The sequence below is a fragment of the Denticeps clupeoides genome, chromosome 1, assembly GCF_900700375.1.
Source record: "Denticeps clupeoides chromosome 1, fDenClu1.1, whole genome shotgun sequence".
NCBI lineage: Eukaryota > Metazoa > Chordata > Actinopteri > Clupeiformes > Denticipitidae > Denticeps > Denticeps clupeoides.
In genome coordinates, this window is record NC_041707.1 from 14,799,275 (window position 1) to 14,943,453 (window position 144,179).

The 144,179-nt window shown below is 42.0% G+C and overlaps 5 protein-coding genes, 1 long non-coding RNA gene and 1 pseudogene across 9 annotated transcripts; 5 read left to right on the forward strand and 2 right to left on the reverse strand.

Moving 5' to 3' along the window:
* The first annotated feature begins 12,538 nt into the window (after positions 1 to 12,538).
* Positions 12,539 to 22,454, forward strand: LOC114801343 (potassium channel subfamily K member 5-like). 2 transcript variants are annotated; one of them, XM_028999510.1, is made up of 5 exons: positions 12,539 to 12,954; positions 18,771 to 18,882; positions 19,225 to 19,391; positions 19,488 to 19,656; positions 19,800 to 22,454. In XM_028999510.1, exons 1-5 carry the CDS (start codon positions 12,769 to 12,771, stop codon positions 20,705 to 20,707), a joined length of 1,542 nt encoding a protein of 513 aa, XP_028855343.1. In that variant the 5' UTR covers positions 12,539 to 12,768; the 3' UTR covers positions 20,708 to 22,454. The 2 variants fall into 2 exon arrangements, with proteins under 2 accessions (XP_028855343.1, XP_028855334.1); XM_028999501.1 differs by lacking the exon at positions 12,539 to 12,954 and adding an exon at positions 13,600 to 13,924.
* Positions 22,455 to 35,160: 12,706 nt separating this feature from the next.
* LOC114793546 (glycine N-methyltransferase-like) lies at positions 35,161 to 59,906 on the forward strand. 3 transcript variants are annotated; one of them, XM_028985583.1, is made up of 7 exons: positions 35,161 to 35,445; positions 37,251 to 37,378; positions 37,462 to 37,575; positions 38,162 to 38,304; positions 38,460 to 38,584; positions 39,246 to 39,438; positions 59,749 to 59,906. In XM_028985583.1, the coding sequence occupies exons 1-6, from the start codon at positions 35,240 to 35,242 to the stop codon at positions 39,415 to 39,417; spliced, it is 888 nt and encodes a 295-aa protein (XP_028841416.1). In that variant the 5' UTR covers positions 35,161 to 35,239; the 3' UTR covers positions 39,418 to 39,438; positions 59,749 to 59,906. The 3 variants fall into 3 exon arrangements, with proteins under 3 accessions (XP_028841416.1, XP_028841505.1, XP_028841320.1); XM_028985672.1 differs by lacking the exon at positions 59,749 to 59,906 and adding an exon at positions 48,642 to 48,661; XM_028985487.1 differs by lacking the exon at positions 59,749 to 59,906 and having other exon boundaries at positions 39,246 to 39,781.
* Positions 42,115 to 62,637, reverse strand: LOC114793667 (hippocalcin-like protein 1). The gene is made up of 4 exons (XM_028985797.1): positions 62,311 to 62,637; positions 45,788 to 46,260; positions 44,900 to 45,005; positions 42,115 to 44,078 (listed from the first exon to the last, which is right to left on the reverse strand). Exons 2-4 carry the CDS (start codon positions 46,163 to 46,165, stop codon positions 43,981 to 43,983), a joined length of 582 nt encoding a protein of 193 aa, XP_028841630.1. The 5' UTR covers positions 46,166 to 46,260; positions 62,311 to 62,637; the 3' UTR covers positions 42,115 to 43,980.
* A 60-nt stretch (positions 62,638 to 62,697) lies between these two features.
* LOC114793746 (uncharacterized) lies at positions 62,698 to 66,452 on the forward strand. Its single transcript, XR_003750275.1, has 3 exons — positions 62,698 to 62,916; positions 65,841 to 65,952; positions 66,239 to 66,452. It is a non-coding gene; the product is annotated as an uncharacterized LOC114793746 (long non-coding RNA).
* A 29,895-nt stretch (positions 66,453 to 96,347) lies between these two features.
* LOC114786609 (syndecan-2-like) lies at positions 96,348 to 103,451 on the reverse strand. Its single transcript, XM_028973841.1, has 5 exons — positions 103,219 to 103,451; positions 97,672 to 97,747; positions 96,957 to 97,567; positions 96,768 to 96,858; positions 96,348 to 96,628 (listed from the first exon to the last, which is right to left on the reverse strand). Exons 1-5 carry the CDS (start codon positions 103,279 to 103,281, stop codon positions 96,462 to 96,464), a joined length of 1,008 nt encoding a protein of 335 aa, XP_028829674.1. The 5' UTR covers positions 103,282 to 103,451; the 3' UTR covers positions 96,348 to 96,461.
* An 18,112-nt stretch (positions 103,452 to 121,563) lies between these two features.
* Positions 121,564 to 133,766, forward strand: LOC114786600 (b(0,+)-type amino acid transporter 1-like; annotated as a pseudogene).
* Positions 133,767 to 134,724: 958 nt separating this feature from the next.
* On the forward strand, positions 134,725 to 136,750 carry LOC114797768 (rho-related GTP-binding protein RhoB). Its single transcript, XM_028992864.1, has one exon. It carries the CDS (start codon positions 134,845 to 134,847, stop codon positions 135,433 to 135,435), a length of 591 nt encoding a protein of 196 aa, XP_028848697.1. The 5' UTR covers positions 134,725 to 134,844; the 3' UTR covers positions 135,436 to 136,750.
* The last annotated feature ends 7,429 nt before the right edge of the window (positions 136,751 to 144,179 follow it).

A 144,179-nucleotide genomic window follows, 5' to 3' on the forward strand; every position in this document is an offset into this window, starting at 1 on the left:
CAGCAGCATCTGGCCGCCCTCAGAGGCCATCTTCTCCAGCGCCACCTACTACTATTCACTCTGTTACTGCAGCATCTCCCCCATTTAAAACGTGTGTGGTGCGGCTGGATGGTGTTCCACTGCCACTGCTGCTGGATACAGGGGCTTCACGCTCCTTGCTGAACCTGTCCACTGTCAAGCAGATTTTTTCCCATCATACCCTCCACCCTGACTGTGAGCTCCTGAGTGGGTATGGGAATTCCAAAATAGACATAGTAGGCACAGTTTCCCTACCATTTCAGTATCAGAGTGTAACTTGACCGTCTTTTACTTTTCACGTCTCGCGCCACGGGGCTAACCTAATGGGTCTGTACTTGTTCAGCAGTCTGGGCTTTTCACTGCTGGATGTGGACGGTGCCACCATTCTCACGGTGGGCTCACCCTGGCAGCAACGCTGGCCCTCTCTGTTCACTGGCCTGGGCTGCCTCACCGCATTTAACCACCAGCCCTTGCTCAAACCAGACGTGCGACCGGTCATTCAGCCATTGCGCCGCCTTCCTCTGGCTCTTTGTGATGAAGTCACTGCGGAACTCAACAACCTGCTCGAGCTGGGCATAATTGAGTGGATTGATGCTTCACCCTGGGTCTCCAACCTGGTGCTGGCATAGAAGAAGTCCGGGACTCTCCGGTCGTGCGTGGATCTAAGGTCGGTCAACACAGCTGTTGTCCCTGACAAGTACCCGCTGCCTACTGTGGAGGAGCTGGCCGCTAAATTCCATGGTTCTACTGTCTTCTCCAAACTAGACCTTCGACAGGGTTATCTCCAAGTTCCGCTGCATCCCGAGAGCCGCAACCTGACCGCTTTTGTCACACACATGGGCGTCTTCCGCTATACTAGGTTGCCTTTCGGTCTCAGCTCTGCCCCTAGCTGCTTCCAGAAAATCATGTCCACCATCTTTGCTGCAGTTTCGGGGGTAGTGATTTATCTGGATGACATTGTGGTGCGTGGTCCAACCCTCGCATCACATGATGAGCACCTGGACCGCGTCTTCAAGATCCTGGCAGGTCACAATCTTACGCTGAATGGGGACAAATGTGTCTTCACTGTTCCAGCGGTCGATTTTGTGGGCTTTCGCCTGTCTGGAGAGGGCATCACACCCTTAAATTCTAACATGGAGGCTGTTCTAGGTCTCCCTGAGCCCTCCAGCCCAGCCCAGCTCGCATCCTTTCTTGGAATGACTGCATACTACTTGCGTTTTCTCCCTCAATACTCTGCCACTACAGCCCCTTTGCATGCGCTTCTGAAAACCGGAGCCCCATGGGCCTGGTCCTCAGCCTGCTCCTCAGCCATCCGTCAGCTAAAGGCCCAGCTTACCTCACCACCGGTGCTTGCTCACTTTGACCTGTCATGCCCTACTTTTCTGACCTGTGATGCGTCTGGTGTAGCGCTAGGTGCCGTCCTTTCTCAGTGCCAACATGGTTCTGAGCGCCCCATTGCATTTGCCTCCCGGTCTCTGACTCCGGCCGAGCAGAAGTATTCAGTTGGGGAGCGGGAGGCACTGGCCTGTGTCTGGGCATTTGAGCGGTGGCATATATACTTGTATGGCCGACATTTCACCCTACGCATGGACCATCAGGCCCTAACGACCTTACTCTCATCTTCAGGCATGGGGCACAGACCGCTCCGGCTCCACCGCTGGTCGGAGAGGCTCCTCCAATATAATTTCACTCTGTCCCGGCCGGGACAATGTTGTGGCAGACCTCCTTTCCAGGGCCACTCCAGACACTCCCCCAGGCCCAGCCACGGATACACTGGAGCCAGAGCTTATCCACATGCTTCATGGGCCACTCCGGGAGGTTGTGTCTCTACAGGACCTCCAACTGGCTTCAGCGCAAGACTCAGTGCTATCGCAGCTTTGCACTTGCATTCGAGAGGGGTGGCCACGCACAGTGCCCAAGGATCTGGTGCCATTTCATCGGGTTAAAGATGAGCTGTCCTGTTGGAATGAGGTCTGTGTGGCGCGGGGACTCAGGGCCGTCATCCCTGGCAGCCTACAACCTCGCATCCTGGCCATGGCTCATGAGGGACACCTAGGCATCGTAAAAGTCAAGCAGCGCTGCCGTGACAGGGTGTGGTGGCCTGGGATCGACAGGGATATTGAATTTGCAGTGAAGGACTGCTCAGCCTGTCTCGTCAGTGGAAAGACGGGCCCTCCCACACCTCCACCACTGCAACCTGTGCAGTGGCCGGCCGGGCCATGGCAGCACGTTCAGCTGGATATCTGTGGGCCATTTCAGGGGGTCCCATATCATCAGCGTTTTCTAGTGGTTGCCTATGACCTGTACTCAAAATGGCCCGAGATCTCCTCCACAGGCTCCGTCATGTCCCAGGCGGCCATGGAGTTCCTCGACTGTCTGTTCTCAAGGTGGGGCCTTCCCAACACCATTACAACAGACAATGGGCCTCAGTTCACCTCCATGGATTTTCAGACATTCCTCGGGGACAGGGGGATTCGACACACACGCACTGCTTTCTACCACCCAGAGGCTAACGGTGGCGTGGAAAGGTTTAACCAGACCTTGAAGTGTTCGGGCTCACCTGGCCGATGGCTTGGCCTTTTCCTCAGCCCTGCAGCGCACCCTGCTTCATTACAGATCATCTCTCCATTCCACCACTGGCGTCTCCCCAGCTCTCCTAATGCTGGGTAGGGAGCTGCAGCTTCCATTAGACCGGCTGCGGCCACAGCCTCCTCCGCTTACTGCAGTGGCCCTGCGTCACAGGGTTTCGGCTTCACAGCGCCGGATGAAGCAGTCCTTTGATCGCCGAAGGAAGGTGACACCTTCCTGTCTGGCAGTCCATGATTGGGTCAGGGTTCATCGGCCTCACCGGGACAACAAGCTCCTTTCCTTTTGGTCTGAACCAGTGCAGATTACGGGGTGGCTGGGCTTGGCCACTTTCGGCTTGGCTGATGGTACGAAGTGGCATGCGAGCCGGCTCAAGAAGGTGTCACTGCTCACCCCCGTAGACCCTTACTCCATGGCTAGTGACTTGGACCTAGTGGAGGACCTACCCGATGATACACGGAACTGTCCAGTGGAGGCTGGAGGCCGGGCGAGCGCAGCTTCACCACGCCCTGTCTGTGTCCGCTGTAGACCGGCTTACCTCAAGGACTATGTGACTGAATAGCACACCACGTAGTTAGGGCATAGCCTGTCACGTGGCAGAATAACCCACATGGCTATGCTGGCATTCCGGGTAGTCGACCCCGGTCGCCTAGTTATATTGTGTTGTTGCCATTCCTCCTAGGGGGGGGGGCTGGGTGTTACATATGCACATGGGCAGTGTGCGTTTTGTGTGTGTTCCAGGTTGTGGGTGTTGCTGTAAAGGATTCTGGGTATACGGAAATAAAAGAGAAAAGAAGCAGACCGCGTGTCGAGAGTCCGCGTGGTTATTCGCAAATAGCAAACATAACATTCATCCTCTCCAGCTCCAAGTATTCCTCTTACAGATAATTCCACTGCCAGCCAAGCAGCTCCGGGATAGTGTAGTCAGCTGCGGGGATGAACCCCATGTAGAGGGATGCCAGGCCAGCAGAGACACTTTCTCCTTTCTGTCCAGCCTTTGAATGTCAAGGATGATGGAGCCACCCTTTTCCCTTCCTAATGAGTATTCGTCGGCTGTGCCTCTTTCAGGGCTCACTCATTTTGTCACAATTGTTATGTTGCTCAAATGTACAACATAATAATAAATAGAACACAAGGCAAAACAGTCTAATTTAAACATAAAATAATCTCTTGGTGAATATCAAGTGCTGAAAAATGCTGGAATCTGTGCTGCTAGATTAATATTTGTTTGCATTTTAATTATAATTGAGCATAAACTTTTAAATGCAGTTAATTAAATGCCAACATTTACATGTGTTAATATCTGTATGTTTATGAAAAAATTTTGGAATTGTATTTGTGGACAGCCCTGTTAAAATACCAGTTTTTTGTGATTTAAAGAAATTAGATAGCAATAAATCATTTTTAAACTTTTCCCACCTTTAATGTGACCCAGACCCTGTAAAATGACATATTATGAGAAAAAGCTGTGACGTATCTCGTGGATTGGGCCTGGGTGCTGCAATAGTGTCTGTCGGATGGGAGGAGTGAAAACAGTCGATGTGGTGGGTGTTGAGGGTCAAGCACAATGCAGATGGTCTTCCAGGTGTAGCTTTCTAGAAGATGTCCTTCAGCGAGGAGAGAAACGCCCAAATTATGTTTCCAGCTGACCTTACAATCCATTTGAGTTGCTTTTTTTCTGCAGCTATTGCATTGCCAAACCATACAGAGATGCAGATGTTCAGGCTACTCTCTTTTGACAAAGGTGGACCTGCTTCAGACGTCCCAGGAACTGGAGATGTTACAGCATTCACCCTGAAGTGTGGCAGGAGCGACTTCTCCTGAAGTCAGCGATCATCTCCTTCATTTGGTCCACCATACATTCAGTGGACAAAATGTCCACATTCAGTGATAGGTTTTTCTTTCTGCACCAGAAAGCCAGATGCTGAACTTTGTCTCTCTACACCAATTTGTCAGTGTGGCTGATAAGTCTCACTATTGTCGTGGGCAAACTTGATAATGTGGTTCAAGCTGTGCATGGCGGTGCAGTCTTGGGTCAACAGGGTGAATGAATGAATCTGTGCTCCTGTCCGGGAACTTGCTCAAGGGTTCCTCAGTGGCACCTTGGTAGTTTGAGATTTGAACCCGCAACCTTCCGATTACAAATCCTGCTTCCTTACCCACAAGGTCACCACTGCCACGCCACTGCTGTGAAGGAGGACTTCACGTTTGCTCTCGTTGTGATGTTATTGGAGTCAATAGCATCCTCTATACAGCTGGGCCATTCCCACTCTGCAACCGAGGAATTCCCACTCATGCAAGTGGTTGCAGGACCAGGGCTTCTACTGTTGTGGCTGGGAGTCGCCTGGAATTTAAGATCGGGTTGAGGCCGCCGTCTACCATCTGGATTAACATCTCGCTCAACGTGTTCACCTACATTGTGACACCTTCCCCCTGGGCTGTACAGGCCTGGATGGTTGCCCCGTGGGGACTGGACACCTAGAGTTCTGCACAGCCCTGCTTCACCTTCTTGCCCTAGATGGCCACAAAGAAGACTGCACATTCTATCTGAATGACACTCCCCATGACAATCCATGGCAAAACCAAGGATAAAAGCCACAGCCCAGCCTCCTGGAAACTGGACACAATATGGATAACTGGTCATGTGCTTTGGTCTCTCTAACAGCCCAGCCATCTTCCAGGAGTTCATCAATGACGTCCTGTGGGAGTTATTAGAACAGTTAATCTTTCTCTACCTGTCCCATGTTCAACACCTAATTGAAATGCATCACCTGGCCACTCATTTACAGTGCAAGCCAGAGTCTGAGTAAAATGCTAGAAATGAAACTTTCAGCCTTTCAGCAACAGGCAACAGCAAACAGATCAGACACTAACCCACCTTGGCAGGCCACCCAGGCCACCATCAAACAGAGTATCTCCATGGATTTTGTGCTGGTCTGCCGATGGACAAATGGCCAATCTAAGTTGTAATGAGGAAGAGAGCGCTCAACTGGTTTGCAGGATATGACAAATGTAATGGTGCATGCAGGAGAGACACGAGCCCCAGACAAGATTGTAGTCATTGAAGTTTACTGAATTATTAGTGTGTGTTGCAAGTTGAGGGTTAGAGTGGTTATCTACAAAGAGATTACAAACAGAAATACATCACAATGTAACTAAACAGCGCACTGATGGTAATTATGAAGGGGTGGAGCCACGCCCATTGGCGTCTGGGATTCCCCATTGGTGTCATGGTGGAGTTCACCATTGGTGAAGTTGACCGTTTCACCAAGTCAGCCCACTTTGTTGCCCTCCCCTGCCTGACAAACCACTGACATATTCTTCAGGGAGATGAATCCGCTTGAGTCCAATCTCACGGGCCCCCAGATAATATCCTTTCCAACTCAGGACCCCAGTTCATTGCCCGGTTCTGGAGTATGTTCTGGCAGCAACCTCCATGAAGCACCATGCCGACTGCTGATGGCCCCTCACACTGGTATACAACCCTGACGACCAGTTTGGGGTGTCCACCAAAGGCCTCCCGATGCCTCTGAGGCCAAGATGTTAGGGCCCTGCTTTGTGGGTGCCTTTTCCGACCACTGTTGATTCCCTGTACTATGCGGCTCAGTCCAGTGTTTCACGTCTCAAAGGTTATTGCTCTTTCATAGTTGGATTAATCTTACTATGTTACTGTCATTTTATGACCCTGTTTTCCCCAGATTCTCCCTGAACTCTACTTATGATGCACGGTACAACCCAGCTTGCCCTGCCCTACCCTGTGCCTCTTCTCTGATTGATTTCCTTGGTTTGAACTTATGTTGACTTCCCTCTGTGCCTAAAGCAGTTAATAAGTGAAAGAATTGCCTTCTTGACTTTTATATTGACTGGCTTGCTTCAGCATTCTATGCTCTTGCATGTGTTATGCATAGCAAGGGTCTTCCCCCAGGTTGTCTGGACACTGGAGAAGAGAACACATGAGTACTGAAAAGCGACACCATGATGGCTGTCTTTCTGTTGGACAGGAGTATGAATCATCCTATTTTTCCCCAACGCTGAGTTCAGTGTTACTGATGTTCTTCAGCTATAGCAACTTAAAGAAGAAATTACTAGAAATAGCTAGAATTACCTAATTATGTCTTTCCTTCATTGTGCTTTCTTTCATTGTGTCTCAAAATACAAAAGCTACCCTGTTCATTTTAACATGTGAATGACATGTGTAACTCCATCCAATAATAGACATTAACAAACAGGAAACAAAATTGCTTTCATGAACAATTTTCTCTTTGTGGTTAACAGCATGTATGTATGATCCAACTGAATACAAAACATAGCTCTATTAAAACTTCCCATTTTAAGACAACACATTTTCACAGAAAACATCCATAACCAGAGGGTTTAGAGTGTTGTTCCTCCTTACTTCCTAATCTATTGGCCAGAGCGGAAATGAAGACCAGTTCTGGAAAACAAAGGGAAGCTCCACAGAAACAAGTATCCTGATTAAGGTTACCTTCCTTCCCCCCTTTCAGTCAGTGTACAGGGTAATCATTTTAAATTCCATGTACCCATGGTTATATTTCTATGTTATATGCTTTGGTCATATTTTAATAAATATAAAATTAGAATAAAAGTTTAAATGATATTTGTGAATCTAAAGTAATTTAGTGCAACAGGTTCCCAGACTGGTTGACATTAGTGCTGGCTTGGCAGGGAGTGCTCAGAACCTCAGCTCAGTCCTATCAGCTCCATCAGCATAATTGCTGACCTGTGCACCACTGAGACAAAACATTTTATCAGTTGTGCATATCTGTGTGGTTTTATAAGGTTCTGTTATACATAAAAAACAAAATGGCTTGACATGAGTTGATTTAGTCTTTTTTGGGGGGGGTTATGAATTTAAATCAGGAGGTCTTCATAAAAACGTCAGTCCATCCAACATCTCTTGCCTTGAACAAGTTGTTGTTCTTGCTGTTTTTACAATTTGTCAAATGTTGATAAAAGTCAACATGCATATTCATATATCACAGCTGTCTTCCCACCATCTTATCTGGAAGCTTCCGTGCCTTTTGGAAGTTGTTTATGGTCCCTGGAGAGACTGGGGAACCTTCCTTTGTGCTCCTTTGGGGGCCACTCTGGCGGCCGACAATAATTACTCATAACAAAACCATTAAAATCCTCCTGGGTGGAGAAGATTGTGTGTGTGTGTATGTGTGTGTGTGCATGTGGCCGCATGACCTGGTCCAGTATCAATTGCAGAGTCATGTCATCCCAAGACTCCCATTTTATTTCCCATGTTCGCTTGGCTCTGACTCAGCAGCTACAGCGCTGGTGCCAGGCGAAACTCATGTAAGCACATTGCACAAGAGTCGGAAGTGTCTGTTGATCTTAAAAATGGAAAGGGAAAAAATCAATAAAACACACACACACACAAAGAGGAAAAAAATTGACTATTGCACATTTGCAGCCCATTTCAAGTCCACAAACACATCTGCCTGCACATCAGCTGGCTAACCAGTCAAAAAGCTAAATCAAATGTTTGGGAATTATAATTTAGTTATAATTCCAATTCCCAAAACTTTGTGGAAAAGCAAAGACTGACACTGTTTTATTCGGCACGTGAACAGTGCTTTCGATGGCTACACGTGAACAATTGTGAATGCTGGAAGAACTGTGCTCCATCAAGAATTGACAGCGGTCTATTCTCTCACCATATCTAATCCAATTGCATGTCGATTGGATAATGAAGGCCGACACAAAACACAAGAGAAAAGGCGCATACAATGGGCACAATTGAGGAAAGCAAGAAGGCATTATTTTGTAGCTGATCGCGCTCTCTGCTCGAACAAAAAACACAGAGATCCTATTAGATAAAGCACAGAAAAAATCTGCCGCTTTAAGAATTCTGCTGGTGAAATTCTATGGGACAGATAAAGAACAGCAATGAGGATCTTCAGCTGACCCGCAGCTATTTCAAGGCACCTGGAGGTCCCTACATGGAGCCAAATGATGCCCGAGGCTTTGAGTAAATAAAAAAAAAATTATTTACAGGTTCAGTTTTCACTGACAAATTAAAACCCTGGCAGAACCACCAATGGCCCAAAAACTCAACGTCAGTAACATTATATGTTTCCACAATTTGCAGCAATGACAGCTTGACAGCGACGTCTCATGCTCCTCACTAGCTTCATGACATTGTGAGGCAAAGCGTTCCACTCTTCCACAAGTGCTACACACAGTTCTGACAATTGTGCCACGACGTGGTGGAGCATTATCATCCATGAACAGAAAGTTGGGGGTGTGCTGGCGGAGTTGGGGGATGATGATGGGTTCTATGATGTCTCTGAGGTAAGAACGTGCAGTGACTGAGCCATGTACAATAACCAAATCTGATTTGCACTGACTGGTGATGCCCAGACTGCACCTCCTCCACCACAGCAAACCCTGGGGACTATGTGGACCTCAGCGTATCGCTCACCTCGCCTTCTCCAGCAACGCTGATGACCATCATTTCTGTGCAAGGTGACCTGACACTCTGCATGACCACTGCTGCATTTTCCAAGTCACATGGTCTTGTGCCCACTGAAAACGTTCACAGCGGTGTCTTGGTCTTGGTGTCAGTGGACTCACCTGCAACAGTTGTCGGACGTTCAAGCCAAAGCGGTGGAACGAATGGTTTGTCTGGAAACCCTAGTACCTCTCGCATCTCGTAAACGAGCCTGCAGATGTGCAGCAGTTACATAACGATGTCTGAGTACATAGGTACATGGGTACTGGCCATCATTGCGGACTGTCACTCGTGGGGCTCCACTCCAGGGTCTGTCATGGACTCTGCCAGTAGTTCTGTGTCTTGATGCAAGTCTGCTGATAACACATTGAGACACACCCACTTCACGAGCAACATCTGACTGTCTGTCACCACTTCGAAGGCGGCGCCATGGCCAGGTGACTCTGCTTGTCCATTAAGTGACGTTCAGTGTTCATGGCTGTTTGAATGATTAACTTGGAATGACTTACTGACAATACCAACTTTTTATACATGCAGAATGTTGAAATTGATGCCACATTGATAAAGGTTGTCTCTTGGCCCCAATATAAGGCACACCTGTACACAATGAGACCATTACATGAAAAACACTAAATGAGGTGTGTCTATCACCCCAATACAATGTCCTCCTTATCCCCAAAATATCTGATGTGAAACAAACACATGTATGTATGACATCCACTAAGTCTCTCACAATATGCTTATTGTGAGTAGTGTATATACATATATACAAATAAATATACATATATATAACATTATATTGGAACAGTACGTGGCTTCGGCGCCAGATAGATGCATTTTATCACGGAATCGATGTAAACATGGTGAGCTCATAAGAGGGCTCATGAGCTCAAATGAGAGCTCATAAGAGGTACATCTGTCTTGCCTTTATTGTGACACGCCATTCATAACATAAGTAGATCCTGGATCTAGAACCTGTTATATCTGTTTCCATAGCTTCATTTTTACTAGTGTAAGAGAAAACAAGACTCTATGTTTTGTGTGTGTGTGTGTGTGTGTGTGTATATATGTATACAGTATGTACAAATGAATGCCTTTGAATGCTTGGGACTGACATGATTTACTGCTTATGGGTAGTCATAAGATATTGCAGCGATGACAGATTGATGCATTATTTTCTTGTTTTCTTCCTAGCTGGTTTGTCATATGTTGTAATACTTTGATATTTACAGCACAGCAATGCGCGCGCACACACACATACACAAAACCAGCACATCTTTCATCACTTCACTTTCACTTTTTAAATGTCCATGAGAGCACCACTGATGCTGTCACTGTGTTGGGGAAGGCATGAGGGGCAGAAGGCACAACATCAGTAGTTAATGGAACTGATGGCACCAGACGCCCATTCGCACTTGCTGGTGTCCCTCCCTGAACAACATTTTCGTCAAAATGGAACAGTTGCAGGTCTTCTCTCAACTATAATGACGTGCTGCTTTTGTTCATTTACCTTGTGCTCTTTGGGATGCCTGGCGTGGTAAATGCAATTCCGTTTCCTTCCTTCGAGGGCTTCTGTTGCATGCTCTCCGCTTGAAATCGTATTTTACATTGGGCATTTTGCGAAATACCAGAGTTTCACTTCATCACTTGGGGCTTGAGAAGGCAGGCACCACCTGCAGGAACTTGTTTCCTAAAGACGCTGAGATAGACGCATTGGCAGTCAAAATAAATTTCCCTTCCCTATGTGGATCAGCATGATGAATTAGGTCTGAAAACAAAGTGGTTACAATTTCTTTGAATAGGAACTCCCAACAACCGAAAGTAAACTTGTACTGATAAGGAAAATGGGGAAAATCACGTGCCTCCCAAAAAGAAACATGGAATCTACTATAGTGAGCTAATAAGTAAGGCAAACAGTGCTGCCAGGTATGTGTAGCATTTTGAGCTTTCTCACGATTTATTCAAATTATTCACTCTCCCTCTCTCTGTCGGACTTTGACAGGTGACATAAGATAAAGGGATTTTAGGGGAAAACTGAAGGTATCCTCTGGTGTCGTTTTGTAAGGAAGCGTAAGGCACTCAAATGTGAGAAGAAAAACAAAGGAGGTCAAAATTGCTCTTAATGATCTTTTATCCATCAAGCAAGCATGATCTTGCAGACTAAATTAGAGCTTCTTGTAAGATTGCAGTATGTTGCCAGTTGCAAGGACTGGATCCCCCCCCCCCATTTATATATTTAATTCAGAGCTCTTAACAAGCATTTTTTTTCTGAACTATGCTCTGCAATGTGCATTTTTAAATACAATTCTTTAGATCATTTGACTTCTTCTTTACTCTGTTTGATCGCGTGGTGTGGTAGTCATCACCAACAACTAAGCAATACTTCATTTTAGAGAGACCGAGTGCCAGCGGAGCCTCTGCGTTGCATCAGCTTCTACAGTTTGCCTGTGTATGTTTCTACCTGCTCCCACAATACCTCCAAGATGACGTCACAGACCACAAACCCACGTGACTGACGAAGACAGCTTGTGGCTGCCTGGGAAATTAAATAAAAAAAAAAAAGCAAAAGAATCTGATTGTTTTGCTGTTTCTTCACAGGCGGTTTCAGTCACGTCTCACTGTTTTTACGTTCATGTCTATAAATTCTCCTAAATAACACGCTTTTCCGTTTGTGATAACTTAGTCCATGTATAAATAAAAAGGTGCTTCAACAACGTATTCGTTTAAGGGTGAGCACACTTATGCAATCATCTTATTTCTGTAGGTTGGAACATTTGTTTGTTTGTTAAAAGTTTAGTAATTAATTATTGTGATAATTATTATCCATGTCAATCTGGCATCCGTGAATGATTCGGAAATCTGAAGGCTCATGAAAGGTAAATGATTACATCTCAATATTTCCAGTTCTGGCATCGCATTTGCCCTCCTCTTTGGCTTAACTAGTTATAAATTCTTATTTCACCTCATGTTGCAGCTTCCGTCGTTTTTATCTTTTGTGTGCTAGCCCCCCCAGCCGACCCCACCTAAAATATTGCCCTTCCAAAGTTGCCCGTTCCCGTGTAAAAACCGCGCACCTGGCAACACCCGCCGGGAACTCCGTGTCATCGATCCCAGAGTGGACACAAGTGGATTTAATTTAAGTAGTAAAACGAACTTTTACGTTAAACCGATTAAACATGGGGCGGGTGAAGGGTATCCGTCCCGCCAGTGTTGTACTTTTTCCGGGATGGGAGGGCAGTGTTATACTTTTTAATTTTTTCCGGGGTGGGGGGGGTCCGTCCCGCCAGTGTTGTACATTTTTTTCCGGGATGGGTTATACTTTTTTATTATTTTCCGGGATGGGTTATACTTTTTTATTTTTTCCGGGGTGGGTTGGGGTGGGGGCGTTGTGGGCGGGGCGTCCGAGCCGGGCCGAGTTAATGAAAACGCGCGCGCACGTGGAGGGGACAGGGCAGCCCCGCGTCACCCCCGCGTCACCCCCGGCGTCTCCGCTCCGCAAGATGAAAGTCCGCCTCGGACCAGGTGAACAGAGGTGTCCGCGTTAGGCGCCTTCTTTTTTCTTTTTCTTTTCTTTTAAAAGAAAGAAGGAACGAAGGAACGAAGCCAGGTGGAGTTTTCATGTTGGCGCAAACCCGCGGCGCACAACACACCGGCGTCCGACTCCGACTCTTTCGCGCCCAACTATGGTTGACCGGGGTCCCCTGCTGACCTCGGCCATCATCTTCTACCTGTCCATCGGGGCGGCGATATTCCAGGTCCTCGAGGAGCCGAACTGGGAGCGGGCGGTGCGGGAGTACCGGGCGAAGAAGGACAAGATCCTGAGCGACTACCCCTGTCTCACCCGAGATGACTTGGACAAGATCCTGGAGGTACGAACACCCAACAAGCCACCTTCGTCTTCCTCTTTAGCGGCCAGAATTACGTCCAGTTGCCTGTCACAACTTGACTGGGGCTCGTTAACGTTTGGGGGGGTTTAAAAGAGAGAACTTTTAATGGGGGGCTTGGAACAGAGCAGTAATATTTAATTGTGCGTGAAATTTAATGGAGCAGCCCTGAAAACAACACGATCATTGCGCTCGTAACCGCGCCCCGCCACGCCCCGCCACCATTTATTTTTTTTGTAATAGACTGCTGCTAATTTTCAGCTCAATAAGGTTGTGCAGGAATTTCTAGAAAGTTGTCGCATCGCGTTACCCGTGTGGCGACCCTCCGCGGCCGATGGGGAAATCCTGCTGCACCTGGGGCGGGGGCGAGCCATGTGACCCCCCCATCCCATCCCATCCCATCCCAACCCAACCCATAGACTGTCAGATGGCTTTGTGAGGGCCATGTTCCTGTTTGTGTATGGTGGTTATGTGTACACACCGCAGAGGGTCGTCGACATTTACAGCATTTATCAGACGCCCTTATCCATAGCGACTTAGTAGTTACGGGGACAGTCCCCCTGGAGTAACTCAGGGTTAAGTGTCTTGCTCAGGGACACAATGGTAGTAAGCGGGATTCGAACCTGGGTCTTCTGGTTCATAGGCGAGTGTGTTACCCACTAGGCTACTACCACTCGTCGAGGTCCCTGGACGTGTCCACTGGCCATATTTTCCCCTCCTTCTTCTTCCCAGGATGAGCGCGCAGGGCGCAGAAAGTCGCGTGTGTTTGTCGGGCTCCGGAGCTGTGGAGAGCGTCTCGCCCAAGTCAACTGCTCCCTTAGAGGCGTCTTTGAAGACGTCCTTCAATGCCTCAGACCGTCAAGCTCGAGCGCTGGCGACGAGTGAACCAGTCAAACTTGATTCCTTCCTCCTCACATCCAGGCCGTCACAGCGTCCGCGAAGGTCTTACGCTCATGTATATGATCACATGTTGATGTTATCTTGTTTTTTTTGGGGGGTTTTTTTGTCAGGTTTGAGGAACAATCTTATTATTGCATTTCATGGCGCTGCCGCCGCTCTCTGTTCCCGTCCCGTTTCTGGTTGAACCTATAGAAGGGTTAACCCGTCTTTGGGGATTAACTCCCGAGGGCCTCGTCTCATCTCCTTCGCGGCAGAGTTCAGGCCATGTGCACAATTCAAACTTCTAATCTCCATGTGAGGAAATGGCGTTTTTTGGGGGCGTTCTGCGATCGCCCCCCGCCCCCGTACTTCTGATCAGACGGAGGACGTGTCCTGACGTATCCCTGGGCCCGAACGCATAATTAGCTGCCCCTTTCACACACTTTTGTCGAGCAGATCTGTGAAAAGGGACAAAGCTGGCCTGAAACCCGAGCAGCCATATCTGCATTTTCTTTATTCTCCTCTTCCCGTGCCAGTTGGGGTGTTGGTAGATGATAGCTGATGGTGCTCGTAATGTTGCGCCAGTTTTGTGGTCTTTCCACCTTGTCTAAGATTTCATCCGGTCTGTTCTCATGAAAATGGTTTGAGGGGAAAAAAAAAAAAAAAAAAGCAACTGTCATAAAGGCAGCATAAAGTTTAATAAATAAAAATAATGGTATATCGGTTATGTAGACATCCCTAACCAGTGCAATTTTTATGAAACTTTTTTTGATGACTTCTGCTTGCAATATGTGGCGTTATAACATGATTACATTGCTGTCGTGTCGGAAGGAAGCTCTATGGCTTTGGATTATGTCGCACGCCATAGCATTATTTTTTTCTGCCGCGCATTTCCTATTGATGGCCTGAGGTGACGGTCATGTTCCTGTTTGAGGTTGCCATCACCATCTTGTTTTGAACAGTAGTTCTGTGAATTCCCCATGTAATCTCATTTAGTAATGATGTGGTGCTTAAAGTTCACAGGAAGTGGTAGACATGGCTTTCCGGGGTTAACGCTGCATTTTATGATAGAATTACGCATCTCGTGTCAAAACACAACTGCTTGTAAACGTACGGGCTGGACGAGAAGTTGATTTAAAACTCAAAACTGATTGCAATGAAAACTTCTCAATAACAGAACGGAAGATGTTGTGAGAGATACATTTTATGTTCAAACTTTCACGATAAGAAGGTGATGGTTGGGCTTGGGGTAGTTAGTTGCATGTCCATATATGGTCGTGCATCCTGTCTTGGGATGAAAATTGGCATCTAATAGTACGGTATTGAGAGAGAGTACTTTTTAATGTTTTAAAATTGTTGTGGCTTAAATTGTTCTTTTATGAAAAAAAAGTCTTTAGTTTATGGATGTCTTAGTATTGCTGAAGCAGCATGATTGTCACATCACTGATTCTACGGGCGAGCTGTCATGATGGTATTGTGTCTTGGGTCACTGTCATTCTCAGCCTTAGTCTGCATCTAAATTGGAGGGCGAATGCTCTTCGGTTACACATTAGTTGAGCAGTTTCGGATCTGTGGAAGGACGACACGAGCGCAGTTTATCACCAAGTCAGCGGAATTGTGCCCATCCAGGCCCTGTCCATTTATTAACCTGCACGGGTTGTCCATTGTGGTCATGCACACGGACATTTCGGTAAACCATTAATGTCAGTTTCTAATATTTTCTTGAAGCCCCCAAAAAAATAAACCTGCCGCGGGCCCTTTCCTGAAACATTTGGGACTGATTGCGCATTTTAGGAGATGAAGATTGGTATTGTGCTTCATTTCCTCTTTATCCACTCAAGTTCCATCTAGACCTTGAGCGCTGAGGCTTTCAATTTCTGGATCATGTAGCATAACTGTGCATGTCGGGAGCGCGGATGAAGATCCTGCAGACTGTAGCAAGCATGGGAATTCCTGCCATGAGGAACGTGGCTAATGCCGGCTTCTGTTGTGTCAGCTTTTTGTCTGTCTGACTCAACAATGAGCCATCTTGTAAGAGTGAAATGACAGGATTGGACACATTCTCTTGCGTGAATTTGAGAAGGAAGAGTCGGGTCTAGAATGAGTGTGGTTGTGTTGGACTAGGACTGGGCCTAGAGCAAATGTCCCTATAAAATGGTCAGAAAAACCGTGCGAAATTGAATCGATACACGTGATATTGTATATACTTTTTCAATCTTTCAACAGCCTTGTCTCGAGACCACAGCTGATCAGTCCTGCAACTTCAGCAAACCTTCAGGCTCTTTGACCTTTGCGGCTAATGGAAAAGTACCCGTAGTTTGTGTGCGGTCAAGACACCGTTGATTGGAGTGATAATGCACAGTTTGTTTCAGTTTTTTTTTTTTTTTTTTGCGCCAGTTATCAGTGCGCCGCAGAGGGTGGGACGAGTTAAGTCTTCTCTCCTTCTTTTCTTTTTATAAAGCTGCACAGACACGAGCAATCGACTTGGGGCCGTTATCAGTAACTGTGCACCATGGAAGTTGTACCATTATACAGTCGACGCGAGACGACCTTGAGAACCCGAGCTGAAGAGAAACCGCTACAGATAAGGAAACTGTGGGGCGCAAAAAAATGAGCGTAGCAACGCAAAGTTGACTGTTAAAGTTACTCATCAAATGTTAATCATTAAGAATTCCCCAAAGCCGGACAATAATGGAGTTGTTCCAGGATTACACGGAAACGGTAAGTTTTAGTGCCCGTTTCTGCACAAACACCAAGTTGCCGAGTTAATTTACCTAGAGGGTGATCTCACTGTATATGAAAAGGGAGTCATGTTCTCAGTGAGACGTCTTCAGTTACGTCTCATTTTCACCACGTGTCTCATTGTAATCCTTCTATCCGTGAGTGCCCTATCACTGCCATCAAATGATATTTCATATTCTGGAAACATGGGGAAACATGATCCTTGTCTTCGGTGCCCATATTTACCCACAATTTACTCTGCTAGCGTGTAACGAGAATTTGCGACCTCAGTTAAAAGCCGAGGGCTCTGGGGTCTGGCACTCCTAGGGTCTCCTGGCCGATGCAGCCATAATGTCCTGTTCTCCATGTCCTGAAAAGCACATTTTGTCCTGATAAGGGAATCTTTTTTTTTTTTTTTTTTTTTGTCAGCTTTGTGAGCGTTCTCTAGACTAGCAGTGCCAGATGAAAGTGAAAGTTGTGGAAAAAGTCCAGTTTTCCAACTTTCCAACTTTCATTTTCTAACCCTTCCACAAGGCCCATTTCACTTCTGTTTTTGGGCAGCGCATGGTCCCCTGGTCATGGTTCGAGTTGACCACCAAGTGGCATTTGAGGACTCTGAGGAGGCCTCCCGTTGTTCCCGGACGAGGACTGAGGACATGCTGGCCATTGTTGTGGCTCCTGGTGACACTGTTCTGATGAGCAGGATCTGGCTTCACAGTCGAGACCAGTGGTGCATCGGGATTGTTGTGGCATTAGCAGCTGGCATTTTGGGAACTGCATAAAGCCCGCGTTTAAGGTCCTAACCACTGATTCCCCATACTTTCTTTATTTTTAATATTGTGAGTAATCCTACCCACTCTTTACCATGACAACAAAGAGCTGGAAAGTTCTCCCGTACTTCCCATCACGGAAAAAGGGACTTTTCAGGTTCACTACCGCCTTTCAATCTTCAAACAGCATCGCATCAAAGTTGGCTCCCCAGCTGACCTTTAACCTCCACTGAACACTTCCATGTGTCCAATATTTAAGAGCCTTAGCAGATGCGTGAGACAGGACGGTTCCTGTGCACCACCCAGGCAGTCGGCTGCTGCTTCTTCAGATCCTCCCTGGGGCTTACAGTGATTTATTTTCTGCCCAGATCATGTCTGCGCCTTCTGACTTCTAACACAGTAACCGTTTCCATTTTCAGGCCCCTGTTTCAGGCCCTAATTAACCCGCCATGGCCTTCTGTTGACCTTGTTGACTTTCCAGCCGGTCAGGTGACTTTGCTTAGCTGGGGTCCTTTGATGGATTTCCGTCAGGGCGCTCTTCAGGGGAAGGGGGCTGGTCCACTGCTGGCAGAGTGGAAACCAAAACTGGTTTGCAGGAATTCTTTCAGAGTAGAAGACGGCCAATGAGACATGCTGTCCAGGTATTGCTTAAAATCAGTTGAGAAACTATCGACATATTACCAGTAAGGACGTCTGTGTGGTTAAGGTCAGGATTAGATTTCGGTTAACTTTTTTTTTTTTTTAACTAGAGTTAATATCCATTACTATTCTGTTGAATCGATGAATAGATTAACATTTAACAGAGATTACTCAGAGACGACGTGAGTCTCAGTTTTTGCACGTCATAGCATTTGCTTTTCAGTTGCAGTCTTCCTGTAAGACATGCAAAATTCTCATTTCTGCCTGTTTCCATGGCGCAACCTCACTGGTGTTGAGGCTCGTGCAGAGTGTAAACTGTTGTTGTGATCGGTCAGCGAAAGCCGCCATGAGTGACTGATAAAATGAATGATAAAACCTTCATCCCTGGACGACCACAAGCTTTTTGCCTCGTTTGCTGCTGTTATGAGCAGACGTGTCCAACCTTTTGACTGGTAGTGTATGCATGTTTCATGTTATGAGCAGAAGGGGTTAAAGTGTTCACTCCTAAATTTATCTGGAGTTACGCAACGTCAGGAGACTGTTGAAAATGGGCAGAGACTTCAGCATATATCTGCTAGGCATGCTGAGGCCCTGTTCCAAATGCCCTTTGGATAAGAGGGTGTCGTGCATGGACCTCTTCTACCATCAAGCGTGCACAGATAACATCAGAGGCCAACAGGAAGGAAGTGGTAGAATGCAAAATTAAATCTTCTTTCTCATCAGCTGAACATCAACGTCGACGTCTGAGGTGTTTCTGCTCATTTCTTACTTCTGTGGCTTTTCGCCTTCTAGGTTGTGTCTGATGCTGCAGGCCAGGGAGTGACCATCACAGGCAACAGAACATTCAACAACTGGAACTGGCCCAACGCGGTTATCTTCGCTGCAACAGTAATCACCACCATAGGTGGGTATCAGCCCCATCATCTCCAGCATTATCTGTTTACTCTGGGTGTACCAGGATGGTGGCAGGGGGGTGAAGACAAATTAGTGACACACATCTCGCTGGGCAGGAAATTGCCTTATTTATTTACAAGACGTTCAGTGTTTGGTAATCACTCGGTAATGGCCTGTTTAGCTTTGCTGTGATGGGCTTGGCCTGCTCACAGGTGCATTCTTTGACCCTCTTTCCAGCGGCTGTAAAATCCAAGCGAACGGTGCTCTGATAACATGGTGTCAGAGGCAAAGAGTTTATATTCTGTGAGCATGATATTTGATTTTTTATATATTTTTTGTGTCATTTTAACAGGGTATGGCAACATTGCACCTAAAACTGCGCCTGGGAGGGTCTTCTGTATTTTCTACGGCCTATTTGGAGTGCCCCTCTGTTTCACATGGATCAGTGAACTTGGAAAGTTCTTTGGTGGAAGGGCCAAGCACCTGGGCCAATATCTTACAAAGAAAGGCGTGTCACTGGTAAGAAGCGATTTGGATCCTATAAATGGAAAAAAAAAACACTCTTAAAAGCACAAGCTTGTGCACCTACTCTCTATGTCTCCATTTTTCTTCTAGAGGAAAACTCGGTTCACCTGCACAGCCCTCTTTCTCCTTTGGGGAGTTCTGGTCCACTTGGTCATCCCTCCATTTGTGTTTATGTGCCAAGAGGGCTGGACCTACATTGAGGGCTTGTACTTCTCCTTTGTTACCTTGACTACAATCGGCTTTGGAGATCTAGTAGCCGGTTAGTTTTTCCATTCATGATATCAAACGAATGTTGTTGGAAAGAAGCAGGCTCACCTTAGTCTTTTGGTAGCGGTTAGGCATGTCAAGTGGAGGTTTTATCTTCAATAGTTGAACAAACATCTCTGTAATTTGACCTTGCAGGTGTGGACCCCAATGCCAACTACCCCAGCCTGTATCGCTACTTTGTGGAGGTGTGGATCTATTTGGGCTTGGCCTGGCTCTCCTTGTTCTTCAACTGGAAGGTCCGCATGGTGGTCGAAGCCCACAAGGCCCTGAAGAAACGGCGGAAGCGTCGCAAGCTTTCCATGGATGAGCAGCAGCACTACAAGGAGACCCAGAAGTCCATGCGCCTGCCACCCTCCCCCAAGGAGGTGAACATCTTCAGCTTCCGGTCGAAGAGACCGGAAGCCTTCAGTGACCTTATTAAGCAAATGGGCTCCAAGGACAGCAGGATGAATAGCGTCAGCACCAACAGCAGCATGATCAAAATAAAGGAGCCTGTACGTTCCAAGAGCTGCAGCGACGCCATCGCCTCCAGTAATAACGCCATCCTCAACCTGGACCGGTCACCTCGACAGAAGCGGCGCTACAGCTTCAGTGATCGTGTGACCGTGGCCTTCTCCAAATCTAAGAACTATCTTCTTGGACAAGATAATGGTCTGCTGGAGGAGGTTCCCGGTGAAGTGGACCTGGTTAGTGAGCAAGAGGGCATGTTCGAAAACCAGCTGGACAAAGAGGCAGGGGAGGACCGCATGGGAATTGGGGTTTCGGGCTGTGGGACGTGGGAGTCCAAAGAATACCAGGCGCTCATATTTCAGAATGCCAACATAACCTTCATAGATGAAAACCTTTTGAACAGTCCTGAAGATGAAAATGATGACTGCAGTGAAGAAGCTAAGCTCTCTACAACGACAGACGAGAACGCTGAATCCGAAACAGACTCCAAAGAGTCTGAGGGCTCGGTCTTCACAAGTGATGGGTCGGATCATTGCCACTCCTATGAGAAGCTTGTTGAGGAGTACTCCAAAGAGGAGAACACAGACTCATGACTGACTGTCATCTGTATGACAGTTAGTGTTCCTCTGAAGGGAAAAAGGGACCTTGAACACCTGGACAATCTGGCTGTTTGTGTCTTCTTTGTTATTTTTCTGAACAAAATGAAGTACCTGAGACATTTTTTTTTTTTTTCTTTTCATGTTGGTGTTCCACAATCATGTTAAGGAACTGGTAGAGGCTTATAATACATGTCAACCTCGAATTACGAAGTCCACTAAACAGCCGCTAGTAATCTCCTTGTAATAGGGTTGTTGTCTATTTATGTGGATAAAACAGTCCAGCATTCCCGTTCAGAGTGCATGAACTCAACTGCATATGATCTTTTGCTGAAAGGTTGCTAGTGGAAGAACAGAAGTGCTCCTGGAGTGCTCAGCTTTCTACCCCTCGTATGCACCATATTGGTGCTGTAGTCTTATTGTAAAGAAGGAGAGCAGTGGTGTGCAGAACTTAAGGTGGTTCAGTTCTCCTGATCCATTTAATTCTGTTGTGCCTTGAAATTTTAGGTGTGGGTTCATTCCAAATGTCTTGGAACTTAGCTGGAAAGGCCCTGTTAAGTGGAAAAAATTATATTCTCTGGATATCTGCCTAACCTTAGAACGTATGATGATGCTGTACCATCTCTTACAACTTGTGAACCTTTAATATCCTGCCCACAGTTTCCTTTTGCTTTGAAGCAGTGTGGTGTGGCGTCACGGAACCTTGCAGCCACACCTTTCAGATCCTCCTGCCTGCATTCTTCCGTGCTGTATACTGTGTCAGTATGTTTCATTTTTATTGTTATTCATGTTTTAAACCCAGCCCCTGAGGACTGCTGCATTTCTTAATGATCACGTTTGCTAAAATGTGTACTTATTTACCCTGGTTTTAAAAGAGGACCCTCCCTCCCCCTGCCCTTCCTTGTGTGTTTTTAAGTGGCAGCTGCATATTGTGCCTAGGTGACTAAGGATTACTTGACTACAACAGGAAGAGTGAAAACTGCTAATCAGGAGTTTATACTGTATGATAAAATTGGGTTGAGTGTCCATTTACGGTGTAATGACCCTGTATAGTTATAGAAAAATTACTCAGGACCAGTTAATGAACATAATGATCATAAGCAATCTGGTCACCTCATCTGTGGATCAGTTTTTTTCTGATATATGTGAATCAGACTAAATACAAAGACTGTGATTTTACTCTTAATTACTGTGTTAGGAAATAAAATAAAACTGCTCGATGCCCAAATAATGGTTTAGAGCCATTCGGTCTCTGTTTGTGTTCTGTTATTCTCTTGGTGGTTGTTTGCACTCCATTTGTTGGTCATATTGATATTCTATATTGAGAGGAATTTTTATGAAAATTACAATTTTTGGCATCAAAATCTTGCATTTAAAGTTGTGGTTCTCAGGCCTCCATTCACCCTACATCAGACTATGCAGCTTTAGACCATAATCAGTAGACTTACTACGAATGCGGTTGGCTGAAAGGGGTTTGAATCAAAATTTTGCAGAGAAAAGGACTTTAGGATTTGGACAACTAATATCTAAGGTACTTCAGGAGGGATTTTTTTTTTTTTTTTCTTTTAATACTTAATGTAAGGATAACCCACATTTGTGTAGTATAAAACTGTGCTCCACTAAATGTACTCCAAATGTACAACATGTTTTTTACTGTTTAAATTATTTAGTTTTAAGGTGCTTTTTGTAGATAAATCTACTGTATGTCTATTATTGCATTTAAATAAAGAGAAAAAAAAACAGATATCTGCTGAATGTGTCTTCATTCCACCTTGCTCATTTTTGCATTGCAGTAATAATACTAATAATTCATATATGTATGTTCACTGATAAATCTAAAGTTTGTGTTTGCACTCCCCGGGTGTAGTTAATTTAATCACTGCATATTTATTTGCCTTTTTTCTCTCCTTTATCAGCCGGTGTTTAGAATTCTCACCCAAATCTGCCGGAGGGAAACAAAAAATGTGTTGGGCCGATAGCACTTTGCGGTGTTTACATTTCCAAAGCATTCCTGATCTGCTGAATTGGGGTGGAGATTACTGCATGCATACCATCTGGATGTGGATGGGTACAGGACAAACTGGCTGCTTTGTCTGGAGGTGGTCACATGAAAAAATTGTCCCCCTGTTCTGCTGTGGCCTTTGAATACAGTACGCCCCAGTGACCAGTCTGCCTGGGTTATGTAACACTGTCACACGGTCTTCAGCTCTCATCAGCGTGGACCTTGACTGCTTCCTCTGGATTTCGTTTGCGCTCGTGTCCTGTTGTTGGCGAGCTCTACCACGTTAATGCGCTAGTCCGCTACCCTCGTTACATTTGCTGCTCTGCGCTGTTTCCAGGGTACATTTTAGGTATATTTTTCCACACAAGGAGTTCTTGACTAATCGTCAAACTTTTCACGCAAGTGCGGACTTGTATAGGAAATAAAGATTACTGGAATGGGAATATGACATAACGCTATCAGACACTGAGTCGTGAAACTGGTTCAAAGGTGAAGACGTCAGCAGTGAATGGCGGTGCCCTAGAAAATGCTTGTGCAGCAGCAGGTGTGCAGGGCATGTAAAAAGCAGTTGGAAATGCGTTCTGCATGTGATGCGGCGCCAGGTCAAATGTTTATTGGGCCTCCTGAACTCCCTGACTTGTCATTTAGCACTAAATATCTCTGTGAAGATGGTGGTTTGACTGAATCGCCATTGTGTGTCTCAAGGACAGAAAGGCTGTAAAAATATCTTAGCCCTGCCCTGCAAGGTGCAATCTCTGAGGTCACAGGAGGTCATGTAAGGTATTACTGTAAAAGGTGTGTAAAATCAGGTAAAATAAAATGTTTGGGACTTTATTGCTATCTATTTTACCTTTGCTCTTATCCTTACTTAAGACTGCTTACAACACTTGATAACACACTAATATATCTATAATGTGTCCTTATCTACAATATATTATTAGTGTTATCTATTAATATCTTTATTAAAAGTTGTCTGGCTGTCTCATACACGTATGCCTTGTTATTTCAATGAAGGGACTACAAATGTTCATAAATATTTGCTCAGAAAATGTTTCCAACTTATGTAAGTTGAATTATGCAACCAGCGATAACGTCGAAATGATAAAGCTGCATCAGAAGTGTGTGAACAATGGTGGAAATTATCAACAGGTTAAATTATGTCTTTAAGTTTGTTGACCTTTTGAATTTTCCAGAGTACCTCTCACGCATCATCACCTTTTCACACAAGTCATCACGGTAGGGAATGAAGATTCAATCAAACAAGTCAATATAAAATGTTGCACTTGTTCAATCGATTTATTGTACACAAGAACCCAACATTACAAATCCATGAGTGCCAAATGCACGTGAAGTAACAGTGAAGGTCAAATTAGATACAAGTCTTACCTATTAATGGGATGGAGGTGTATCTTGGAAGGGTCAAAGGACAAAAGAAAAGTTATTCATTCTAATCAGAATGGAAAAGGTTAAAGAACCACTTCTACAATGTCTGGATGTAATCCACAAATCCACAGTCAGAAGGAAACAGAAAGGTTTACCTGCGGCAATACTGATACTCAAAGCAAATGTGCATAAGAAAATAAATAATAGTTTAACTTGATTATATCTTATATCATATATCAGTAGAAATATGTCCTTGTACTCAACCATAGAGATGTTTAGGGGCATTCAAAATTTTCCATAAGACAAAAACATGAAATAGACAGAAAAGACTTTTTTTTTTATTTAAGAAATTACTGCCATGCCTGCTCTAGTGAACACAGCATTCCTGCTGCTGATAAAAGTTCCTATCTATATTTATGCAGATATTCCATTCATTACCAGCCATTTCCAGCTATTTGCTGCATGACAAATGTCTAGACATGATTTGTAATCATTTTTATGTGATTTATTTTATGTGATGTTTCTAAATAACCATAAACTTTTGAACAAAAGTGTATATTAACCTTAAATTAGGTTTAAGGGGTGGGGTGAGAATAAATGTCACCCAATACACTTATTAATATGCACTCACTTCAGTGCTGTTTGATTCTATGAGTATTTCTAAATGTGGGTCCTAAATTATCCTCAGTAACTTCTTCAACCAGGGAGAGGAAAGGACATGGCGCTGTGTGCTCCTCATGAGGCTCCACACAATGGCCGCATTGATCAAGCTCCAGCGTTACCCTGCCCATTCGGAATTACCATCAGGATACCACATGACAATCTGCTGCTTCTTCTCTCTGCGACCGGGGGCCTCCTTGAAGGGCCACTTTTCTCGCAGGCTGCTGGCGCCACAACCTGCATCTGTCATCCCCGCATAGTGGCGCTGGTGAAAGTAGCATCTTGGTGCTGTTTCTGTGGAGCTGCGTTTTGTCCGTCAGCACTGGGACACAGGAGCTTTGGAGATGGTTGAAAGCTCTCCAATGGCAGCTTTGTGACAAGTGAGTCACCGAGTGAAGACACCGATCTCAGGCTCACCAGCATCAAAGGGTCTGCTAGCCTTTTTGTCTGCTGCGTGCCGGTGGGAGGCAGCTTTTTCTGTATCACAAGACAGTGGCCACAGTGTAGTCAGAGGAGCACCGTCATGAGAAGCCAACCAAACGTTGGTCAGAAACAGGAATCAAGTTACGTTATGTAATAACTGTTCCATTCTACTGGATCATCAAGACAGGTCTTCTCAGCTCTTTGCATGAAACGCCAACTTTGAAACTATTGAGCGATATAATGAAAGGGTTTCTGTTAAAAAAAATATGTGAATTATGGCCACAAATGTATGACATCATCGTTCAAGCTTTGTGCACCGCTGCAATGTAAATTAATTGCTTGTTTGACTAGATATTCTTGTATTTATATATATAGCAAGCAATGCATTTTTATATATTAGCTAGCGCAAATATTAAATTGTTTATATTTATTCTTAACATTTAGCGTCATTTTGAACTATCCTTGTTTTGGATAGAAAATAATTAATTTGTCCATTATTTTGTCCATGTTATTAAAAAACATTGATTGATTAACAATAAAAATGACTATGGTAGCTGTCAATGATTCGAGGCACATTATTCCTGTGTTCAAATGAAATGCTTTATTTACTTATGCAAGCCTGCTGCCTAAAAACGTTTATTAGTTTTGATTATTATTATCGCTGATGCCCAGGCTATAACTACTGTAAATGTAAGATTCTTTGATGAAAGTAAAACGGCAAACTTATGAAAATGAGTGTACACACACATACACGACCAATCTGCAAATAACACTGAAGGCAAAACCAGAAAGGTAATAATAGAGTCAAGGCATCTACTTGGATGTTCACTTCCCCACAAAGTTAAGGGCGAAACCAGATGGACCCCCCCTTTCCTTTCAATCCCCCCTCAGGAGAGCGGTGCAACTATGTGGCCCAGAAAAGCAACTGTACGACAACCAATTGTTTCCTGAGTTCCGAAGAGTAGCCTTCCTGAGCGGAACTTTTCGGACACCCCTAGCCGGGTACGCCAGAGACCCTGGGAAGAGAGGGGTGGCGGTGGGCCAGATGCTGCTCACGAGTGGCGTAGAGGATGAAGCTGCTGTGAAACAAACAATGGAGGTAGCAGCAGTCTCATGGTATTGTGTAGACTGAGGAAGGATGTGTGTTTAAAAAGGCTTTTATTTAACAGTGTGGACATTCTGTTCTTTGAATCTCTACATTTACATTTACATTTTACATTTAAGGCATTTGGCAGACTCTAGGTTTCAGCGACTTAACTAAAATCCGCATCAAGGTATTGTTCTGATGCGGCTATTGCAGTTAAAAAGTTCTACCTTTCTGCTAAAAATGCTTGGAAAGTGGTCTGCAGTCTTGCTTTTTAGCCTTGGTTCTGAAACCGTGGAAGTGGTGGCACATGGGCTCCATCTTGTGGCACCTTGGGGGTCTCTGAGATTACTGTGAATATTCTGATGCTGTTTGCTGAAATGAAGAATCCTCACTTGCTGTCCATTTGCTCTGTATTATGGTGGCCTATTATGGTGCCACTTGGTTCCTAATTAAGTAAACAAATAAGTATTGTTAAATAATATGTTGATGTGGGTCTGTTTTCACACACTTGTACATGGCCTTGTGGCACGGCCTTGTGGCACGGTGCGACATCATACACTGGTTTGGATCTTTGGCCAAAGTGGTGCTGGGCTGATGTGACATGTGGCTGTGCAGACTTTTGCTATGCTGTAAATTCAGCAATAAACATGTTATCATTGAGAGATTTAGCCGCACTTAGCAAAACAGTGTTGCATTATCAGCCATTCCAAGCTTTTTATTGCTCCACACTAGTATCTGCATCAATATTCCACATAGCATAAGACAGCAATAAACTGAGCTCATTTACAGGAAATCCTGGACAGTGTGTTTCCCCTCAGGTTATTTAAAACAAAGTACAATGTTGTGTATTCTGGCCAAAGGAATATTTAAAAAAAAAAAAGAACAAATTCATAACTATTACAGATTATGATAGCAATTAAATATCATGCACATAATACATTTAAGCCAATGCAATGTGTCCTACTGATATTCTTGTAAAGCAGCTGTCCTCTGTTTGAACTTTGACTTTCCACTGTAGTTCAGAGAGGAACTGAAAATCTGTGCTGTAGTGCCACCGTGTGGCAAACTGGCAAAAGCTTTTAATTCATATTCACATTCATATTCACTTTCTAATGTATGCCTATATCCATTTTTTATTGTGTATTCCCCTTCACATGTGTACAGTAAAGTTTAGAGAATGACACAAATACTGGTTTTCACAAAGTTTGCTGCTTCGGTGTTTTCAGATCTTTTTATTGGGATACTGAAGTATAATTACAAGTTTTAAAGGCTTTTATTGATAATTCAACATCAAGTTTGTGCAAAGAGCGCATCATTTGCAGTGTTGGTCCTTTATTTAAGATTTCTGCGATTCTCCCTGGCATGCTGTCAATCAACTTTTGGGCGTAATCCTGACTGATGACAACCCCTTCCTTCATAATTAGTGCTTGGAGTTTGTCAGAATTTGTGGTTTTTATGATTCTTGAGGAATGACAAGAAGTTCTCCATTGGATTAAGGTCCAGGGAGTTTCCTGGCCATGGACCCAAAATTTCAATGTTTTGTTCCCTGAGCCACCTAGTTTTTGGCCTTCGTGGTGCTCCATCATGCTAGAAGAGGCATAGTTATTTACCAAACTGTTCTTGGATTGTTAGGAGAAGATGCTGTCAGAGGATGTTTTGGTACCATTCTTTATTCAGGGCTGTGTTCTTCGGCAAAAAATTGTGAGTGAGCCCACTTTCTCGGGGTGGCACCAGTGCAGAGCTTGCTCAGCAATGGCAGTCCTGGCGCTTGCTGAACTTTCTTGGTCACCCCTAAAGCTTTCTTCACAACACTTGAACCTCTCTCCTTGACGTTTTTAATGATCCAATAGCTGGTTGATTTTTATACATACATATATGCCTGTGAAGCCCTTTTTATGCAAAGCAAGCAAGAACAATGATTTCACGCATCACCCTTGAGAGATTAGGGGAGAATAGCTTCCCTGTGCCTTCGGGTCGGGGAATCGGTCCTGACTGTTGTGCACCAAATCGCAGCTCAGAGTACCCACCCTTTTTGGAGTGCTACACTGTAACAAGGATAATGTGAAATCTACAGTAACTAGCTGGCAGCTTTTAGCAAGTAAGTTGCTGTAGAACATTCTACAGTATGCTTACTGTAAATTTAATCACAGTACCTACAAAATACTGTAATTGTTATTATAGCAATAATCTGAATACTGTAATCATTGTTACAGTAGTAAGCACAGACTGTATTTGCAATCACAGTAATAAAGTGCTGTATATTTCATTACAGCACATATTAGGCTACTGCAAAATGCATGACTGCATTATTTGTTATAATAAGTCATTTATAATTTGTTATAAAATAAAAATTATAGCATACAATACAATGAAGATGCGTTTTTTTGTCGCAAAACATTTCATTTATTTTTTAAAGCAGTTTACAAAAGGTTTTACTTTGTAAAAAACACTATTTTCCCAAACAACCAATTAAACCAATTTAAACACCAAGGCCTAGAATTATTTTGTAACACTTCAATGCTTATACAGATCATTTTAAAAAATACTGTTTTCTACTGTTTACATTTCCCTTTTCAGACATTGGTTTGTATGTGCAGTCACTGTATCCTGTAAAGTTAATTTTGATAATATAATAAAATTAACAATAAAACACACAAAAGCATCACCATATAGACAACTATCACATATTTCAGGTTTTGGTTTTTTGTTTGTTTGTTTTTTACAAATACAAAAATTCCAAGTAAGTAAAATGTTCAGTTAAAAGAAGAATTGTAGAAAAATGCATTTGTACGAAAACTGGAAGCTGGCCATCAGCACTTCATTTCTTAATATTGAGGATGTAAAATTAAAAACGCTGGGTCATCCTCTGGCTTCATGAAATATATCCTAGAAATATGATTTCTGTGTTCCGAATAACTCAAAGATGAGAAATATGAAAATTCCTGCTCAAAATGACTGTATTATGATATACAGCAATATGGTTTTACTGTAAAACAACAGCCGCCTAGGAATTTTAACCATGATGCTTTGCAAATCTACAGCAACATGCTGTATACAGGTTCTACAATAAGGATTTGTTCATTATACAGTAATAATGCTGTGAAAACTACAGAAATTTGTTACAGTGTAGATAGTGCTCCGACTGGGGAACGGCCTGCCAGATCTGAACTCAAGTGGTGTTTCGTAATTGGACAAGCCGCAGTTTGACCATAACGAACACCATGTTCTAACATAAGGATGCCAATCTGTGAACTTGGTACCAAGGCAGCCTAGGTCGCAGGTCGATGATTGACCTTGTAGTCATATCATCTGACCTGAGACCATATATTTTGGACACTTGGGTGAAGAGAGGAGCGTAGCTGTCAACTGATCACCACCTGGTGGTGAGTTGGATCAGATGGCATGGGAAGATGCCAGTGAGGGTCTGCTGGGAGAAGAACATGTCAAGATGGTCTTCAAGTCCCACCTCCGGAGCGTTGACCACGTCCCAAGAGCAGTGGGGGACATTGAGTAAGAATGAACCTTGTTCCGCTATGCAATTGCTGAGGTGGCTGTTGCTAGCTGTGGTCACAAGGTGGCCGGTGCCAGTCATGGCGGTAACCGCCGTACTTGCTGGTGGACACCAAAGGTTAGGGGAACCGTCAGGCTGAAGAAGGAGGCCGGATGGGACCGGATGGCCAAACGAGTGCAGCAGTGGCAGTCACCAAGGCAAAATCTCAGGTGTGGGAGGAGTTCGGTGAGGCCATGGAGAAAAACTGCCGATCAGCACCAAAGAGGTTCTGGCAAACCATCTGACGCCTCTGAAGAGGAAGGCAGCAACTCACTCACACTGTTTACATATATATATATATATATATATATATGGAGAGGTCCAGTTGATAGTTGAATATCAGATTGAGGAGGAGCAATGTGGTTTTTGTCCTGGCTGTGGAACTGTGGACCAGCTCTTTACCCTTGCTGGGGTGATGGAGGGGGCATGAGAGTTTGCCCAACCAATCCACATGTGTTTTGGGAATTTGGAGAAGGCTTATGACCGTGTCCCCAGGGGCACCCTATGAGGGGCGCTCCAGTAGTATGGGGTTGATGGCCCTTTGTCACCAGTTCTGTTCATAACCTATTTGTAACCTATATGTTTGGTGGCAGGAGAATCTCGTCTCTGCTTTTTGCGGATGATGTGGTTCTCCTAGCTTCATCAGGCTCTGACCTTCTGCTCTTGCTGGGTAGGTTCACAGAGGAGTGTGAAATGGCTGGAATGAGGATCAGCACCTCCAAATCTGAGACCATGGTTCTCGATCGGAAAAGGGTGGCTTGCCAACTCCGGGTCGGGAGAGAGGTCCTGCCTGAAGTGGAGGAGTTTAAGTATCTCGGGGTCTTGTTCATGACTGAGGGAAGAAGGGAGCAGGAGATTGACAGGTGGATTGGGGCAGCATCTGCAGTGATGCAGACACTAAACCGATCTGTCATGGTGAAGATGGAGCTGAGCCAGAAAGCAAGGCTCTCGATTTACGTCCCAATCCTCACCTCTGGTCATGACCCTTGGGTAATGACCCAAAGAACGAGATTGCAGATACAAGCGGCCGAAATGAGTTTCCTCCGTAGGGTGGCCGGGAACAGCCTTAGAGATAGGATGAGGAGCTCGGACATTAGGGAGGGACTCAGAGTAGAACCGCTGCTCCTCCACATCGAGAGGAGCCAGTTGAGGTGGTTCGGGCATCTGGTTGACGGGTGGTAGTAGCCTAGCGGGTAACACACTCACCTATGAACCAGAAGACCCAGGTTCAAATCCCACTTACTACCTTTGTGTCCCTGGGCAAGACACTTAAAGTTGCTCCAGGGGGGACTGTCCCTGTAACTACTGATTGTAAGTAGCTCTGGATAAGGGCGTCTGATAAATGCTGTAAATGTATATGTAATGGTCAGGATGTCTCCTGGACGCCTCCCTGGGGAGGTGTTCTGGGCATGTCCTGCCAGCAGGAGGCCCCCTGGTCAACCCAGGACATGCTGGAGAAATTATGTCTCCAGTCTGGTCTGGGAACACCTTGGGGTCCTTCCGGAGGAGCTGGTGGAGATGGCTGGGGAGAGGGCTGTCTGGGATTCCCTACTTGGAATGCTGCCCCCACGAACCGGACCCGGATAAGCGGAGGAAGACGACAACGACGACGACGAAAACCGGAAACAGCAAACTTTGTGAAAAACAGTATTTGAGTCAGTCTCAAAACTTTTGGCCACGACAGCAATGTGTCTAATGTTTTACTTGTTTTTCACAGTTTAGACTGGGAGTTCACTGAAAACAGAAGCTCAATTGAAAATGTAACATAAAAAGTCTATTTTAAGAGATATTGAATGTTAAATATCTAATGTCACTGCAACATTACTTCTCAGATTGCAAACATTAAGAAACATTATATTAACTATTGAATTACTAGTTATAGTTTGAAGGTTTGCAATGAAATTGGCTTTTCTCTCACTATCACTTCACAATGCTTGTATAATCTGTCTTGGAATGTTAATTTTAATTCTGTACTCAAATACAGGTGCAGGAGAACAATGTGTCAGAGATTATTCAGTTCAAGTGGTTTTCTTGCTCTTGCGTTTTTCTTCTGTGCCATGTGAAAGGGGGTTTTCAAAGGCCGGAGAGGTTGTCAAAAAAAAAGGAATCGCTTAAAACCAAAAACAGTTGGTGTGAAACTGTTATTTATGAATAAAAATGTATAAACATTCCCCTGTTCTGTACATCATTGTCCAAGTTACACAATTTGCCATATCATATAATACTACCATTTTGTGAAAATATTCACACAGAATACACCCAAACAGTATTAAAGCATTTGACTGCATATCATGTTTATGTGATAAAAATAAAATTTGAACTTATTTGGTCATACATGGTTTGTAATTGTACACCTGGCCAGTAGGTGGTGTGCATATGAAGTTTTGAGAAATTAACCCTTTGTCCCTCATGAGGCTTCATCTCACCATCACTAGTTAAAATCGGTTAAAACACATTATGTTTTGTGCACTGTGTGCTGTATATCACAATGACAATAACTTAAATTTCACTTCACTTCAATGATGATTAGTCATCACATGGTAGAGTTTGGTGTTCCACAAGGTTCCATCCTAGGTCCATTGATATTTTCCTTGTACATGTTACCTTTTGGTCACGTCATTTGGAAACACGGTATTAGCTTTCACTGCTATGCTGACGACACAAAGCTGTATTTATCAGCATTGCCAGATGAGAGGCAGCAGCTGAACAGAATAAAAAATTGTTTGAAGTGGATGCTCACCAACTTTCTTCGGTTGAACCCTAATAGGACAAGCTCTTGCACTTGGGCCTCAAGCAGCCAGACGTAAGCGCTGAATCACTACATCATAACTCTGGATAGCCTTTCTATCTCACCAAGTACAGAAGTAAAGGATCGAGGTGTTCTAAGGTCTCTCATTCAATTCGCATGTAGATAATATCACTAGGACAGCATTCTTTCACCTTAGAAATATCGCAACTATAAGAAAATACGATCTCAATATAAGATGCTGAAAAGGTCCACATCTTTATTACATCAAGGTTAGATTACTACAATGCATTACTGTCTGGATGTTGTAGTAGGTGCATGAGTAAACTCCAGCAAGTTCAGAATGCTGCAGAACTAGAACTACAAAATTTGACCATATCACTGCTCTGGCTACCCATAAAATTTAGGATTGACTACAAAATCCTACTTTTGACCAATAAAGCTCTAAATGCAGTACCTGAGTGAACTCTTATTTATTTATCACCCACCATGCCCCCTGCGTTCGAAGGGTGAGGGGTCACTACTGATACCCAAAGTACAGAAGGTCACAGCTTGGAGCAGATCCTTCTCTTATAGAGCTCCGCAGCTGTGCTTGCTCAGACACAGTCTCAGTGTTTAAATCTAAACTGAAAACACATCTGTTTACTCTGACCTTCTGTTAAAATCCCAGACACAGTGACAATTATTAAGTCCACAGTCACCTAGTCAAGCACACCTTTGTTAGGCCGTCGTAGTTAGGCCGCTGTTGCACAAATTGACCACTATAACCACGTACCAGTTGTACAATGCCACCGTCTGCCGTTGCTTCTGTTGGCACTGAATCAAGTGCACAGACCACCTCCAGAGTCCAACGAAGAGACCAGCAGATGAATCCTAGTCCCTAGCAATGAACTTCTGATAAGACGACTCAGCATGAAACATACCAGAGGGTCACCACAGCCACCACCACCGTAACAGCTATAGCCTCCGGGATCTTCAAAGAGACCATTAGCATTATAATGGACATGCACTGTACACCATGACACTGAACTAAACAACTACTTTGCACTGTCCAGTACCTCCAAACATGGACAGATGCTGTATACTACACTTTTCTACCACTACAATTGTTGGACTTTTTTTCTTTTCTTGGACAAATCATCACCAACCCTGCACTGACACTAATTGCAGGCTCACTCTACCCTGGAAGGGCGTCTCTCTCTGTATCACTCCTTCCCAGGGTTTCTTCCTTTCTTTTTTCTCTCTCCTATTTTGGTGTGGAGCTTTTTTTGTGTGCAGAAGGGTCAAGCGTGGGGGGTGTAAACTGTAGGACCTGTCAAAGCCCATTGAGACATACTCAACATACGTATGTGATAATGAGCTATATAAGAAATAAAGGTGTGGTCAAACTGTCTCATTAATAAAACACTTGATTTGACCTGACTGAACGGACAAATTTATTGAAGCTTATTTCAAGTGTTTTGTGTATATATACACTCCTCATTACTATAGTTTATGTCAAATGACATTTGAGAACTCCCTCTCACTCTCTGCACACAGTGTCTGGGAGTTGCAGCACTGGTTATGAAAATAATGATAAGCAGGCCAGGAATGTTTTTACTTTGTCTGCATTGTGGCACTACCAGCCTAGTCCTTAAACTTAACAAACAGCAAGTGTAAAATCACATGAGCATAAATGATGTCCAATACACGAATCACAAAGACTTGTCAACTTCCCTGAAACGAGCTTTAAAAAGAAAAGGCCATGCCTGTTTCAACTGAGGCAATCACCGTTTGATGTTGCATCGTGCGGTTAGCATGGATGTGGTGCCGAGTCACTCTGACTCTACACTAGACTGACAATGATAAGTAGAATATAATAGTTCATCAATACACACATAGACGTGATGACAAATCTACCACGACCCAATCAAAACCTGCAAAACCTGTGGCGGATCCTTGAGGAAGGCATTTCACCAATCAGAGCAGGACGTGCCAGTAACCCTGAACCACAGTCTGAGCTGCTCAGTGCCAAACTGAAAATGATTAACTTTCTCACAACAGCAGCATGGAAGACACAACCTGTAGCTCCTGTGTATATTTGGTGCAGGCATATGAAACTTATTATAAACACTTAATAAAATTTATAACAATTAACAGCTCGTATGGATATGTAGGTTGTAAATAATAAGAAAGCCATTTGTCAGCCAGTCATGTAAAAGCCAAAGCATTATAACTTTTGCTACAAATTTGATCATTATGACCTTTTTACCACTATTTAATAGCATTATTACTAGTTTATCCCTTAGATGTGCTCGTGACCTGACTTAAACGCGTCTTTAATTGAAGATTTTGCATATTGATCGTAAATCACAAACTACTGGCATCTTGTAAAATAATAAGTCGCCAGGCGTCTGCTTTTCAATAAAACAGCCTACTTCTGTTTTTCTGCCGTGTGCGGGCAGACGTCTGATGAAATCCCATTTTAGGGCGGGGCGTCGAAGCGCCCAGGGCCCGCAAGCGGCGTCTATTGGTCAAGAGCAGGGACGTCGCCGCGCCACCTGACCAATTAGATTGCAGGCGTGCTCGCACGCCGTCCGCCGATTGGCTCAAAGTTTGACGTGCCGCACGCCTGCGGTATACATAATAACAACGCGGCGCCGGCGGCGGAATGTGACGGCGGAGCGACGTTCAGCGGAATGGTGGACAGCGTGTATCGGACACGGTCTCTCGGCGTGGCTGCGGTCGGTCTGCCCGACCAGTACGCCGACGGCAAGGCCGCCAAGGTGTGGCAGCTGTACATCGGCGACACGCGGCGCCGGACAGAAGAGTACAGGAGCTGGCTGGTGGCGCTGCTCAGGAAACACGGCTGCCGGCGGGTCCTGGACGTCGCCTGCGGAACAGGGTATGTGTCCCGAGTCCCCTGGTTCCGTCCGCGGGGCTGTGCGCGCTTGCCACGACGCGGTTTCCGGCAGCTCGGCTTCATCGCGCCACGTGGTTCCGAGTGGGAGCGTCTGCCATGTTCGAACAGAGCAGGAGCAGCTTCGCCTTCGGGAGGGATGTCGCGTTTTCACCTCAGATCGGAAGTAAAGGGGACTTTTAGAAGCCTGATTATTTACTGTGAAAGGTGGCGGATGTTGTTCGACCGATGGGCGGCGCCCCAGTCCACTATATCGGAACTAGAACACGGACTGAACATTATACTGACAGTATATAAGTATTTATTTATGCAAAAGGTTACACTATCTAAATAATTCTAATCTTTGTGTACTACAAAGCCACTCGATGCTTATGCTGGCAGAGTATTTCAATGTCATCTGAACCGCATATTATTTAAAAAAAAAAAAAAAGACAGCCACGCCCCTAATAACCAAATCTTCTTCCACACCCATCTATCTATCTATCTATCTATCTATCTATCTATCTATCTATCTATCTATCTATCTATCTATCTATCTATCACTGTTTAAATCATATGTTTGTCATGGTGTAGATTCAGATTTCTCTGTTCTGCTGGGACATATATATCATATAATAATAATAAAAAAAAAATTATGCTAATCCTGTAGCCACCAATCCAGCGCAATTTCATCAAATTTCAAAATTGATTCTGCAATAGGTTTATTGGATCATAAGCACTAATTCATTCAGTTTTTATGCTGTGATATTGCCAATTTGTTGTAGTCCCTGTGGGAATTTGGGTTCTGAAAGTATGTGAGATGTCCCTGTGTCTCCCTTTTGAAACATGTCACATATTTTCTATTGAGGTCTGGGTGGTGAACGGGTCATGTCAGCACGTGTGTTATTGGGTTATTGTAAGGTTGGGTGGTTCATTTTAGGGGGATGTATGGATCTTTATGGTGCTAAACACCCTCCATAATGATGTTCCATGATGTATTCATTGCTTTTTATATCCCTTATGTGTGATGTTTAACAATAAATTAAAATCTTTTTTTTTTTATTTTTTTTTTTTACCCAAAAAATTTGGTGCTCTTCTGTAAATTCATGTATGGCTGTGTGGGTCAGCTATGTTCATTCATGTTTTGCTACTCTGGGCAGCTATAAACCGTACCAAAAATGATTGCTCAAAGATCTTCCAGTGGTTTGATATGACGTTTTCATGCTCTGGCCAAAACTAATTATAACTCTTTTTGGCTTCTGCTTTCCAGTCATGTGTAGCAGCTGTTGACTGAGTAATGTTTTGCACTCAACCTAAATGCACAGTCAGCATAAGCTGAGGTTGTTGCCCTGCAGCAGTCTTTTCCAGCCATGTCTGGAGAACCCATGCCATTTGCTGCCACTGGAAAGATAACATTCCAGACTTGGATTTTTTCCTACTACCACCACTGCCTTTTTTTTTTTTTTTTTTGCCGGATTGGTTCTACTACTGGAAAATGTCATTAAGCATGACTAAATTAAAATATAATTTCCACTATTTTCTCAAATAATTCAGTTGGTCTATTATGTGAAAGTGTGTAACAAATAATACTTTTCTAACCTGTGTACCTGGCAACTTGTAGGGCCATCTATTAATGTGTGTGTATTTCTTTTAAGAAGTGCTGAAACATATTTGGAATGAAATCAGAATTTAATAAAATTTCATTTTCATTCGTTATATTTTATATAACACCTGTTAATATTTTATCAGTTTGTTGTTGAAATGGTATTATTTAGATGCTAAATATTAATTTGTAATTCTTCTTTGTACAGGGTGGACTCGATCATGTTGGTGGAAGAGGGATTCAGAATGGTCAGTGTGGATGCCAGTGACAAAATGCTCAAATATGCCCTGAAGGAGAGGTGGGAAAGAAGAAAAGAGCCGGCGTTCGACCAATGGGGTATGAGGTTCAGTTGGGTCCTCTAGGTGTAAAGATTGAGTTTATTTTTTGTAACGGTTGGGTTGATCCTCACATTTTAACAGTTATTGAAGAGGCCAACTGGCTCACGTTAGCTGAAGATGTGCCAAAGCCAGACAAAGGGTTTGATGCAGTCATCTGCCTGGGGAACTCATTTGCTCATTTACCAGACTTCAAAGGTGAGATGTACGTTGTGTGAAATCTGAAATCTGGTTCTGACCTTTAATTGCTCACACTACTGAACCTGTGTGAACAGCAGCAGATGCAAAGATACATTATTTCCTGGAATCCCAGTATTGTGGAATTATGAAAGGCCTAAATGCAATCCGCATGCGATGCAACTGGAATATGTGCAGGTCACGTTGAGATCACACTGGGATCTGATCACTTGGTCTGAGTTTGTTAAGCAATGTGTACACCAAGAACATGGAAATTAAATTGGAGTTGGGGGCAGTGGTGGTCTGGCAGGTAAGGAAGAGGACCCATAATCGGAACCACCATGGTGCCACTGAGGTCTCTCTGAGTAAGGCACCGTCCCCAAACGCTGCTCCTGGGCGCCTGTCATGGCTGCCCACTAAAAAAGCAGAGGACACATTTTGTTCTGGCACCGTGTGCTGCGCTGCAGTGTATTACAATGACAATCACTTCACTTTCAGGTGCACAAAAAGGTATAGATCCATTCTACATCAATTCCCCCTAATTCGATCTGAATGCAACGTCCGAACTAGCGTCCACATCACAAGCTGAATCTTTGATGACCCACAGGGGACCAAAGTGACCAGAAGATGGCTCTTCACAACATTGCCAGTATGGTGAAGCCAGGGGGGATTCTGATAATCGACCACCGGAACTATGACTACATCCTGGAGACTGGCCGAGCTCCTCAGGGGAAGAACATCTACTACCAGGTAGTCATTTTTGGTGCATGTCATTAATGTTCATTTTAAGAATTAAGAACATCTGTGCGGCTGTATAATTAGTAGAATAAGCTTTTTAAAAAAAAAAAACAGCTACGTTTTACGAATGCAAACGGGGTCAGATGAGTGATTCTGATTCCTTTCAGAGTGACCTGAAGCAGGACATTTCCACCTCTGTTTTGTGGGTGAACAACAAGCCCCATATGATAACTCTGGACTATACCCTAGAGGTTCCTCAGCCTGAGGGGGATAAAAAGGAGCCAGAGACCAGGTATGGGAGCAGGGGGGGTATTCTGTACTGTCTACTAACCAAGCCAATCAGGTTTAATGCTACTTCCTGTAGTCATTTACACACAGAGAAAGAAATAATAAAGTCAGTGTGACATCTAGTGTGACATTCAACAAAGGAGTGATGATGTTGGTTGCCAGGTCTCATCAGTTTCTTTGGATTAACAGCACTTTGTTTAATGGAATTTTTTAACTAGTATGACATTTTCTTTACTATGATTTACATTGGCACTAGCTGCAAAGATTTTGATTAGAATCTTCACCTTCTGGCTACCTCTGTTGACACGGCGCGGTGGCTGAATTTATCATTCTTCACATGTGCTACCTTGAAGCATGCAAGCATATATTCACAAAGTTGCAATGTCCCTGCTGTGAAAATTGGCTTGTTTTTGTGGCTGTAACAGTTGGCTATTTATTTAAAGTCTAGCACCAAAAATGACACAAAGAATTACTAGTTTACTGCATTCACGGTAAAAACACAGTACACTCAAGTGGTGTAGCAAACAAAAAATGGTAAAGTGCCTGTTTGTGCATTTCTTCAGTTCACTAAGAAAATAAGTCAGTTCATTCTGTAATATCTGGTTCGATATGTTAACTCGGGAGCAGCCGGTAACAGATTTGGGTGTGCCCTGTTGCTTTTACAGTAAGTTCCGCTTGTCCTACTACCCCCACTGCCTGGAGAACTTCAAGGAGATGCTGAGAGAAGCCTTTTCTGGCCGGTGCGAAATGAACGTCTATGGTGACTTCCAGGCCTACAAACCGGGCCAGGCCCAGGTTCCATGCTACTTCATTCATGTAATGAGGAAGACGGCGTAAAGAGGAGAAGGGAAGAGGAAGGTGCTCTCTCTACTCATTTCCCTTCTTTCCCACTCTTTCGAGTTCAATTGTTCTAATCTTCAGTATTGGTGCTCATTTCCTGTTGGAAAGCTCCCGTGATTTTCTTGACACTGTACTGGGGCACCTCGTGTTGGTCTGAGCATGCACACTGCTGCTTGACGAGGCAGAGCCTTGACCTCATTTCACCCAGGGTTTGGCTTTCGGTTTGGAGCTGGTTGAATCCTTTGACTGCATTGCAAACTGGTTACTGTTATTATTTCAATGCTTTCTCTTTTACCCTTGTTTTTATGGTAATCTCTGTTGATAACGTTCTACTTGTGAATTACATTCCCTAAAATACAAATCCAGTGTGCAGTGCATTCTTACTCTCATTCTTACAGTTTTGCTGTTCTACATTATTAACCCCCCAATTGAAAATTAATGGAAAACTGAAACACTGAAACAATCAAGTTAAACCGATTTAACATGTTTCTTTCAATCTAGCCATTTTATCCAAACATGTCATTGTGGGATGCACTGGGTGTGTCTGGTCTGTTGAAACTCCATTTTCATTCTCATTCACATTCAGATTCTTTCTGTGAGCGATTCAATTTGCACTTACTATTACATAATGTAAATGTTAATACGCAGTGTTCATACTGTTTCCAAAAACATAGTTTTCAACATGCCAGTGTGACCAACATTATGCCACGAAGTGTTTCTAGAAGTTTCTTGCTCAGGTTTAAGCGATATGATTTTATTGGTGAGCATTTTCAGCTGCTGCTGGACAGGTTTGACATCCGCTGTTTCCATGGTGTTAAGACGGGCTTGCACCAAAAGGCACTTGGCTTCCCTCTGTTGGGCAAAGGCACAAAAAAATGACAAATCGTGCTATAATAGCTCACTGCAGTGAATCAAGGTGTTCTTATTTCATTTTCTGGGGCAGTGCTGAAGGGTGTGACATTCTATTTGAATTAAATACAATTTATTGTGCTTGTCTTTTGAATGGATAAGCTCCTGAAAAGTGCAAAGTCCATATTTACCAAGACAAATGATTGACTGTGACCTGGACAGCAATGGTAAATGTTCTACAGGTTCTCAGACAATTTAATATTTTTCTGTATAACAATGGATGCAATTTTTAAGCCATCTGCATGTTCATCTTTGAATTCAGGAATACCAGGCGAACCTGTTCAAAATGTATTTTTAATACAGGGAGGACTTCGTGTTCTGATTTGGATGAGAGATGAAGTATGTTTTATATAAGATGCTCTGGATATAGTCCACATTTTTTGTCTTGATAGTCCAGAAAAAATCAACCAGTTTCATATTATCTAAATTTTTGGAATTTTTTTGGTAAAAAAACAAAATTCTTAAAAAAAAAAAAAAAAATCTGTTAATGTTAATTCTGTTTCTGTGGCTTATTTCTAAGTTGTTTCACCACCAGCATGATGGGGAAACAATTGTGAAGTGAATCTCGCTGCAGCCTTGCAAATAGTGACTGGGATTAACAACGATTGATTGTAATGCCGACACCCTAACATCATTACGTTGCTGTAAATACTTAAAACACATTGGAGTGTTTGCACTGGCAGGTGATTGCCTTAATCTCTGTCCCTCTGTGTGACTAGTCTACAAAAATAATTAAATATAAGAGTTGTGTTCGTTGTGAATTTTGTTCTGAGAACAGCGTCAGATCTTATAGTTTTGTTCGTAATGGAATAACAGAATATTACGGATCAGGGGTCCTCATGCTCATGGGTTCAGTAATCCAGGGTTGAGGAACATCACAACAACTAGCAAAAAGTGAACTGGCTGACGGGCTCTGAGGACTGTGGACTAGAACAGAGAGTAAAGCAACTTGGGAATGTTATACAGTCAGTAGTTACAGGATCTGTCCCCCTGGAGCAGCGCAGGGACACGGTGGTAGTAATCAGAATATCTTTTAAGTCATTGTCACAAAATTAGGTGCAGTCCCTGAGCCGTGGAGGTGTGTGTGTGTGTGTGTGTGTGTGTGTGTGTGTGTGTGTATATAACTCCACATGTGTTCATTCATAGTTTTGATGCCTTCAGTGAGAATCTACCAATGTAAATGGTCATGTTTCAAAATTTATTTAAAAATTAAAAGGTGAGCTAGAAATCATATTGCAAATGAAAGTGGGGTTTGAACCGGTGAATAACCATTATAATTTCATAAAATGCTTTTCTATCCTGGTCTCAAAGCTTTAATCTTTGAGATAAGGTGTCATGTTTGAATGCAAATCTGACCCTAAGAACTAACTATGTGAATCCAAATATTCTCAATTCTGATGGGGAAAATTCTGCAGATTCTCCAATAGATGGCGCCGTTGTACATATGTTAACTTTTTGATTGTTTTTGTCATTGATATTCACAGCAGAGCACAGCACAAGGTGCACACAATTACATGTCCTCTGTATTTAACCCATTGCCCCTGTAGATGCATTTCTTGTTTGTTTGCTTTTACAATAGTTTTTCTTTTTAAAAATAGGAACACATTTATTTATTTATGTTATTTTTTTACAGAGGAAACACCAGGCTTAAATGTGCAGTAGAATTAATTTATTTTTCTTACATTTATTTTTGTGATATGTCTTTTTGGTCAGTATAACACCATGGTTTTACACTTAGGCTTACCCTCTTACCTGACAGACAAGAAATTTCTGAATGAATGCGCATTTCGAAAACACTTTTTATTTTTAAAGTAAGTGCATGAGCATGCAAATATACAGTCTGTTAACACAGTACACCAAACTATCTGTTAGAGTTCAGTGGTCCTCAGATTTTAGAAGAATAAATAACTTACCACACAACTTGCTGAATTAAATCCGTTCTGAAACCCATGTATAAACACGAATGCCTTGGTAACCAGTGCAATTATGCTTTTAAGCTACAAGCTCCTTTTTCATTGCTAAATATTTGCCCCTGACCCCTGCAAGACTACTGAAAAGTTATGGCAAAGAGTTTTGCAATTGGCAATTCTGTGTTCTCTTCAGAAGTTAGGCCCACCTTAATAAGGGCACAGTCACGTAAGATTCTCAGTTGAATTCTGACACCAAAGGAGCACAATGACACACTGTTTAATAAAATGGGGTTGCTCTTCATGCATTGCCATTTGGATCCAAAAAAAGTCAAACGTAACTTAATCATAACCAAACTCTTTCAAACTGCACTGAGGGTTCCAGCACCAGCCTGAAGGTTGCATTTTTTACAAACTGGCAGTTTAAAGCATGCATTGCTGTTGTAAAAGTCTAAAATGACCTATATGAATTGCAACTTTGCATAATGAATTGCCAATTGCAAAATGTTTTCAAATTGTATTCTGAAATTGCACATTGAACACACAATTGCACAATACTTTACTACTAAAATAAATAGGCCAAACGTCTTCTGTGACTGCTAACTTTCAATCAAACAAGTTTCTAAACATTCATGAATGTCGACATTTTGGGGAACATTTTCCTTCCGATTGTAACAATTTAGCTTTGGTGTTCATTCCACAATTAGGTTTCCACAATTCTTTATATAGCATGTAATATTTAGCTTGCTAAAATGATCAGGTTAGCTGAGAAAATAAACAGATTTTTTCCATTCTCCTTCATAAGTCTCAATACATACATTTTAGGTTTATTTTCTTCTCCCCAACAATGCAGAATGCATGCTGCAACATTATTACTCACCCATTTCATTTGTTTAATGAAGTCCTTGATCAAACAAACCACCATAAATCTTTTGAGACTATTATTATGCTGTGTGGCACTGAAGAAAGACAGAATCGGGCTGATAAATGAAATGGCTCATGAAGTTGTGTTGAAGGAATAATTGATGCGTTGTCTGCATGTGAATGACATAAGTAATACAAATTCCCAATTTTCAAGGATCAGCACAGGGCATGCTTACAAACCACTTTTACAACAGTAGCCACTGTAGATTATTACTGGGATACCACTGACTGTCTTCAGAGGTTCCATTCAGAACAGACACATTTCAAAAACCCATTAAGGCGCAGAGTTTACTTAAAATCAACAAACCTTTTCTTTTCTTCGGTTGCATCAATAACTGTTTTAAACAGTACAAAATAATCATAACTTCAAAACCAAATGTACTATAAAGGACACATAAAAACATCAAAGATTCATAAATATGCAACAGCCATATATAAAGCACAGCTCCTTGGCATAACGCAAGCTGTAGATTAAGCCATACAAATACCAGGCTTGCTTCAGTCTGCAGAATGGCGGAAAATTGTTGAAAGCACTGAGCACTTATATCACTGTCTATATATTTCAATATCAATACACGCTTACATGGATTAAAAATAAAAAAAAATGCCAGAACATAACAACATATTATCCTCTCAAGTACTGTGTAAATTAGAGAAGATCGATGGACTGTTTGTGCAAAAGGCTGAGGTATCCGTTTACCCCTCAAAATAAAAATGCAGCTCCTACTGACTCAATACAACGACCACGTAACTGAACAGCAATTTGAGTGGCGGCAGGCAGGAAGCGTTTACAGGGAGTCTCTGAGGTGCACTGTGGGGCTCAGAACTGGCTGGCGCTGCTGGGGTCGCACTGCAGCAGGCGTACGATGGAGGGGTCGCTCTTGGCACCTTTGATGAACTCCTCCAAAGACAGCCGCCCTGCAACAAGAGGTTTCCACAGTCAGAGCCAGAAAAGAAACTGCACTGTGTGATCAGATGGAATGTGCTACATGCAGTAAGAACGAATAAAATCATTACAAAAGCGCCTGAAGAGCACATAAACAAGGCTATTCATTAAGAAATCATCACTCTACAATAACAACCTGAAAGAGCAGCAAACCGGGTTCTGCAATAGACTTTCTTTTTTTAATTGTGAGTGAGTTTTATTGTTATACTGAATGTGAGTACATGTATGTTACGTAACGGATAAAATGAATCCTGCAAAAGCAACTTTGCATCAACTTGGCCGTCTTCACAATATGCATTAAAATACTTTTTATGGCTCATAAGGGATTATCCCTTGTAAACTTTAACTTCAGATATAATGTCCTACCTTTAAGATAACAAAATAAGTGATTGGTATAACCACATATTCCTAGATCCAATTAGAATTCCTAAAAATCTTGTAGGTGCTGATGAAGGTGCTGTATGATAACAACATAAATAACCATTTGACAACATAACCATGCAAAATAAATTAATGTTCCTCGGCTGTTAACATGTGTGTAGGTATGACTGACAAGACACATTGACAACATGAATATTAAATATTAAACTATAAATCACAAGGCAAAATCCACTTCAAAGTAAGAGTGCTTTTTTATGTGCAGAAAAAAGAATTCTCATTGCCTCCGCTGCCCATACCTGTATTTCAGTGCAAAGTTTAAAGTCTGGCCCCAAATTAATGATATGAGGAGAACTGTGAATTAAGACATTTAATTCCTATTGTAAAACCCAGGAGAGAAGACAGACCCTTTTACCGTCATTATTAGTGTCCATCTGTCTGAATATCTTATCAGTCCTCTTCTCTGGAGTGGACTCATCCTCTGGCATCTTCATCACAGAAGAAACCATCTTATAAATTGCCTGAGAAAAAAAGAGAAATAAGCAAAAGGAAAGAATGTTTGGCTGAAAATGTTCACAGAAGGGATAAGACATTCAACGAGTGCCTGCACATTAAATATACCTTAAAATATGCATTCATACATAAAGTATATCATCTGAATTTAACACTTAATTTTTCTCTACTTGGTCTATTACTCAATCGAAATTACATTGTTTAACCATGACATGAATAGCAAAACCAAAGCATAACCTCCTGATGTTTGGCTCCCCACCCTCGCCATCTAACAGAACTTTAGGTTGCTGTGGAAACCCTTTTACCGTTGCTTTCAGAGCATTTTCAGCAGCCATTTTAATCAGACGTGCACGTTACAATTGTGATTCCTCATGTCAGCGTGTTTATTGAACCTCCAGACAAAAGTCATTTTCCGTTCCTCGTAAATTATTCAACAAAGTCAGTGAAGGGGGGGTGAGCCTTCGGCTCATTGTCGGCAACAGGAACATGACAAACTGACGTTCATTACCCCTTCAGGAGCAGAGAGGCTGTGTCATTCGAAGGAAAGGCCATTTCCTTCTAACATCGATTATAGCTCATAAACCCAGAATAAGGACTGTCCTTTAATTTCACCTCACGCTAATTACGGCCAACTCGACACTGACTGCTGGCCTAGAAATGAGGAGGTCGGATTGCTTGCACCTAAACCCATCAATCTCTTTTAACATATAATTGTAGAGCAGACAGAAGGCCGTCTTTAAGGTGTAGCGTATGCCATGGAAAATAGTAGAGGGGCGGTTTAACTGCTGACCTGGACAATCTCCAGCATCTCGGCACGACTGATGTAGCCGTTCCCATCCAGGTCGTACATACTGAAGGCCCACTTCAACTTCTGCTCCAGCTTTCCACGTGACGTCACGCTCAGAGCAATTATGAACTCCCGGAAGTCGATGGTGCCATCGCCATTGGTGTCGAATGTGCGAAAGACATGTTCGGCAAACTTGGAGGCATCACCGTAGGGGAAGAAATTGGCGTAAATCTTTTTGAACTCCTCCACGGTAAGATGGCCGGTGGGGCAGTCCTTAAGGAAGCCCTTGTACCACTCCTGCAGCTCGTGGTCCGTGAACTCGGTGTTCTCCCGGAGGTCGTTCAGGACCTCTGGACGCAACTTGCTGTTCTGCTTGCCCATGATGGCCTCCGCACCCCTCACCTCCTCCCTTCTGCACCTTCACTCCAGTCCTGCCAGTCAGACCCTCAAAAGCTTAAAGCCACAAACCTTTCCACCTGTGAAAATAGTGACATAAGCTCAGTTCTCTGCATACATCAATTTCAGTGAAGACACTGGAAAACAAAGGCAAGAAACTAAACACTAGCTTAGAATACTTTACTGAAACAAAATGTGGCTACTAATTATTTATCTGATTGCTTCTACTTCATTATCATTCAAACCAAGCTTTCTTCCCTTTGCCCTTCAAGCAGTGCAGAGGGAAAAGCACTTTAGATTTATGAGATGGGCCACATGTGGGTATTCCCAGTCATTACCAGAAACATTCATGTATCTAAATCCAGATTCAAAAAAGATGCCAGCATATTTTTTGTACAATTGAATGTTGCCAGATCATTTAAAAAAAATCATCTAAATCAAACTAGTTTACCTCTTAAATGAGTTATGATTGGGAATATTATCCTTTCCATTTACAAAGTACAAAGCAATCATGGCTCCTTAAAAAAATTCAATCAAGAGTTCTTGCACAATTATGCTTTTAACAGGCAGCCCCCTTTTCCGTGGAGATGTCATAGAATAAGGATTGCTTCCTGAAACCCCCAAAGCTCTTCAAACAGGTACTGTATGGTCACCATGGATACCAGCACTTGTTGGAAAATGTTGCCACGCATCAGAGAATTTGAGCGACAGATAAAGGAGGAGTCAGGTGCACTTAAGTGTCTTTTCTTCTTTTATTGAATACAGCCACTGAGAGAAGAGTGGACTCTTAAATACTTAATAAAACACTCTCAGGTCTATTACGGTACAAAACAATCAACTGTAGCACATGCTGTATATTAACTACAAGTGTTGGATAATTATAAGCAAAGAGGGGAGGGGGTACAATAACCTGATTTGGGGGAATTCTCAAGCAATCAAAGCAGTTCTCACACAAATGCACAATAACAACAATTCGACTATGAACAACTGTGACCATCCACGGGGAACAGAAACTCCCACTGTCACCATACAGAACAGAGGGACAAGCCAAGACCTGACATGCTGGCACCACCATGTCCCCAGTGAGCCCACACACACACAATGACAAATTTATGTTTGACAAAAAATGACATTGTGATGAGTTGTGTAGATCTAATGACAAGACATAATATTTACATTTGTATATGAAAAATCTAATGATATAATATTTTACTTACATAATAATGTATACTTTTAAGCAATGTTATAAGCACTGTTTTAGCATGGATTATGTCATATTTCAGAAGACCAGAGATCCATACAATAAACCATAAAGCATTAAACCAACAATTACAAGTTATTTAATAGATCCGGTGAATATTTTATTATTGCAACATGACAGATATGTGAACATCTTTTGATAAGTGGACAGATGTTCTGAGAAGTATCAGTTACCCACATCTTAAAATTGGCTGAAGAGGCTCCTTAAAGGAAGGGTTAATTCCGTGGCGCTTGTCTTTTGTTAATTCTCATGGAGTAGGAGAGACTCTAAATGGACTGCGGTGGGGAATAAAAATATGTGTACAAAAGATACAAGCATTATTAAATCCCCAATGTGCATTTAACCTTTAACACTGGAACTGTAGTTTGGCTGTGAATGCGCAACAGTGATGAGTGAAACCTTTCAGTAGTAAGAGACATTACTCTAATGTCCTTGCATTCACAACAAATTGCAATTCCTCTGAACAGATGGGGGCGCTACACCACTAGTCAAACATATAGCCAACTAGACTAGACATTTTATTTACCACAATCGGTATCGCGTTCCTTCCAATTTAGTTCTCTACCCTTTATCCTGACACGTAGCATATGAATGATTTGTACATACATGTTACTGGCGAGAAAAATGAGGGTGAACTGCAGTGCCCTCTTCAAACGAATTAGTCTGTATACATCTCAGCAAATATGGTGGTAATGGGTGTTAGTAGCCTAGTGGGTAACACACTAACCTATGAACCAGAAGACCCAGTTTCAAATCCCACTTTCTACCATTGTGTCCCTGAGCAAGACACTTATCCCTAAGTTGCTCCAGGGGGGACTGTCCCTGTAACTACTGATTGTAAGTCGCTCTGGATAAGGGCGACTGATAAATGCTGTAATTGTAAATGTAAATATAAATTAAGACGTCACTACTGACATAAACACCTCTGATGCTACAGAATACAAAGTAAAGGTCTAGAGCATATGACCATTAAGTCTAGATTAATGTGGCCAATATGATGGAATTTGATGGCATGACTATTCAATTCCACAGGCACCAACCCTCTTTCCATAAACCAGTACTATAACATGTGAATAAGCTTGGGTGGCTTGGTAATTTCAGGTTGTAGCAGCTACAACATTCCAGGCTAATTTAAATACAAAATACATGTTTAAATTCAAAGCCTCATGATAATTATTGCAATGACATTTTTTATGACAGAGTCAAGTGTGATACGCCACAGCACAGCACCCAGTGCACACAATGAAGTGTGACTCTGCATTTAACCCATCCTCTGGGGGACAGCTGCCCAGGGAGCAGTGTGTATAGACGGAACCTCAGTGGCACCTGAGGGATTCGAACAGACAGCCTTCTGATTATAGGTGTGTCTTCTCGACCATTAGGTCATCCACTGCCCCAAAAACAAAGACAGGCACCACTGAGATTCGAACCCTGTTTAACTAGACAGGCACTTTAACTAAGCCACGGTGCCGAAGCCATGTGATGAGAAATCTCACTGCATCTGTTATGATGCCTGATTTAGATTAAATTAGATTAAAGACTTTATTGTCATATATTATCAAGTGTATGTGATTAATCTGGCTTCAGGATTAGGCCATCTGCCTCGTTATACACCTAAAATTGCCCAGGAGGTTCTGGGGGATCTTGATGTATGAGAAGTACAGATGCTCAGTGACCTGCAATGAAGGAAGTGATACAAAACGATACTGAGAAACAATACAAATGTGGCTTTATAAACACAGACGATCAATTTCTATGTTCATGCTGACAGCTTCTATCATATAGCAGATGTTGTGCCCTCTGAATCGTTCAAGATATGAATCAATTTCCTTAGCAATTCAGATAAAGGGTATTAACTGGAAAATAGCAGACCATATGCAATGGAAAATGAGCCTGGGGGTATATGGAAAATGTTCTTAAAAAAGTCGGAATTTCAACATGCTGGAGGCAAAATGTCAAAGTGCATGGGTAGCAACATGTATAAGGATGTGATGGCTGAAGCACAAGGTCCCAGAACATTCTATACTAGCTGTGGCCTCCTAGTGAAATGTTTAATTTGCATAAAAATTATATATACATAAAAGACATGTTTTAAGTAGTACAAAGGGCACCTTTAAAACACCAAGTCAGTTCCAAGAATTAGAATAAATATTATTATAAATGAATATCTGTGTCAGGTATGGTCTTTTGAATTCTTGAACTCAATATTTAAGGCAGGCAACAATACATGCTGTACTGTCATATTTGTTGCTTCATTCATGAGTAAAAGAAAAGATTAGCGAGGTATGCACTTTGAGCATATCAAATTTACCAGCATTTGAATGCATCTGCAGACTCAAATTCAATTTAAGAATGCATCTGCTTAAGTTTTGTAAGCATGTGTGAATGAACAAATCAGGGGATGCAAAGTCCACACAGCTGTCATGCACTGTAATAAGTCAAAAGAATATATTTTAAAATCAAGTCCAATATATCCTATCCATTCGTTGGGCCTGTTGACTGCGCGCACCAATGGTAAAGCGTTACACTATCATCACAACAACAAAGCAAAGCAATGCTGCAAAGATGGCCTTAAACATGAATTTGCATTGAAATAATGAAACTATTTAAGAGAGTTACGTTGTTAGGATTGCATTGTCCATTTGTGGGGTGGGTGTGTATTTCCTCATCCTCTCTGTGTTTATTCCTGGTCTTGTGTTTCACTCTTCACTCTTTCTGAGCAAATACTAATATAGCAACTAATATATAAACTGAACAGCCAGCCTTTTCTGATTATGTTCCCATGTATATCGGCAGATTCTCAAAACACCTTCCAACCTCATGCAACAAGTGGGTGGAAATTGACAGATGCTTGTTGAAAATATATTAAAACGTACCAAATATCTATAAAAATACAGCAAATATCTTGCATACAGGCATCCATGGTCATACACACAAATCATAATGTACTAACGGGTTTGCATGTTGCATGTTTGGCAGTGCCTGGAGGTGTAGTGAAAGTGATTATTATTATTGTGGTAAAAATGTACGTTGTTTTATTTGAGCTAACTCAGGAGATTGGATATGAGGTGCAAGAAAGTGCCACATATCACTACATCACTTATCACAGTGGTAGCCTGGGGAAGTGGGTAAGGAAGTGGACCCATGGTTGTGGATTCAAATCCCGATCCACCAATGTGCCACTGAGGTGCCGTTTACCATGTTATCGTCCCCACACACTGCTCCCTCGTCATGTCTGCCCACTGCTCACCAAGGGTGACTGGTTAAATGCAGAAAACACATTTCGTTTAGTGCACCGTGTGTTGTGCTGCAGTGTTTAAAATGACAATCAGTTCATCCACTCATTCCAATAATTTTGGAATATTGATTTTTACTCGTATTAATGCATTACTTAAATCAATTTACTTTTACTTACACCACATGTCCATGACGCTCTCTCTCTTTTTCCTAAGTCACCTTGCTGAAACCCACAACCACTTTACAACAAGAGCACACAGTTTTCATCGTATGTCTAGGGGGTCCGGCCCGTAACAAAAGAAAAGACAGACAAAAACCTACTAAGACGAAACTGAGAAATTTAACCAGTATTTTATTAACAAATGAATATATAAATAAAGAAGAAATACAGACGAAACGAATTACAACGAATAACGACAAACAAAACGGGAGCCACTGCCCCTAGGGTAAGCGAAGGGGAAACCGGAAGTGATGCAATCGAAAAGGGGAACTGAGGCTCCTTTTATTCTGGCTGTCCACAGCAGGAACAGGTGGGCTCAACTTGCAATCACCAGGCATCCTGCAAACACAACACAAACACAGACCAGAAACACACCACACCCAACTCAAGACCCCAAGACCACAATTTTCTGTGTAGACACCTATACCTCACACCATGACCCCTTGTTGATGTTCAGTCACTTTTTTTCCCAAGTGACCCTGCTTGAACCAGTGACCACTTTTAGACAAACTCTCACGGCCACAATTTTCATCATAAACACCTATAACTTGCATTACCACTGTTGACATTAGCGTTTGCATTCAACCTATTTCTCTCCTTTTAGGTCAAAATGTGCCTATGTGTCTGTATTTGTTAACAAATGACCCTGTTGTAGTTTAATCTATTCCTTGTTTCAGAGTGGTGTGCAGTACCCGTGTAAGATCCACCTCAATTTTCTCTTTTACTATGGTGAAACTTAATATTTATTCCCGATTCTTGTATTGTGTTGTAAATATTAAGATGTATTTGTTGCTATTTGTCACAGGTTAGCTGAGTAAAAGTTAGGATATGAATGTTTACATTGCTCCTGCTTCTCTACCATGAGTCCTGCCTAAAAAAAGCAATAAAAGCTAAAAACCACTCACATACAGCATGTGATGGAAAACTGGCTGCATATGGAAAATGTCCGCATCACAAATTGCTATGTAAATAAACAAGACAAATATACCAAACTGTTTAAGTACAATTTACTATTTACATGCTCGGAATCTCTTGGGAGCAGCGTTGATGCTTCTCATTATTTTATTCCGCATTTCCAGTGAAATACTGCCTTGAGCTGAGAATTTAGCAGAGGACACCAGGGTATTACATCAACAGGATGTGGAAAGTATGCACACCCAAAATATCTTTTCAGATTTTTAGGCAACAATAGACTACAGCTCTTCCTGGCATGGACTCTGGCTCTTTCGGAGTAGGAAAAGAGCAGAGATCACAATAGGACAGCAGGATGCACACGACCCTGAAACCCACAACAAAATGGACACACACAGCCACACGCACCAAAAAGTCAGTGAGATCTGCAGCAATTGAACTTGATCTAACTTGGCCAACAGCCCTCACCTTCACCACATTTCTAATCGTCACGCCTCAAACCAAAGCATGCGTTCACACACATTAAAAAAAAACAAATGAATACGTACACAAACAAACCCACAGATTTGCATGCCTATTCAGGCTGTTTGCATTTTTCCCCTATTGATGGGTCTCACTCAGCCACAGGCATGCCGTATCACTTCATATCCACAAACATCCCCACCTGTGATGTGCAGGGCCTGAAACTGAACAGTGGACGCTTCACCCCTCTACATGATGTACAGCTAATCTTTGTAAGCGTTGTAATAATCAACCTTTCTGTAATAACTGATCGCTGTGTGTGAGAGAAGATAAATGAGGGCATTTGAGTTCTAGGTTCCCTTGGTAGGGGTCAATGATGATTAAATATGGTTCCACTGTAACTTTACAACATTTACATACAGCTTAGGTGGCAGGTGTAAAATTTGGCTTAGTCATGCCCAACCAATGTGCACAGAGAGGCCAAGTGAACTCTTATCCTATTATTACAATGAATGTCCCTGTTCAAATATGAAAAAGCAGGCCCATGTCCTGTTTTTACAGAGAGAAAAGTCATAATGGATCATTGAAAAAACATTTCTTGAAACAATTCAAACTGAATATAATTGAAGCAAAAATGGGCTAGATTATGTAAGGTCTGCTACTGTATATGGCAAAAAATAAAAATTAAATTGCATATAGGTGTTCAATTTATTGAACATTGATAACCAATCTGTACACCATTACATGTAATTATGTGATACATATTTTTAAAATGTACCAATTTTTCAAGTTGGCCTGATAATATTTGTGGTTCCAAAATCACATTTATCATTTACAACATTTATCAGACGCCCTTATTCAGAGCGACTTACAATAGTTCATAGGCAAGTGTGCTACCCACTAGGCTCCTACCACCCAATATCATACGATAATTCTTTGATACGGGTGTTAGTAGCCTAGTGGGTAACACACTCGCCTATGAACCAGAAGACCCAGATTCAAATCCCACTTACTACCATTGTGTCCCTGAGCAAGACACTTAACCCTAAGTTGCTCCAGGGGGACTGTCCCTGTAACTACTGATTGTAAGTCTCTCTGGTTAAGGGCGTCTGATAAATGCTGTAAATGTAAATGTAATGATAATAAGAGCAATATGCATTTTGATTAATAAGTGAAGAATGCAGCATAGCACAGCACACAGTGCACATCACTTTGTGAGCAGTAGGCAGCCATGAAAGGCGCCCGGGGAGCAGTGTGTTGGGACCCTAGTGGGACCTTGACTGTTTGGGATTTGAACCTGAAAACTTTCAGTTATGAATCCTCTTTTTTACCAGGTAGGCAACCACTGCCTCTTCATTTTATACATATCATTTTATATTATATGTACCTAGAAAGACAGATAATTCAACGAATGGGAAAACGTCTTATTCAATGCACGATGGGTATAAAAAAGTTTTGACTTTAAGATGCTCTTTCCATATTTTCCTGGATTAAGTTTTAATATGCTTTAATGCCAGATGAACAGGAAATGGGCAAATGTCTTTCATGGTGTGAGCCAACTTTCTCTGAGGACATCTGAACACACTTCAAGTTTTCTCATCTCTAAGGAACATCTTTTTTCCTTCAGCCATTTCCTTGTAGTGTGGGACTTCTAAACATCTAAAAATAACGTTATCTGAACGTGGCACTGTGGCTCTCATCTCAAAAGATACATACTGTAGGAGCGGACACTCACTCCCACAAGGCCAAGGAAGAGTGTGAGCGTTAGAGATGGCAAGAAAAATACAAAGAGAGGGGGAAGTGTAAGTTTATGTGGGAATGGCAGAAGATAACGTGCCGAGCAAATCTAGAAAATACACAACTTTGAAGTAAAAGCTCAGGCGTACTGCAATGTATCTAAATAAAAAGATGCCTTGGTTATTAATATTACTTGTTTAATTATAACTTCCTGTAGTAGCAGTAGCTTGTTATTTGCTTTATATTGCTTATCATTACCTGTAACTGAAATTCATATATTTTTGTAAGATTAGAATGAGCCTCTTCCAAAGAGGCATGTTTCTAAAGACGCCCAGAACCAACAAATCCTCTAGTGAGCATGTTTTGCGTATTATATTGAAACCTGACAGCGACTAATGCACGTTTGGAAACCGAGCAGTGCAGGTGGGGTGACCTTAATATCTCACAATCATTTTCCACACTTATTAACTGCTGAGATGGTTAAGATTATTAAAGCAAAAACAAATGACAGTGGCTGGTTCTACGGTCACTTGCAACAGCACAGAGCTATTCGACAAGCGCCTTGCTGTCTTCTGACCAATTCTCCATGCTCACCCTGTGGTGGCACAACGGCACACACTAGCGTTCTTCCCACACACATGCTGTTGCTACCACAGAGGAGAAACCCAAGCTGTCACCTCCTCGGTCTCGCTGCTGTGGTCGGTTTTTCAGCCAGAGCCTGATAGCTTCCCCAGACGATCTTCGATTACCCTAGGTGAGACGTACAGCACCATGATGAACAGTTACTCCTGCAGCTCATCTAGACATGGTATTCAAACCCACTTTGACAGCTGAAAATAATATATGCGCCGTATTCAACTTCATGCCATTCGCTTGGCAACATAATTAGCAATTGTAATGCATAGTTTTTACACAAAATTCCTTCAAATTATGAGTCTGTTGATTGAGTTGTTTTATTATCACACTGGGTCACATTCAACAAAACTATGATGCTTTTACAGTTTTAATAATAATCAAAAATTTGTATAATCAAAGATTTTGTAATCCCAGTTTCAGTTCATATCACCCTACAATGGATACAACGGTCCCTAGTTATCCCCACTGAAAGTTGAATATCGAATAATTTCTCCATGATCAATCCCTAGCAGCAGGACTCGACTGTGTGATATATTGCCGAGCATATGCACATCAAAGATGAAAGGAAAGTCTTGCACGCCGTCATATGTTGTCTTCGTACCATCTGGATGCGTGTCTGTATGCGGCGACTGCGCCATGGCAGCACGAGTGAGAAAGCGGCGCAGGCACATAAGTTAGGAATTAACACTGAGAAAGGACCTCTAGCATGGCCACTGTTGCTCATCACTAATGTATGCAATTAGCATAATCACTCAAGCAGGCCAACTCACAATGGCCAGCAGTGCAACAGGATCTGTGGCCAGAGGAAAAAAAGCAAAGGACACAGGAGCCACCTGATCCCTCCCTCCGGCACATGAGGGCACTAGGCATGAATGGGAGAGGGGATGTACAGAACCCTGCACATAGGGAATGACTTCAGACCCCCATTGTCTGAGGGTCACCTTAGAAGGTACGAGCTCACAAAAGCAAGCTAGTAAGTAAGTAAATAAATAAATGAAAATAATACACATGTCTAGAACATTTTAAGAGCAAACAGAAGATCTATTTTTCTGCTTGCCAGCCAGGATATTCAAATCAGATTTTCACTGTGCTCCACAGTGATTACAGTATTATGTATTCAAGGTAAATTACAGGAGGATAAGCAACAATTGCAAAGTCCCTCTACCGTGTACTAATGCAATGTTATATATTCATTTTTAATATATTGTTCAGTATTCTATACCATGAATGAAACTGCATTCATTTCAGCACGTGAACATTCAAGAAAAACACGGTCCACAACAGACTATTCTGAAGTGAAAGTGAAGTGAAATGAAGACAAAAAAAATTTATATTTCCCCTGTATAAATATACAGTGCTCAATCATCAGGAATGCTGGATCTGATGATCTGGTGATCAGTCAGAATCCCTCAGTTAGTCCACAGTCAAGAGTTACAGGCTTTATTGGACATCCACTGATCAATTTACAAATCATTGGGAAAAGTGGTTACCCAGTTTTTTGAAAAACCTAAATCAGTTGACAGACAAATGCAATCCAAAATGATTGAGCAGGATAACTGTTAAATAAGTGAAAGTGAAGTGATTGTCATTTTAAACACTGCAGCACAGCACATGGTGCACACAACGAAATGTGTTTGCTGCATTTAACCAATCACCTTGGTGAGCACTGGGCAGCAATGAAAGGTGACTTGCGAGCAGTGTGTGTGTGTGTGTGTGTGTGTGTGTGTGTGTGTGTGTGTACGCTTCACTGACTGAACACGAGTAAAGGATTCACTTTGTCATGCATTGTTCTGTGATCAAAGTAGCAGCTTAGTTGAGAGACTATTGTTTGAGAGTACAAGTGAAATTATCTGAAGAGTGAATGAATAAAATGAATATAACTTCTGCTAAGATGCTGGATGTTGGAGACGAGCCACCACAGGTGATCAGTCAGAATCAGTCCACAGTTTGAGTTACAGGTTTTATTGAATTGTGATATTCACAGTATCACACTGAAAATTTCCCACTTGTGGGACTAATAAAGGATCATCTTATCTTATCTTGATTAGGTGTGTAGCACTTTGTGTTTTATGAAGCACCATAACAGTGACACAAATGAACATTAATGCAACAAAGCTTCATAAACAGAAGTTCAGATAATTAAACATGAATACTGGGCAATTTTTACATAACCAGGACAGCGTCACTCATGTTGCGTGGCACACCAACGCTGATTTACATTGTCGTCTTGTCGTCTGTGAAGAGAGCATTGTTGGTCGAAACTCTCCTCTGCACCGGGGGGAGGAACTTCATGCCGGTGCTCTTAATCCCAGGGGAGCATTATGCCAGGCGAACGTGTATTAAAAGCAATGTGCAGTGAGATGTAATGTGTTTTTAAGCACTACATTTACAATGCTACGATTAGCGATTAGTAAATGCTACAATGGCTGCCATGAGCAGTGAAAGATTTCCAAATTTTGGATGTTCAATTCCCATTTTCAATAATAATAATAATAATAATAATAATAAAAGAAATATCCCTGCCCCAGGCACAGATCTTACTACCACAACATCATTATTTTAACCTCTGCCTCATGGTGCCTCAGAAAGAGTGTCTTTAGCATGAAGCAGATGAAATTTGCTTGTGTTAAAAGACACTGAGTTTAAGCTAATCTCCTTTTTAAAAACCATCTCTACAAGCACAGAGTAAACAGAGTAAATGGATGTTTAAGGAAACTGTGAGACTGGAAAGGGGGAAGCCTCGGAGTTTCCTACAGTGTCCCGCAATCAACACCAATTCAGCAGTAAGCACCCTGTTTCCTCGCAGGGGAAGCGTTCTTTCCATAAATGACAAGGTGGGAGCCACTGCACGGGAAATGTGGCGCCACACTGCATCTCATTCAAGTGTTTATATATGAGGTGGAACAGTGTGTGTGTCTGTTTCTATTTTTCCAGATACTATTTTCTCCATCTCATCCATCTCCACTAAACAGCCGTGCCTTCGGTCCCTGTGATTGGCTGAGGGCAACATGGCATCACATCTAATGGTATACATCATATAATAAATACATAAATCAACAACCAAGATGGAGGGTAATCTGCACCCCTCCTTGACAGTCTCCATGGTTTTTTGCACTCTTATAAAAGGAGAATTAAAAGGGGCTAAAACAAACAAAAAATCATCACGTTATGTGAAATTTACCAGTCAGAAATGCACAATTAAAAGTAGAAAAATGTTAAAATAGCACAATGCACAGAGGGTAGCAAATAATTGAGACATGGTTGTTACGCTTGTTATTTCTTCTTTGTTAAACTGAAGGGTTGGATTAATGAACCACCATTTCCATATGGTGTGCTTCACATTTTTACGAGAAGGAAGTACGGCTGAGGCACACTACAGCTCTGTCACTGTTTAAAACATTCTGTTAAATGAGCAGAACATTTCATGCAATGTGACAAGTTAGATGATCTCTTAGCTCTTAATCAAAATGACGTACAATCATTCATTACAAACACAATTCATTAATTATTGTAGTAATAGGGGAATCAAACTTGCAACTTTGTGGCTACCTGGTTCATTGGAATATACATTGCATATTATATGACTACAAACTTACCTTTCAGAAATAAAACAATAAATTAAAGTTTTTTTTCTACAGTAACCTAATGAGTCAAGACACAATATAACATCTAATTAGAATTCATAACTTTCATAAACATGAGAGGTCAAGGGCATGAGACTGACCAGTCAGCTCACGTCTGCCTTGCAGCTTGGATTTTGACATTTTAGTTCTGGCCATGTAGACCTGTTAAACATTAATGAGTTCAAAGAAAGATATCGTTTTTTTTTTTTCCCCTCAACATTCCATTTTCCCTCACCACTGAGTGATAACAGTAGGTCATGCCAAAAGTGAAGCTTTCAGAGCCTGAAGTTTCAGGCTCCACACAGACCACCACAAAGTCCCAGGTTCAAACCTCCCACTTACTACCACCGTGTCCCCGAGCAAGATACTTAACCCTGAGTGTCTCCAGGGGGACTGTCCCTGAAACTACTGACTGTAAGTCGCTCTAGATAAGGGAGTCTGATAAATGTAAGGTATATCCACTCTCCACAAAACAGTCTCTCTGTAGTCACTGACTTTTTTTTGTTTTACATTATCTGGAAATTATAGTATCAGTTTCATGGCAATCGCCTTAAATCGGTTTTAAACGTTGGTTAAAAAAAACAAATCAATGACAGCCTATAATCTAGGAGTGTGCAATACTGGCAAACTATTACATTTCCATATTTTCTGTGACTTTAACAATAACTAGTTGACTTTTTCAGGATGGGTCGAAATCAGCCAAAGACCATCCCAGTATGAACGGTTCTTCAAATGTGGCCCAAAAAGAAAACCAGAACGTCACTGCTGCCTCAAATAAAATATCAGCAGAAAATGTTTATGCTTTATTGAAATTGCCTGTAGGGTTCTCTGGGTAACCCTGCAATTATACATGGCGGCCACGAAAGAGCATCTGCAGCTAACAGTGGGGACACCAGCCAAGGGACGAAACATCTGTGAAAGGTTGCATCCAGCTGATGACCATCCAGCTGCCCAAACTGGATAGTCAGACAGATTACATGAAACTACAGGTGTTTTAAAGTCACATTTATATAAAAATATGGGAAATCCAAAATGGACCAGGCACTCTCACGGGTTCCAGTGTATAAAAAAAGCTAAAATATTTCAAGTTGAAGGTCAACATACACATTTAACAGAGCAATAGTCCTTGGGGTTATCTTATACTATGGCTTTCTCCAGGTTTACTTGACCGATGGTCTCTGGCTCCTTCAAAATCTCCCCATCTGTGCTCATCTCGTCTCTTTATAATGAAGGGACAGTGTCTGTTCCTCCATCTGGGTCTCAGCCATCTGAGCCATCTTCAACATCTGAGTGTCTCTAATTCTTCTCTTTACACTCAAAGCATATTGTAAAATAAAAAGCCTTAGTGCACTTTTTTAATATTTAGTTTATCCTGATGATTTTGGTAATCACCATCACCATAACTGACAGATAATTCTGCATTTCACACAACTGAGAATTTTTCTGAGACTCTTATTCTTTTTCCTTCATCTATTTTTAGTTGAAGTTATGAAACCCCAGGAAATCACCAGCAAGCACAACAGCTCATCATAAAGCCACTCAAGTGACAATGTTCCAGGAAATGGCCAAATTCTGACTTGAGGAAAGGGGCCAGAGAATTTCTGGGTACCTACAGAGAATTTTCTTGCATATCACATTTTCACATGAAGCAAGTGTGTAAATTAAAATAATGAATTTGTATTGGTATTTCTATGTTGTTTTTAATAACATTTTAGTAATTAGTGTTTCCATCAAGTTATGTTGTTACTGTCATGGTCATGATATGTTGACAGATCTACTTTAGAATATTGTGTTTTTTTATGGTATATTGCTGTTACATCTGATAAATACACTCGTTATACACTAGTCCACATAGAAGCTTTTGCATTTTCAACTTTCACTTATAGGTGTGTTCTGCTGCTACCGATTCATCACTCTGGCTAAATGAGCTCTTGTTTGATGAGTTATTCCACTCTGAAGGTCTGGCAGTTTACATTTTATATATATTATTATTATTATTACATCACCTGCCAGTGTCACCCAATTAATATTTCATAGCCATCTCAGAGAAAAGAAAAAAAGTCCCATAAACCACAAAAGAGAGAGAGAGAGAGAAACAATGTTCCATACAAAGGCCCTAAAACAAAGCCCGATTAATACTTCCAGTGCACCAAAACCATGAAAAGGTCATTTGATGAATCCTTCCTGCCTTTCACCCTGTCGCGATTATGTAAAAAAAAAAAAAGGCGAGACGGCGCAGTGCATTGCCTTGCAGGAGGTGCTGCCCAATCGAATACTTCTCCAAGGTAACGTGGGCTTTGCTTTGAGAACATCTACAGTAGATATCACCGCACTCTGGAAGAAAATAAACCCAATCAATGTCAAATCAATCCACATCTCAAAGGAGATTCAACTATACATTTGCATTAAATGTAAATGTAGCCGCCGTAGCAAATGGGAACACACAATCAACTGTCATCATGTGTGTGAAAGAACCTGAGCCAATAATTTCTAAATCACCTACAAACTATCACACATTCATTTATCACCCCAGAAAACAGAACTGCACTTAAGGTTTCTTTAGAGCACAGTTGATTCCATAATGCATGAAAAGTAAGCCGTTTGGGACGACCAGAACCCTTTCTAGAACTGGTCGTCTGGCCGAACTGAGCTGGCGGGGAAGAAGAGTCTTGGTGAGAGAGGTAAAAAAGAACTCAAAGATCACTGTGGATGAGCTCCAGAGATGCAGTTGGGAGATGGGAGAATGTTGTAAAAAGTCAACCATCACTGCAGCCCTCCATCAGTCGGGGCGTTATGGCAGAGTGGTTCGACTGAAGCCTCTCCTCACAAGGAGTTTGCTAAAAAAACACAAGAAGGACTCCAAGATGGTGAGACATTAAATTATCTGATCTGATGATACCAAGATAGACTTTTTAGCCTTAATTGTAAGGGGTATGTGTGGATAAAACCAGGCACTGCTCATCACCTGTCCAATACAGTCCCAACCGTGAAGCATGGTGGTGGCAACCTAAGCACACAGCTATAATGTAGAAGGAGTGCAATAAAACCAAGACTAAAAAATTTAAGGGGGTCTGAATACTATTCGTACCCACTGTAAGTGTTGATTGAATGCTCCATGCTGAGCTTTGGTCCTTGTTTCCCAATACTATTTCATGACAGGAGAACATTTCCTTAGGAAAGAAAGGCAAATGCATGTTTCTGTGCAGCTGTCTGCCTCAAGTTTTGATCTATGAGATGTAGCATCACAGGCAAACGCCATAAATGTTGTACAGCTCTCATATCAAAACTGGCTTGAGCCATCTGAGAATTGTGAAATGTCAAACTGAAGCCTGGTAGCCATCGTTGTCACAGATGACATTCCCAGCACTTCTGTATTAAATGAAATGCGCCCTAGTGAGCGAACACTGATGGACCTCAGCCTGTTAAATGAAAAAAAAGATGTATGGCAATGTTATGGAAGAGGACAAATGGACCTAAATTCACTCTATGGACAAGGTAAATCGAGATGGTTATCAAGACCATGCGATGGAAAAAAATATTACTTATGTTTTAAAGGGTAAACAGGACGTCTTTTTATGGAATTATTCCAAAATATACGGCTGTCTGAAGGGATTGAGGATAACTGAGTATATGGAACAACTAGTCTGCATTGGTGTTGACTGATACCAACGGGGTGAAGTGTGTTTGTTGTGTTTTGTTCACTAACTATTTATTTCTTAGTCTTTATCTTCTACTGTCTTTATTATACATGTAAATTTGTAAAAACAATAAAGATATTTTCCACAAAAAAAAAACTTTAAAAATTAAGTGCGCCTTTCACGTCCCTTTGTAAAGTGTTTCCGAATCGACTCTGTACTCAAAGCGGCTTTAAATGAAATAATAACTTGACATTTACAAAATGTGTTGAGTGATGCTAGCCAGTGAACGTCTCCACACACGACAAATGGCCAACTGGTTAAAAGTGGACGCACAAAGTGGAGTGAAACGAAGTCAGAACTAGCCAAATGAAAGGAAAAAATCCATTAAAAAACGCTTCACTCACAACGACTGCAAAGCAGCTGCCTCCAGTGATGCTGCCGCGCCGCCGCGGAGTCCGTGTCCACCTACAGCCCGCTGTCCTCAGGCGCACGATGCCCCGGACATTCCAGGAAGTACCGCACAAAATAGCGGTTTTAACCAGAGGTTACGAACTTCCTGAAGAAGTTTTTAAAACAAAAAAGAAAAAAGAAAGTAAAACTCGAACTCAGTCCATTTTAAATCGTCTGCCAGGGAGGATTTAACTTCGAACTCGTCCGGGGGTGTCCTTCCACTTCACACGCCCACCCTGCGAAGGAGACGGCCAGTCACGGAAAAGTCGGCTCGCCTCGCTCCGTTCCGTGTCGAGCTGCTCGGCGCACGGACGATTCCACTCCGCTTTCCGGAGGGGTGCGACGCGTTCGTTCACCGCGGTTAGTGCGGCCGTCGTCGGTAGGCGTACATCGTAATATACACAGACGTAGGAAAGTGCAATTGGTTTTAATGAATGCTGTTGCGTTTTAGGTTCGTCTGGCTATTTTAAATGAATTTGTTCGGCGCGATTTAGATGGTAGAAGCCGACCTGTGACTGGAGACATCATCCTTCCACACAAGAAAGTATGTTGTTTATAAGGTAACTTATATAAATGTGAAGTGGTGTATAGACTGCTTTTAATAGCTGAATCTTTCACGAATCTGTCATGTGTAGAATATCTGCATGCATTTATGTGCCACAATAAAGTAGAACATATTGTGCAAACTTAATGGGTCAGGGTACTATCAAGAATCTGGGTTAAAACCTATGAAATGTTTGTGAAACCTATTTTGTTGACCACTATTCCAAATTTGTCCTGTTTTTGGTTATGTTGTATGGCAGTTCACCATTGTAATTTTTATCACAACACCTCCAACAGCCCTTTTTGCTTGGATGCTACCAGCTTCCATGCAGAGTGTAAAGTAAAGGTACCTAAAATGTCAGAAAATGAATAGATCATTTTGCAGGACAAAAGTGAACAGATGACAAGTGACAAAAATGACAACTGACCCAGGGGTGACCAAATAAAAAGCCTGGAGCGAATTCATCCTGGAGCGAATTTATCCTGGATGTGTTGGGGTAAATGTGGCCTGTTTAGCCTCATGTACACATCTGATTCAGTCTTCTACTTCTTAGGGAATATAGAAGTATATAAGCTGTGCAGGGCTAGTGCCCTCCAGGACCAGGGTTTGTGGTCCTTGGTCTAGACAAAAATTAATATGCCAAGTAAATGAGTCTGCAGAGCATGTATTCATCTTTATAAAACATTAAGTTTAACATTAAAATGTCAAAATTCTTTTCAGCATCACACATTTTACTCATCGTAATTCAAAAGAGTTTGCATACTGTTGTCTCTTTTTCTTGTAATTTTGCTTTATTACATTCCATATTACATATCATAAACGATCTATCACTCTTGGGCACATTGTAATTAATTTTAAATGTGTCCTCTCTCCCCCCAATACCACCCACCAACCCCCCAAAATGAGAGACTGAAAAATGTCTAACCTTTCTGTGTTGTCTCCTAGCAACACTGACTTCTCTGATGTATCTGCTATTTCATTTGTAGTTTACCTTTGGGGAGGATGAAGTCAAAAATATATATATTTTTTGCTTCTTTCACAAATCGGATGAATGTCAGTGGGCTTGGATGTGGAACTGGCTGTGAATACAATGTTTTTTACTGATCTGCAGTTTATTTAATCCCCAGGTCACTTATAATACAAGATTTTCTGAAGGCATCCTCCATTTACTCTGCCTTCAACTTGCATCAATGCACAAAATAGGATAATGAATGACCAATTCTGCAACCCTGATTAGTCGGTAATACCTGTATAAGAGAATTATCCTAATGCCCCATGAGGGTTTGTGTCCATGACGATGAGTGCACTGCCACCAGACTGTCTGTCCCCAGACAGAAAAAGCCATTTTCCTCCTTTCGGAGAGTAGAATTCATTAGCAGAGCTCTTTGCACCTCCATTTAGAATGGAAAGCAACTAATTATACTGTTCTTAACATTTTGGTAAAAATAAAGGTGTTCTAAATCCTGGCTCCTTGTTCCTCCAGTATTTGGGATTTTGTTGAATGATTTTAGAGTTGTTGAATCATAATTAAAACAGTTAATTATAACCTAATGGCACACAGTATGAATCGGAATATAAAAATGTACAGCCTAGAGCTGTCCCAAATGATTATTCTTTAAACGATTAATCTAACAATTATTTTTTTACGATGCATCAATGCATCTAACAATTTTTCCTAATCAGTTTGGTTTGATTTGATTCTTTGTTATTGCCACATTAATTGACCAATATAGCTATTTATACATTCTAATTTAGAATGAATTAAAAATCAGAATGAAAAAACCTTCATTTCTTAACATTCCAATACATGTTTATTGCTCTTAAACGGAGCGAAAATTAAAGTAAAATGAAATAAGTGCAAAATAATGTCAGATGTAGCATTCAATAAAAAATAAAAGGAATATTTTCTAAGAGCAATTGAAAGAACAGAATAACTGAAATAAACTTGGGGGCTTAAATAATGTTTTATTGCTTTTATTAAAATAAACAGCAGCTAATGTGTCTTCTGATATCCTTCTCCAACACCAAGTATACTGTAATGTAGAAATTACTGAATAACTTCTTCTACATTTAAGTACACCCACATCTTTGATGAACGATTGCTTTCTTTTCCTTGTTCTGGGTCCAACGCTTATTTTGCATGAACATTCAGGGAATGAATCTGTCATGGCCGGAACCTGGCGGCACACTCGCAGACATGGAGGAGGAGAGTTGAGGGAACGATGGGAGACAGTGGGACAGCATATAGGGGGCAGGAGATTGAAGCCCCACGGCGGGAGGATGGGAGTGCTTGTAGACAAAGACAGCTGGCCGAATCGTGGGCGGCGTAGGTCAAGGGCATCGGTGCCTGGACTCTCCATGGGCAGGACATTAGAGTGGTCAGGGGCAGAGCAAGGGTTCGCCAACATTCGGTCCAACAACCATACAGAAAGGGAGAATCAAAAAAGAGTGCTCGTAGAGTGACCCTGCCTCATGGTCGGCATGAGGCAGGGTCAGTCGTAGTTGAAAGCAGGTGGGCAGCAAAGAGAATAAGTTCTACAAAGAGCAAGTGAAGTACAAGATGTTACAAGACACTGGTGTTTTATATGGGACAGTATCACTAATGTTTTAATGTCATTTAATGTTTCATTAATGCCATGTTAATGGGATTCGTGTAATTTGACAGCCACAGAACATTTACTGGCATATCTGCTTGACCTCTTAGTTGCTCCCTGTCCAAATCCACAGATGGCCTAAAGATTATACTGTAGAAGATTTCTGTTTTAAAAAAATAATAATAAAACAATAATACATTTAAATGTTGCTGTTGTGATGGCCACATTGATTTACTACTACACAAGTGAAATGTATAATGATATATTAGGTCTCAGTGGTACCTTGTCAGTGCGGGATTTGGACCCACAACCCTTTGATTCTGAGTCCTCTTGCTTCCTCTGCCAGGCCACCGCTGCCTTATACTGCTACAAAAAAACTGATGTGAAGCGCCACATTTTCTGGAACCGAATGGAGCTGGGTGGAGCTCAGAATTTCAGTGGAACACTGAGGACATCTTGTGAGTATAAATATAGCAGCAGTATATTACCAACAGGTAGTCACTTGAAGAAGCCACAGAAATGATTTGGTTTGCTTGCACATTTCTCATTGAAGATTGATGTTGATATACCGTGTCTGCCTTCAAACAACTACAATTAGCAGACATTTGATGTTAAGCAGATTATTCTTGACTTATCTCTTGAAACATAGTTGTCCAAATCCACATGTATATGTATGTATTTCAATACATACAATTAGAATTACACTATGTATTAACTATGTAAATAAATATGCCTCCATCCCAGGTCCTGGAGGTCACCAGGTCACCACACCTTTTTCCAGGTTTGTTAAGGGAACCTTGAAAAATGCAGAATCAGTGCCCTCCATAACTGGGTTCGATAAGCCCCGGTGATTATGCTCCACAAGGGTAGTGGTGGCCTACCAGGTAAGAAAGCGGCCCCATAATTGGAAGGCTGTCGGTTCGACTTCCAAGCCACCAAGGTGCCACTGAGCAAAACACCATCCCCACACAGTGCTCCTGGGGTGCCTTTCACGGCTACCCACTGCTCACTAAGGGTGATAAATGCAGAGGACATTTTTTTGCACCATGCTGTGCTTGCTGTGCTTCACAATGACAATCACTTCACCTTCAAAATGAAGAGAACCACACATTTGTCATTCACCCTCCACTAGATGGTAGCAGAAGCCAGCCTTGTATCATACTTGTAACAAGTTTCTTCATTAGTAGACTTTTTAGTAAAAAAGGACGTATGTTAGAAAGACAAGATTCTGTGCAGTCAGCAGGAATGACCCATCAAGCAAGTTGTGCTGCTTTGTTTCTGCACTGTGAGCAATGAGCATGTAAAATATTATACTTTAGGACATAAACAGAGCATGAAGCAGTTGTCTCTTAGACCTTGAAATAAGCAGATCTCAGCATGTGTGTGTGTACGTCCTTTGCTGCTGTGGGAAAGCAGTAGACATCTGTAGGGTGTTCTTTTCATCAGCCGCAGCTGAAAGCCCGTTTGAAGGCTGGCCATAGTGGTGATAGTCTGGTCAAATAAGTCAACCATTGATGGGGCCGTGACCAACAAAGGCTCTGTTTATTCCCTTCTCCCGCACTCTGAACCAAGGGGCCGGTTAGTGTGCTCAAAGGGACAGTCGGAGAGTACTTTGATAGGCAGCATTCCCATTCATGCAATGTGGCCATGTGGAATGTTGGGATGGAGTTTTTCAGTGCAGCAGGTTGAAGCACTCTTTGGCCTTTAAGACTGCTTAATGACATAGCTTAGCCAAGAGGACCTAGGCAGAATGTCTGTGAGTTTAAGATGACACACATATAGTATTGATTATGCTATCAATTCATGTATGTGATTTCACCTTGAGTGGATTACAGCTTTTACAATAAGACTCCATTTACTGCTGACAACCTACTTCAAACCTGACATTGAAAGTAAATGATGGCTATAAAAAGACATGCTGATATAAGACAATGTGTTGTATATACTATTAAGATAAGATAAGATCAATCTTTATTAGTCCCACAAGTGGGATATTGCATATGTCATGGTAGAAAGTGTATAGAAACAGAGGTAATATCAGCAAAACAGAGGTAATAACAGCAAAAAATAAATATGTATATATCTACAAATGTACAATTGAAATCTACACATGTACAATGGGTACACCTGCACAGTTGTATTTGAAGTGTGTGTTTGTTTGTCTGTGTGTGTGTGTGTGGTCATCTGTGAGGTCTTTGTTATAGAGTCTGACAGTGGTTGGAAGAAAAGACCTTCTGAATCTCTCCTTCCCACATCGTGGAAGCAGTGGCCTGCCACTGAAGGAGCTGCTCAGTGCTGTCAAGAGTTTCCTGCATGGGGTGGGAGATGTTGTCCAACAGGGATGACAGCTTAGCCACCATTCTCTTGTCACCTCCTCACCACCTCCACTGGGTCCAGAGGGCATCCTAGAGCAGAACTGGCCTCCGGATCAGCCTGTTCAGTCTCTTCCTGCCCCCAGCAAAGATGCTGCTGCCCCAGCAGACCACACTGTAAAAGATGGCTGATGCCACTAAAGAGTCAGAGTCTTTAGGAGTGACCCCTGTACTCCAAAAGACCTGAGCCTCTACAGCAGGTACAGCCTGCTCTGCCCTTTTTTGTAGAGAGCATTTGTGTTATGAGTCCAGTCCAGTTTATTGTTCAGATTAACCCCAAGGTACTTATAGCTGTCCACAGCCTCAATGTCCATACCCTGGATGTTCAGTGGTTGCCGTGGAGGATGTTTGTGCCTGCGGATGTCTACCACCAGCTCCTTGGTTTTTCCAGTGTTGATCTGGAGGTAGTTCTGCTGGCACTAGTCCACAAAGTCACTGATCAGTTCTGTGTACTCCCTGTCGTCCCCATCAGTGATGAGACCGACTATTGCAGAGTCATCAGAGAACTTCTGCAGGAAGCAGCTGGTAGAGTTGTAGGAGAAGTCTGCAGTGTAGATTGTGAAGGGGCCCCCGTACTGCAGATCACCCTGTCTGACACAAAGCCCTGAGTTCTCACATACTGTGGTCGGTTGGTGAGGTAGTCCAGGATCCATGTGGTGAGATGATGAGCGAGCTTGTCCCTCAGGATTGTGGGTAGGATGGTGTTGAAGGCACTGAAGAAATCAAAGAACATGATTCTCACAGTGCTCCTAGCGTTCTCCAGGTGAGAGAGGGAACGATGTAGGAGGTGGATGATGGCATATTAGATTCCTTCATCGTATCCTATCCTGAGAAATGTAGTGATTAGCAACATAAGTGTTATTTTTGAAAGTGGAAAAATTATGGTATTTGCAGGTTGCCATTTAATTGCCTGTAATTCTGCACCATGGCTGAATTTTGGAAAGGGACTTTAGATATAGTATTAGGGGGCCACTAAGACCTATATAAAAGCGAAAAATGTTGTTATAAATCCCAATAATGTAAGGTATGGCAGTGTTTCTTTGATGACTGACTGGCATGATTATGATACCCTGGTAGAGAATCTGCATTTGTGTTTAGGGTCATAGACTCATCATGGTCATTGTGACAATAAAAGCAACTGTTTTACCTTCAATTTAGGTTACGTTGGAAAAAGTACAGGCCACCATGTAAAGCTTTTCAGCGGAAATAAAGCCACAGACAATTTTACTTCTACCTAAAGCCAGAGACTAGTGGAGCTTTGGTGCTCTTTCTGAGGCTTCCTCTGGCTTTCAGTGGTTGTCTGGAGGTTCAGTCTGTCCAAGACCCTTAAATCTGTGAAATTCAACAGATGACAGCCAAAGTGAGTTGTCAGACCTGCAGCTCCGAGTGCCAAGGTGTTTGGTGTGACACCCTGCAAGTTTGAAACATATCAACAGTATGGGAAAAATCACACCATAGTGTGTTAGAACAGACACATTTAGAATGTTGTTTTTTATGCAGCCAAAACCAGAAGCTGTTAGAGATGCCTGCATTACAAGATCTGTATAATAATAAAGAGTATAATCAAAAATATATATTTTTTTCACTGTGTTACATACACATTAATACATTCTAGTGTTCCTTGATAGGCAGTTTTAGGAGCCAGTCTACCTGAAACTGAAAAATGAATAGGTTGTAGGTGTCCAACCAAAAACAATGTCTGTATAGATATTCCAATTTATATATAAATGGAACAATATAAATATATATTGTTCCATATAAATATATAAAATATTTTAAACAAAAGGGGAAGGAGGAATTGAGGTTGGACAGAGAAGAAGGATATATATATATATATCATTCAAACACTCAGTATACAAAGCAGCTAGGGTTCCGGGGTTACATTGTGGGGGCTCTTAAACAATGGAAATGAAAAGAAGATGAACGTAAAAAGGATGTGGTTACGGATGCACACGGTGCAAGCGTGTCTGCTCTGTCGCGAGTGCAAACATTCATCAGTCCGCTAAGCCCCTCTGTGGTTCGCTTTGATCAAGCCCTCACAAGGCCTTGCCTGCGAGGCATCCTGGGGAAACCCAGGGTCCTATGCTGTGTATCCACATTCCGCTTCCATCCCCTCCTCAGAACTGGCAGCACAGAAGAGGCTGTGTTACTTAAACAGCACCAAATACTGTCAAATCACAGCAAACTCAAATACATGGAAATGAACGCTTCATGTACTGAACAAAATATATTTTGTCCTGATATAAGAGGACATTTAATTTAAAAGTTTATCAAAATGTCAGTTTGTGGCCAGTGCAGAATTTAATGTGGCACTATGGATGGTGCAACCAGAAAAACTGGGTATGACACCTGTTCTCTATGTGTTTACTCTCTGGTGTTCTCCCATTGAGGTGTGTGTGTGTGTGTGTGTGTGAAAGATCAGAATGCCTGCTGCAAAAGCCACAAATAAAATACTCAATTATATGAGTATGCTGGAAATTATATAACATGTAGTGTCAAAACCTTACAACTTTACCAGACATTAAAAGCCTGTTAATTCTTCAGTTAATAAAATGGCACTCTCACAGAGAACCAGGTAAACCCATAAGGACAAAAAAAAATGAAAAAGAAATTACACCCCCTTCTCTATCAAATAGGTCCCTATTTTGCCACCAAAACCGCCCTAACTACATAGACGTCTGAAGGTATGCTGTGGTATCTGGCACCAAGCCGTCAGTAGCAGTTCTTTTACTTTGCAAGGTGGTGCCTCCATGGTTTGGATTTGTTTTTCCAGCACATCGCACAAATTGGATTGATATCTGGAGAGTTTGGAGGCCAAGTCAGCACCTTGAGCTTGGTTCTGTCCTTCAAACTAATCTTGGAACACTTTTGATGTGTTGCATGGCTCATTATCCTGCTGAAAGAGGCCCCTTTCATCAGGGAATACTGCTTCAATGAAGGGGATATGTCTGCCAGCATGCTTTCTTTCCATAGTGCACCTTCATGCCATGTCTTACCTAGATAAATGATGCACACTCAGAGCCATCTATATCATTCTTCAGATCAGGACACCTTTTTTCAGATCAGCTATCAAGCCGTTACAAGATGCTCAGATTGGTACACTTGTCCAATTGTTTCTGATTTCAACATATGGGCAAGTATCACCTCAAGGACAAAATGTTCACTTGTTCATATATATCACCTCACCGTGTACCATTGTAACAAGATGATCACCTGTCAGTGGTCACAATTCTATGATTGGTGTAGATTTACACAGAATGCTCAAGCCTCTGCTTGTTTTGCCACGTAGAGTAGTTAATTGCGTAAAATCCTCTACATCAATTTTGTGAACCAAGATTACTTGTGGCCTAGTGATTTAATATAATCACTTTCCCCACCTTCTCTTTATTCAAGCATGTACGTGTCCTATCTGTTCCTCATGCATCTTGCACAACATTCATCTTTCACAATAATTTTCATGCTGTGAACATGTGGAATTGCTTGTCTGTAACTCGATTTCATACCCAACCACAACACTGCCAATGTGCACAGCTCAATCACGCAATTTTAAAACTTATTTCAGATTAGTGTGTTTTATTATTAGGCTCCATACATACTATACAGGCATAAAGAATGTTTAATACAATAAAAAAAAACATTTTTTTTGAAAAGCAGCTTTTCATAAAGACAAATGGACATTTCTATGATCGCCTTCATTCCACGGAATGTTGAGTGTTATCCTGCAAGAGTAAACAGGATGTGCGACACAGGCTGCATAACCATCTGACGCTCACGCTGTAAATAAAGTGCTGGGTGACCCTCAGACATAAACAGTGTACAGGTGGCCCATTTTATTAGTAGTAGAACCGCATTTCCACCACTGGACCAGTAATGAAGCAGCGTTTCATAAGGTATATTGTTTCAGGGAGCTGCTGCTGCTGCTAGCTTCACTAAAACTAAAGTTTCAATCCACAACACTATTTCACCTATGATTGAAAGAATAAGAATCTGAAAGGACCAGTCGGGATTAGAGGAGCCTTGAAGTAGAGCATCCACAAGGGGAGCCAGCGAGGGTTTGGGTGATATTGGAGAACTTGTTCCAGGCAAGTTCTCCTGAGTACTGATACAAGGACAAACAAGGTCACCAGGGAACCACTTAGCGGGCCTATTTACAAAGTGCTAAAACAGAAATAATGCTTTGGGCATGTTTGTTGGTTAATGTCAAAGCAATTCATGTTTTCAGGATTTATAGATATTTAGAGATACCCACACAGCCCTTTTTGTTTGAGTGTCATTGATTTTTGTGAACTGGAAGACCATCTTTAATGTTTTTTTTTTTATTAAAAACATATATATATATAATGGGATGATTGACAGCTCTCATTGTCACCCCAGGTGCCAGTGGGATTGGCAGACTGGCACCGGTTCACCTGATAATTGGATCCTGATCACTCACAACTGCCGCTTGAGTGATCAGGACCCTTAAAGAGTTGATCTTTATATGCGATGTTCATTCTCTTTTACTTATGTGTTTTTCTGGCCATCGTGCCATATTTCTGTTTTTCTTATTAAAACCCTTTTGTGTTAAACATGTCAAGCGCCTGTGTCTTTCCTCGTATCCGATGCAGCTTGACACATTATGGTGATAATTGGCAGCTTTCACCCTACTTCCTCATTGTATATGATTTAAACACACTCCTGTCAGCAAGAAGCGTTACCAGGTTATTGTTCCAGGTTATTGTTCCAAACAAGGGTGGTAGTAGCCTAGTGGGTAACACACTCGCCTATGAACCAGAAGACCCGGGTTCGAATCCCACTTACTACCATTGTGTCCCTGAGCAAGACACTTAACCCTAAGTTGCTCCAGGGGGGACTGTCCCTGTAACTACTGATTGTAAGTCGCTCTGGATAAGGGCGTCTGATAAATGCTGTAAATGTAAAATGTTCCCTTTGTTTTATTTGTTTGTAATTCCACAAAAATACATAGGGAACCCCAAGAGTGAGATGGAGAGTGTGGCTGGGGAAGCTGAAATGATGTTACATAGAAAACACTGCTCTCGTCTTTGGGAGTGGAGTTCTGGGTGTGTAGACTAATCCAAACGCTTCATTATACACCCCTGCTTTCACATTAACCATTTTTTCTTGTATCAAACTCCCATCTGTTAAATCATGGGAAACACAAAGAACCTACGTCAGTAAGTCTTTTCTGTACCTGGTGATTCGATAGTGAGCTGGCAGGTTGCCTTGGCAACTGCAGATTGTGACAGCAACAACAGTGCTGCAATACATAAAGATCACTTAGTTGCCAGGTTGTTTTTGACCTGTTCTTGTGCTCTTTTACCTCCAGCATAAAAAATGTAATTTTGTCTTGAAAGATGTGCCTGTGTTTACAATGAATGCTAATTATTTTTCCTGTATGTTTCCCTTTCCCTGAGATGTTGTGCAGCAGGCTAAGGGAATTCAGGAAATATAGGAAATCACAGCCTGACTTGGACCTGCTTAATTATCAGAATCTCCTACGAAACTTCGCCACTAACCTCATCTCTGCTAAATATACTTTCTACAAAGCAAAACAATAAACCTTTGTCCACAACCTTCAAAAAGTCCACAGCATATTTTCATCTCTATTGAACCCTCCAACTCCCAATACCAATTTTGCCTACTTCTTCACAGGGAAGATTGAGCAACATTTACTCTACCCTCTGAAGACTTGCTGACAGCCCTAGAACAATTTTCAAATCTTACATCAGATGAAATCATCCAGGTCAAATCTACAGGCAATCCAACCACCTGTCCACTGGATCAATTCCCTTCCACAATACTCTAAACAATCTCTCCTGTCCTTATCCCCTTCATTTCTCATGTCATAAATGGTTCAATTACATCTGGTCATGTACCATCTGTACCATCGATACTCTCAAGGTGGCGCTGGTGAGGTCGGGAGCCATCGCGACTGCTCCGACCCTGTTTAGTTTGTTTTTGTCTTTTAAACTTTAAAGCATTTCTTTGCATATAAAGCATTTCACTGCATATCATACCATGTATGACTATGCATGCTGACATAAAAATGCTGACACTGTGTCTGTTCCCCGGGTTGGACGGGGTGTCTGTTTCAGCAACTTACTACCCGTTACTATCATTCCCTCTGAACGTACCACCAGCACCTCCGATATAAGAATAGGATTATTAAATGTTAGATCTCTCACTACTAAAACGCTCATTGTTAATTAAATTATTCCAGATCAGGGGTTTGATGTACTGTGCCTGAACGAAACTTGGTTAAAAAAAAAACAAATTTGTAGCACTAAACGAGTCTAGTCCTCCTGGATACAGCTATGTACACCAACCTCACTTAACTGGAAGAGGAAGTGGCATCGCAGTAATTTATAACGATAACCTTGGTATTACTCATAAACCTGGACATGGATTTAACTCTTAGGAGATTCTACATTCCAACATAACTTATGTAGTCTCAAAATCATAAGTTAATTCCATTGATTATCATTTATAGACTCCCTGGACCTTACACCGAGTTTCTTAGTGAATTAGTGAGTCTATACTAGACTCAGTTGGAGTTAACTAACAAAAAATAGGACCAACTCATGAAGGTGGTCACATGCTCGATCTCAAACTGAGCTTCGGCTTATATATAGAAGATATAGTTATTCTTCCGCAATCTATAAGAGGGCTCTTAGTGCAGCTTGATCAATGTATCTCTCCTCGTTAATAATCAGAAACAAAAATAATCCCAGATTCCTGTTTAACACTATAGCCAAGATAACCAGGAATAAGAAATAGAAACTACCACTCAATATCATCAAAGTATCAATATCATCGATTTTATGAATTTCTTTAATACTAAAATAGCTACGAATAGAGATAAGATTAAAAGCACAACAAACAGCTCTGTCGATGTTTCTATGGAAAATAATCTTCAAATAGCTGACCACCGATTAGAACGCTTCAACCTTATTAAAGGGCATGAACTAATTAAACTAATCTTGTCATCAAATCAATGTACTGTACTGATATCCATGAAGTATATCAATTGGGATTTAGACGTCATCACTCAGTCTCAGTCAGCACTGAGAGAGCGCTGGTTAAAGTGGTTAATGACCTGCTGTTGACCTCTGATCAGGGACACATCTCGCTGAGAATGTTATTGGGATTAAGGGAACAGCCCTTGAATGGTTCAGATCTGACCAACCGATATCAGTTTGTGGACATCAATGGTGATTTGTCTTCACAGAGTAAAGTAGAGTTTGGTGTTCCACAAGGTTCTGTCCTAGGTCCGTTACTATTTTACCTATACATGTTACCTTTAGGTGACGTCATCTACAAACACGGTATTAGCTTTAATTGCTACGCTGATGACACACAGCTGTATCTGTCAGAAATGCCAGATCAGAGGCAGCAGCTGAAGAGAATAGAGAATTGTCTGAAGGACATTAGACAGTGGATGCTCACCAACTTTCTTCTGTTAAACGCTGACAAGACAGAGGCTCTCGTACTTGGGTCTCAAGCAGCCAGGCATAATCTGGCTGACTACATCATAACCCTGGATAGCCTATTCTATAGGGAACCCCAAGAGTTCTACTTCACCAAGCATTGAAGTAAAGGATCTAGGTGTCATCATTGATGCAGGTCTCTCATTCAATTCGCATGTAGATAATGTCACTAGGATAGCATTCTTTCACCTTAGAAATATTGCAAAAATAAGAAATATCATTTCAATTCATGATGCAGAAATGTTGGTCCAAGCATTTATTACATCAAGGTTAGATTACTGCAACGCATTACTGTCTGAATGCTCTAGTGGTGTAAACTGCAGTATTCTAGTTCAGAATGCTGCAGCCAGAGTTCTAACTAGAACTAGGAAATTCGACCACATCACCCCAGTCTTACAATCTCTGAACTGGTTACCCATCAAATTTAGGATTGATCCAATCTGAAAACCTATCTGTTTTATCTGGCCTTTTGTTAAAGTCCCAGACACTCATTTCACTTCACTTTGACACAATGTCAATTATAAAGTCCAGTTTATCACACAGTCCCCCTGTTGGACACAGACAGTGTTAAACTCACCCTAGTTAGGCTGTCCTATATTTCAGTATCGGTGGTACAATGCCACCGTCTGGTGCTGCTTCTGTTTGTTTTCTCCGAGACACGGAATGAAGCACACAGACCACTGGCAGACTCCTGGTTCCTGGTTCTTGACAACTGCTTAATCACAACCTTGATGGCATGACGAGGCAGGTGAATGGAGACGATGAGAATAGATGACAAGGAAGAAGAAAGCATTTGCATTATATAATGAAACCGGGCTTTAATGATTGAAGAACAGGACAGGGGAGACATCCGGCAAACGGTGAACGTGTAACACAACAAAGACCTGACGGCAAACAGAAACAAACAGGGCAGCTTTATACATTCGACACAGGTGAAAATGATTAACGATCATTACACATGACAAACGTAAAACTCCGGTCCGAATCCCGGACCTGAGTAACCCCTTTCAAACCGGATCATGACAGTACCCCCCCTCTTAGGCATGACCCCTGGAGGGCCAGGCAAAGCAGTCCATGAAGGAGGGAGGGAAGTCCATACACTGAGTCTTAATGATTCGAGTGGACAATGAGATGAGTCGACTAGAGTTGAGTCGAGATGAGAAGAGAAAAGATGACGAGCTGAGATGAATGGTAAATGAATGAATGACTGGTACGGTATTCATGATGGACGAGCGGCGGATCTCAGCGGATCTCCTTTGATCTCAGCGGGCCGCCGTCTGCTGTATCCAAATGTGTGGTCAGGCCTTTCTTTCACAACCTTGATGGCATGACGAGGCAGGTGAATGTAGATGATGAGAATAGATGACGAGGAAGAAGGACGCATTTGCATGACGTCACGAAACCGGGTTTTAATGGGTGAAGAACAGGACAGGAGAGACATCCGGCAACAGGTGAATGTGTAACACAAGGTTGCAGTGGTGGAGGTGTGGGATGGCCCGTCTTTCCACTGATGAGGCAGGCTGAGCAGTCCTTCACCACAAATTCAATATCCCTGTCGATCCCAGGCAACCACACCCTGTCACGGCAGGGCTGCTTGACTTTTATGATGCCTAGGTGTCCCTCGTGAGCCATGGCCAGGATGCGAGGTAGGCTGCCGGGGATGACTGCCGCAGTCCCCGTGCCACAGAGACCTCATTCCAACAGGACAGCTCATCTTTAACTCGATGAAATGGCACCAGATCCCTGGGCACCATGCGTGGCCACTCCTCTCAAATGCAAGTGCAAAGCTGTGACAGCACTGAGTCTTGCGCTGAACCCAGTTGGAGGTCCTGTAGAGACACGACCTCCCGGAGTGGCCCATGAAGCATCTGGCTCCAGTGTATCCATGGCTGGGTCTGGAGGAGTATCTGGAGTAGGCCTGGAAAGGAGGTCTGCCACAACATTGTCCCGGCCGGGGGTAAACAGTGGAGTGAAATTATATTGGAGGAGCCTCTCCGACCAGCGGTGGAGCTGGAGCGCCCTGTGCCCCGTGCCTGAAGATGCGAGTAGGGTCGTTAGGGCCTGATGGTCTGTGCGGAGGGTGAAATGTCGACCATACAAGTATATATGCCACCGCTCACATGCCCAGACGCAGGCCAGTGCCTCCCGCTCCCCAACTGAATACTTCTGCTCAGCCAGAGTCAGAGACCGGGAGGCAAAAGCAATGGGGCACTCCGAACCATGTTGGCACTGAGAAAGGACAGCACCTAGCGCTACACCAGAAGCATCACAGGTAAGAAAAGTGGGGCGAGACAAGTCAAAGTGAGCAAGCACTAGTGGTTAGGTAAGCTGGGCCTTTAGCTGACGGATGGCTGAGGAGCAGGTAGTATGCAGTCATTCCCAGAAAGGATGCAAGCTTGGCTGTGTTGGAGGGCTCAGGGAGATGTTGAACAGCCGCCATGTTACAATTTAAAGGTGTGATGCCCTCTCCAGACAGGCGAAAGCCCAAAAAATCGACAGCTGGCACAGTGAAGACACATTTGTCCCCATGTGACCTGCCTGGATCTTGAGCACGCGGTCCAGGCGCTCATCATGTGATGTGAGGGTTGGACCATGCACCACAATGTCATCCAGATAAATCACTACCCCCGAACTGCAGTAAAGACGGTGGACATGATTTTCTGGAAGCAGCTAGGGGCAGAGCTGAGGCCGAAAGGCATCCTAGTATAGCAGAAGAGGCCCATGTGTGTGACAAAAGTGGTCAGGTTGTGGCTCTCGGGATACAGCGGAACTTGGAGATAACCCTGTTGAAGGTCTAGTTTGGAGAAGACAGTAGAGCCATGGAATTTAGCAGCCAGTTCCTCCACAGTAAGCAGCAGGTACTTGTCAGGGACAACAGCTGTATTGACTGACCTTAGATCCATGCACGGCTGGAGAGTCCCGGACTTCTTCCGTGCCAGCACCAGATTGGAGACCCAGGATGAAGCATCGATCCGCTCAATTATGCCCAGCTCGAGCAGGTTGTTGAGTTCCGCAGTGACTTCATCACAAAGAGCCAGAGGAAGGCAGCGCAATGGCAGAATGACCAGTCGCACGCCTGGTTTGAGCAGGGGCTGGTGGTTGAATGCGGTGAGACAGCCCAGGTCAGTGAACAGAGAGGGCCAGTGCTGCTGAGCCCACCATGAGAATGGTGGCACCATCCACATCCATCAGTGAAAAGCCCAGACTGCTGAACAAGTTCAAACCCATTAGGTTAGCCCTGTGACACGAGACATGAAAAGTAAAAGACGGTAAAGTTACACTCTGATACTGAAGTGGTAGGGAAACAGTGCCCACCATGTCTATTTTGGAATTCCCATACCCCTGTATCCAGCAGCAGTGGCAGTGGAACACCATCCAGTCATACCACACACGTTTTAAATGGGGGAGATTCGGGGGGAAATGGGGGACGTGTCACAATCCGGTCCGAAATGGGGTTACTCCGGTCCGGTATCCTTTATTGTCATGTGAAATGTTCCCTAATCGTTTTCACCTGTGTTAATTGTATAAAGCTCAGGTCTTTAATGTTATGTTCCGTGTTCACCCATGTCAACGTCTCGATTGTCTCCCCTGTCCCCCCTGTCCTGTGATCCACCATTAAACCCCAGTTTCGTGATGTCAGATGAAAGCGTACTTCATTCCCCGTCACTCTTCAACCTGCTCTCCGTTCACCTGCTTCGCCATGCCCGCATGGACGTGACCAGACGCTGGTGTGGAGAATCCACAAGGCCGATGGCCATGAGATAAGTCAAAAAGGATTCAAACCAGCGGTACCAGGGCACTGGGCAAAGCCAGAAAAGGAGGTGGAGAAGGTCAGAAAAACTATCCTCGTTGCCAAATCTTATGTTTGCTGTTAGTGAATAACCACGCGGACTCTCGACACGCTGTCTGCTTCTTTTCTCTTTATTTCCTTATACCCAGAATCCCATTTGCAGGCTCACTCTATCCTGAAAGGGGGTCCCTCTCTGTATCACTCCTTCCCACTCATCACTCCTTGGAGTTTTTCCTTGTGTGCAGAAGGGTCAAGTGTGGGGGTTGTCAACTGTAGGGCTTGTCAAAACCCATTGAGACATACTGTATGTGATTTTGGGCTATATAAGAAAAATGTTGTTGTTGTTGTATGTGAGAAATAAAATTAGAATTTTGTCTTTAAAACAGCCAGGGTTCTTCCAATCCTAGTGAAACCCACTGCTGATCTTGCAGACATCAATCAATTGTCTTTCTAAAGTTCTTGATCATTTCATCTGTCTCTAAACAACCTCCTAGATCCATCCAGTCTTGCTTTAGAGCAGGTCATTCTACTGAGACGGCCCTAATGGCTGTTTCTGCATGCAGCCAGAACAGCAAACCTCTCCTCTGTTCTTATTCTCCTTAACCTCTTTGCAGCATTTGATATAGTTAACCACAAGACCCTCCTATCTATCCTGAAGAGACTCAGAATTCGGGGCTCAGCATGGCAAAGGATTGCTTCCTAACTTGATGAAAAGTCTTACCAAGTGACTTGTAAAGGATCCACATCTACTTCACACACTCTGCACTGGTGTCTCTCAGGGCTCAATACTCAATCCTCTCCTTTTCTCTCTCACCAAGATAACTTGGTGAGGTCATTTCCTCACCAAGGCAACACACAACTCTCTATTCTCTTTTCTTCCCTCAGATGTAAATGGCGTTTCCAAAATCTCTGCATGTCTTAACTGGATGGCAACCTCACACCTAAAACTCAATCCCACCCACTGGTGGAATGTAACAAAGTATTTGTACTTCGTTACTGTACTTAAGTACATTTTTACATATCTGTACTTTACTTAAGTAAAAATAATAATGCATACTTTTTATTTTACTCCATTACATTTTGCGGCAATTATCTGTACTTTCTACTCCACTACATTTCTACAATTTATGCAGTTACTCGTTACATTTTATGAACACAATTTCCTCAAAATCTTGCATTAAAAATAGTTAGCCTATTGCATTCTGCCGTTTTATTTACTCCAATGATGGCAGAACCCGCGTCAGTTCGCAGCACAAGCTGGTAGACCGGCTTGATTTCAAGAAGATGAGACGTTCAACATGGACCCAGAGCCTGCATCAACTGAGCGTGAACACGAGCCCTGCAGCTCTGAATCACAAAGAAATCCTTGGCCGGATTTAAGAAATTGTCACGTGGGGGCTGGACATGGCGATGAAGGAGGACGCATATGCACGACTTCACACGACAGGGGTTTAATACAAACTGCACACGACAAGGGAACATTAACACGCAGTGACCTGATGGCGAACAGACACAAACAGGATAGCTTTATACAATTATATAATTAGACAACAGGTGAACACAATCAGGGAACATCACACCAGACGAACATGAAACTCCGGTCCGAACTCCGGATCCGGAGTCACCCCTGCCGGTCCAGATTATGACGGAAATATTTTTGAGTACAAAGGAGCAAAGAATGAGTCCTTGCGATTTCTTTGCATCCCATGCCTGCCTCAACATAAAGAATTGTTGGCATTTAAAAACTCCCCTTAAAATTTGAAAAAACATATAGAAGTAAGCTATGCTATGGTATGCTATGCTTCTGGGTATGTTATGACATGTTATGATACTATTACCTAGCGAAATGTATGCTGACATACAGAAATAGTATAAAAATCACACCAATGTAGCTTCATTATTTTTTAAACACGGTGGTAGGATAAAACTGGTTTATTAGCTCAGAGAAGATAGCTTAATGTCTTTGCTAGCATAATGTCCAGCTCAGTGTTGTGCCAGTTCACACTGAAAAAGAACTAGTTCACATTCGTAGTTAATTTTTTTACATTTTGAACCAAGTACACAGCTCAAAAAATTAACTTGTTCACAATCGTTCTTTAGTTATTTTTTTGTTTTTAACATTTTCAATACAGCGTCCTTATATCTGAACCTCCTTCAGTCTTCTCCTTCTATCTGTCATACCTAGTAGATAACTTGTCATCCACATAATTATAAGGTACACACAGTATTGCAGAGTACACGCACAATAAGCACACCAAACTTTCCAATACACAAATACTGTATAATTGCTTGTATTTATTATGAGCTACAGGCATAAGTCAGTATATGTACTATGCTTTTACAAAATGGCACACCCCAGATGTTGAGACAAACCATTGTGTGAGTACTTTTACTTAAAAAAAATACTTTAAAGTAAATTTAAAAGTAAGTACTTAGTACTTTTACTTAAGTAAGATTGTTAATGTAGCACTTCTACTTTTACTTGAGTATATATTTTGAAGGTTACTTGTACTTTTTCTTAAGTACTAAGCTTCAGTACTTCCTCCACCACTGATCCCACTAAAACTGAACTAATATTCATTACAGCAGATTCTTCACCACATCAAGATCTTGGTATCTACCTAAACAAATCACAGATCTCTCTTTCTGCAACTGCACGCAACCTTGTAGTAACTATAGACAACCAATTTGCCTTCTCAACTCACATCACCAATCTTTTCGGGATTCTTTCTTTACAATATCAGGTGTATCCACCCTTATCTGTCAACACAAGCCACCCAGATACCTGTTCATTCCCTAGTAATTTTACTATTGGGTTACTGTAACTCCTTCTAGCAGGTCTACCTCTGAATGCCATCTGGTCTTTACAACTAATACAGAATGCAGCAGCATGACTGGTTTTCAATCTTCCCAGTTTCTCTCACACCACCCCTCTGCTACGTTCCCTCCACTGGCTCCCAGTACATTTACATTTACATTTACGGCATTTGGCAGACGCCCTTATCCAGAGCGACTTACAACGTGCTTTCAAGTTACTATCGATGAAGAGATCAATTCCGGTTCACTAGGACCCCAACTATGAATACATCTATTTTATTCACTCTGTGTACACAAAGTTCAACAACAAGAAAATTACAATTTAATCTAAATATTCTTTAAAGAGGAAGGTCTTGAGCTGTCGTTTGAAGGTGCTCAGTGACTGAGCTGTTCTGACCTCGAGGGGAAGTTCATTCCACCACCGAGGGGCCAAGACGGAGAAGAGTCTAGATGAATGTTTTCCTTTTACCTTCAGAGATGGAGGGACCAGGCGAGCAGTACTGGAGGCTCGGAGTATACGAGGTGCAGTGCGAGGTGTAATAAGGGCTGTGAGGTAGGATGGTGCTACTCCATGTTTGGCTTTGTAGGCCAGCGTCAGTATTTTGAACCTGATGCGTGCAGCTACTCGGAGCCAGTGGAGGGAACGTAGCAGAGGGGTGGTGTGGGAGAATTTGGGAAGGTTGAAGATTAGTCGTGCTGCTGCATTTTGTATTAGTTGTAGAGGTCGAATGGTACATAGTGGTAGACCAGCTAGAAGGGAGTTACAGTAGTCCAGTCGTGAGATTACTAAGGACTGATCCAGTAGTTGGGTGGCCTGGGTTGACAGATAAGGGCGGATTCGTCTGATATTGTAGAGAAGGAATCTACATGAGCGGGAAAGATTGCTGATGTGAGTTGAGAAAGAGAGTTGGTTGTCTATTGTTACCCCAAGGTTGCGGGCTGTTACAGAAGGAGAGAGCTGCGAGTTGTCTAGGTAGCTGCCCAGATTCAAAATACTGATGCTGGCCTACAAAGCCAGACATGGGGTAGCACCATCCTACCTCACAGCCCTTATTATTCCTCCACTGCTGAAGGTACGAGAAAGACACTCTTCTAGACTCTTCTGTGTCTTGGCCCCTATAGGGACAGTGGTGGCCTAGGAATCGGCCCCGTAACCACGGGTTAAAAGCGGAGGACACATTTTGTTGTGTCAAGTGTGCTTCACTTTCACTTCACCATGTGGTTGAATTTACTTCCACTTGAGGTTAGAACAGCACAGTCACTGAGTATTTTCAAACACCAACTTAAGACCTTCCAGAGAATGCCTGTAACTAACTTGTAACTTTTAATACTTTGACTAACATGTAACTTGAAAACTAGTATGACTTATGAAAAGAAAAACTACAACCAAGCGAATAAAATAATTTGTATTCATAGTTGGGGGTCCTAGTGAACCAGAACTGATGACTTCATTGATGGTAACGTTGCAGTCGCTCTGGATAAAGGAGTCTGCCAAATGCCATAAATGGAACTGTTTCAGCAAAACTTCAGAAAATCCTGAATATATGAAAGTACATTTAGTTGACAATGTTTTTGACCATTTGAATAAATGTTGACTTTAAAAAAAGATTTAATTGATGTTGAGCGATCCATTTTATTCCCTGATATTTTATCCCTTTGGAAATATCATCCGAGAACATAATACCCCCATTCATATTCTTTGATTCACCAGATCTCAGGCCAACTCCACACAAATTTTTATATGAAAAATCTGATTCCGTCATGAATACAAGGAAAAGAAAATCACAATTTTGCTGACACCATCAGAGTGAGGCACACACTGCACACACATGCAACAAATGCACCAAAACATAGCCTCAGTTCCCATGTTGACCTGGCCCACAGACGTTGCTCCCTATAAGTTCAGAAGAGGAATCATGATCAGCCATATGGTACATGGAGTAAAAGAACTGCCAAACCCCAGAGAAATTCAGGAGAGCATGTAGCAGATCTCATCCTCGACAATAAATTTTCTCCAGGGGTCGGCTTTGATAATTCTTGTTTTGAGCAGTCAGGGCCATCTGGAGCCCAGAGCAACCTGCTTTCATGTGCGGAGGCATTAAAGTAGCGCTGCATTAATTTTGTGTTAAGAAAAGCAGTTTATCTATCAAGAGAAGTCGATTGTAAATCAGTAACAAGCCTCACAAGAAAACCCACATTAAGAGAACAGAAGAGAAAGGAAGACAGGGAGCACAGGAGGGAGCAAGCGAGTGAGGGAGAAAGACGTAATCCGGATGGAGAGCCATCATTAGAAGACTAGTCACTTGAGATTGCAGTCCAGTCTCTTAAAACCCTGCTTGTTTATGACGTCTATCAGGTTTAAAGTGGAAGCTGTGGTAGATTCTTGTAAAACTACACAAAAGGGGGAAACGGGTCAACGTGATTATTGCCTCTCTGGCCTTTTTTTTTTTCGGAACGTGATACCCTGTTAAATTCTCTATGCTTAAGTGCAGACATAAGGTGCAGTTTTTCATGTCGCTTAAAATCCTGGAAAGGACAGCTGATGCCTGGCTTCCATTCTGTAAAGTGGCAAATAAATCCAGACCCCATTTAAAGACCATTATAATCAGGGCTTCAGAGGCCCTTTTTCTTTAGATGGAGCCTGCCCTGTGGAGTAGTTGATTTCATAAAAAAAAAAAAAATCATATAAGAAAATATTACCAAGGACTGGAAATTAGAACCAGTGTGAATATGAATGGCCTGTATTTTTCCAGCTTATGATCTCAGTCCATAATTTATTTCAGCAGCAAATAAAACACTTTCTTTATATATATGTACACCATTGCAGACGTGGCTATTAAACACAGGTTATGGCTAAACAAAGGTGTTTGCTGTGTGCAGGTGGTGCGCCAGACTTTGCTGATGTCCCGACACGTCCGTCATGTCTGATTCACATGCCAACGCTACACTGGAACAGGAAGGAGAGCATGAGTGTAAGAGGTGTGAGCCTGTTATGGAGGCTGCTTCCGTTCAAGGCATGTTCACAAAAGATCTTCTTCTTGCAGGAAGTCAAGATATTTGAGAATATATGTTTTTTGTTTATAGGTCACTTTATTGCCTATATTTATATCTGTGCTGAATGCACACTCATTCAGCGGCAAAACATCTGGAGGAATTTCTTCCAGTGCAGAACAGAGTGGTTTTTTGCTTATTGGGTTACCGCTGAAATGAAAACATGCGCATATTCAGTTCTGCTTGCCTACAAACTCTGTAATCACAGGCCTTGGGCACTGCACAGCCACATGCCTTCATTTAGGAATGGTCTCTAAGCAGCGCTACCTCTCCAGCCCACTGGACCGCATTTCAATAGATTGTTAGTCAAATGCAGTTGTTGTAAAATGCTTCATATATTGTACGTAGACTGGTGTATATATTTACACACAAAAATACATTCCTCACCAAGGTGCCCTCTATGTAATATATCATTTGAAATTCTCATTTTAATTTCTTGATGATTACATTGCATTATGATACTTTTGATATTGGTCAATATAAACATGTTAATTAATGTCCACATGCATATCCAAAATAACATTAAAACTGATATTAAGATTCTCCAACAAAACTTCAGAGCATGCCCTCACTGCACACCATGAGGATTTTTGGGGTTATTCCAGTTCCTTTTTTAACTTTTTTTTATACTGCCCTTCCAATCCCATCTGCACTGTGAACAACAGTGAGCCAGCATGGGTTTTGTCCTCTGCTTTGTTATGTCCCTGTTGTGCATGGGAGAGGCCATGGAGAGAAGTCTGACAGAAAAATGCGTGGTATGTATCTCCTGTGGTTGCCTGGGAGGTACAGTTTGCCTTTTCACCAGGGACCAATATAAAGGCCAAGTAGTGTTCTGCCCACTAAAAGTTTAAAATGAAGACACAAAGCAGCAAATAGAAAGCCCAAATATATAATCCCATATACTATCCAACAAGAAGAGTGCATTGACAAATTTATAATCAGACAACAAAAACCAAAAAAACCACCCCGTCATGACCCTTACTGCATCTTAACTGCTGGGTGGGAAAGGGTAAAAAGGGAATTTGATATCATACACAGAGGGTGCAAATGGTGTTCCATCCATGAAACACCCATATTCAAATATCAAATGTTATAATTATTTATTTATTTAATTTTTATCTTAACAGTGCAACTCAAATAGTGATAACGCGTTTACAATTTAGTCAGTTTCAGTATTCAGCTACAGTCAAGGCTGAGTTCTTCTCCACTAGTTGAACAAATTGTGCAGATCTAAGAAACTTATAGCAATACGTTTTTTGCATCGGTAGTAGACAATTCGCCAGCCTCCTGGATGGCACCAATATTAGTTCCACCAGACCTGAATAAGCTCAAGAACTGGGTGGTAGCAGGGAGAGAGGTGTGTTAAACCACAAAAATGTGGTGAATGAGTGCCCTCCAGGGCCAGCATTGTTGACCTCTGGGCTTGACAGTCTCAGTTAACAATAGCTGGAGACCACAGCCTTCTAAGCACTTGGTCTAGGAAGGATTGGACTAAAAATATACACTAACAAACGTTTGGACACACCTACTCTGGGCCAGTTAGAGAGACTAAGATGGGAGACAAATTTGAAGAATCCAATGCAACTATTTTTGTAGTAGGACAAAGCGAAGTATGTTTGATCAATGAGCTTTTTCAAAGTCACTTCTTTTTGTTCTTTTTGATCTTCTCAGCTGTCCTCACTATCCGCTGTACGGTCTTGCGTTCCGATATGGTGCAGTTCCTAAACCAGTCAGTGATGCAGCTGGTCAGAATGCTATCAATAATATATAATATATCTATAAATAACATTCCTACCAGGCTTATATCATCATTTCAGAGATATAGGCCGCAAAGTAGAAATACAACTTTTAGACAATGAGCAATACTTGTAAAGACCTAAAAATTAGAATAATGTGCTTTATTTTTTAACACTGAGCTTTTTCAGGTTTCATCTTGAAAGAGAAAAGGGGAGTAGTAAACTAACATTTGGAATGGAAGAAAGCTGTGTGTGTGCAAACATAAACAGGACGATATTTTGTACTGTTTATGAGAACTCCTTCCTTCTGAGAAACACAACAGACCCACAAGGCAACCAGGCACAAAAATGGGCTGGACAAACACCCACGTCCCACATGTACTCCCAGTTTCAATAAAAAAAAGTGCTTTTCAGACATTTAAGACAAAGGCAACCCAAAAGTTCCACTCGACCATTTCAGAAGTTTCTCATCATTAAGGCAGTAACACACCAATACATTTATACAAAAATGGACAATATCATTGGTATCATGTTCAAGGCCATAGTGATATACACAGTTTGTATTTTACTTTCCAGCAGACCTCCAATGCTGTCCAAGGTGAATTATCTGTAATTGAATCATAAGTAATTGAAGTCTTGGAACACATTTTGCGTTAAGGAGCGTAAGTAGGCAGTATGTTGTGCCAGACAATACTGTAATGGTACAAAGTGTTGAGCCAAACTGCTTAGGTATATACAAAACCCCTCCAGAGGTCATGGTGCTGAGTTATCATGATTCAGTGGGATGTGGCTCTGAGGAATTTCATCAGAATGGACCTTTATGACACACAAACACCCCAGAGGATCTGAACTGATGCTTACATTTTCCCTCTGAAGAGTGATGTCATTTCAGAGCAACTTTTCTGCCAGTGACTTGGTTTATCCTGGAGTTCTTCAAGGGAGAAGCTCAAGTGAATTCAGCACTGAAACCTTGTGGGTTAACTGACGTTTTAGATTGCCTGTGGCACTCTGCTTCCTGTATCTACTGCCTAAAGGTGTGGTCCAGGCAAGCCCATCCACGTTTTTCTCCCACGTTTTGAGAAAGAGGAATTTGACATGATTACAAGCATGGCATTGGCCACTTATGTTTCTGGATGCTTGAAGATCCTACTTTCTTAATGAATGGAAATGTCAATATTTATAACACATAGAAAAGATACAGTACTTTGAGAGAAATTGTTGGCATTGTGCTGGCAGGTACAAATGTACTTTACAAACTGAAAGCTTGCATTGTGGGCTGTGACGTAAAGCAAACAAAGCACAGTGATATAAAGACTGTATGTGGATAAACTGTCAAATCAAGCAGTTTCAAATCAATGGATTAAAAGGGCCCAGTTACAGCAAACAAAATCACTAGTGCTTTATTCACATTTCTTATTGACATGGCTAATCATACACTGAGACCAATACAGAGATAGGAGACAAAATAAAAGACTGAAATACAGCATTATTTTATTAAGGTGTTGTACAAATTTAATGTGTAAAAACCTCCCATTGGTTTTTCGATTGGGTTAAGATCTGCTGACTGAACTTGCTTCACATAAATTACATAATTTCAACTACTCAGTGACGCTGGTGCCCTGCGGCTTGGGGTGTAGCTATCCGGCAAGGCATCAGGGTGAAAATGATTCATTAAAGGCGATAACTCACACCAGCACAACAAAAGTAATGATCTGGGTTGATACTCTATGCTCTTATGAAACAAGCGAATTCAAGCCATGCTCCCATAGATGAATTTCAGCAAAACTTCTGAAGATACCCGGTCTCTTGATGAAGAAAAATGAGATTAAGAATGCAAAAATCCACAATTACACAACACCTCTGTGGACAATTATAAAAATATGTTAGGAACTCAGATTTTATTGGCTTGATATCGCTCCAGGACAAGAGCGTAATAGTTCTGCTTCCAGCATGTGACAGCAATGCCTGGAACCTGTGCTGACTGAACATGTTCCAGGTTAACTCAATAAACTCAATAAAGAATTTATAATGCTCAAAGAAAACAATAGGCCCCACTGTTCAACATGGTTTCCGTGGAGCTCAGCTGAACAAAAAAGTGAAAGAGAATCACAAACAGCCATTCCATTGCTGTAAAATGTGGCCACTCTGCTTAGTGTTGTACTTCAGCAGGAATTCAGCCACATTTTGACATGATTTTGTGAAACATTTCCAGAGTTGGGGCTAAATTTGTGTGACAGAATTCTGGATCAGCAATTTGGCATCTGGGAGACACTTTGAATAGTCTATTGAGTATTTTTATTGCCTCATTTGACAAGTCTGCATGGCAATCATTAAAGGAGACCTGAATTTAAAAAAAAATTTCTGTCTTGTTATGTTGCTATTGTGATTTATTAATTATCGCATTATCATTATCATTATCATTATCGCAATATAATAACAAAACCATAAAAGTTATCAAAGACCTTTGGCATTGTGATTTCATGCATACCCAATGTCTGTGACATTGCAGGACACACCACTGCAGAAGCACTTCCTGAGCCCTTCTCAACTAAAATGAAGACTGCTTATCACTGAGAGTCATTCCAGGCTTTCTGATTGTGACAGTCCCTCAGTAAGGTTAAACTACATGTGTAAATTTTTAATGTCCCAGGGTGACCCTGATTAAGAATCAGTGGTTCTTGAAAGTGAGAGTGTGAGATACAGCGTCTGTTAATTGTCAGTTGTGATTTTGAGATAATCCAAAAAATCTCAAGAAAAATCACAACCATATTATGTTGTTTTCTTGAGAAAACATCGTGCAGAATTGCATTCGAATTAAGATTTGCAAAGGGAAGGACCTACACAATGAACTGCTCGAACGAAGTCAGGTCAAAGTAGCCAAACAGGTAGCCAAAGATTATATATCACCTCCTTGTGGTTCCTAAAGCCTATATATCCAGACTAGATTAAGGCCAAGTGGATTTTATCTGATTTTATTTGATTTGCAATCAACACCCAAACCATCCACAAAAGAATTTTAACAGTAAAAATCAGCTGAGATCTTGAGGCAATGGGAAAGCCTCTTTACCACCTCATGACTCGGGAACAGAGGAAGTCATTAAGAAGGTCTAGAAATGTGCTTTACGGTTTAATGTGACAACCAGGATAGTGCAGCTCCTCATTAGAAGGTGGTTCCTGCTGAGCTGGTCCTCTTGAACCTATTCAAGTGACACGTGTGCAAGCTGGAAGTCCACTGCTGAGCAACCCCTTTCTGAGGAAGTCTGAGGGAGCTAAACAATTCATGTTTTAGCTGAATGCGGAGTTCTTGATAAATGTTAAATGGTCTGTCACATTTCTGAACAAGCTGACCTTTAGTTGCCTGCTGAGCAACGCAAGTTGATTTACGGGAAATATTTTCTGTAAGGAAATCACAAGAGGAAATCAAGTCACTCAGCAGACAATTGTTTGTAATCTTGGTGTGAAAAAGCAGTATAGAACAGTATAGAACAGCAGTCACTTAGGCCTATTAGTAACCATGAAGTTTCATTTCCTATTTTATTTTAGGTTCTTTCTTCCTCTTTTTTCTTTTCCTGTTTGATCACAACATAGGTTTCATTTCTTTTCAAACGATATGTTTCCCAAGTATAGCGAGTCACATCTGAGTGGAAAACTGGTCTCATACATATCTTCCAAGTTTTTTATGATTCTCCCGCTAAAATGGAGTTAAAACCAGGCAATCTCAAAATATGAGACTAAATTTTTTCCAACCCAATTCACAGGATGTGATTGAACATGTTGTGGTCCATTGTAGTTTACATAATCTTTTTCATTCTTCCATTGTATATAGTCTAGAGATATGTTGTTTTGTATACTTTGCTTATCTAAGTTGATTTTAAGAACAAATTAACTCCTAAGTGTCATATGGACTCAGCATCCCATTTTAAATTACAGTCCCTGACAAAAGTCTTGTCGCTTATCTATTTTGTAGAAACACCTGCTATTAACATGACTTTTAAATAAGCAATTGGTGTTAGAAATATCTCATATGAAAAGCTAAAACCCTACCCAATGATGTTTAATGCATTGAAATGAATTAGTTTTACTGAAAAAAGATTTAACATTTAATCAAGATAGAAAGGTCACATTTTGGCAAGAAAAAAGTTGTCGCCTATACAGAAATTGAACAAATTTACTGCAAATACAAAAATATGTCAGCAAATTAAGCAGTGGTGCTGTGCGATCCAAATTTAATTGCTTGTATGACTTCCATGAGCTTGAAGGACTGCATCCATGCGGTTTGGCAAGGATTCATACAATTTATTGACGAAGTCATCAGGAATAGCAAAGAAAGCAGTCTTGCATGCCTCCTAGAGTTCATCAATATTCTTTGGTTTCGTCTTCCATGCTTCCTCTTTCAACCTACCCCACACAATGATGTTCATGTCTGGTGACTGGGCTGGCCAATCCTGGAGCATTGTGATCTTTCCCCGCCTTGAGGAACCTTGTGGAGATGGTTCTGCCACTTTTCCAGCATCTATCCTTTTAGTAAGCTGTGGGCCTTAGCAAATTCCACATGGTTTTTCTATTGTCTTTTGTTTAGTGCTGGCTTCTGGGCACTGAATCGACGCCATTTTGAGACTGTTCTGGTTGACACAGGTGACCAGGTCTCGTGGAGCTCTGCTGCAGTGGAAAATTGGCTGGCCTTGGATTTTCAAGCCAACAAACGGTCCTCTCGAGCAGTTGTCTTGTGGGGTCTGCCTGACCCGGGCTTGTCAAAAACTTGTCCAGTCTCTTCAAATCTTTTTTTATCCTCTGTACTTGACACTGATACACACTGAAGGTCTCTGCCACATCAGCAGTGGATCTGGTCTTCAGCCTCTTGATAATCAACAGTTTAGTCTCAGGGTGAATCTTAGACATGTTTTCAGAGGTCTAGTGGCAGTTGATGTGAAGGTCTTGTGTACTGGGGTTCTTTTTATATGCACCGGACACCTAATTTATCCATTATTAGTCACAGGTGAAGCTCATATGACACGGCGACAACACTTATGTCTTTGCAAAAATTGACTCAATGGGCTTTACCAAGCTTTGAATATTAGACAGGTGAATATTTTGACAGTTTTGCTTTGCACTGAAACATTATTACAAACGCTGTTGGGAATAAAATGAGCCATTTCTTGTAAACAATCTTGATTAGAAATATATTTCAGCGGCACTTGAGGTCAGTTTTTTGCACAAGCGACAAGCCTTTTGTCAGGGACTGTATATTGTGCCTTGAAATGAGGGGCTAGTACACCTGGACCAGTCATTCTTCATTTATCATTCCCCTCCAATGTTCATCTCATCTTTTCTCTCCTCTTTTCATCTCGAATCGATTCCGCTCGATTTCTCTCATTGTTCACTTGAATCATAAAGTCTCTGTGTATGGACTTCCCTCCCTCGTTTATGGACTGCTTTGTCTGGCCCCCCAGGGGTCGTGCCCTAAGAGGGGGGGTGCTCTCATGATCCAGTTCAAAAGGAGTTACTCCGGGATCCGGACGTGAGTTTCAATGTTGTCCTGTGTAATGTTCCCTAATCATTTTCACCTGTGTCAAATGTATAAAGCTGCCCTGTTCGTTTCTGTTCGCCGTGTGTGCTGTGAAGTTTATGTGACACAAAGAGAAGAGGGAAAGCGATGCAACCTTGACTGGTTCCCCCAACTAAGCCAGAAGTAATCAAATTTTGACTCTGTTTAAAAATATAAAAAAAACAAAATGTTTAGTTCTGTTTAATTTGGGTTTTAATATGTCTGCTAGGTTATTCACATTTTCTTTTCCACTTTGGTCATCTTTTTTTTTTTTTTTTTTTTTAGGTTTTTTTTCGGGCTTGCACAATGTGGCTCCCTCCTAAGCCCTGCAGCTTCTCCATGAATCTAAAATGGGCCAGGCATCTTTTCATCATTTAACAGGTAGTCCCCTCCAAGCTATATCTTGTGTCATATCCTCCACAGTCTCGTATATCTTATTCCCTTCGGCACACTTTAGCCAGGCTGGATAAAGCATCTGGAACTGAATGTCTCGACTCCTCAGAATCTATTGAAGTGGATTCTTCCATTTTTGCAAAAACCTGTGTGGTGTAATTGTTCTCAGGTTAACTTTCTGTTTCCAAGATGTGCAAAGTATCTTGTCTTTGGTGTTAAAGTTTAAATTTTTCCAGGATAGCTCTCGGGTGTGCATCCGCTCACGATTGCGAAACCAGCACACGATAGACTTTCTCGAAGCGTAGAGGCTCTGTATCAGGAGTGATGAAATTTGCTTTTTCCACTAGTCCTTCTCCAACCCCTCCAGGATTCCATATTTTCTTTCATTATCCCATCTGGAGCAACCTTCTAAGTCAGTTATTTTTTGCTTTCATCTGAGATTAGAGCTTTAACATTTTACTTAAAATGTCCTTTGTTTTCTAAATCCTCTCCTCTGGTTTAACAATCCTACCTTCCGACTCTTCCAATCTAGTATTTGTTTTTGTAATCTCCATTTTAATGTCATCGAGTTGATCTGAATACTCATCTGAACTGCTTCTTCCTCTTCCTGTGTTGCTGCACCATCATCATGGCCTCTGCTGTTAGTAGGAGAGCTGCTTCATCTTTGATCTGGGTGGTTTTGTAACTCACGTTTTAAATGTTTTTAGCCTAGCAGACATCTCTGCCACTTATTCTTCTTGGTTCCAAATTATATAGAACGAAATTCAACTTTCTCTATGTTGCCATCAATGCAAAATCATGGGATGAGGATCATCTTTACTGTATATTGATTTGTATACCATAAACCAATATATCAATTTACTAACTTTTTGACTTCAGAGGCTTGACGTTGTACCCTGATACTAAAGCAGAGCAGTGCAGATCTGTTGAAAGATACCCACAGGCTGGGTGAGGAACGAAGAGGTTTGTCTACTGCCTCTCTTATCTTCTGTGCCATTCCTCGGCCATATGGGTTCTATCACGAATGTCAGTGAGAGGAGGGGAATGTTCACCCTCGCTAGATAATGGAAGTTTGCTGTGTGTTTGTGCACACTGCAGCCCAGCTGTCATCTGATAGATGGTTATGACGACTGTCAAGGGGAGAGCTTGAAAGCGTCCTACAGCTTTGAATAATAAACACTTCCGTGTCTTGATGCTGTCACTCGGCTCCTTCCTCCAAGTGTTCGAAGGGCTGCAGCATTGTGTGGGGTCTCCGACAGGCTGTCTCTCTCTTCTTCTTCTCATCCTCTGTGGTGCGATGGCTGCCTCTCAATTGGGCTTGAATTAGTCAGCCCTAAACTGGATACAGTCCAATAAGGAAGAAAGTGTCTCTTCAGCTGCCGGGCCGGTTTGAACATGTTGCGGGTTTTGTTCATTCTGACAGCAGCTCTCAGTCCTTTTTATTCCCACAATTGAACTTCCTAGGAAAGTCATGCAATACAGAAAGTGGCAAGGTGAATCGCACTTTAGTGAAAAGTTTAGAATAATAGTTTCACCAGTATTCTACATTTATTAGGTCATGGAATGAGTAATACAATTTAGAATAAATTACAAATATAATTTTGTAATGTAGATTAGAACATTAGACCATTCCCATAAAACCAAAAAGCAGAGATAAAAAAAGGTTTTTAGATGACTTGGGCTCTAACATCTTGGCAGAGGTTATTAACCCAAAAAAACCTAAAGAAAAAAATAAAGCGCATGCATGCTAATGTACATGTGCTTTGAGGGCAAATGAATCAGGACCATGTGAGTTTGTCTATCTCACTCACAGGTAGCTATTACAAGTGGGCTAGAACACGTAACAAGCCGCCAAAGGACAGCATTAATCATCAAACCTGGCCCGTGCAGCCATTATGACTCATGTAGGAGCAACAGCCTTCACATCATGATGTGCGTAGAAATTTGCTGCATTAAAGTCCACATTGTCTGAGCCCACACCAGTTTCAAAATGCAGTTGCCAAGAGAGTTCAGTTAGAGTTGAATTTCTGAAATTATTAGCACTTATTAAAATTTATGTTTAAAAAATGATTTATGTTTTAAAATCTTTTTTATTATTACTATTAAGGTTTCTTATTATTTGTACGTTACCCATGAACTGACCACACCTTAATTAAATAAGGTGAGATTGGGCAATGAATGCTTGAAAAATCACTTTGTATTTAAGCCTACATTTATGCAAAATAAATGATGGTCTGACATCAGTGTTCTTTCTCACAGGTAAAATGTAGCGGTAAACGAAGATGAATGTCAGACCTGGCCCTTCGTCCAGTTTTTAGTTCTGACTTTAGATTTCTGTAATGTAAAAACTTTTACTGTAATGTAAAATATGTCAAATAGTCAAAAGTGGTGGAAATTGTTTTATTGAATGTAGAAAAACCACAGGTAATAAATAGATTTGTACAAAAAAAAAAAATACAAATAGTGAGATACTCTTTTGTACAGCAGCACAACAGAGCAAAAAAAAAAAAAAATCCAAAAAAGGCACAAATACAATACAAGAACTGCACTGCTGCTCGGAAATGCAGTTCATACCCATTTTCTCCTGTACCTTCTCTGCCCACAGTTCTATGTTCTACACAGCAGGACCAGTCATCTGTATAACCAAAGTTGTAAATTGTTATGAAATAATGTCACTGAACAAAAATCTCACAACCCAATATCATAAAAACACCTCCTTGTCTTGGACAATAACATGGATGGAAATGGTAAAAAGTAAGCAAAACCCAAAAAACTAAATAAAAGACAAAGAATTGCTTTACATTGGCAGATGTTCTTGTGACAATAAAGACAAGTCAGTAATGATTTCAGGATGTTGGATTGGTCCAAATACTGGATTATACTAAAGTACCAAATATCCAAGAACATGAATTGTTCAATGACAATGCAATCTGTAAAATACTATCCTTTACCCTGCTGATGTAAGCACTAAAAAAAAATCTGTTTTGGCGAGATGAGACTGTATGGATGGACTGAATTTCGCTCGCACATGGATTACAGCGAGCGATCTTATTCTCAAAGCAGTTTGAGCAACAGAATCTGAAACACAAACGTTGCAGAAAAAGAAGTGGGAAAATTACACCAAGGCAAAAAAAAATAAAAATCAAGGCACTTTAATGTATATGCATCTAGTATTACATAAAAGCTCCTTCTGTCATCTCTCTCCACTGTGGAAGGGACCTCAATAAGCCTGAATAAATTTGAGAAACAAGTTGCAAAAAATCCCTTTCCAAACCCATCATCATTTAGACACCTCCAACAGTGCTCTGTTTTATTTACAACAACCACAGACATCCTCTCCATTTCTTAACTGTGACAATGTGTTCAGCATCCTTCCCGTGCCTTAAGTTCTTTTAAGTCGTGATGCCAGGTCACCTTTACAAGGCTTAAAACGTCGCTCCTTTTAAGTAGAAATCCTCAGAGCAGCTTCAAGAGCAACATATTTTACAGCAGTCAACATTCACTGAACCATTCCAATGACACAATGCAAAAGGCCAGTCAGTCAGTCGACAGAAGATATCTTGACCTTTTCATCCCTTTGGGACTGATCCAATTCATGATAGTCAACAATTGGAAAGAAAAAAAAAAAAAAAAAAAGAATGGTCATCCAACCAACACCTCTCAATGTAAGCATGGAGAGGAAAGAGAGAAAACGAAAAATGTGAAAATAAAAAAAAAAAAAAAAAAGTGTGGCAACAAAGCATGGTTGATTTTTATCTTGAATATTGAGGGATATGTTACGCAAGGAACTCCTCCTGTCTGTGTGGTTTTTGGTAGCCTCCATTGGGCTGCTTCTGCTCATCCAGGGCGTAGCTCCCCTCATCTTTCTTTTTCATCCGATAAACCATAAGTGCCACCAGCATCACAGCAAATGCCAAGCCAACAACACCTCCAGCAATGACACCTGCATGGAAGGAAAGCATGCATTTAATTACACCAGTACCACAGTATTGTTTGGAATGAGCCAAGTCATGCATACGATGCATAGTTATGACACCAAACCGACAGCGGCCCTATAGTTACAGACTGCAGCAAGAACTTGCCTGCCAAAACCTCCTTCTTCTCCAGCAGATTCTTGTTCTCGGCCGAGTTTGGCAGGGAAGCACCGTCCAAAATTTCATTCTCACTGAGGTCCTAATGAACATACAGCATGAACAGAGAAGTGGTAAAACAAATTATAATCTATAGGCACATAGATTAAACACATAGAAAATAAAAGGTTCAGTGCTTACAGGCATTTCGTTAAAGTTGGACTTGGCCTTGCCCTGAATTACTGGAATGATTTCATTATCCAAAAATTCAACTGCCTCTGTAACAAACTCTTCAGTGGGCAAGACAGTGGTGACCCCTGATGCTTCCTCTTCCTCAGCAGATGGCTCTGAGGAAGCTGTTGTAGTGGTTGCTTCAGTGGAAAGCTCAGTGGTCCATCCCAAGTATTTTTCTAGGTCGTCATCCTCCCCATTCATAAGGGTTGGAGTTGTGGTCTGCAACATCTCTTCAAACAAATTTGTGGAGTCCTCTGGAATAACAAAGTCATCATCTGTATTGATTCCAACAGACTCTGTGGCCTCATTGGTGGTCTGGCTGGTCGTAGTAGTATCATCCTGGTGGGCTTCACCAATCCCTGTAGTCTGTGAAGGTTGAGCGCTGGTTATTGATGATGTTGACTGAGGAAGTACTGTTGTGACGATGGGCTCTGCTGTTGTAGGTGTGGACTGATTGGACAGAATCAGCGAGAGCAGAGTTGTGGTTTGTTCTGGAATCCTGACAGGAGCATCAGTGACTGAAACCCCGGTTGTTTCTGTGACACTGGAGGGGATGACAGTCGTTTCAGAAAAAGGCCCTGTGATAGATGCACAATCGATGAGCATTGCTGTGAGAACCTTGCAAAGGTTTTTGTATAAGTAAGAATAAGAAGAACCAAGAATCAAGTAAGAGCATGATTACCTTCTTCACCTATCCCAGAACCAGACACCTCCAGATCTCCAGATGAGTCCTGATCCTCTAGTAAACTCTCAGGAAGCTGCAATATTACAGAAAGAGATATAATTGACACAAAATGTGGGGTCATTTGTTTATTTTACAGCAGAATAATTACTATGCAAAAATGCATATTAATTATAAAAATGCTAAACTCAAAAAAGTACAGAGACCAGCATTAATGATTATTAAACATACATCTGGTCAGTAAAAAGCTGAAAGGACAATCAGTAAAAGCAACAATTGATTCACACAATGATTTAGAATGATATCAGATTGTGAGAAAAAAAAAAAAAGCAATGTACTAAAATGAGCATACAGCTGATACATTTTTTGACAAATAGTGTAATTAATTACGGATACTATTAAAGCACAATGTGCATATTACAAGTGCTATGGTCCGAAATATCACTAAAAAAGACTTAATCATTTAATTGTGACACGCTGATCCCAATGCTAGAGTTCTCTCAGGTGATCGCATTGTTCTCCGCCAGCGTGTCAGTAAAAGTTGTTCATGTGATTGTCTCCGACAGGTGCGGTTCTAGGGTGAGGCTGTGACTCACATTCCTCCGATTAGAAAAATCAGACCATTCCTGCTGCAAGCTGATAAACCTGAGTCAACACTGCTTGCTTCCATGCTTTGTGCCAAGCCGAACCACACTTGCATTCCAATTGAAGCCAAAAATCCCTTACAAATAAGGCTTATGCAAAACACCTGATAAGTAAACGACTCCCATTGTACAGGTTGTCATAGCAATAAGCAACTGAACTGGACTCAATTTCTTTTTCTGCATAATATATGTGCACAAGGGTTATAGGTTGGAGACTCTGCGACATTTGGTGACTCCAGTAGTTTTTTTTTTTTTTTTTTTTTTTTTTTTTTTAAACTTGTTCTTGAGCTTCAACGACTGAAACCCTAGAGGAGCCTCCTTGGCAGTCTTGGTAACTGCCACCGGCCCCATTATCACAGCAGGATATCACTTTTCACAACGTTTCAGCTCGACAGCCAATCTCAATTGAGAACAGTTGAAGCAGTGTCCAATTACGGCTGGGAATAGAATATAGAAGAGAAAAAGAAAAAAAAAAAAAAAAAAAAAGTGTTCATGGGCCCAAGGAAGAGAGAGAGACACCTTTCATTAGGGGAACAAAAACACCCCTCTTGTTGTGATCCTGCACATATTGAAGAAATCTTTCATTCAGATGGTGTTGGGTCATCAAATTTAGAGATCTAATCAGTGGCATTACTGTGGGATGTGGGAAAAGTTCTATATAAAAAAAAAAAAAAAAAAAACAAGAGCGCCTTTCAAAAAATGTTGGTATCCCTCCAAAGGAGAAATGCTGCTTGGCTGAAATCCCACAGACGTAAAAGGTGATGATCCACCACTGGTACACACCTCTGTAGTTTCATGGAACAGCACTTCACAGATTTTTGTACTTGGTCTATCCAGGCCTCAGCAGCTTTTTAGATGTACTAATCCATGTCAAATAAAAGATCTATTCAAGAAACCGAATGCTCAGCTTCACTCCACCCCCAGACTATACCGAAGTCAAGTCTCGCATGTCTGTGAGATATCACACCTACACTCCTTGAGTGGATGTCCTTGGGGCTCTTCTGACTGGGAAAGGGGTGGGGAATTTAAATTCCTTCATGTTGCTTATACTAAAGGCAACATGGTTTCAAAAAGTCATACATAAGACAAAATTAATTAAATTAACATGCATATGTTAATATATACTTTCAGTGTACTATATATATATCAATTTGCCAGTAGAAAGAAGGCTATAGTATGAACAAGGTAGAATGTAAAAGACGTGCAATGTTTTGTCCTTGATGCAATTTGACCGAATTACAGCAATTGGTGAAACAACCGCAAATCACTTTATAGCCTGAGCCCAGTTTGTTTGGACTGCCATCCAGTGGGAGTCTCCCAGTGCATATGGAACTCTTCTTTCATATGTACAAGAGGAAGATTTCACGTGCTTTGCATGGTGCGCCAAGCTTCACCTTAATCCCTACGCTGCAGTCATGACAGCTATTCTATAAACAAAAAGTCTTTCCCCAGGGTCATGCCTTACAATGGCCCCTACAGTGCATGTGTGAACACCCTGTTCCTGTTTCCTCCCCCTTCAGACGTCTAGCCTTCCATTCGTCCTGAGCCTCATTCTCTTTGTTCATTAGAGACAACAGAGCGGGCACTGCATAAAAAAACAAGAGTGGAACCTTTCTGGGCTGATCCAATCTGCACCCTTCTAAGATTCCTCATGAAAATAAAAGGCAGTAGGAGCTTAAAAAAAAACACTGTACACGTAAAACGAATCGAAAGCAATCCAAGTGGACATTTGCCGTAAATTATGGTATGTGGCGTCTATAGAATGTAGTAGCTCCACGTGGGACTGAAATGGCAGTGACGACCTAGCGGAAATTCACTGTCCAGTGTTTATTCCAGGTGTCAGCCATATTGGGTTCCAGCTCTCCCCTGCACACTTAGCCAGGATGACAGGCCATTCCTATCCTTTCAAAGGGGGCACTGAGTGACCCCCACACTGGCACCTCTGGAATGTAGTATTATCCATGGGCCGGACTGGAGCGATATTGGACTTGCTGACAACGGCTGTCATCACCTGGACAGGTTAACCAGTTAAGTGAGGCATATGTGTGGGAACCAGCGTCTGGTGGTTTTTAGGCCCACTGCAGATCAGGCTACACAGCCATGGAGAGGAGGCGAGAGAAATCATTTTAAAAAGTAGCAACAAAAAACGGTCCAGAAATGTGCCAAATCCTGTAATTAGACAATAAAACCAATTTACAGCCCAACGTGTACCTCGTGAAAAGCTAGATGCCATCGCTCATGTCTGACTTCCGATCCTCATAACTGCCCCCTTCCTGAACCAAATCCTTGGACCCTGTGTTTACAGTACAGTCCCACCACAGCCCCGCCCCTTGCATCCTCCCCCACAAGCAGACGGAGACGCCTTTCAGCTCTGGGAGCCGGTCAACATCATGAACGTGCTGAAGGGGCGATAAGTGGAGGACAACCTTAAGTGTGTTGCTAACGAGCACTCTTGGAGGAGATCTGGGATCAGGCTCTGCATATGAATGGATTCAGACAGATTGTGTTGTAAATTGGAGAGTAACCCTCCAAAAGCCATTCAGAGGACCACTAAACTGTACTTTAAGAGCAATCACACCTGTATCTGCAATACCCCCCCACACCCCCCATTTAAGTTAAATAGGAAAAAATAAAAAAAATTCAGGCATTATGGGTTTGAAGTCTGAATGTTTTCATTAAACCGAACAGGCGGGTGGGTGGTATGTGATTACTTCAAGATATATTTTAACAAAAGATCCACTTAAAAACAGCCCAGACGTTCAACAATAACGTGATGCAACAATGCATTGAATAAATGTGTGTGATCATGTGACAACGGGCCCAAACATGTCAGCAGCGTTACTCCAGTGGAATTTTAATGCTTCCTCCATAAAGTTTGAGCACTGGAAGACCCCCCACCCGAATGGAAGAATCTAAAAAAAAAAAAAAAAAAAAAAAAAAAGAGAACAAGGTTTTCTGACCTCACTGTTTCAGGGGATTAAATTAACAAAGTTGAATACTAATCTATAAATTAATGTATAACTACCCGTGGTAAAATAAGCCTAAGGAATCAGTAATTTAATTATATTGGTAATGCTGATAGGCCAAATGCAAACCTAAACAGAATCAAAAGTAGTAGAATAGAAAAAAAACGGAACCAACCAATTCTTGTATGCCAAACAAATAAGAATGGGGAAATGGCTTGGCAAGGTCACATAAAGCTGCATGTATCATTTTGACCAGACAACATATTTCTGTGTGAAGAGTAATTGCAATATATTCCACTTGTATGGCAAAATAGTTGAAAACATACACCCCCCAACCCCAAGAGCAAAAAGTACCGTATGGATATGTATTCATGAGTGTCAGTATTTTCTGATGCGCTAAAGAAGTCACCAATGATTTAGTCCTACATTATTTTTTCATTATTTTTCCAAATGGTCAGGCAAACAGACATGATTGTTGACTTGGGTTTCATTCATCTGAGCTTGTCCCTTCCGCCAGCTGTACAGAGGGGCTTTTCCATCACCACAATTTACAAGCTGCTCCGCACCAGTGAGTCAACGATGATGACACGGGGACGCGAAGAAGCTTGCAGACGGCACTTAGCCTGTAGTTATTATGACTGAACTCCCTGACACACGTAGGCAAACATTTCGTGAACAAGCCATATGCAGACAAACCCAAGATGACCACCGTCCCATACGGCAATCTAATTACAGTCTGGTAAATAACTGCAGATATCGTATTACATACAGGCTGTCAAATCTGTACGACTGAAGATTTAGTGAAAAATCTTACATGGTACAGCAATTCAGTCCTTCCAAAGAGTAGCGAGCGATTAGGAATGTTTTAGCAGGACAGAAAGAACAGGTCGAACCTTCTGATAATCTCTGCACATCTGAAAAAGTCACTAAGCAGGCAAGAAGGCTGTAAAAAAAAAAAAAAAAAAAAATCTAGATATTCTGAATATTGCTATCAGTGTCAGGACATGAATTCGTTCATGTTTGCAGTACGGAAGCAAGCAGAGTCCAGGTCACAGGAAATGGCTTGTAAAACAGGAGATGGAAGCCAGTTCCTGTTTTTTCCTCCCGGATAAGCATATCAAATGCCGTTTCCGAGAACAGCAGCCTACACGGACATCGTGCACTTAATGCAAAGATGACGGAGTGTGAATATCCTGAAAACAAAGCAGAACTGCAATATGAGAAACGTCCCGTTAGCTAACTGTACTTTTAAGAGGAAGTATTTTTACACTTAAATGATTTAGATCCAGTACCATGGCAGAGCCACACAATCCTTATAATCTGCAGGCTTCAAGCAAATTGCAGTCTGTGGGAGAGGCAGCTCATTGTAAGAGTATAATGATGCCTGCATGCCCTTCAGCCACTTAAGACTTTCCATTTAAAACACTCTGGAGTGTGAGGTCATGTGCCATCCATTCTGAACACCCCGCAGTGGAAAAGGAGAGAAAGGTGACCGTGTCTGTGCCACGGCCAGGTGTTGCAGTGTGGAATGTGAGATCACACATCAGCATCCCAGTCATGCAGAGAGCCAGATCAACGCACTGGGAAGCCAGGCGGTGGTTTTCAGGCCCGTTGCAGATCAGGCTACACTGCCACGGAGAGGAGAGGAGGCGAGAGCCAAGTCTCCAAGACGCGAGAGACCTCTGGACACGTCCAGAAGGAAGCGATCCGGGCATGGACTGGCACGTTGGCATTCGGCCGTGTGACAACCGAGGAAACGATCCGTAATATCTCACAAAAATCAAAGATAAATGAATAATAACCCCCAACAACCAAGTTTGAGGCGCGGAGGGTGTATTCCCGAAATCACCCGGGCATTACTGTATGACAGTATTAAAAAAAAAAGAAAAGAACGTGTAAAGATGTAAAAGCGGCTCGGTTTTAATACGTGGACTCACCGACAGGGCACAATGTATCCACAGGCAGATGCAGACCACCGCGTTCACGGACGGAATCCTCATGTTCGCCGCAATAAACCCACGCGTGGACTCGTCTCCGCTCAAGGCAGCGCCGTGAAAGGTGCGATCGGGATCGAACGCGCAACGCTGCTGCGTACAATTCTTCTGCTCTTTTGTTGTTGTTGTTGTTGTTTTATGAAGCGAACCCGACGCGGCGCGGACAAAACTCTTATTCCCTCCGGGCTCCGCCCTTTATCCCAAGGTGAGCCGGGAGGCCCCGCCCCACACCAAATATGGCCACGTCCGCCAGGACGGATCAAAATGCCGGTGTTTCTCCGGCCTGGAGTTAAAGACGCCGTGCACACTTTCTAAATCCAAACATGACGAACCCTGCTAGAAATACGCGTCATATAATTCACAAACGATTACTTAAGGTTAGGTGTGGCAACATGCACAGTTAAACACAGTAAATGTGAAAGCTGAGAGTGCAAAGGCCTTTCCAGGAGAAGTACGGTTTACATGCGGTATAGCACTTAAGGAGATTCAAATATGGAACATTTGTCACCTTTGGTATCATTAAATTCAAATTTAAAATGTTGTATTACATGTGACAAAATAATCACATGATGAATTAGATATATATTTCTAAGTAGACTTTTCTTTCAGCAGGAATAATGATTCTGGAGTCTTGGCAGTGGCACTTCCCAGACAGAACTGGTGGCTTTCCTTTCTGTGGCAACCATGATTACACATCAGTGCTCCTGGCATCCCAGTCTGCCTTGGGAGGGGTTACTTGAAGGCATATGTGGCAGGTCGGGTGGCTGTGATAAGACAAGACGTGAGCAGTGCGATAGAAACGCTCTATGACATTATGAGACCTGTAAAACATATTCATCTTTTTTCCATACAGATAAAAAAAAAACTTAACAAATCATAAGCATCAGAATTATGTAATATATTTCCAGTTGGGTTGAAATATTCTTTTTTTTTTCTAAGAAGAACACTTGCAAAATATGGGTGCATACAGTGCAGGCCAAAAGTTTGGACACACCTTCTAATTCAATGTGTTTTCTTTATTTTCATGACCATTTACATTGGTAGATTCTCACTGAAGGCATCAAAACTATGAACGAACACATGTGGAGTTATGTACTTCACAAAAAAATAACTGAAAACATGTTTTATATTCTAGTTTCTTCAAATAGCCACCCTTTGCTCTGATTACTGCTTTGAACACTCTTGGCATTCTCTCGATGAGCTTCAAGAGGTCGTCACCTGAAATGGTTTTCCAACAGTCTTGAAGGAGTTCCCAGAGGTGTTTAGCACTTGTTGGCCCCTTTGCCTTCATTCTGCGGTCCAGCTCACCCCAAACCACCTCAATTGGGTTCAGGTCCAGTGACTGTGGAGGCCAGGTCTCTACTTTTTGTTAAGTACATAACTCCACATGTGTTCATTCATAGTTTTGATGCCTTCAGTGAGAATCTACCAATGTAAATGGTCAGGAAAATAAAGAAAAACATTGAATGAGAAGGTGTGTCCAAACTTTTGGCCTGTACTGTACATGTGTCATGATGACTAAGAAAATGTGGGTAGAAACTCTCTTGTTGGTTCCTGCCATGTGGCTTTAGGGTTTTCACTCTTAATGAGCGATCCCACGCGGGCTTTTCTCCAGTGTAATTGGGACCAGCCGCCTGTTTATCAGATGTTTGGTCTTCTTTGCTGCCACACACAAAATGTTTGGCTAAGATAGAAAAGGAAAATCAGTTTTGAGATTTGCTGAGAGGGAAGGAATTGGAGTAAAAACTAAAGCTCCTTCTTCCCCATTTTTTTATCTGAAGGAGCATCACCATGACGTCACTTAAAATATGTGGACTGCATAAAAAAAAAAAATTCAGACATCTTCTGGCCTTCTGAGCAGAATAATTACATCTTAAATGAATGTTTCTGCCACCTCTGCATGAGCAAGGGGATTTATTTTGGCCTGCACTAGTACTTTGCATTTCCAGGAATGCATATGCTCCATTTATGGCATGCAATGTGTGCAGTGTGGACTGTATCAACCCAGAGCCATGGTGACTGTTTGGTTTCCCAATTATCTCCCTCTGTATCTTTCTGTCTCCTTGTTCTGTCTGTTCAAACTTGCGATGGCTGATAAAATCGTTTCTGCTGTGTAGGGGTGAAACATTGTGGTGTGCAGTTGGCACCTTTTGCCATTGTGCACATCTGTGTTGCAACAAGGTTATTTTTCGTCTGTGCTTGGAACCACTCCTGTAGACCAACTCATTCCCTGGCCTGATTTCAAGGTGGCATGGCACTAGACACTGCTCTCCATCTCACAAGTAAAATATAGAATAGCTTTCTTATTATTTCACATGTTTTATGTTAACAGTTGGTTAATAAATCACTCCGGCATGTTCTTGCACCCACATTCAGTGTTTGCAGATTCTTTGCACTTATTGCAAAATCTGTCATCAGATCCATCAGTCTTTTCTTTTCTGTGACCACATAGTTTGGGAAAAACAAGACATGGTTCTTTAGCCAGGAAGCACAATAAGCATGGTTCATAGCTTAAGTATTGCCAAGCACACATCAGCCAAGCGGTGCAGGCCAGCAAAGGTACGTATCTTTTTAAATGAGGAAAAAGGGAAAACGCAACAATTGCCATTGCAGCCATACAGAAATGGTAGCTGTTTGTGAAGCCCCTTTTCCTGAAAGGCTAAGCAGAAACAGTGTTCCACCTAAATCTAGTAATAACCCCCTCCACTGGAGCTGATCCCAGAAGGTGAATGCTAAACACAGTGAATATACATAAATAGATGTGACTGTACCAAAAGCTGTAATTTTCTGCCACACAAACCACTGAAGAAGTGCTCTGCCTGCAGTGACATCATTCGTCCATGTACAGTACAGAAGCAAACCAATATAAAATACTGTTAGGAAGGATACACCATGTTTATACTAAATGAAAACAGTACGATGAAAATATCAAGAAAGACTCACAATGTGATTTTGTATTTAATACTAAGATTTAGTAGAATATTTAAATCAGGACAATTAAAATCAATCTGTTAACCTTAAAGGTTCACAAATATACGTAGAAAAACCACGGTGCAGCTTCACATACGTTCGTATAAGAAAAGATCCAGAATGCCTCTGAACTGGTATATATCCAGGCTTACATTTGAATGTAGCATTTCCACTTTTCATTACAGTTTGCTCAAATTCACCATCAGTTGATGACAATGTTCCACAGTGAAAAGCACATGAAGAGGGTACTTGAGTGACATCTGGTGGACAAGAAATGTGTCAAAAACTCCACTGCAACAGCCATTGATTTGTTGATTCTGATAGATAAGTAGACAGACAGACAGACAGGTAGACAGGGGAATTATCCCAGTACAGAAGAGAACACAAGGTGGGGGTAGGGTGTTTATTGAATATATCCTGTTAATCTGAATAATGCACAATAATAGTCTTGTTTAGTGACTGTGGCTCTTGGAAAGGTGGCAATAAAGATAAAGGCCTTTTGAACAAATAAACTGAAATAAACTTTCAGTTTGGTTCGTATAAGCACCGCCAAGCAGCACACAGGATAAAAGATCGGAATACTGGGGGAAAGGTCAGAGAATTGTTTGAGGCAGATGGAGAGTTTGGGGGTAGGGAGGGCTCCATGAATGCCCTGCAACGCTGAGTTTTCACTCTGCCGCAGCTATATTTTTAAGGATCGCGTCACAGCGTTTCAACCTGTAATTATTAACTCACTAGTGGGAGTGATTTTTGTCCTGTTGTAAATTACAGCGTCTCTCCAGGTAGTTAGTGGCTGAAGTAACAGTTGTTAGCCTGTGCTGCAGCTTTAGTCATGTCTGGAAAGACGGAGAAACTGAAGCTGAGAGCTGATGTGGGGCTGATCAGCGGGGTCTCCCTCATTGCCAGCACAATGATTGGCTCCGGGATTTTTATGTCGCCTCAGTCAGTGATGGAAAATATTGGCAGTCCCGGGGCCAGCCTGGTGATCTGGGCTTGCTGTGGTCTCTTGACCACGTTAGCATCCCTCTGCTATGCGGAACTGGGCACTGTCATCCGCGACTCTGGAGGAGAATACGTCTACATCCTGCGCACGGCAGGCCAGCCCGCGGCTTTTCTGTTTATTTTCACATCTGTGGTGGTGGTGAGACCGGCCAGCATGACAGGGGTTGCGCTGAGCTTTGCTGCTAACGCTGCTGCACCATTCTACCAAAACTGCCACGCACCTGATTTGGTTGTGAAATGTATAGCAGCCATTGTCATCCTCCTTGTTGCTATAGTGAACTGCCTGAATGTTCGTTTTGCCATGAAAGTCAATGTCTTGTTCTTGGTGGCAAAAATCTTCTCCTTGGTTGTGATTTCAATTGGAGGCATGGTTTACTTAAACAAAGGAAGCACAGTCAGTCTTCAGAATTCCTTTGCAGGAACATCGGCTGGTATAAGTACCTTAGGGGTGGCCTTCTACCAGTGTCTTTGGTCATATGATGGATGGAACAATCTGAACTATGTTACAGAAGAACTGAAGCATCCAGAGGTACTGATCATTATTATCCTCATATTTCTGGCAATTGCTTAATTGTTTGAGTTGACTGTGAAAATTTTGTAAATATTTTACAAATTTTGTTATGTAAAAAAAAAAATTCTGTTTGGTATGTATGTAGCAGTTGGTTTGTGCAATAACACATTGCATGACCTAGAGCTTCCTCATCCTGTGTTTAACTATTTTGATTGTGGCTAAGTTAAGTTCACACATCTCCCATTGCTTCATGTATTGTATAGAAAAGATGCCCTTTTCTATAGCAATTTAGACAGATTCTTTGAAGTCTCTCAGGGAGTAATTAATACCGATATGTTTACGGTTTAACCCACTGAAACTGGTTATTTAGCCTGTTGTTGCTACAAAGTGCTGAATTTCATTGATGCACAGAAGTCACTATAGCTGCCACATCGTTTGTTGTCACTTCCTGTGTGTATGACACTTTGTGGTGACTTGAAACAAATTTTTTAATGGACAGGTCTAAATTATGAAACAGAATTTGCTATGTACAGGTGTTTATGAGTTCACATGCTTTATTGCTACACTTTACATTTTGCTCTTGGTGATGACATGAATGTTTATTTACTTATAATGAGGTTCTGAATGCCATAAGGGAATACATACTGCTTTTCAAATGAGGAAAGGCAAATTAAAATACATATTTGAAAGTATTAAACACTCCACTAGTTTAATTGCTACAATAGATAAAAACAAATTAAATATGAAAATGAAGACCTAAATTCACACCGTAAAGATCAGTAATAGTGCCACAACATCTATGCTAGTGAGAACACTGGCAATTGTATTTTGAATCAGCTGGGGAGTTGTTTTGGAGAGTTTTGGGGAGTTTGGAAAAGTGTCACATGTTCGCTGTGTCAACAGGGGGCACGCAGGACCACCTACAAAAAGGGATGACTAGAAGCAGTAGTGTCGCACAGAGATGCCACTCATTCATATTCTTCATGTTGTGATGTGCTAATCATGTTTTTTTAACTGTTACCCTGGTTTTGACCCTGTTTGCCCCCGGACCTCAACATGTGGATTACCCTTGTGTCTGTTTCGATTTCCCACTTCCCGACCCTGTTCAAGCCCCCTGACCAAGGCTCCAGCGTGCTCATTCGGATGAACGAATTACATGGTAATGGAGTTGTGGCATAGTGATGGACTTAAGGACAACTACCCTTGCCTGTTTTGACCCCTCTTCTCTGCACGAGCCCTTATATGGACTGATTACCCTAGTACGAACTTTGCCTGTTCTATCACTATTTATTCTCCCATGGAGCGGCGCTGTGCACACCACCTTCCCAGCATAGCTTCATCACAGTGCACAGTGCTTGCTCCCACTGCCCACACCACAGGATATCTGCAAGGGTGGCCATTACTGTATAGAGTGCCCCACCCAACTTCCCCACATTGGCCATACAGGGAAATACATTCATTGTATTAGATAGATGCCCTGGATGTTTATCCCCTTGGCTCAGGAACCACACGGGCCCTCAGAACTCTCAACCTACATGATGATAAAGTCATCATTTTTTCTCATTCATGCCCCCCAGGACCACATTGGCTACCCTTGGCTTTGAGTGCATCAGCCTGTCCTCAATTACACGAATGGGACCCTCGCCCAGAGTATCACAACCATCATCACTGCCCCTCCCCGGGCAGACAGTCTGTCTCATCCCTGGATGGCCAGGTAGTTGGTGGTCTCGGCCATGGCCCCAACAGACTCTGACCCTGCCCTGCACCAGATTCCCAGCGAATATCAAGACCTAGCCCAGGACTTGTCCTCCTCCTTGGCCATGCAATGATCAAGGAGCAGGCTTTACTCTATGTCCCCCATCAAACACGCAACCATGGTTGACTGCATCCACACTTCTCTGGCCAATGGTATTTTTCGGCTGTCCATGACCTCATCCACCACTCATTACACCCATTATGTGTATCTGATAATGCCATTTGGCCATTCTAACAGCCCTGCAGCCTTCGGAGTCTCGGTGAACAACGTCCTTCATGAATACCTTAACTGGATTTTGTTTGTCTACCTCAATGATATCTTAATCTTCTCTCTGGATCTCTCCATTCATATGCAGCATGTCCTCCAGATCATCCAATGTCTACTGGAGATTCCCTGTATGTAAAGCTGGAGAACTTCTCATTTCATACCCCCACACCTCCTTCCTGGGCTTCCTCCTCAGTCCAGGAAACATTGCCATGTATCCAACAAAAGTTGGATCCCCATTGTTTCTGCATTTCCTGAGGTTTACCAATTTCAACAGGCAGTTTATCCACAATTACAGCCAGCACGCTGCCCTGCTTATGTTCCTTCAGAAGAAAAAAAACCTACCAGGCCTTCACATGCCTCAAGGGGTGATTCACAACCATACCCATCATGATGCAGCCAAACCTCCAGATACCATTTATTGTGGTGCTGGACACTTCCAACTTGGGGGTGGAGGTGGATCTGTCAAAGCGATGCCTGACGGACCAGAAACTTTATCCTTGCGCCTTCTTATTCCCTGCTATCGGAGAGCTCCCACAGTCTCACTACAGTCTGTCACCTCCCTGTTGGTCACCCCGGCTGCACTTGTACCCAGGAAGTCATTCTCTGGATCTTCTGGTGGCCCCTCTTACCGCCGTTGTCCACCAATTTGTAGACAACTGTGCCATTCTGCGCAGCTCATAAGGCCAAGACCCAATGGCCTCAAAGGACTGCTCTTCCCTTGTACCTCCCTTTTTGGTACTAGTCCCATGTCTTGCTAAACTTCATCACCAGTCTACCTCCATGGGAAGGTAAAACTGTGATTTTGACCATGATGGTTCTTTTCTCCAAGCTAACCAGATTCACAACGGTTCCCATGGCCAACCAGTAAGCGGGAATCACGCTGAGGAAGGTTGTCTGCACCCATGGACCCCCGGTAGGCCTCCTCTCAGATCGTGGGCCCCAATTAATCACCCAGTTCTGGTGACTGTTCTGGATACAGTTCTGGCATCAGCTAGGGGTCACAGTCAACACCCACAGGCCAACAGCTAGACTGGTCAATTTAACCAGGAAGTCCAGAAATACCTCAGATATTGCTGTTTGTCAATGCCTGAGACATGCGTATGCCATGTCCTCCACACAGAACTGGCCCGCAATTAGAACATTTTCTCCTCCCAGAACTCTGATCACCGGTCACCGGCCCACTTGGTTGTTTTCCAAGGACATTGGCAAGGGGAGGATCAGGTGTTGATGGGACCCCACTTTGTCGCTCCATTCATGATGGTACGTCACATCAAACCAATGGCATAACCCCCTTCCCTTCCTTGGTCCATGTGTATTAGCGCAGTCTTCCATGTGTCCCTGATGCAGTAGTCCCTGTCCTCCCCCTGACGCTGGCACTGTCCCTTCCTCCACAGCCCCCCCAATGGCTGATCGTTGGTTGAAAGTGTGACCATTGTTGCTCTGAAAAAAAAATAAATGAGAGGGTGGAGGGATGCAATGGAAGAGTGGAGGATAGGAGGGTGAGTTGAAGGAGGCTAAATTTGGTTGAATTAGTTACATTGGTTGAATATTTGAAACGTGATGGTTGAAAGGCTAAAAATGGACAGATGGAGGGATGAAAACAAGAAGTGGAGCATAGGGGGATGAGCGGAAGGAGGTTGAATTAGTTATATTTGTTGAATAGTTGAAATATGTGGTGGTTAGAAGGCAAAAAATGTGACAACTGTTACTCTCTAAAATACATGGAGTGAATGGGAGGATGGAGTGATTAAAAGAAGAGTGATAAAGGAGGAGGTGATTTGGCGGAACGAGACATTATTTCCTCTTGTTTCATTTCATTATTATACCCCGGTTCTGTGTCCTGTATCTCCCATCCGGAGGCACAGCCGCGTCTCACTAGGAAACAAGCACTGCTGGATGGAGACCTAAAGCCTGTCTCCTACCAACCAATAAAAAAAAAAGGTTCTACACCATAATCAATCAAAAAGTAGCAGTACTGTATGTGGGTAAAATGTAGCACAACCACAATTGGGGCAGTGGTGGCCTAGCGATTAAGGAAGTGGCCCCGTAATCAGAAGGTTGCCGGTTCGAATCCCGATCCGCCAAGGTGCCACTGAGGTGCCACTGAGCACCGTCCCCACACTGCTCGCCGGGCGCCTGTCATGGCTGCCCACTGCTCACTCAAGGTGATAGGTTAAAAACACAAATTTCACTGTGTGCACCGTGTGCTGTGCTGCTGTGTATCACAAGTGACAATCACTTCACTTCTTCTTCTTCATCAATTGAAAACGCATCCTGGAATTCTTTGCATTATTCTGCTACAAACAAAAATCATCTGAAAATGTCAGTGACCCAATCCATAGGAGCTCCAATTATCACTTCAGTTATATTCTGTTCTAATGTTAAAACAAATTCACAACTTGTTTAATACAAACTTGACTACAGTTAGAGAATGTTGCCCAGATAATTAGCAGGAGTTTTTAAATACTGAATGAGCCTGTTCACTGACAACACATGTTTAACACATTACCACAGGGTAACTGACATATTCTCACATTATAATCATTTCTCTCTCCAAAAAGTCTAAATCATTTTATGAATTTGTCTGTGTGATGTATCAAATCTTTTTTTTCACAAGTCTGAGCAATTAATAACAACAACTCTAATAATGAAATTACTAATGAAACACCCTCAATCCTGAGACAGTGATAGTGGTGGGGTTTAGTGGAATGTCACTCTTACCTGTCTTCAAAAAATGAGAGCCCTCTGTCTAAGCCCTGCTGCTCGTGGGGATGGTCATTTTTTTATGTGTTAAGGTCAAGTTCATATTTTTTGTATTTCAAGTATTTTACACTTGCAATTTGTTTATTTAAATAAAACAATTTCCAATACAACGCTAGTCAGTTTCTGGTGAGTATAACTACACTAGTAGTGGAATTTACTGTGGTGCAAAATCTTGCCTTGTTTTAATTATGAAATGGGTTTGACTTAAAGACAATGTTTTCTTTTTTCTTTTCTTTGATGAGAAGTGAGGGGAGGGGCAAGACAACCGCATAAGTGATGATGATTAGCTAAGATTGAGTTAAACTTCACGGTAAACCAACCAGAGGCAGAGGTGGGCGAGTCTTTACACAAACACACACATGCAGGAAAGGCCCAGCTATGGCATGTTCAAAAACACCATTATCACCATTTACATTATGCCCTGGAACTGTCTTTATCCACGTTGCTGACGAGCAATTCAAATCTGATGAAGCTCCTCTCATCATCACATGCTTCATCAAAACTAGTGACCATGGAGTTTATAGCAGCACAAACACAGCTAACTTGAGCCTTGCTTAAAAAAAGGAGGCGATGGAGACATGCCAACCAACGTTTTAAGTTACTTTCCCTGGTAATTAGTTACTTTTATAATGCTGTAACTCAGTTACTAACTCAGTTACTTTTTGAAAGAATTAACTATAACAAATATTTTTTTTAAGTTATGTGTCCACACTGTTAAAATATTACATTTTTAAATGTCTTTCTTGTTCCCCCTTCACCACTGCGGATCAACCACTCTGGTTGTCTGCACAAATGACATGCTAGACACGTTTTATGCTACATGCCCTTCCTGACACCACTTTTCCCGTTTACCCATGCTTGGGACCGACACCAAGAAACACACTGTCACCTGCAAGCCCAGAAGCTGGATTATTTGTAAAACTGTGTACATTTTTATTATCAGTCAGATAGAGGTTTTCTAAATCTTTCTTGGAGAAGTTTCAAGTAAACTGCAAATTTATTGAGTCATCTTGCACACACTGCTCTTCTAAGATCGTTCTACAGACTTCCAGTGTTGTTCCTGTTGATATATGTTTTAAATTATTAGCCTACTGTAGCTGTCACAAGACAGGGGATGGAGTTCCCAAGCACAAGTTTTCAACCAAAAGAGAATTTATTAACAACTAAACCAAAACAAGGGGATCAAGGGGATGAACAAATAACAGGAATCAGAGATTCACTGGATATGGCACATGAATCAGCATGTATACATATAGCAAGTACAATAACCAGCACATACGAGAACAAAACCAAGTCCTTATATAAACTGTAGTGGTGCAGGGTATTGCAGGGGTTAATGGGCCAAGGCAGATAAGCTGAGATGTTCATCGATCTTGTCCTCTGCATTTTACCCATCACCTTTGGTATACAGTGGGCACCCATGAAAGGGCAGCCATGAAAGGAGCAGGAGGCTCCTTTGCCCAGTGGCACCTTGGCGGTTCATGATTCCTTCAGATTATTCCTTACCCACCACTGCCCCAGCTAGGCCACCACTGTGATATATCATTGTTCTTGTTTATGTATTTGAGCAATTCTTGAGCTAAATTCTTTTTTGTAAAATAACAGGGCTGCACTGGAAAAGGCCCTATTTAGGAGGGTGGAGAAGATGAGTGTTGGTAGAATGAAGAGTGTGTGAGGGTCATTGGGGGGTCAATAGCTCTTTTAAGTATGGTGGAGCATTCTCATGCAGACATTGCAATGTAAGAATGGAGATCTTGTAGGTGATCCTAGCCGATACCAGAAGCCAGTGTTGTGAGCGGAGCATGGGGGTGATGTGGGTGGTAGTAGCCAAGCGGGTAACACACTCTGCATGACAGTTTGTTCAGTATGGGACTGTTTAGCCAGAACCCAGACTTTGTGCTCATTATGACCCGTGTCCTCATCCAAAAATGTCTACAGCAATCATGTTACTATAAGAACTGGACCATGGAACAATGAAAGGTTGTCTTGTCTGATGAATCATTTTTTTATTTATGTGGATGGGTGGTTGAATAGCCAAATGCTCATTCATTGAATGAAAAATGTATCAAAATTTATTGAAATTGGTAACTGAATTAACTGTAGTGGGTGTTATTCACTCTGACACTCACTCATTTTCCATAACTGCTTAATCCTATTCACGGTATTGGCTTCTGGAGCAGCCGGGCGCAGGACAGGGGCGCCAGTCCACCTCAGGTGTGACTTCACCATATAATAAAACAAACCTCTAGCTTCTCTTCAGTTACAAACTGATGGCAAGACAGCTCTTTACACTGGTTTAGTCATGTCTGGAAAGATGGAGAAGCTGAAGCTGAAATGTGAAATGGGGCTCATCAGTGGGACCTCCATCATCGCCAGCAGTATGATTGGCTCTGGGATTTTTATGTCGCCTCATTCAGTGATGGAAAATATTGGCAGTCCAGGGGCAAACCTGGTGATCTGGGCTTGCTCTGGTCTTTTGATCACTATAGCATCTCTTTTCTACGCAGAAATGGGCAACGTCATCTGTGAGGCCAGCCTGCAGCTTTTCTGTTCATTTACTCAAATGTTTTGGTTGAGACCTCTACCACCCTGTCTGGGATAGCACTAACCTTTGCCATCAACATTGTGGCACCATTATACGAGGACGACCCTGCACCTGAAGTGGCTGTGAAATGTTAAGCAGCCGCTGCGATATTAACTGTGGCTACTATGAACTGCTTGAGCACCCGCTTTGCTATCAAACTCAATGTGTTGATTTTAGCAGCAAAAAAAATTCTTGCATGTAATCGCTGTTGAAGGTTTGCCTTTTTTAGTTAAAAAAGTGGGTCTGCTTTTTATAGCAATTGGTTGGCTGGTGGGCTTGGCACAAGGGAACTTTGGACACTGACCCCTCTTGTCCCAGCATAGAGGCCCCATTATACAGTGTAGCACTTGTAGTGGAGATGAATAGTAAATAGTTTTTTTTTGGAACGTACAAATCACAAAAACAAGTCACATCAGAAAAAAAAATGGCGCCAACCCAGTTTACCCAGAAGTAGTTGAACTGTTAACAATCTTAAGTTGCGAAGAGCTCCAGCAAACAAAAATCCAACTACTACTTGTTTTTAATGTAGAGCGTGCATCCTGAGTCAAGTCTTGAAAGACTTCATATTGCACAGACATGGTTCAAATTTAGACCTCAGTGACTATCCAAGATAATAATATGCTTATATACCTACTGTACCTTCTGTTGTTTAAACCAAATCAAAATAGAAATGTGAAGAACTGATTAGTATTTCCTCATCTCATGATTATTTCTGCCTTTTTTTTGATAAGCTACAGGCAATATAATGAAAACAAATAAATGCAAATCATGTCAGCATTAATGCGCAAATTAAAAAGGCATCAGTCTCTAATTAACTATATGAAATAATGAGCAGAATTTCAAAAGAATTTTGAAAACAATAATTACAAAACAGATTTGACTTGACACCATCATATAAGTAAGTTAATATTTACCAGGGACTTTGCACCTCATATTTCTACACCTGTGGGTCTTGGAGTATTAGCAGAATACCTCTCAGAAGCGCACAATCTCACATTAGTCGCCAGCATGAAAGGCTCAGAAACTGAAAAACTAAACCTGAAACGGGAAGTGGGTTTGGTTAGTGCCGTTTCACTGATTGGGGGAATCATCATAGGATCTGGGATTTTCATGTCACCCCAGTATGTTCTGGCTAACGTTGGAAGCCCTGGTGCAAGCCTGGTGATCTGGGCAGTGTGTGGAATAGTGTCTACCCTTGCAGCTCTGTCTTACGTCGAGTTGGGCACCATCATCCAGGAGTCGGGAGGTGACTTTATCTACGTCCTTAGAATTTATGGAGCAATTCCTGCATTTTTTGTGGCTTTCACGTTTGTGCTGGTGGTGAGGCCAATGAGCAACACAGCAACAGCACTCTGTTTCTCAGAATACGCTGTGGCACCATTTTACCCAGGATGTACGCCTCCTGAGCTGGTGGTGAAGGGTTTAGCTGTGATCGGCATCCTGGTGGTATCCATTTTCAACATTTTGAATGTGTGCTTCACTATGGCAATTCAAGTGGTCTTCATGGTGGCCAAGGTGGTTGGTCTACTGATCATAGCCATTGGAGGGGTGGTGACCCTGGCTCAGGGGAACTTCGGATCCCTGCAGAATACAGAGACTGCCTTTCAGAACACTCAGTTGGCAGTGAGCCCTATAGTAATGGCTTTATACCAGGGCCTCTGGTCATTTGCTGGCTGGTACAACTTGAATAATGTAACAGAAGAGTTAAAAAATCCTGAGGTAAGATCAGCCTATTTTCTGTTGTTGCTTCTGGGACCCCCTGTCCTGTGAAATGTGTTTTAAGATGATCAATTTACCTGAAATATCACATGCCCAGACATGATCTTTTGCATAATATGCACAAAAAGAACATGCGAGTATAGGATACTAATCCGTTTGCGATTAAATTTTATTCACAATCCAACCTGTTTTATTGGCAATGTAAAAGTTGACCATAACTGCATACCACTGGCTCACATTTACTCAAAAAACTTCATCAAATGCACCAGATTTGTTCAGCTGTTTCAGTGAGTGAAGTGATTGAGAAACACTGCAGCATACAAAGCTCTGCATTTAACCCATTGCCTAAGTGAGCAGTGTGTGGGGACGGTGCTTTTCTCAGTGGCACCTCAGTATTACCTTGGCGGTTCGGCAACCTTCTGATTACGGGTCCACTTTCTTACCCGCTAGGCCAAATAGTGCCCCATGAGAACTGCCTAGAAATAATCATCATACAAACTGCTCTTCCAGCATATATGCATAACTTTCTGGAGTGGCCGACACAGTTCAACTTTAGACATCAGTGACTATCCAAGATAATATGATGCTTATATACCTACTTTACCTTCTGTTGTTTTGTTGTTCAAAAAATGAGAGCCCCCTGTCTAATTAACCTGTACCTGCTACTCGTGGGGATGGTCATTTTTTTAAGTGTTAACGTCAAGTTAACATTTTTTGTATTTCAAGTATTTTACACTTGCAATTTGTTTATTTAAATAAAACAATTTCCAATACAACGCTATTCAGTTTCTGGTGAGTATAACTACACTAGTAGTGGAATTTACTGTGGTGCAAAATCTTGCCTAGGCCTCCAAATTTGTTAGGGCCAGCGCTGAGTGATAATAAGATAACCTTGTCTTAATTATGAAATGGGTTTGACTAAAATAAAATGTTTTCTTTTTTCTTTTCTTTGATGTGAAGTGAGGGGAGGGGCAAGACAACCGCATAAGTGATGATGATTAGCTAAGATTGAGTTAAACTTCACAGTAAACCAACCAGAGGCAGAGGTGGGCGAGTCTTTACACAAACACACACATGCAGGAAAGGCCCAGCTATGGCATGTTCAAAATTAGCATGTTTTACAGAGGAGATACAAACACCATTATCACCATTTACATTATGCCCTGGAACTGTCTTTATCCACGTTGCTAACGAGCAATTCAAATCTGATGAAGCTCCTCTCATCATCACATGCTTCATCAAAATTAGTGGCCATGGAGTTTATAGCAGCACAAACCCAGCTAACTTGAGTCTTGCTTAAAAAAAGGAGGCGACGGAGACATGCCAACCAACGTTTTAAGTTACTTTCCCTGGTAATTAGTTACTTTTATAATGCTGTAACTCAGTTACTAAATCAGTTACTTTTTGAAAGAAGTAACTATAACTAATATTTTTTTTAAGTTATGTGTCCACACTGTTAAAATATTACATTTTTAAATATCTTTCTTGTTCCCCCTTCACCACAGCAGATCAACCACTCTGGTTGTCTGCACAAATGACATGCTAGACACGTTTTATGCTACATGCCCTTCCTGACACCACTTTTCCCGTTTACCCATGCTTGGGACCGACACCAAGAAATACACTGTCACCTGCAAGCCCAGAAGCTGGATTATTTGTAAAACTGTGTACATTTTTATTATCAGTCAGATAAAGGTTTTCTAAATCTTTCTTGGAGAAGTTTCAAGTAAACTGCAAATTTATTGAGTCATCTTGCACACACTGCTCTTCTAAGATCGTTCTACAGACTTCCAGTGTTGTTCCTGTTGATATATGTTTTAAATTATTAGCCTACTGTAGCTGTCACAAGACAGGGGTTGGAGTTCCCAAGCACAAGTTTTCAACCAAAAGAGAATTTATTAACATCTAAAACAAAACAAGGGGATCAAGGGGATGAACAAATAACAGGAATCAGAGATTCACTGGATATGGCACATGAATCAGCATGTATACATATAGCAAGTACAATAACCAGCACATACGAGAACAAAACCAAGTCCTTATATAAACTGTAGTGGTGCAGGGTATTGCAGGGGTTAATGGGCCAAGGCAGATGAGCTGAGATGTTCATCGATCTTGTCTTCTGCATTTTACCCATCACCTTTGGTATACAGTGGGCACCCATGAAAGGGCAGCCATGAAATGAGCAGGAGGCTCCTTTGCCCAGTGGCACCTTGGCGGTTCGTGATTATTCCTTACCCACTAAGCCACCATTGCCCCAGCTAGGCAACCACTGGGATATATTATATAGCAAGTTTTTTGTCCTTGTTGCTACCTTTGAAGCACAAAAAAATGTAAGTGTAAGAATTTGAGCAATTTTTGAGATAAATTATTTTTTGTAAATAACAGGGCTGCACTGGAAAAGGCCCTATTAAGGAGGGTTGAGAAGGTGGGTGTTGGTAGAATGGAGAGTGTTAGTGACATTGGAGGATCAATATTTCTTTTAAATATGGTGGAGCATTACCATGCAGACATTGGTATGTAAGAATGGAGAACTTGTAGGTGATCCCGGCAGATACCTAAAGCCGATGGAGTGAATGTTGCGCCAGACAGACTATCATCTAGCTTCATATAAAGTTGAGTATCATCCGTGTAGCATTGGAACGATATCCCGTAGATGCTGATGATGTGTCCAAGTGGTTCCATGTATAGATTAAAAAGAAGGGGGCCCAAAACTGATCCCTGAGGGACACCACGGGTGACAGGATGACTCAGTGATTTAGAATGTCCAATGGAGACTAAATCAGATCTGTGAGGTATGATTGAAACCACTGGTGCCATTAAAACCTGCAATTTTTTTTAAGGGGTGAGATGTATCAAACGCTGCTGCCAGATCAAAAAGGATGAAACCATGATCAGCAGTAGTCAACATGTCATTTGTGACCCGGATCAAGGCTGTTTCCATGCTGTGTGCAGAATCGAAACCAGATTAAAATTTGTCCAAAATGTTATTGTCATGCAGGTGTCCTTGAAGATCAACTGAAAACTTTTGCAAGGAAGGCAATGTTAGAAATAGTCCTGTAGTTTGGGGGTCCAGATTTGTTTTTTTAATAAAGAGTTTGAGACTAGAATGATTGGGTAATAATTTCGAGGTAAATCAATTTACCTTGACCAAGGTTGTTTGGAAAGGGTCAAGAGCACACACACATAGAGGGTTTCATGGTCCTAACAATGGCCTGAACCTCCTTCACACAGACCTCTAACAGAACATTGGAACCAGTGGTGAATGTAGTAGAGTGTAGATATAGGAGGAGTAGTAAGAGATGATCAGATTGTTCAGATCTTATTTTAAAAGGAGCTGAATTCATTGCAGCGGTTGTGGCTAGATGAGATGAGTAATGGTAGAAAAAGGTGTTCTGGAGGTACCCGGGTTATTGGAAATTATGGATGAATAAAAACTTGATTGAACTTTTTTGAAGCCTGGTCTGTGTTGACAACTTCGAACGAATGCCTTCTAAAGCTAACATTTGAAAAAAAGTTAATATCTTTTAGGATAGGTGTTAGAACACACAGTACATGAGTTTGTTCAGTATGGGACTGTTTAGCCAGAACCCAGACTTTGTGCTCATTATGACCCGTGTCCTCATCCAAAAATGTCTACAGCCATCATATTACTATAAGAACTGGACCATGGAACAATGAAAGGTTGTCTTGTCTGATGAATCATTTTTTTAATTTATGTGGATGGGTGGTTGAATAGCCAAATGCTCATTCATTGAATGAAAAATGTATCAAAATTTATTGAAATTGGTAACTGAATTAACTGTAGTGGGTGTGATTCACTCTGACACTCACTCATTTTCCATAACTGCTTAATCCTATTCACGGTAGTGGCTTCTGGAGCAGCCGGGCGCAGTACAGGGGTGCCAGTCCACCTCAGGTGTGACTTCACCATAAAATAAAACAAACCTCTAGCTTCTCTTCAGTTACAAACTGATGGCAAGACAGCTCTTTACACTGGTTTAGTCATGTCTGGAAAGATGGAGAAGCTGAAGCTGAAATGTGAAATTGGGCTCATCAGTGGGACCTCCATCATCGCCAGCAGTATGATTGGCTCTGGGATTTTTATGTCGCCTCATTCAGTGATGGAAAATATTGGCAGTCCAGGGGCAAGCCTGGTGATCTGGGCTTGCTCTGGTCTTTTGATCACTATAGCGTCTCTTTGCTATGCAGAAATGGGCACTGTCATCTGTGAGTCTGGAGGAGATTATATCTACATTCTGCGCACGACAGGCCAGCCTGCAGCTTTTCTGTTCATTTACTCAAATGTTTTGGTTCAGACCTCTACCACCCTGTCTGGGATAGCACTAAGCTTTGCCATCAACATTGTGGCACCATTATACGAGGACGACCCTGCACCTGAAGTGGCTGTGAAATGTTTAGCAGCTGCTGCGATATTAACTGTGGCTACTATGAACTGCTTGAGCACCCGCTTTGCTATCAAACTCAATGTGTTGATTTTAGCAGCAAACATTTTTTTCCTGCTTGTAATCGCTGTTGGAGGTTTGCCTTTTTTAGTTCAAACATGTACATTTAACCTACAGCACTCCTTTGAGGGAACAAATTTACATATAAACTCTATTGGAATATCCTTCTTCCAGTGCCTATGGTCTTTCAGTGGCTGGAACCATTTAAATTGCGTAACAGAAGAGCTGAGTCATCCAGAGGTTGGGAATATTTTATTTATCTTTTAATCGGTTGATTGAATTTGCATTGCACTGACACAAGACTACAAGTCTCCGCACATTCTGATGCTACTTTCTTTTCTTGTCACTCAAATAATTTGGGGCAGTGGTAGCCTAGCAGGTAAGGAAATGGACGCGTAATCAGAGGGTTGTCGTTTCAAATCCAGAACTGAGCAAAGCACCTTCCGCACACACTGCTCCCCGGGCACCTTTCATGGCTGCCCACTGCTCACCCAGGGTGATGGTTAAAAGCAGAGGAAATGTTTTTTTGTGTCACTGTGTGCTGTGTTTCACAATGGCGATCAATCCACTTTCACGCCTAGCTGCTGTTCGTGAAATGTAGGAATTAATCTGGATATTTCATTCTTAACACTGATGATTGATCTTTTAACTTCATTGTTAACCATTATTAACCATTGTGCTTAGAAAGGTTTGTGCTGTGTTTCCTGTTAATAATAATAAGCTTGTATTGCATTTGACTAAGATAATCTCTGTGCCACTGGCTTCAATACAAGCCCAAAGCATGATTTCAGGTAGCTTGTACTGATAATGTACTCAGAGCAATAATTACATTTTGACACCGGGTAGTGGTTGGGATATTTTGCACAGCAAGTGCCCTAGGAACATTTTTAGTAATTCAAGTCCTAAAATACAGCTTGTGATTATACACAATTAATCCTAATAATTTGTTAACATCTGTGATTGACCTTTGATATTCATTGTGAACCTTTGTTTTGTGCCGCATTCTGCCGTATACCGTATTCAACAGTAGTGTTTGCATTCGACTTAAAATATAGCTGTCACCTTAAATTCTGAAAATACAAAGGAATGGGGTCATTAAAATATTATTCTCATTATATTGGAAATGCTTAAATAATGCAATCTATACCTTACTCCATGACTGAACATCACCCTGTGACTGTAAATGTAAACTAAAGTATCTACATTAATGAGAAAAAGACAAAAACTGATAAATAATCGAATGAAAATCGATACTGTTGAATGAATCATGGCCAAAAGCTTTACAAATAGGTCACTTTTTAAGACCACTGGATTTGTAAAACACAAACAGGGTTGTCAAATAAGCTCTGCTGAAAAGACATTTTGGCAATCAGTAAGCATCATAAAAAGTTAATATTTACTGAAGACTTTGCCCCTAAACTCCAGTTTTCATAAACCATGTCTTTATAAATTAGTAGAAGAAATGACTGCTGAGGTATTAGATGCAAGGCTCAACATGCAAGGCATTGGCACAAAAAAGCTCAAGCTGAAAAAGGAACTGGGTTTAGTCAATGCAGTCTGTTTGACTGGAGGAGTAATTATAGGTTCTGGGATTTTTATGTCCCCACAGTATGTGCTGGCTTATTCTGGGAGTCCGGGTGCCAGTCTTGTGATTTGGTCAGTATGTGGTATAGTGTCCATGCTGGGGGCACTGGCTTTTGCCGAGCTTGGCACTATCATCAAAGAATCTGGAGGTGAATACATATATATTTTTCGCATCTTTGGATCGTTTCCTGCTTACTTTGTGGCTTTCTCATTTCTGTTTGTGACAAGACCCATGAGCATCGTTGCCAAGGCACTCAGCTTCTCAGAATATGCCATGGCTCCATTTTACGAAGGATGCCCACCACCTAAGCTGGGGGTGAAGACCTTGGCTGTGGCCAGCATTCTGACCTTGGCTACAGCTAACACTCTGAATGTGCGTTTAACAATGAGAATTCAGGTGTTGTTCACAGTGGCCAAGCTAGTGGGTCTGCTTATTATAGCAATTGGTGGGCTAGTGGGCTTGGCACAAGGGAACTTTGGACATCTGGAGAACATAGAAACTTCCTTTGAGAATACACAGCTGGCAGTGAAACCCATTGGAATGGCTTTATACCAGGGCTTTTGGTCCTATTCTGGCTGGGCCACCTTGAATTATGTGACAGAGGAAGTAAAAAAACCAGAGGTAAGAAGATCTCATTTTCAGAAGTTGTCTTCAAGATGTAGATTTTAATGTTCGCCAGAAATATGCTTGAACTGTACATCTATATGTAAATATATTTGACATTGTTTTGAAAATATGTATTGTGTATTGTTATTCAAGCTTGTAACAAATATTATAACCACAAACTGTTATGACATCTCTTCACCCTATTTAATCAAGCATTTGTGGTGTAGAAAAAAAAAACGATTCAGAATCAAGTTTAATCAAATACAAGTTAGATATTGTGTACTGTGTGACATGACAAAACGCAGTGTTCTGGTGAAAAGTTTAACATGCCTTATGTTTTGTATTCTTACCCCAAGAAAAAAATTCCATATGAGTGGAAGAGACATTTCATCTTCAATGGCTTCATACTAGGAAGTGATTCCTGCAGTTCCATACCCGGCCACAGCTTTACAATCAGGAAACTGTAGAGGCGCTGTGGAGTTTCTTTGCTCAACATGAATATACTAGACTGGAACAATTGCATGCAAAGTTTACAGTTTGTTACACATTACATATTTGATGAACTTTATCTAATCAGATGTGAAGGGCCATATCAGGTGACAAACACACTTATACTACAACTCTAGAGTGATAAGGCATTGTCTAACCAGTGTGCTGCAGATAACAATGATAACTACAGACGATAGTTCTTTCTGTTCTGTTCTTTCAATTAAAAAAAAAAAACGCAAAATATTACACGATGCTAAACCCCAAATTTATCTCTGGTGTTCCATAATTAAAGTATAAATTTGTATAAATTTACGATTTATAATTGTATAATGTATAAAATTATAAAATGTATAAAATTACAATTTATAAAATTGATTATCCTACCACTGCTGTGCCGACGACACACAACTCATCTTCTCTTTTCCTCCCTCTGATCTACATGCTGCTTCCAAAATCTCTGCATGTCTAACCGACATCTCGTCTTGGATGGCAGCCCATCACCTCAAATTCAATCCCACCAAAACTGAACTAATATTCATTCCAGCAGATTTTTCACCACATCAGGATCTTGCTATTTACCTGGACAACTCACACCTCTCTCCTTCTACAACAGCCCACAACCTTGGAGTAACAATAGATAACCAACTCTCTTTCTCGACTCACATCAGCAGTCTTTCCTGCTCATGTAGATTCCTTCTCTACAATATCAGACGAATCCGCCCTTATCTGTCAACCCAGGCCACCCAACTACTGGTTCAGTCCTTAGTAATCTCACGACTGGATTACTGTAACTCCCTTCTAGATGGTCTACCTCTATGTACCATCCGACCTCTACAAGTCATACAAAATGCAGCAGCACGACTAATCTTCGACCTTCCGAAATTCTCCCACACCACCCCTCTGCTACGTTCCATCCACTGGCTCCCAGTAGCTGCACGCATCAGGTTCAAAATACTGATGCTGGCCTACAAAGCCAAACATGGAGTAGCACCATCCTACCTCACAGCCCTTATTACACCTCGCACTGCACCTCGTTTACTCCGAGCCTCCAGTACTGCTCGCCTGGTCCCTCCATCTCTGAAGGTAAAAGGAAGACATTCATCTAGACTCTTCTCCGTCTTGGCCCCTCGGTGGTGGAATTAACTTCTTTAAAGAATATTTAGATTAACTTGTAACTTTCTTATTGTCTAACTTATATACAGAATCTACAACAGAGTGAATAAAAAGATTGTATTCATAGTTGGGGGTCCTAATGAACCGGAACTGATCCCTTCATCGATGGTAACTTGAAAGCACATTGTAAGTTGCTCTGGATAAGGGCGTCTGCCAAATGCCTTAAATGTAAATGAAATAGCATTTATTTCTAAATGAATAGCATTGAGCATCCCTAGTGGTGTAGTGGTTTGTTTCGACGCTTCCACCGCTGCAACCCCGGTTCAATTCCTGGTGAGGGGAGTGTTGTGAAAGTTTCAAATTTTCCAGGGGCAGTGGTGGCCTAGTGGTTAACACACTCGCCTATGAACCGACCCGGGTTCGAATCCCACTTACTACCATTGTGTCCCTGAGCAAGACACTTAACCCTAAATTGCTCCAGGGAGACTGTCCCTGTAATACTGATTGTAAGTCGCTCTGGACAAGGGCGTCTGATAAATGCTGTAAATGTAAATGTAAATGTTAAGGAAGCAGCCCCCATAATCAGAAGGTTGCCAGTTTGAATCACGAGTCACCAAGGTGCCACTGAGCAAAACACCGTCCCCACACACTGTTCCCTGAGCGCCTGTCATGGCTGCCCACTGCTCACCAAGGGTGATGGTTAAAAGTAGAGGACACATTTTGTTGTGTGCGCCGGTGCTGTGCTGCAGTGTTTCACAATGACAATCACTTCACTTTCACTTCACAACCAAGCTGCGATACGGCCAGACTCGAGGAATTATCACATTAATCTAAAATCACACTTGTCTTCCCACCTGTGAAACTTCACACATTTGCATTCTAACAGCGATTGAATGTTTATCTGGGAGGAAAGTGAGAGAGATCTGCACAAAAACCTGTCATCTAATTTGTGCCTTTTCCAGTAGATTTTCAGTTACTGTAGTAAATATTGTCCATATTCAGTTTGTGTGTAATCTTTAATTCTCTTTCTGAACGTCTGAAAGTTTGATTTAAAGAGGCACTTACCCCTCTTGCCCCAGCATAGAGTCGACCCCATTATACAGTGCAACGTACAATCACAAAAACAAGTCACATCTGCAAAAAAGGGTGCCAACCCAGTTTACCCAGAAGTAGTTGAACTGTTAACAAGCTTAAGTTGCTACAAAATCCAGCTACTACTTGTTTTTTAATGTAGAGCGTGCATCCTGAGTCAAGTCTTGAAAGACTTCATATTGCACAGACACGGTTCAAATTTAGACATCAGTGACTATCCTAGATAATAATATGCTTATATACCTACTTTACCTTCTGTTGTTTAAACCAATTCAAAATAGAAATGTGAAGAACTGATTAGTATTTCCTCATCTCATGATTATTTCTTATTTTTTTGATAAGATACAGGCAATATAATGAAAACAATAAATGCAAATCATGTCAGCATGATTAAAAAGGCATCAGTCTCTAATTAAGTATATGAAATAATGAGCAGAATTTCAAAAGAATTTTGTACATGTACATTTACTTGAAAACAATCATTAAAAACAGATTTGACTTGACACCATCATATCAGTAAGTTAATATTTACCAGGGACTTTGCACCTCATATTTCTACACCTGTGGGTCTTGGAGTATTAGCAGAATACCTCTCAGAAGCGCACAATCTCACATTAGTCGCCAGCAATGAAAGGCTCAGAAACTGAAAAACTAAACCTGAAACGGGAAGTGGTTTTTTTAGTTAGTGCCGTTTCACTGATTGGGGAATCATCATAGGATCTGGGATTTTCATGTCACCCCAGTATGTTCTGGCTAACGTTGGAAGCCCTGGTGCAAGCCTGGTGATCTGGGCAGTGTGTGGAATAGTGTCTACCCTTGCAGCTCTGTCTTACGCCGAGTTGGGCACCATCATCAAGGAGTCGGGAGGTGACTTTATCTACGTTCTTAGAATTTATGGAGCAATTCCTGCATTTTTTGTGGCTTTCACGTTTGTGCTGGTGGTGAGGCCAATGGGCATCACAGCAATAGCACTCAGCTTCTCGGAATACGCTGTGGCACCATTTTACCCAGGATGTACGCCTCCTGAGCTGGTGGTGAAGAGTTTAGCTGTGACCGGCATCCTGGTGGTATCCATTTCCAACATTTTGAATGTGCGCTTCACTATGGCTATTCAAGTGGTCTTCATGGTGGCCAAGGTGGTTGGTCTACTGATCATAGCCATTGGAGGGGTGGTGACCCTGGCTCAGGGGAACTTCGGATCCCTGCAGAATACAGAGACTGCCTTTCAGAACACTCAGTTGGCAGTGAGCCCTATAGGAATGGCTTTATACCAGGGCCTCTGGTCATTTGCTGGCTGGTACAACTTGAATAATGTAACAGAAGAGTTAAAAAAACCTGAGGTAAGATCAGCCTATTTTCTGTTGTTGCTTCTGGGACCCCCCTGTCCTGTGAAATGTGTTTTAAGATGATCAATTTACCTGAAATATCACATGCCCAGACATGATCTTTTGCATAATATGCACAATAAGAACATGTGAGAATAGGATACTAATCGTTTGCGATTAAATTTTATTCACAATCCAACCCTGTTTTATTGGAAATGTAAAAGTTGACCATTACTGCATACCACCTGGCTCACATTTACTCAAAAAACTTCATCAATGCACCAGATTTGTTCAGCTGTTTGAGTGAGTGAAGTGATTGAGAAACACTGCAGCATACAAAGCTCTGCATTTAACCCATTGCCTAAGTGAGCAGTGTGTGGGACGGTGCTTTGCTCAGTGGCACCTCAGTATTACCTTGGCGGTTCAGCAACCTTCTGATTTCGGGTCCACTTCCTTACCCGCTAGGCCAACCAGTGCCCCATGAGAACTGCCTAGAAATAATTATCATACAAACTGCTCTTCCAGCATATATGCATAACTTTCTGGAGTGGCCGACACAGTTCAACTTTAGACATCAGTGACTATCCAAGATAATATGATGCTTATATACCTACTTTACCTTCTGTTGTTTAAACTAAACCAAAATGAAAATGTGAAGAACTGATCAAAATTTCCTCATCTCATAATTATCTCTGGCTTTTTTTAAATAATCTACAGGCAATTTAATGAAAACAATAAATGCAAATCATGTCAGCATTAATGCGCAAATTAAAAAGGCATCAGTCTCTAATTAACTAGATGACATAATGAGCAAAATTACAAAAGAATATTGTCATGCCTATATTAATCAATACAAGTGCTTTGCCTGAAATGTACATTTACTCGTAAACAATAATTAAATACATATTTGTAAGACTGGACATCATCATATCAGTAAGTTAATATTTACCAGGGACTTTGCACCTCATATTTTCTACACCTGTGGGTCTTGGAGTATTAGCAGAATACCTCTCAGAAGCGCACAATCTCTCATTAGTCGCCAGCATGAAGGCTCAGAAACTGAAAAACTAAACCTGAAACGGGAAGTGGGTTTGGTTAGTGCCATTTCACTGATTGGGGGAATCGTCATAGGATCTGGGATTTTCAATGTCACCCCAGTATGTTCTGGCTAACGTTGGAAGCCCTGGTGCAAGCCTGGTGATCTGGACAGTGTGTGGAACAGTGTCTACCCTTGCAGCTCTGTCTTACGCCGAGTTGGGCACCATTATCAAGGAGTCGGGAGGTGACTTTATCTACATCCTTAGAATTTATGGAGCAATTCCTGCATTTTTTGTGGCTTTCACGTTTGTGCTAGTGCTGAGTCCAATGGGCGTCACAGCAATAGCACTCAGTTTCTCAGAATACGCTGTGGCACCATTTTACCCAGGATGTACGCCCTCCTGAGCTGGTGGTTGAAGAGTTTAGCTGTGACCAGCATCCTGGTGGTATCCATTGCCAACATTTTGAATGTGCGCTTCACTATGGCTATTCAAGTGGTGTTCATGGTAGCCAAGGTGGTTGGTCTACTGATCATAGCCATTGGAGGGGTGGTGACCCTGGCTCAGGGGAACTTCGGATCCCTGCAGAATACAGAGACTGCCTTTCAGAACACGCAGTTGGCAGTGAGCCCTATAGGAATGGCTTTATACCAGGGCCTCTGGTCATTTGCTGGCTGGAACAACTTGAATAATATAACAGAAGAATTAAAAAAACCTGAGGTAAGATCAGCCTATTTTCTGTTGTTGCTTCTGGGACCCCCTGTCCTGTGAAATGTGTTCCAAGATGATCAGTTTTCCTGAAATATCACGTCCAGGGACAATCTTTTGCATAATATGCACAAAAAGAACATGCGAGTAAAAGTTACTAATCCATTTGCGATTAAATTTTATTCGCAATCCAACCTGTTTTATTGGCAATGTAAAAGTTGACCATAACTGCATACCACTGGCTCACATTTACTCAAAAATCTTCATCAAATGCACCAGATTTGTTCAGCTCTTTGAGTAAGTGAAGTGATTGAGAAACACTGCAGCATACAAAGCTCTGCATCTAACCCATTGCCTAAGTGAGCAGTGTGCAGCCATGAATGGGGAGCAGTGTGTGGGGACGGTGCTTTGCTCAGTGGCACCTCAGTGTTACCTTGGCGGTTTGGCAACCTTCTTTATTACGGGTCCGCTTCCTTACCCGCTAGGCCAACCAGTGCCCCATGAAAACTGCCTAGAAATAATTATCATACAAACTGCTCTTCCAGCATATATGCATAACTTTCTGGAGTTGCCGATGACTATAAAGATAAAAAGCCATTCGGATTGATTGTTGAATAGGCAGTAAACAATACAAAACTAAAGAATCATGACAATTTAAAGAAAACATGTTTAATTGGAGACTATTTAACATAAAGTTCTTTATAAAGACTTTGTTTAATTTTTTTGACGTTGAATACAACAATTTGACGTTACTTCAGCCACATTTAAATGCTAAAGTCGTTCACAGCAAAGGTCATTGTTTCTACCAAGTCCTGGAACTGGAACATTACATTTACAGCATTAATCAGACGCCCTTATCCAGAGTGACTTACATACAGTCCTCCTGGAGACACTCAGGGTTAAATGTCTTGCTCAGGGACACAATGGTAATAAGTGGGATTTGAACCAGGGTCTTCTGGTTCATAGGTGAGTGTGTTACCCACTACCACCCAACTGAACACTAAGGACTGGATTTGGGAACCACTGCCTTACAGTGAACATTAAGGTTCCATACATTCCTACCCCACATATAAGGCACGTTGGTCCAATATTCATAAATAAGCTCCAAAATTAGATTTTTCCAAAATAATAATATGTACATGATGTTTCGCTAAACTCAATGCAACAACTCAATGTGCAAAAAAGGCATGCACAGATGCAATGATTTCACTGTTTTCATTACAGTCCCATTTTTGCTAACAGGTGAATCTGCCCAGAGCAGTAATGATTGCCATGCCTATGGTAACGGCCCTCTACCTCCTGGTCAATGTGAGCTACCTGGCTGTATTGACCCCACGTGAGATTATGTCGTCCACTGCAGTTGCTGTTACATGGGGGTAAAGTACTGTCTGGTTTAAATGTATATTTTCATTTTGTTTACATATAAAGTACTTTGCCTGCCCAGGGGAGATTCAGGAAGGTGTGAAAAATGCTATATTAAGGTGTATGATCAATCAGGTATACCAAAAAGGTGCTAAAAACATTTAAATTGAAAAATAGTCATTTAGCTGTGAAGGTAAGGTCTTTTTTGGACAAAGCAGGGTTTCAAGATGTGCTGTATAAACTCTTTTGAGGAAGCACAAAGAAATGGGCAATGTTGACGAGCAGTACTCAGCCAGGAATACAGACAGCAGTAATTTCCCTTCAAATCAGAAGATGTCTAGCAGTGTCACATGATGCTCCTTGTCAGCATCATGTGATGGGAATGGGAAAACTGTGACAGGTGATTCATGTCCTATTTAATCAGCGCCAACCTGGCATCCTCCTTCAGTTATTGGGTCTCAAGCCTGACTCACTTCATGTCTAGTAAGCCCAATCTAAATCATATAGCTTGTACGCTGCACATGTTGCCTGATCATTGGCGCTGAATTGGGGTGCAAAAAGTGGCAGCATGTGCACTGGACTGAGGATTCAAATTTTTAAATAGTTTGCTCTAGCTATCAGTTTGACTGCCTAAGGCCTGAAGAGTGGCACAATAATGAGGGTCTGCAGGCAACAGTTAAGCATAGTGGAGGTTTGGGACTGCATTTCTACAAATGGAATTGGAGATTTGATCACGATTAATGGTGTCCTTAATTCTAAGAAATACGGGTTAATACTTATACATTGTGCAATACCATCAGGAAGATCTCTAGTTAGTTCTCCAAGATGTTTCAACCTACAAGCAGTGCTCCTTCAAAAACTGTGTGCAAGCGTACCTAGAATTATTAATGCTGTTTTGAAGGCAAAGGGTGGCCGCACAAACTCTTCATTTGATTTAGATTTCTCTTCTGTTCATTCAATGCATTTCGTTAATTGAGGAGGTCAAACAATTAACGCTTTCATTTTTCAAAGCATTCTTATTTTATAGCATTTTTCCACACCTAACTAAATCTGGCACAGTACTGTATGTCACTGAAGAACTAAATTATGTAACAAAATGTGCTAAATACATAATTAATCGTGTTTAACAGATTACAGAAGAAAGGTATACCCTTGAACTGGTGGGGTACCACAAATTACATGCAATATGTTTACAGGAATAAAGTGCTTGGCAGATGGGGGTGGCTGATGTCAGTGGCAGCTGCACTGTCAGCCTTTGGCTCATTGAATGGCTCATTCTTCAGTGGGGGGAGGGTGTGCTTTGTGGCAGCCAGAGAGGGACACATGGTAAAAAAATCATCTTCAAAAAATGACACAACTCAATCAGCATTTTAGTTAAAACAACTTTCACTCTTTTGTCTGTTATTATCTCCCTTTTATTCCAGCCAGATATACTGTCTATGGCCCATGTGCATCGCCTCACTCCTTCCCCAGCCCTTATATTTACCACAGCAGTCTCCCTTATCGTTTTGATTCCTGGTGACTTTCAGAGCATCATTAACTACTTCAGGTATCAGTCCTACATGCAGCATACACGAACAGAATTTGTATGTAACAAATGTGCATGTAGATGCTACTAATTTTTATGACTAATAGAGCAAAACACTGTATTTATTAGCTGAATTACCTTGACCTTGTTACCACAAGTCAATACAATAATTATATATTTATATGTAGCTTCACAGCCTGGTTCTTTTATGGCATCACCTTATCGGACTGCTGTATCTCAAGATAAAGAAACCTGATCTCCCCCGGCCATACAAAGTAAGTAGCACTTGCAAAGTTTGGTCCACTTCTTTGCAGCTTAGAGCTCACTTGCGTCTTATCTATCTGATTAAAATATATATCATATTTGTAAGTATTGTGCAAATTGTGACACGCTCATGAAAAATACAGATTAAAGTTTGCATGAAGAAATGATTTCTGTTCAACCACTAGGTAGCAGCACTGTCATGCAGGCCACGTATTCTGTATCAAATTGTGTTTTCTTAAATTAATAAGTACCAAAATGTGGTTTCTTCCTCTTAGATATTTTGATAATAACCAAATTAATTAATTACATGCATGTGCTCCTCTTTCAGGTTCCCATTATCCTTCCCATTGTGGTTCTGCTGGTTGCTGTGTTTCTTGTTTTAGCCCCCATCATCGATGACCCCCAGATTGAGTACCTGTACGTGACCCTCTTCATCTTCAGTGGCATCATCATTTATGTGCCCTTCATCCACTTCAAAATCTTCCCTGGCATTCTGAATAAACTGACTGTCTTCCTCCAGCTTTTCCTTGAGGTGGCTCCAGCAGAAAAAAATCTATGATAAAATGAAACTGAATGTTCACACGACAGTTTGTGACATATATTGTGGTGGCACTATCATTTTTTTTAATTACACATTAAACTAAAAAAATGCTATCCACATGAGGTATAACCAATAGGTTTTTTATGTATTTGATTATTTTGTACTAATGGGAAATGAGTAAATTGAACAAAATATGAAATGAGTGAATTGAAAAAAAGTACTGAAAAACATTGACATAAATGGTTGTTATTTGCTGAGATCTGCCTGATCTTTCAGAAATGTTTTTCTGTTTACCTTCTATAATTTTATGAGATATGGAATATATTGACCAGTAGGGGGAACACAACAAAAGTTATAGGCTCCAGAACAATTGTCTTGTCTAAATACATGAAGTTACTGGCAGCGCAAAAACAGATTAGAATTAAATCTGCAGTGAAAATAACAATTTCCTTGTGCACAAAATTAATGTTAATCTCTCACATGATGGATTTCTTGACAAACCTGCATTGTCTGTGTGATTCCATTGTAACTTTATGTTTTTTGTGTTACATTGTGTTTGAATTAAAGCAGAAAAGGACAAGTTCACTGGTTCATTTCCAGAGCTAAATGTTACATTTGGTTGTTTTAACCTAAATCCAGACGCATTTGTAAAACACATTTCACTGAACAGGGCAAATTTAAGTAAATTAATTTTTTTCAGACTTAAATCATATAACCTAGAGCATAGAGAACTCTGTGAGGTAATGTCACTGTTGAGTTTGTGTATTGTGCTACAATAAACTTCTTTACTTTTATAATTTTGACAATATGACTCTAGTAATTGACTGCACACTAAAAGCAGATTGTAAGTAGGTTCATTGAACAATTACTTCACAAGTCCGTCTGAATAGGCAAAGGGTGTGGAATCAACATGACTTCACATCATGTATTGTAGATGCTGTATCTTTAGTATGCAAAGCTCATTAACATTGGGGAGAACCCCATGTAGAGACTAAAACCACATCAAGTTTTTTCCCAGATAACCCACAGCAAAACAAAGCATTGGGGGCATATGTCAAGGGAGAAATATTGCTTCAGGAAAGGCCTGCAGCTGCATCTGACTATTGCTATGGAACAGCAGGCTCCCTAACTCAACATGCTCTGTTCCAAACATAACTCCCTTTGACTCCCCTCCCAAATGTGTGCATTTCTCTGTGCACAGCAATGCAATATTTGGCTTTCCATATCTGATCCAAAACAAAATCCCTCAAATTTACATTGCTCCAATTAAATGCAACATATGTTATATTGAATGTGCATTTGATTGGTAAAAAAGGGTAATTTCTGATGTTGAATCAGCATGTTATGCACAGAGTTTATAAAAGTTCTACACAAATCACTGTGAAAACCGAGACACAAGATCGGCAAGCTCTAGACAGTACTACAAAGGACTTTGTAATAATGGTAATGATAAAAACTGTTTGTACTAGAGGAATGATATGCATTATAAGGATACATTTAAGTGTTTAACAATAATAAGATGACCATTTAAATAATATGTTTTGACACCCCTCTAAACCCTACAAGTCCCATGATTCCAAGTGTCCGTCCCTTTCCCGGGGCGGATTGTGCGAGTCCTCGTGGCCCAGCCTAGCCTCTCCTATTCCAAGTGGGAGGGGGAATTCTCCGGCCAATCAGAAGAGCGCTGCACAGATGTGACCTCACCACACCGCATCCCATTGGGTGGCTATATTAAGAACGCAGCGATGCGCTTTAAAAGGAGCTGCGCTCACATTTCGCCGAGATTTCGATGCGAGGCGTGTTCTCCCACGCAGCGTCTTTGTAACCTGTTCACGCAGAACAAGTTTTCACGACTACTTTGGAGCCCTCTTTTCATTATAAATGGCCGCTATTCGGAAAAAACTGGTGGTGGTCGGAGACGGGGCGTGCGGGAAGACCTGTCTGCTCATCGTGTTCAGCAAGGACGAGTTCCCCGAGGTTTACGTGCCCACGGTCTTCGAGAACTACGTGGCGGACATCGAGGTGGACAGCAAGCAAGTGGAGCTGGCCCTGTGGGACACGGCAGGGCAGGAAGACTACGACCGCCTGCGGCCCCTGTCCTACCCGGACACCGACGTGATCCTCATGTGCTTCTCCGTGGACAGCCCGGACTCGCTGGAGAACATCCCCGAGAAGTGGGTGCCCGAGGTCAAGCACTTCTGCCCGAACGTGCCCATCATCCTGGTCGCCAACAAAAAGGACTTGCGCAACGACGAGAACGTGCGCAACGAGCTGGCCCGGATGAAGCAGGAGCCGGTGAAGACCGAGGACGGGCGGGCCATGGCCGTGCGCATAGGCGCGTACGACTACCTGGAGTGCTCCGCCAGGACCAAAGACGGGGTGCGGGAGGTGTTCGAGACGGCCACCCGCGCCGCGCTGCAGAAGAGGTCCAGGCCGGCCGGTGGCTGCGTGAACTGCTGCAAACTGCTGTGAGCTTTTCCCCCCCTTAAAAAAACGCTGAGGGCGAGACCCCCTTCTCCTCCGGACGCGACGTGCCAAGAAAATGTCCACGGCTCGGCGAGAGGCCGTCTCCTTTGTGAATTGTTGGGGTTTTGGGAGGGGAGAGGACGCGCACCCCCTAAAAAAGGGGTGACCGAGTGACCACTGTGTGGGGGTGGACACCGATCCCCACCACCACCGCCGCCGCCACAAAATACATTCAAGCTGCAGAGTGGAGACAGTGGGGTCCTGGTGACCTCGAACAAAGAACAAGTGACCTCGGTTGACAGCAGCCGAAGTGAAGGCAGGACTGTTCTTTTGTTGGACGAGAAACGCCGTGCATGCTCTCGGACTGCTGGAGAGAGAGAGAGAAGGGGGGGGCAGTCGCACCCCACCCACAACCAACCCCGACATTTCAGATCCTGCTTTTTCACCATTTTTAAGTGGGATCTGTGGACGAGAGAGAATGCTACGCGCATTCCAATGACGTGTCCGTATTTATTTCGCTACAGTCCGTGTCGTTTGCAACCCCCGCATGTGAAGTTCGTTGCGTGCGGCGGGTCACGTTTCGACGTGTCCGCTATTTATTGTGACCGACGACGAACATTTACTCTGTGAAAGAATCCCCGCCACGCGTGACGAGGGCGCGGGCTTCTGTAAGGTGGTCGCCGACTTCTGTTTCGGCCATTCGTCGGTGACCCGGAAGCTGTCAGATGCTTACACGCGTCCTTTCTTTCTCGAGGGTCGCTTTAAGTTGCCAGATCTGTGAAAAGACACCCCACCCTCCTTCTACACACACGTACCTGTATATGCATATGAGTTTATGGTGAGTTTGACCATAGACCCCAAAAAATAAAACTACTTTTTAAAGTTAATCGGGCAACAGAAATGGGACAATTAACGAAGAAAGAAAGCGATTTTTATGGGGTGGACCTGGCAACACTCGCGTTTCAATTATATCGCTGCGTGGTTTCCCTTTGCTCGGCCTTAAGGACTGCGGTTTCCTTATTTAATTAAAAATATATGGATATGATAAATATTTTTAAAACCAACGCCACGATTGCACTGTAAGATATGTGTGGTTGCGCTTAAATCGGCGGAATGTCTCCCAAAAGCTTGTCTGTGTGTGTCATTTGATTACCTTCGCTGTTTAAGAGGGAGTTGAAGTTGCTGTGTATTATTTGAGAGTTATTTTTATGCGTCTTAAAGTCTGTGCTGCCGAGGTTTTATTCATCTGAAAACTGACTGGTCTGTTACAGGTTTGACGTGCAAGTTTACACAAGCCCGGTGACTGTATGGACTGTATTAACATTTGCTTTTTTTTTTTTTTTTTTCAAATAAATAAAACCAATCGAGTAAGCTTTTCTATTAAGCGCATTCATCATTCAGTACTTATTCATTAAAACCCGTCTATCGGTTCAGGCTTTGTTCGCCTGGGTGGGGTCTTCGGATGAAGGCAGCGGTCTGCCGGGTCCTAACGCCGGGTGGGGGGCGCTTTCTGTTTCAGCGCCGTATAAAATGACCGCTCCCACTGAATTAAATGTCGCGTGAATAATGTGGACCTTGAACGACCACGGTTGTGTGTTATCCCATTAATCCGAGAATCGTTTTCAGATCCAACCGCTACAAATACTCGTACGCGTTGACTGTGGAGAAAAATTCTTCTGTCCAACCACTTTGCCGACTGTATCCTTTCTTGACCTGCACACGTAACATTTTTTTTTTTGCACCATATCGCTTGCCGATTGTGCTAGGGGGCTGCAGCCTTGCATGGCCATTGTTCTCAAAACTATATTCGTTTAAGAGAAGTTCCCATGATGCTGCTGGTGGAAGAGATGCTGATTCAGGTTCACTGACAACAACATCTTTACTTGAACGACTAAAAACATACCAATATCAAACCAGGATTTAACTTTAGATAGTTGAGCTCACTTGCCACGGTCCAAAAATTAGTCCTACTGATCTGAGGTCAGAAAGACACTACATCCGAGGGCCGTGCACCATGCTGGGCAGATTAACAGGGCCTCATTAGCAAATTCAGATTCTGTGATGTCAGCTCGGCGATGTCACGACGTCTCTGGTGCGACTCTGCTTGCAAATCAGTCCACTGTGTGAAATCTGCCTGAGGTCAAACATCTGGGCGATCTCTCGCACACACACTGAATATTATTACCATAACAGTCACAACTAGCAAATATAGCACTTAAGGTTTAAATGCTGGGGAGCTTTTAGAAACAAGTAGACTTATAAATGTAGGATTACTCCAGACTCCTTAAATGCATTTCACAAAACGGAACAAAAAAAATGGTCCACTTTTGAAAAATCTGTTTGAAAAAGTGTTTGTATAAGTAAATATGGACAAACTAATGGAACATAGCATTTAATTAAAAAATCTGAATTTTGAATTGTTTGAAGTGCAGAGTATAGTCGTGTTACGACTAACAGTTCCCAAACACAAGATTAGTGTCCCCCATAAAAAATGCTTTCATCTTGAAATAAATGTCAGACAAAGTGAAATTAACTTCCATATTCCTGCAATCTCAGCAAAAGGTATCGAGTCTTCTAATGCCTGTGCTCAGCATTTAAATAATCACTTCGTTCTTGGAGATTAAATCATTGTTCTTCCTATACCCTGCAGTTAACATTGTAGCACCATTATTCCAAATCAGATTTGTGACTGTAAACCTTTATTTCTTTCTAAACAGCAAAAGCTAAAGGTGATTTGTGGATGGCTGAGAATGGCTCTTACATTAACTGTATCTGGAGAAACATAGTAAATGTCTTGTTGCTGGGCAAGCTGTCATTGGTTGAGGGAGAAAAATGAAATAATAATAGTTGACCTACTTAGTGTTGCTGAGTGCCAGTTGACTGATCTATTATGTATCTCACCATCCATGCGTTCCATTCATCCAGTCCCCAAAAAGCATGCGGCATCCTTCCGGATCTTCCATGTGCTTGTGGGGGCCTTTCACCTGTACAGATGGGGCAGATGGACTATTCTTACCCCACTGCTTCTAGCCAGCACACTTCTGTTTCCCTCACCGGCCATACATTGAGAAGAAGGAAAATAGGCCAGGGATAAAGGAGAAGAAAAGCATGGAAGAGAGAAAAGGAATCTGTGATGGCAGAAGGGATGACCTGCGGGGGATGAAAGAATGGCTGGCCTGCTGGGTCTCTGTGGAGGAAGGGAAAATGGTGATGGGTTTTCATGCTTTAGTGACTATGTGGTTTAGTACTGAGGGCTTTCCCTACAGTCAGACATTAGAATCACCCCTAAAAATCATAGCCCGTTTTCTTTGTGCTAATTCAGTACAATCCAGCAACAGAATACACACGCTTCATAGGTCATTAGGAGCATTAGCTCCTTATCCCAGATTCCCGGATGATAATTGAGGACATCCAAATGTGGCGTGTGAGATGATGGGGTAAAGGATTTTCATTTTACTAGAACAGAGCACTGTGTAGATTCGTATTAACAGATAGATGTGGCACAATGATGTAGGGTACTGTGCCATGCTGAATCCCTGTTGTGTCCATCTGTGCTGCTGACCTATATTTTAGGAAGTATGTCGCCTATACTGTACATTTACAGCAGACCTCAAAAGCTGTCAAGAAAAATGATACAATTAGATATCTATAACAATGTAAAATATGAGAATAAAAACAGGAAATTTTGCTGTTTGTGTGAGAATTCAAAAGAAATTGTGGATAAACAGATTTTTTAAGCAGAATCACCTTTTGATCATCAGCCATACCTAACATTTTAGCTTCCAAATTAGAAATTGAAAACGTAATTGCCCCATAAGTCAGATTTCCAAATCAGGAAGAGTCTCATCAACCCTAGCCTCACATCAAAGATGGCTGCTCTGTTGAATGAGTTAATAACGTAATAGAATATTTTATCATCAATGAATTTTGCTATCCGTGCAATCAGTATAGATAGAACATGGTTTAGAACAAGTGCCATCTCAAAGGCAACTGAATTGTAGCAACTGTCTGTTTAAGGTAAACTAAACTGATTTTTCTTAAAAGCCACCAGCACACCAAATGTAATGAATTCAGATGTGACCAAAATATTGGTGTTCAAATTTTGGTGTGACAACTGTGACTAAACAAAGTACTAAGGGGGAATATTATTATTGCAACATACTGTCAATCAAAATTCCAGGTCTTCCATTGATTCATATGCCATATATGTTCCATTTGGCTTCGACTGAGTGATTCAACAACATAAGACGCAGATTACATAAGCGTCCAAGCAAGCAGGCAGCATTAAAGAGGCAAGAACTCCTCCAGACATTGAGTACATTCCGTTCGTGGCGGTATGTTATAAGCACTAATGACCCGTTACCTCTGGAGCTACAGTGCTATGTTAATTCATGCAGTTGAGCTTCTGACTGAGGACACATAAAAGAAAATTAACCTCCAAGAACAAATGTATGTTGACTTGAGTCTTAAAAATTCACATTCAAATTATACTAAAAGCAAAAAAAATATGTACCATCATCATCTCAAGACCACATTTTGGTGTACGGTGTCCTCAGTTATCAACAAGGAATCTGGGATAAGGAGCATAAAGGCTCATGGAGCCCAACACCTGAGACATCATTAGAATAAATGAATGTATGCTAATTCTGCAATGCATACAGATGCCCCCCAAAAACAGGAATTCCCCAAAGCAATGCACAGCTAGAACTCTGCATGACCATGAGTTACTCATACAGGTCAGACAGGTCAGTTTGTTTACTGAGCAGTTTCATCATCCACTTTAGTAGCCAAATAAACCCCACCATGTTAAAAAACATATCTCAGCCTGAACAAAGACAGGATACTGGCTGCCGCCCCCTGGGATGGAAGTCTAGCAACAAAGAAAAGCTTCCTTTAGTCTCTTTCCACCCTAAATCACAAAAAGCTGGAAGAACACCAGAAGTGGCTAAAATAAATCTGTGCAAATACTGTGCTTCAAGAGACATACAGGGATATGAGATCAAATTTCGCACAACATACTTGTACCACACAATGTATCAGGCTGGTGAGTTGTCCCTTGACATTTCATAATCACAGCTAGGTGGCCTCATGCAGACAGTCAAACTGTGAAGGACCAAATGTGACAATGTGGCCATGATGTCATTGTTGATGAACCATCAGTTTGATGTTATATTCCACAGAGAGCCAGTTTGGTTAAAACTGACACACTATTGCTTAGCAGGCCCACTAATCCATATCTACCTCACCCAGGCAGATGTCACAACCCCCTCTACAGAACAGAACATTTTCCTTTCACATTATTCCACATAAATAACCTGTGATAACGCTTTTCAGTCCTGGCATTAGTGTCCAATCTCAAGTGCACAGTGATCCAGTCAAAAATAATGACTAGCCTCCTTTGTGTAAGTAAGAACTCAAGTCACCCCACATTGCATCCAATTAAATTGTAGTGACAACAAAAGGCTAAATTCTTTATTTTTTCCTCCGGGATTAATACAATTTTCTGATTCTGATTCTAATTTCTGGCAGACTAAACATGGGTAGAGCTTTGCTGCCTTCCATCTGTTAGAAACAAATTTGGCAGATGAAAATGATGTATGAGGGGGAGGGTAAGAACTGATCACCAAGTGCTCACTGGAGATGCATTCTAATGGCAAGTCTGAATTGGTGTACTTGAGAGATGTCCACATATGATCAAATAGGCCAGGACTCATGCTAATGGGTGGGCTCAGTGATGACAGAAGGTAACTTTGATGTTAATGACAGAACCGCAGTTCACACAGCGATGCATGGTGAGGATGATGGCCCTGGGAAAGCAGCTGTCTAGACGTACAAGAATAAACAATCCTGTAGCACCTTTTGGATAGCAGGAGTGCAAAGGGTGCGAAGGGCCTTTTGTTATGCTAGTGGTTATCTGCAGGTGGTGGGTTTTGTATAGAGCCAAAGTACTTATAGGCATGTCTTCCCACTCAGCAGCTTTCTGGTGTCTAATGAATTACTTAAATTAATGGTAAGAGAGTAATATCTATGAATAGAATAAAATCTATGAATAGAATCAGCACTCAAATATGAATTTGTTCTACCACAACCACAAGTCACAGTTTCAAACCCCACTTTAAGACACTTTACCCTGAGTTGCTGCAGAGGAACCGTCCCTGTAACTACTGATTGTAAGGCAATCTGAATAAGGACGTCTAAAAAATGCCATAAATGTAAACTTAAAAGGATAGGACACCGGTTTGAGTATCAAAACATTCACTCTCCAAGACATGATGGAGGTCAAGGCGCATAATCAATAGCCCAATGAATGATAGGAAATTGCTCTTCACTGCTACATCCTCAACGTTCGTGTCAATTAAAAAGATTTGGTCTTAACAAGGCGCTGGGCCATGTTCAATATCAACAAGGTTGTTTAAGTTTTAAAGAGAGGAACCTCCAGAGAGCTTTCATGTGACTCTTTAGAACTTGTAACAGTGGTACATGTGGCTACCTTGTGTGAACCTTTGTTGTTTACTGTTATTTTCCAGCTCCAAAGAAAGGGATCTGAAATGCTCAGAAAGGTAAAAATGATCAAGGGTGGTAGTACCTTGTGGGTAACACACTCGCCTATGAACCAGAAGACCCAGATTCAAATCTCGCTTACTGCCATTGTGTCCCTGAGCAAGACACTTAACCCTAAGTTGCTCGAGGGGGACTGTCCCTGTAACTACTGATTGTAAATCGCTCTGGATAAGGGCGTCTGATAAATGCCAAATCATGGAAAATTGTGACAGCATGCGCTCATGTCCATGTGAATCCAGAGTGAATTGGTACGTTTGGATCTTGGATTAGTTTAGACTCAAATTTGACTTTTGCAAGTGTATTTGCACACGCGAGTAGATCTGCTTCTGTACCTGTACTCAAACATCCCTCCTACTGCTGGAGCAGAAACAGGCAAGGCACACCACGACCCTTGCTTAGAAGGTGATTAATGGTCTGATCTAATGGTCTGGTCTCAGCCCTGGTCTAAGCAGTCTCTGCTTTGCTGAGCGGAGGCCACGTTTTCACGCTGAGGTCACTCAGCTAATGAATGACTCACAAGGGGGGCGGTGGGGGCATGGTTTCTGTTTGTTTTCCGAGAATGTAAAGAGACTGCATTCAGTAAAGGACTATGCACTCTCACAGTCTTTAAAAAGCGTCATGAACAAATGCATGTTTTCCAAAGTACCTGTGTGAACCTGAGCTTTATTTGTGCCAAACAGAATAGTAATTATTATCAGATTGATTAAAATAAGATCCTTGCACAAGCTGAGCAGTACCTCACAGAGGTGAAAAATGAACAGCATCCTGGCTCTGGCTGGACTCTTCCTGAGCGAAAAGAACAGTGTGTACTTTTGCCTCAACATTGCCTCATCTCGGTGAGCCTGCACAGTGAGGCACTAGCATTTTCTCTCTGTCTCTGATACTGAAAATGTCAAGGAAAACTTACGAGCGTACAATGAGAGGAAAAACGGGGTTTAAAGGGGGCCAATTAAAGTAATGAAGGAGTCCTGCCTTTCTTTTCCCTCTCTTGTGAGGAGGACAGCTTTATAGCACTGGCCTACATTGATCTTAACATTCCACGGATCCATCTCCCAGAATACAGTACAGTCCTCAGACCCTATTTAAATTTATGTAACTGAGTAACAATGGAAGACCAGGACAAATACTTACGTAGCTGGTGGTCTGTTTTCAGTCCCCTCCCCCACTGCCTTATCCACTGCCTTATTTGGAAGGAGACAAAGAATGGCTGCCCAGGCATACTTCAGACACTTGTGTGTCAGTGCTGTGGAGAAGGAACCACCTGGCCGTGGACTTAATAGCATGTGAGGAAAAAGACACAATGAAGAACTAGCAGTGATCCACTGTAACCTTCATGTTCATTCTTTTCCCTCACCCACCATGCTTAGCAGGAGGGGGCTACCTTTCCTCTGGAAAACATTGAACATTTGTGGAAGTGACCTTTACACTGTGATGCATTAAACATTTCAAAACTCCTGGGGGTGTTTGCCAAGAGACATATTTGGACATAACCATCCCTGAATGGTTGATAACTGAAAATTATCAGCTATATGGTCTACACATATATATCGTCAGTATATGTGCGCCATTAGTCAGAAGACCTAAAACCATCTCTTCACGCTACCAGTGGCTGTAACTTCCTGCCATTATATGAGTGTGACTGAGTGGCACTGAAGATTTCGGCTAATTCATCATTCACCAACGACATGGACTACACCACCATGTTTAAATAAAAATTTCTCATGTTCAGTTATAATAGATGCTTTCGGGTATAGTTATTTAGAAGTTGAAAGCAGTCTATATTCAGTCAATGGGCTGAAGGGCATAGCAAAGCAGTGCTAAGATAAAACCTTTGCTATTTACAAGGAGTTAATGTGTCAAATGCCTATTAAATCATATTATATTGCGTTATAACAATTATTTGTGCATTGCATACATGTTCTCTTCCCAGTGAACATATACTTACAGAGAAATACACAGAAATGTCAGCAAGACGTTCCCTCAGCTCAGTGGGATTGTTCTACTCAGCTGGTGTAGGTTTGCCTGCCCTACATTTGCCTATTAGTCATGGATGAGCTTCTCCCATGGTTCACGGCACATTTTTCTCTGCATCCATTCAGAGATTTGCTCAGGTCTGTCTCGTATGCAACGCATTCCCAAAACGTTTCTTGTTTTGTATTTCACACAATTTGTACTGATCTTATGTCCTG

Excerpts from the sequence above, each read along its gene's own strand:
- LOC114801343 (XM_028999501.1), top strand. The coding sequence starts at position 13,703 with ATGAGCGCGCAGGGCGCAGAAAGTCGCGTGTGTTTGTCGGGCTCCGGA. Across the intron at positions 13,925-18,770 it reads CGCGAAGGTCTTACGCTCAT|GTTGTGTCTGATGCTGCAGG; the intron begins GTATATGATCAC and ends TTCGCCTTCTAG. Across the intron at positions 19,657-19,799 it reads CTTTGGAGATCTAGTAGCCG|GTGTGGACCCCAATGCCAAC; the intron begins GTTAGTTTTTCC and ends TTGACCTTGCAG.
- LOC114786609 (XM_028973841.1), bottom strand. The coding sequence starts at position 103,281 with ATGAGGATTCCGTCCGTGAACGCGGTGGTCTGCATCTGCCTGTGGATA. Across the intron at positions 97,568-97,671 it reads TTCTGGGATAGGTGAAGAAG|GGCCTTTTTCTGAAACGACT; the intron begins GTAATCATGCTC and ends CATCTATCACAG. Across the intron at positions 96,629-96,767 it reads GAAGAAGGAGGTTTTGGCAG|GTGTCATTGCTGGAGGTGTT; the intron begins GCAAGTTCTTGC and ends CCTTCCATGCAG.
- LOC114793667 (XM_028985797.1), bottom strand. The coding sequence starts at position 46,165 with ATGGGCAAGCAGAACAGCAAGTTGCGTCCAGAGGTCCTGAACGACCTC. Across the intron at positions 45,006-45,787 it reads AGATGCTGGAGATTGTCCAG|GCAATTTATAAGATGGTTTC; the intron begins GTCAGCAGTTAA and ends TTTTTTTCTCAG. Across the intron at positions 44,079-44,899 it reads GATGGACACTAATAATGACG|GGCGGCTGTCTTTGGAGGAG; the intron begins GTAAAAGGGTCT and ends CTCTTGTTGCAG.
- LOC114797768 (XM_028992864.1), top strand. The coding sequence starts at position 134,845 with ATGGCCGCTATTCGGAAAAAACTGGTGGTGGTCGGAGACGGGGCGTGC.
- LOC114793546 (XM_028985583.1), top strand. The coding sequence starts at position 35,240 with ATGGTGGACAGCGTGTATCGGACACGGTCTCTCGGCGTGGCTGCGGTC. Across the intron at positions 37,576-38,161 it reads TCATTTACCAGACTTCAAAG|GGGACCAAAGTGACCAGAAG; the intron begins GTGAGATGTACG and ends GATGACCCACAG. Across the intron at positions 38,305-38,459 it reads GGAAGAACATCTACTACCAG|AGTGACCTGAAGCAGGACAT; the intron begins GTAGTCATTTTT and ends GATTCCTTTCAG.